The sequence below is a fragment of the Petaurus breviceps genome, unplaced genomic scaffold (genome assembly GCF_028583685.1).
Source record: "Petaurus breviceps papuanus isolate PSGF00001 unplaced genomic scaffold, PetGlider_PUasm1.0 189, whole genome shotgun sequence".
In the NCBI taxonomy this organism is placed as follows: Eukaryota; Metazoa; Chordata; class Mammalia; order Diprotodontia; family Petauridae; genus Petaurus; species Petaurus breviceps.
Window position 1 is genome coordinate 36,541,195 of NW_027185809.1, and position 107,540 is coordinate 36,648,734.

Below are 107,540 nucleotides of genomic sequence, written 5' to 3' on the forward strand. Positions count from 1 at the left end.
ATCTATCTATCTATCTATCTATCTATCTATCTATCTATCTATCTATCTATCTATCTATCTATCTATCTATCTATCTATCTATATTTCTCTACCTCACATCATCAGTTTCCTGGCGGACACCTCCACCTGGATATCTCGCCTGAAAAAAATCATTATCTTTCCATATAAAGCCGCCCCTTTCCCACATCTTCCAAGTTCTATTGAGGGCCAGTCACCTAGTTTTATAATCTTTGTATCTTTCTGGACTCTTTTCTCTCCCTTGTCCCCCAAATCATGGTAGATACTTAATAAATACTTGTTGATTGCTTACATTCAATTAGTTGCTAGATGTTGTTAATTTTACCTCCACAACATACCTTACATCCATCCCCTTCTTTTTGTTTACATAGTTGTTGCCCTGGTTCTGTCCTCACCACCTCCTTCCATCCCACCAATATATTTTTAATTAATTTCATTATTTCTCAACCACATGTGAACAATTTAACATTCTTTTTTTGAGTTCTAAATTCTCTCCCTCCTTCCCACCCCTATCCCTCCCGTTGAGAAGATGAGCAATGTGATATCAATTATATACATGATAACTCATACAAAACATATTTCCATATTAGCCATGTTGCTAAAGAAAACACAAAAGAAAAACAAGAAAAATGAAGTTAAAAAGTTTGCTTTGATGTGCATTCAGACTCCATTAGTTTTTTCTCTAGAGCATTTTTCATCATAAGTCCTTCAGAATTATCTTGGAACACTGTATTGATCAGAATAGCTAAGTTGTTCACAGCTGATTTATCAAACAATATTAGTGTTACTGAATACAATGTTCTGGTTCTGCTCACTTCACTTTGCATCAGTTTATGTAAGTCCAGGTTTCTCTTAAAGCAGCCTGCTTGTCATTTCTTATAAAAAACAGTATTACATTACAATCATATACCACTACTTGTTCAGTCAGTCCCCAGTTGATGGACATCCCTTCAATTTCCAATTGTTTGCCACCACAAAAAGGGCTGTTATAAATATTTTAGTATATATAGGTCCTTCTCCCTTTTTAAAATTTCTTTTTTTAAATCTCTTTGGGATACATACCTAGTAGTGCTATGCCTAGGTCAAACGGTATGCACAGTTTTGTAGCCTTTTGGGCACAGTTCCAAATTGTTCTCCAGAATTGTTGGCTCAGTCCACAACTCCACTAACAAAGCACATATCCTAATTTTCCCACATCTCCTCCAATATTTGTCATTTTCTTTTGCTATCATATTGACCAACTTGATAGGTGTGAAGTGGTACCTCAGAATTGTTTTAGTTTGCATTTCTCTAATGAAAGTGATTTAGAGCTTTTTTTAAAAAAAATATGAATATAGATAGCTTTGATTTCTTACTTCTGAAAATTACTTGTTCATATCCTTTGACTATTTATCAATTGAGGAATGACTTGTACTCTTATAAATTTGATTAAATTCTCTCTATATTTTAGAAATAAAGCCTTCAAATGAATTCAATGTCCATTTTACCCTCTGTATCTAAGATACTGGGGCAGTTTTCCTTGAGAATTTCTTGAAATATGATGTCTAGTCTCTTTTCTTTGATCATGGCTTTCAGGTAGTCTGGTAATTCTTAAATTATCTCTCCTTGATCTGTTTTCCAGGTCAGTTGTTTTTCTGATGAGATATTTCATATTTTCTTCTATTTTTCTTTGTCTTGACTTTGTTTTATTGTTTCTTGATGTCTCATGGAGTCATTAGCTTCTTCTTGCCCAATTCTAATTTTTCAGAAATTATTTTCTTCAGTGAGATTTTGTACCTCTTTTTCCATTTGGCCAATCCTGTTTTTTAAGGAATTCTCTTCTTCTGTGAATTTTTGTACATACTTTCCTATTCAGACTATTTTGCTTTTAAAGGAGTTTTTTTCCTTCAAGGAATTTTTGTGATTTTCTTACCATTAAGCCAATTCTGTTTTGTTTTTTAATTTTTTTTTTTTGGAGGGGGGAAGGCAGGGCCTATTGGGGTTAAGTGACTTGCCCAAGGTCACATGACTGGTAAGTGTTAAGTGCCAGAGGATTCAAATTTTGGAGTGGCAGAGTCAGCAAAGGGTCAAGGTAAGGCATTTTTTCTAGCCTAAAAAACTCAGGAAGCCAGCAGAAGTTTGTGATGCTAGGGTGGGAGCCTGTCCAGAGCCCAGACACCTGATGACAGCAACAGCTTTGAGAGCTTTCAGCCCAGAGATAGTAAGGTGGTCAGAAAACTGGTCATAAAAAGACTACAAGGGACCCTTTTGGTGGCACTGAGTACATCTGGCACTGAGTGGCAACTTCTTTGCCCATATGCAGTTCTGGATCACAGTTCCAGGGTGGAGATTTGATTTTTGGATTTGAACTCAGGCAATTCTGTTTTTTAAGGTGTTATTTTCTTCAGTATTTTTGGTGCCTTTTTTTTTTTTGCTAAGCTGTTATTTCTCTTTTTTATTATTTCCTTGCTTCACTCTCATTTCTTTTCCCAATTTTTCCTCTACCACTTTTTTTCCCCCTTTAACTCTTCTAGGAATTCTTGTTGGGCTTGAGTCCAGTTAGCATTTTTCTTTGTTTGTAGCTGTTTTCACAATGTTTTCTTCTTCTGAGTTTATGTCTTGGTCTTCCCTGCCACTGAAGTAGCTTTTTTTTTTTATGGTCAAATTCTCTTTTTGTTGTTGTTTGCTCATTTTCCTAGCCTACTTCTTGACTTTGAACTTTATGTCAAAATTGGGCTCTACTCACCTTGGGGTGAGGATACCTGTCCCAAGTTTTAAGGTTTTTCATGCTGCTTTTTCCACAGCAAGTTCTGGGTGTCTACACATTTTGATGCTTCCAAGGTGGTGTGGTCTGTTCTCTGGTCTTTACCTAGGAAAGACCCTTGAACCCATGGAGCTACAAGCACTAGGGCTCTCTTTGCCTTAGAACTTCAGTCAGAGACCTTGCTTTCTTGTGACTGACCCCCAGTATTCCTCTCCACCCTGGAACCGTGATCCAGAACTGCATATGGGCAAAAAAAAGTTGCCAGTCAGTGCCAGATGTACTCAGTGCCACCAAAAGGGTCTCTTGTAGTCTTTTTATGACCAGTTGTCTGACTACCTTACTATCTCTGGGCTGAAAGCTCTCAAAGCTGTTGCTGTCATCAGGTGTCTGGGCTCTGGACAGGCTCCCACCCTAGCACCACAAACTTCTGCTGGCTTCCTGATTTTTTTAGGTTAGAAAAATGTCTTACCTTGACCCTTTGCTGACTCTGCCACTCCAAAATTTGATTTGAGGCATTATTTTATTTTATTTTTGCTTTTTGGAGGGCAGTTGAGGTTAAGCGACTTGCCCAAGATCACACAGCTAATGTTAATGTTAAATTAAATTAAACTAAATGTTAAATGTCTGAGGCTGGATTTGAACTCAGGTCCTCCTGACTCCAGGGCCAGTGCTCTATTCACTGAGCCACCTAGTCGCCCCTGAGGCATTATTTTAAAGTTATTTGGAGGAGAATATTGAGAGTCCAGCTGGGTTGCCTCTAATCTGCCATCTTAGTTCTACCCTATCTGTCCTCATCACCTCTTACCTGGACTATTAAAAAAAAATGATTATCTTTGTTTATACCTTATAATTTCCTCCTGCCAAACTAAGCCAAACTGGCCTCCTGACTGTTTCATGAACACTTTTTCTTTCAACTTCAGGTATTTTCCAATGCTGCCCCCCATAACTAGAACACTCTCCTTCCTCCTTTCTGAGTACTGACCTCCCTTTGCTTCCTTTAAGTTCCAAGTACCTTTTACAGGAAGTGTATCCTAAGCCCTCTTAATTCTAGTGCCTTCCTTCTCTTAGTTTTTTCTATTTATACTGAATAGAACTTGCTTTGTATATATTTGTTTACATGTTGTCTCCCCCATAAGATTATAAATTTCTTCTAAGAGACTGTCTTTTGGCTCTTTTTGTCTTCCCAGTGCTTAGGATAGTTTTTGGCACATCGTAGGTACTTAATAAGTACTGATTGATTATAACAAAAAAATAAGCAAAAACATGCAATAAATGTATACAAACTTCTGTTCTAGTAATTTCCCTGCCATGAGGGAGGAGGTCTTAGCTAGAAGATACCTTTTTTTTTTTTGAGGGGGGAAGGCAGGGCAATTGGGGTTAAGTGACTTGCCCAAGGTCACACAGCTAGTAAGTGTTAAGCATCTGAGGCCAGATGTGAACTCAGGTCGACCTGACTCCAGGGCTGGTACTCTATTGTTCACTGCACCACCTAGTTGCCCCTAGATGGTAGCTTTGAAGCTGGAAGGAACCTGAGAAGTCATATAATCAAACTCCATCAATTTACAGTTGAGGACCCTGAGGCCCTGAGAGGTTAAATGAGGCCCCAAGGTCAGACAGGGAGGTTGTAAGGGATAAAGCTGGGTTTGAAACACAGGTTTTTTCTCTGCTGATATCACAACTTTCTTATTTATACCTATAAAAATAGATTAGTTATTACTCAATTATTTCTAAGAAATCAAAAGAAATATTAATCTGACATTACTATTAAGTGTAGATAAGAAATGTGAATATAGGGCATACAGGGAATGTAAACTTAAGTGAATCCTAAATGTAGATAACACATTTCAAGCATCAAGTATATGATGGATCTTTGCACAAACAGGTAGGCTGGGAGGCTGGGATATCCCCCTTGCTGAAATAGCAATAAAACCATATTGGAATGTCATGTTTCTCATAAGGAGTAGCAATAACTCTGCTATTGTAATTTCCCTTCATTTGAATAATTTCCTAATTTAAATTCTGCACATTTCTACCCCAACCATTCCACATACTTTGTCTACATACTGCTATTTTGACTTAAAGCCTTTTATGAGGGGTGACCAAAACTTAGTATATAGGCCATAAACGATGACATTTTTTTTCTTAGGTTCCATCATTTTATTTATTTTTTTCCAAATGGTTTATTAACTTGTATTTACATCATTAATTTCTGCCAGATTTTGAGTTGCAAATTTTCTCCCTGTTTTTCCCCTATCCACCACCCCAAAATAGAGGTCCCACAGGATATCCGCTCCTCCAAAGTGCTCTCTCCCATATCTTCTACCATACCCCCTGTGATTTTTCCAGTAGGGCATGGCAGATCTCCATGGCCCAGTGCCTGTATATCTTATTTCCCAATTACATGTAAAATAGTATTAATATTAGTATATATATATATATATATATATATTTTAAACATTTGATTTTAAAACTTTGAATTCCAGATTCATTCCCTTCCTCTCTTGTCACCCACCCTTACTGTGAAAATAAGCAATTCAGTATAGGTTGTACATGTGTAGCTATGCAAAACTTTTCCATAGTGTATATATTGTAAAAGATTGACAATATTTCCCTCGCTCCTATCCCACCTCCCACTTGTTCTATTCTCTACTTTGATCCTGTCCCTTTTCAAAAGTAGGTGCTTCCAACTTCCCTCCTCCCCCGCCTGCCCTCCCTTCCATCATCCCCTCTCTCATCCCCTTCCTCCCTACTCTCCTGTAGGGTAAGATACCCTATTTAGTGTGTATGTCATTCCCTCCCTAAGCCAAATTCAAAGAGAATAAGGTTGACCCATTCCCTTTTGCCTTCCTGTTCTTCCCCTCCATTGTAACCATTTTCCCTTGCCTCTTCTATATGAGATAGTTTACCCCATTCTGTCTCTCTCCATCTCCTCTCATTATATTCCTCTCTCACCTCTTAATTTCACCTTTTAAGTATCATCCCTTCCTATTAAATTGGTCCTGTGCCCTCTATCTATGAATACCTGTACATATATACACACATTCAAAAATACATTCATATGCCCATATACCCTCCTATATAGATATACATATATTTCTATTCCCTTTAACTATTTTCTTACTGAGAAAACTTTCATCAGTAACAATTATCATTTTTCCATGCAGGAATGTAAATAGCTCAACTTTGATAAGTTCCTTATGATTTCTTTGCCCTGTTTACCTTCTCAAGCTTCTCTTGCTTCTTGTATCTGAATGTCAAATTTTCTATTCAACTCTGGTTTTTTCATCAAGAATGCTTGAAAGTCCTCTATTTTACTGAATGACCATATTTTCCCCTGAAACATGATACTCAGTTTTGCTGGGTAGGTGATTCTTGGCTTTAATCCCAGCTCTTTGACCTCTGGAATATCATATTCCAAGTCCTTTGATCCCTTAGTGTAGGGAAGCTGACAGATCCTGTGTTATCCTGATTGTATTTCCACAATATTCAAATTGTTTCTTCCTGGCTGCTTGTAATATTCTCTCCTTGATCTGGGAATTCGAGAACGTGGCTATAATATTCCTAGGAGTTTTCTTTTTGGGATCTTTATCAGGAGGTGATCAGTGGATTCTTTCAACCTGTATTTTGCCCTCTGGCTCTAAAACATCAGGGCAATTTTTCTTGAGAATTTCATGGAGGATGATTTCTAGGTTCTTTCTTTGATCATGGCTTTCAGGTAGTCCAATAATTTTTAAATTCTCTCTCCTGAATCTATTTTCCAGGTCAGTGGTTTTTCCAATGAGATATTTCACATTGCCTCCTATTCTTTCATTTGTTTGGCTCTGTTTCACAGCATCTTGATTTCTCATAAAGTCACTAGCTTCCATTTGCTCCAATCTAGTTCTGAAGGAATGATTCTCCTCAGTGAGCTTTTGACATTCTTTTTCCATCTGGAAAATTCAACTTTTCAAGGCATTCTTCTTCTCATTGCCTTTTTGAGCCTCTTTTGCCATTTGAGTTAGTCTATTTTTTAAGGTGTTATTTTCCTCAGTCAGGCTGTTGACTCTCATTTCATAATTTTTTTTGGTCTTTTATTAATTTGTTTACTTTTAGTTTACAAGATGCATTACCTCAGTTCCTTGAGTTTCAAATTTTCTCTCCCTCCCCACCCTGCCTCCATGGCGGCATACAGTCAAGTATAGTATCTGCAAATACTTTCACATTAGGCATTAGTCAGGTTATAAAGAAGGATTGTATCAGATGGAATGAACAATGGGAAAGAGGAAACAAAACCAAACAAACTAAAGAAAAAGAATAAGTAGTTTGCTTCAATCTGGGTTCAAACTCAGTTCTTTCTCTGAATGTAAACATCTCTCTCCATCATGAGTCTTTTGGGGTTGACTTATGACTCTGGATTGCTGAGAAGAATCCAGTTTATCAAAGTTGGTCGTCATACATATGTTGTGTCTGTAATTGTGTACAAATTCCTCCTGGCTCTACTCTTCTCACTCAGCGTCAGTTTGTATAAGCCTCTCCAGGTAAATATGAAGTCCATCTGCTCCTCATTTCTTGTAGCACAACAGTTTTCCATAACATGCATATACCACAACTTATTCAGCCATTCCCCAAATGTGAACCCCTTTAATTTCCAATTCTTTGCTACCACAAAAAGAGCTGCTATAAACATTTTTGTATATATATGGATCTTTTCCCCACTTCTATGATCTCTTTGGGATACAACCCTAGAAGTTGTATTGCTGGGTCAAAGGGTAAGAAATTATTTCTAGCCCTTTGGGCATAATTCCAGATTGCTCTCCAGAAAGGCTGGATCAGTTCACAACTCCACCAGCAATGCATTAGTGTTCCAATTTGCCCACATCCTCTCTAGCATTTGTCATTTTCCTGTTTTGTCATCTTAGCCAATCTGACTGGTGAGATGTGGTACCTCAGAGTTGTTTTGATTTGTTTTTCTCTAATCAATAGTGATTTAGAGCATTTTTATATGCTTATAAATATCTTTAATTTCTTCCCCTGAAAACTGCCTGTTCATATCCCTTCACCATTTATCAACTGGGGAATGACTTATATTCTTATAGATTTGACTCAATTCTCTGTATATTTTAGAAATGAGTCCTTTATCAGTGACATATGTTGTAAAAATTCTTTCCCAATTTTCCACTTCCCTCTTAATCCTGGTTACATTGGCTTTGTTTGTACAGAAGCTTTTCAATTTAATATAATCAAAATTATCCATTTTGCATTTTATAATGCCCTCTAATTCTTGTTTGGTTATAAAGTCTTCCCCTCTCCACATCTGACATGTAACCTATTCCTTGTTTTCCCAGATTGCTTACAGTATCAGCCTTTATACCTAGATCATGTACCCATTTAGACTTGATTTTGGTATATGGTGTTAGATAATGGTCTATGTCCAGTTTCTGCCATGCTGTATTCCAGTTTTCCCAGCAGTTTTTGTCAAATAGTGAGTACTTATCCCCAAAAGTGGGGTTTTTGGGTTTATCAAACAGTAGATTACTATAGTCATTGATTGCTGAGTCTCATGTACCCAATCTATTCCATTGATCCACTACTCGATTCCTCAGCCAGTACCAAGTAGCTTTGAGGACTGCTGCTTTATAGTACAGACTAAAATCTGGTATAGCTAGTCCACCATCCCTAGCATTTCTTTTCATTAATTCCCTTGATATTCTGGACCTTTTGTTCTTCCAAATGAATTTTGTTACTATTTTTTTCTAGCTCTATAAGGTGGTTTTTTGGTAAACTGATTGGTATGACACTAATTATAATGTAATTTAGGTAAAATTGTCATTTTATTATATTAGCTCGACCCAGCCACGAGCAATTGATGTCTTTCCAATTAGTTAGATCTGACTTTATTTGTGTGAAAAATGTTTTGTATTGTGTTCATATAGGTCTTGGGTTAGTTTTGGCAGGTAGATGCCCAAATATTTTATGTCTACAGTAACTTTAAATGGGATTTCTCTTTCTATCTCTTGCTGTTGAATTTCATTAGAAACATACAGGAATGCTGTGGATTTATATGGGTTTATTTTATAACCTGTAACTTTGCCAAATTTATTGTCTCAAGTAGTTTTTTACTTGATTCTCTAAGGACATCATCATATCATCTGCAATGAGTGATAGCTTGGTCTCTTCTTTGCCTAATTTGATTCCTTTGGTTACTTTTTCTTCTCTAATTGCTACTGCTAACATTTCTCGTACCAGATTGAATAAGAGGGGTGATAGTGGACATTCTTTTTTCACCCCGGATCTTATTGGAAATGCTTCTAGCTTCTCCCCATTACATATAATACTTGCTGATGGCCTTAAATAGATACTACCTATTATTTTAAGGAAGGCTCCATTTATTCCTATTCTTTCTAGTGTTTTTAATAGGAATGGATGTTATTTTGCCAAAAGCCTTTTTTGCATCTATTGAGATAATCATGTGATTTTTACTAGTTTTATTGTTGATATGATCAATTATACTGATGGTTTTCCTAATATTAAACCATCTTTGCATACCTGGAATAAATCCTACCTGATCAAAGTGTATTATTCTTGTGATAATTTGCTGTAGTCTTTTGCTAATATTTTATTTAAAATTTTTGCATCTATATTCATTAGGGAGATTGGTCTATAATTTTCTTTCTCTTTTATCTCTTCCTGATTTAGGTAGCAGTACCATATTTGTGTCATAAAAAGAATTTGGTAGGACTCCTTCACTAATTTTCCCAAATAGTTTGTAGTTTTGGAATAAATTGTTCTTTAAATGTTTGATAGAATTCACTAGTAAATCCATCTGGCCCTGGAGATTTTTTCCTAAGGAGTTCACTGATGACTTGTTCGATTTCTTTTTCTGAGATGGAGTTATTTAAGTAATTTACTTCCTCTTCATTTAATCTGGGCATCTTATATTTTTGTAAATATTCATCCATTTCACTAAGATTGCTAATTTTATGTGCATACAACTGGGAAAAATAATTCCTAATTATTGTTTTAATTTCCTTTTTATTGGTGGTAGGTTCACCCTTTTCATTTTTGATACTTATAGTTTGGTTTTCTTCTTTCTTCTTTTTTTTTTTTTTACCATATTGACTAAGGGTCTATCAATTTTATTTTTTTTTTCATAAAACCAGCTCTTAGTTTTATTTATTAATTCAATAGTTTCTTAATTTCAATTTTATTATTCTCTCCTTTGGTTTTCAGTATTTCTAGTTTAGTATTTAATTGGGAATTTTCAATTTGTTCTTTTTCTAGCTTTTTCAATTGCAAGCCCAATTTATTTATCTCCCTGTTCTCTAATTTATTCATATATTCACTCAAGGATATAAAACTTCCCCTAAGAACTGCCTTTGCTGCATCCCACAAATTTTGGTATGTTGTCTTATTGTTGTCATTATCTTGAAAGAAGTTACTGATTGTTTCTATGATTTCTTGTTTGACCCACTCATTCTTTAGGATTAAATTGTTTAGTTTCCAATTAGTTTTTAGTCTGTCTTTCCATGGCCCTTTATTGCATATGATTTTTATTGCATCATGATGTGAGAATGATGCATTTATTATTTCTGCCTTTCTGCACTGAATTGTGAGGTTTTTATGTCCTAGTACATGGTCAATTTTTGTGTATGTACTGCTGAGAAGGTATATCCCTTTATATACCCATTCAGTTTTCTCCAGAGATCTATCATACCTACCCTCTCTAAAATTCTATTCACCTCCTTAACTTCTTTCTTTTTTATTTTGAGGTTGGATTTATCAAGCTCAGAGAGGAGGATATTAAGGTCCCCCACTAGTATAGTTTTGCAATCCATTTCTTCCTCTAATTCCCTTACTTTCTCCTCTAGGAATCTGGATGTGATACCACTTGGTGCATATATGTTAAGTAATGATATTGCTTCATTCTCAATGGTGCCCTTTAGCAGGATATACTTTTCTTCCTTATCTTTTTTTTTTTTTTAATGAGCAATCAGGGTTAAGTAACTTGCTCAAGGTTACACGGCCAATTATTTCTGGGTGTGGTGCTGTGTCGGAGCCCGGGTGTGATGCTGTGTCGGAGCCCGGATTCAATCCCCAGGTAATCCCAACACTGGAGCCAGTGCTCTTACTTGCTGAGCCACCTGGCGCCCCTTCTTATCTCTTTTAATTAGATCAATTTTTGCTTTTGCTTTATCTGAGATAAGGATTGCTACCCCTGCTTTTTTTTTTTACTTTAGCTGAGTCATGATATACTTTACTCCAACCTTTTACCTTTACCTATTGTGTATCCTTCTGTTTCAGATGTGTTTCTTGTAAACAACATAATGTAGGATTATTGTTTTTAATCCATTCTGCTGTCTCCATTTTATGGGAGAGCTCATTCCATTCACTTTCACAGTTATGATTATTATGTTTCTTTCCTTCCATCTTATTCCCTCCCGTTAATGCTTTAATTTTTTCTCCACTTTTCCCGTCCCCTCCTTAATAGTTTTCCTTTGGACCGCCTCCCTCAGTATTCCCTTATCAGCCCCATTCCCTTTTCCTCCCCTTCTCCCTTACTTCTTCCTTCCCTTCTAACCACTCCTCCCCTTTCATAGCCCTTTCCCCCTCCTACTGCCTGTAGGATATTTTTATACTTAATGAAGTATATCATTTCTTCTTCGCACCAAGAGTGACAGGAACAAATCTCATGTGAAACTCCTCTCCCTCCCCTCTTTCCCTGTATTATGATACATTTTGCATCTCTTCTCTATAGAGTCCTATGCTTAACTGGTTATATTATTCCCTCCTTGCACCAGTACCAATGAGTGAAAAGCTCATATAATATTCATCTCCCTCCTTTTCCTCTGCTATATTGTTTTTATGTCTCTTTGTGTGGCATAATTTACCCTTTTCCACATCATTCATTCCTCTTCTTCCATTGCAGTCCCTTTGTAGGCCTTAATATGATTTTTTTTATCGTCATTTTGTGTAATTTATACTCATACCCTCTACTTGTCTATAAACAGTTTGCTCTTATTAAATAACAGGGTGCCCCAATTGATAAATGGTCAAAGGATATGAAAAGGCAATTTTCAGAGAAAGAAATTAAAGATAGCTATAAGCACATGAAAAAATGCTCTAAATCACTATTGATTAGAGAAATGCAAATCAAAACAACTCTGAGGTACCACATCTCATCAGTCTTATTGGCTAAGATGACAAAACAGGAAAATGACAAATGCTAGAGAGGATGTGGGCAAATTGGAACACTAATGCATTGCTGGTGGAGTTGTGAACTGATCCAGCCTTTCTGGAGAGCAATCTGGAATTATGCCAAAAGGGCTAGAAATACTTTCATATTCTTTGACCCAGCAATACCACTCCTAGGGTTATATCCCAAAGAGATCATAGAAGTGGGAAGACCCATATGTACAAAAATGTTTATAGCAGCTCTTTTTGTGGTGGCAAAGAATTGGAAATTAAGGGGGTGCCCATCAATTGGGGAATGGCTGAACAAGTTGTGGTATATGCATGTTATAGAATACTATTGTGCTATAAGAAACGAGGAGCAGATGGACTTTATATTTATCTGGAGAGGCTTGTACGAACTGATGCTGAGTGAGAAGAGTACAACCAGGAGAAATCTGTACACAATTACAGACACAATGTATGTGTGATGACCAACTTTGACAGACTGAACTCTTCTCAGCAATGCAGTGATATAAGTCAATCCCAAAAGACTCATGGAGAGAAATGTGTGCATCCAGAGAAAGAACTAGAAAAACCTGAGTTTATATCTAGATGGAAGCAAAATATCTTCTTCCTTCTCTTATTTGGTTTTATGTCCTCTTTACCATTTTTCATTCCATCTGATACAATCAATCCGTCTTTATAACCTGACTAATGTATAACGTTAAAGTATTTACAGATCCTATACTTGACTATATGCCGCCATGGGGCGGAGGGTAGGGAGGGGGACAAAATGTGAAACTCAAGGAATTGTGGAATTGAATCCTGTAGACTAAAAGGAAATAAAGAAATTAATTTAAAAAATAAAATAAACATACAACCTTCCACCAGAAAAAAAAAAATAACAAGATGAGTGTGTATGTGTTTTCCTTGTTTACCTTTCTATGTCTCTCTTGTGTCTTGTAATTGGAGGTTGAATTTTCTATTGAGCTCTGACTTTTTCATCAGGAAGGTCTGGAAATCTGTTATATCATTAAATGACCATCTCTTTGCCTGGAAGAATATGCTCAGTCTCACTGGGTAGGTGATCCTTGGTTGTAACCCGAGCTCTTTTGCCTTGCAAAAATGTTGTATTCCACTGCCTCCAATCTTTCAGTGTAGAGGCTGCCAAGTCCTGCGCAATTCTCACTGTGGTTCCTTGATATTTGAATTGTTTCTTTCTGGCTGCTTGAAGTATTTTCTCTTTTACCTGGTAGTTCTTGAGTTTGGCCACAACATTTTGAGGACTTTTCAGTTTGGGATCTCTTTCAGGAGATGTCTGGTGGATTCTCTTGATTTCTATTTTACCCTCAGGTTCTAGTATCTCAGGGCAGTTTTCCTTAATGACCTCTTGGAGAATGTTGTCCAGGCTCATTTTTTCATCATGATTTTCTGGTAGGCCTATGATTCTCAGATTATCTCTCCTGGATCTATTTTCCAAGTCAGTTATTTTTCCATTGAGATATTTTATCTCTTTTTCTAATTTTTCATTCTTGTTGTTTTGACTAATTCTTGGTTCATCATAGTTATTTGCTTCAATTTGGTTGATTTTAGTTTTTAGCGAATTATTTTCCTCTTTTAGTTTTTGGAGCTCCTTTTCAATATGACACACTTTTCTTTTTAAGGAGTTGTTTTCTTCATTATAATGTTTTTCTAATTTTGCAATTCTGATTTTAAAAGAATTATTCATTTTGTCTTCTATCTCTCTCATTTGGTTTTCAAAATTCCAATTTTGAGCTCATCTAGGAGAGCTTTCTGTGCTTGGGACCCGTTCCCTGTTGATGTTTCAGCTGTGGGTATGGAGTCAACATTGTTTCCCTCTGAGTTTGGTTCCTCCCTCTGAGGATAGTAGGACACCGCTTTCTACCCATTTTGAGGCAGGGCCCTAGCCACACTCTTCCTCTAGGGTTCCCAAGCCTTTACTGTTTAGGATTTTGCCCTGGGGCAATAATTACTATGTTTTCAGGGTCAGAGGGGGGGACTGGAGAAGCTGGGGTTCACTCTGCCATCCTGGTCCTTGGAGATCCTAATAGGGGCTTTTTAAATTTCTGGGCTATGGAGTGGTAGTCCTAGGAGTATTTGCTGTCCTGGACAAGGACCCTGCATTTGATTCTTACCTTGCTCTTTCCAGTCCCAGCCCTTTGGTGATAGGCCTGGTAGTGGCCCTTGTGGTTGGTGGGACAACTTGCCCCCCTCGTTGATAAGACCTCCTCCCGGTCTTCCTCTGCATGCCATCGTTTCCTGGCGTGCCTCTGCCTCATTTCATAATTTTCTTGCATCGTTCTCATTTCTCTTCCCAATTTTTCCTCCACTTCTCTTATCTGCTTCTTAAGGTTCTCTAAGACCTGTAACCAGCTAGTATTTTTCTTGGAAGCCTTTGGTACAGGAGTTCTGACTTCACTGTTTTCTTCCTGTTCCATGCTTTGATCCTTTTTGTCGCCAAAATAGGAGTCTAATGTTGGATTACTTTGTTTGCTTTGCTTCCTTTGCCTGATCATATTGCCATTCAATTACTTGACTTTTGGGCTTTTTGCCACAGTAGGACTCTGCTACCAGACGGGAGCTTCGTTCCAAAGGCTGGGGTTTTCTCATCTGCCAAAGGTATTAGTTGGGTGCCCTGTCTGAAGCCTCCACACACTCTGGCAAGCTGGTCACACACCCCAGGATCTCCACCCTAGACCGCAATCCAGATCCAAGCAGGTTAAAGCAAGAGCGATTACCCCTCAGACTGGTCACTTGGTCCCCCTACACTCTGCAGGCCAGGAGCTAAAGCTGCCACATGGTGGCGGCCGCACTACAGCCCTCAGTGGCTTCTCCCTCCAAGGGATAAAGGCCCACACACACCCAACTACTGGGTCCCAAAGTCCACACTGCACTGATCTCTTACTTTGTCTTTAGCATCTATGTGTTGATAATTCTGAAAAGTGCCACAGCTCCTGGTTAACTGGAGTCCCTCCAGCTGGTGGTTGGTCAGGCCCACCCTGGGGCTAAAACCTCCGGCTCTTGTGGGGCTGGGCTCAGCTCCCAGAGCACTGTGCTGGCGGATTCCTGCCAGCCTGCCGGGCTGTCCTCAGTGGGAGGTTAGCTTCTCTGTGTCATTTTGTGGGTTCTGTAGCTCCAAAGTTTGTTCAGAGACTCCTTTTACATGAATTGGGGGAGGTGGAAGACAGAGCCCTGAGGAAGTCTGGTTTGTACTCTGCCATCTTGACTCCGCCCCCAGACATCATTTTAAATAACACCTGGAATGCACTAAAACACATCAACACAAAAGGAAAAAGTCAACAAAATTTTTGTAACTATATCACACCCTTACAGGGATGCCAGCAAATATTTCCTTTTTATAAATGAAAAAATGCAGGCACAAAGATGAAGTGAATTGATTGAGGTTATAGTGAGTTGCATTGGTGGGTGTAAAAAATTAAAGCCCAGTGCCTCACGTATTTCCCAAGCTATCTCCTAACAGAGAGGAATCCAGTCACTGCAGGATATCAAGTGATATTCCCGCCCATGTGAGAGTGTCACAAAGAGAACTCAATGTACTAGCAACAAGGCAGGGAGGTGTTGCAAGGAAGCAGCCAGAGGGCTATAGCAGCATGAACACAGAAAATAGCAATATAGAAAAAAAAAATTCCCAGACATACAAACTCTTCAAAACAGATAGTGATCTTTAATTTAAAACAGAGTCAGTTTATTCATGGGGAAAACAGTGACAGAAAACCCCTGGGATTTGGAATTTCACTCTAACAATTAAAACTGCATTTAAAAGGCAGATAGAAAAGAGTTTGGAGACCTAAAGAAAATGTGTTTTTAAGAAACCTGCTGTTTCCTTTACTTAGATAAATATATTTCCCTCTTGGGCAAGAAAGATAGCTACTGATTAATTTCTTTTTTTTGGAGGATAAGATTTGCAGCTTCATGTTTTGTGTGTGCACTCTTTTGCAAAAACCAGAACAGGAGTGCAGAGATAGAAGGGGAAATCAAAGAGTAATCTAAAGAGGTAAGAAAATGGGATGAAGGATGGTACAGGGTCATATTTTTCTCAGTGGTTCCTGGATAGAGTGGGTGAATCTCTCTCCAACAATTAATGTTGATCTATGCCTGCAGCATCTAGAAGTCCCACAGACATGATAATTTATCTGTGCCATCATCATCAGAAATAATGGCAGAGGAGCAGCCATGAAGGGAAGACTGTTTTTGGAATATCTTCTATGTCCATGGACAACTGCGATAAGTTAGGTTGAGTTTAAGATTATGAGCTTGTAAGAAATATGTATCATGTGTCAAGTCTTATAAGATAAGAACAAGTGAGGTCTTCATAAAAGTGTTATAAACCAGTATTTTTTTCCCAAAAGGTTTTCACAGGCCTTGTGCAATCAGTGATGCACTGGTCTCTGTTTCTTGTTTTTTCTAGTCAAAGATTCACACAGTTCTTCCAGATGAAGCTCATGGCAATACAAATTATGACTGTTGATTATAGGACCTGCCTAAGTGGGTTGCCCAAATCTCAACTATTAGGGTTCATCCTGGGCCGCTTTGTTTCATGATTTTTATCATCAAGATGGCGAGAACTTTCACTTGTGGTCTCTTTTTCTTTTTCCTCCCAGTCTCGGCCAGTGGCCAACACTTGCCGCACAGTCATGTTAACTCGAGCTGTTTGCAGATAATTGGCACACACCTGCCAGTCCTCCACAGAACAGGGTTCTGCAACTGAACCTGCAGGTAAAGAATCTGGGAGTGGTACCTCCAGGCAACGTGGCAGGCTTGTCCCATCAAAATTTGGGAGGACTCTTGGGACAGCATGGTTCAACAGACGGCTGAATCCTGACATCACCATGATGTCTCCACTATGCATAAACATGGCTGTAGGGGCTTCATCTCTTTTGAGGCCACCCAGAAGAAAGATGGCAGACTGTCCGAAACTATAAAAAAGTACAGGAAAAGCAATAATGAATTCTGGCTACTGATGGCAAAGCTATTCCCAATTAGCTCTGCTATTGCAATTTACCTTAATTTGGATCACTCCCTAATTTAAATTCTACAATTTTCTACTCCACAAATTGTGCCAACATTCTGTCCTATTGGTTCAGTCTCTTATTAGGGTTGACCAAAACTTGGTATGCAGCATAAACTGGTCTATGCCAGCATCTCTGATAACCTCTGGGATGCACCTCAATAATAATTAATACATTGATAAACAGCTCAATTTTGAATTTTAAAATGATTGGATTATTACATTATTTGCTGGTATATTTTTATTGATGTTTAAGTATTTTAATAAATATAATTCACATATTTTTAGTATTTTCATCTTTTTTGTTCATTTTAGGCATAATTAGTAAGGCTTATTATATTTTAAGTTCTGTTTCAGCACCAATACATAATGAAAAATCTGGATAAATCTCTGTTGTCTGAGGACTGGCCTATTTAAGTTCAGAAAGGCTGGCTACTGGGTGATGACCATCTTCATAGAGAGGGTACAGTCTCTACCAGTTGAAATAACAACCACACCAAAAAAATCACATATTCTTGACTTACTACAGTAAGTAAAAAATAACCACTTTACACAAATTGAAACCTAATTTGGCCTGTTACTTTTCAATCAGCTTACACTAAGAGGCTGGAAAACTCTGTTTTATGCCACGCTACTGCCATAGAGCCCTGGCACTATATGTCAGTCACAAGAGTTAGTCCTAATGCAGCTTAAAGAGAGCTTACTAACTGTACAGTGGTCACCTTTCCAACAAAGTCTCATTTCACTTATGCCTGGAACTCCAGAGGTCTTGAGAGGAAAGATCATTATGGAGCTAAACATTAAACACCATTTAATAACCTTGATGCTTAGCTTAAACAAACTTTAGCCAGAAAGGATAATCACAAACCTCGTTCTTCAAATTGATTACCTAAAGGACAGGAGAGGCTTGGTGTGATCTAATTCTGATCTGTCGACATGGATCCCCAGTGTGGAATCTAATCGATAGTAATTGAGTATTCCAGCCTCAGCCTGGAAGTCCTGAAATCCACATGCAGCAGCCACTTGTTTTGAGAGGTAAGCCAGGTCTGGGGGGAAAGGCGTGTAGTGATCAGCTGAATATGTCTTTGATAGAAATAGAAGGAAGGGGGAAAAAAAGACCAAAAAACTTAGGAAAAAAGAAAGTTGTTGCTTTTGATCAGTTACTAACTGTAAAACAATCTATACCAGTATCAATATTCTTGCATGTGATTAATGTGCTTGTACTCTGATGTGGCTGGCTCTTATGGGTATAAAGGCAGTTCAAACACCACAGTTTGTTAGTTTTTGGTTTCTCAGTCTATGAAAAAAGCTGTGTAATTGCAATAACGTTATTTGGCTGGACAGCATGATTAGAAGCAATAGCTCAAAGTCTACCTCTCAACTTGACTACTGAATTATTATTATGGGGTAGATAACTTTAAGTATTTTCTTCCCCTAAACTGGCTCTGAATTGATACCACTAGGCAAGCTACTACTTCTAGCACCAATGATCCCTCATTTCCTTTTTCCTTAAAAATTTAAATCCTGATCATGCCCTCTTTCATCATAAGATCTTTGTGACTTGACAATTTGGGAATCTGACAACATTGCAGTTTTAATGAAAACTTCATAATAGTTTACTCTGCAGAGATAAGGCTTAGCACCTCCTGAGAAATTGCTACCTTGGTTCAGGTCCTCCTTCCCTTTCATTCCTCTTTCTTATCCAACTCCAAATGATTATGAAGCCCATTTTTAGTTCAGATGTTTACTAGTCCCTAAGTGTCTGTTACCAAGCTGTTGGTAGGTTAGGCAGAGTAACAGCTTTGGCCTAAATATATTGATTTAGGCCAATAGCAAGCTGATGGCACATGGTTTTCGAAGCAGGTAAAATGACTTCAACATGCTTTTGTATCTTTTCTTTTAACCTTGCTAGTGGCTCAAGAAGATACTTTTCTAAAATGTTCTACCATTTGTCTAACTTGGTTTAATAATGACTGTCATTTACATAGCACTGTAAGGCATTCTCATTTGATCCTTACCATCATCTGAGACAGAAAATACAAGTATTATTACCCTTTTAATTATTACTTTATTATTTTTCTTTTTAACAGAAGAATAAGCTGAGGTTTGGGTAAGTGAGATGATTAGTCCAAGGTTACCTTGTAAGTAGCAGAGATATGACTTGAATCCAGCACTTGATTCCACACCTAGCATTCTTTCCATTAAACCAGACTCTGACCTTTTACCCAGCAGAGTTAATGAATGGGAGTGAAGTTCTTTTCTTAAGTCTCTGATCTGCATATGTTCCAGAACAGGGAGACATTTCAGCCATGCCTTTATCTCTTTACTCCCAATAGTAATGAAGAAAGATTCTTGCCTAAGGAAAATCAGCTTTTTCTCTTCAATCCTTTTAAAAAGTTCTTGGATTAGGTGAGGCCACAAGGGGATTTAGAAGGTATCTACCCCTCACTAAGCTCCTCAATAGCACAGATTTTGCTATTTACTCAGCTAGTGTAACTCTTATCAACTTGGTCCCTTTCCTCATGGAGCCTGAACTTCTACTTCTGTGCTGGCTTATCCTTTTCATTCCTCTCTGCCCACTCCTTTAAAGTCTCTTGGCAATTCCTCTTATTTCCTAATGAATACAAATTTCCAGAACACTGAGGAAGAGATTAGTGTGACTTTCAGCTAAAAAGAAATTACCAGATTCCTCTTGCAAACATGAAATATGTGATATCTTTTAAGTAGTTAAAATCCTTGGGAACAAGGGCTGCATGATATCTTCTAAATGGCACCTAGCAAACTACACAGCATTTGATAAATGTGGAAAAGGAATCTGGATTAACTAAAAGAATCCAAGACTAAGGAGCTTCACAGAAACGCCGGCTGGTGGAGAAAGAGGAGAGGCCACAGCTATACTCTACAACCTTCTTCCTTTGGTCTATTCTTAGAATACCTCCTATTTGGCAGCAAACACTGAGTGGTACTGTGCTAGTAGATATATAGGACATAGTTTTCTCAAACATAAGCCTACATATGGGAAGAAACCAGCGTCTGGAAAAAATTTTTGTTTGCTAATCTGGAACTTTACCAGCAGTGGTACAACTTTTCATATCACCTTGTCCATACTAAGTGAAACTGGCATAAGGGATATTTTGAATGCTACTTGTTCTGGTAATCAAATAGAAGAAAACTATAGAAAAGGAATTCCTTATGGATGGGGTAAGGGTTGATCAGTAAGTCAACAAGTATTTATTGAGCACATATCCTATATGCTAGGAATTAAAAGAAAAAGTTAAAAAAATCCCTGTTCTCAAAAAGATTACATTCTAAGGGGAACACAATATGTACACAAATAAGTACGTATAAGACAAGACAGAAGGTAACCATAGAGGGGAAGACACTAATAGTTAGGGGGACCAGAAAAGGCCTCCTACAGAAGGTGGTAGTAGAGCTTAATCTTCTTTTAAATTTTTAGTTAATTTATTTATTTTTACTTTTCAACAATTCACATCCAAAAGTTTTAAATTTTTTCTCCCCAGGATGGCTTGCAATCTGATATAGGCTCTACATACACATTTCTAATAAACATAATCACATTAGTCATGTTGCATAGAAGAATGATAACAAATGGGAGAAACTATGAGAAAGAAAAAACGAAACAAAAAAGAAAATAGTTTGCCTTGTTCTGCATTCACACTCCATAATTCTTTCTCTGGATGTGGATGGCATTTTTCATCATAAGTCCTTTGGAATTGTTTTAGGTCCTTGCATTGCTGAGAAGGGCTAAGTCTATCAAAATCAGTCATCACAGACTGTGGCTGTTACTGTGTACAATGTTCTCCTGGTTCTACTGGAGGGGATATGGAAAAATCTAGAAACTAATACATTGTTGATAAGAGTTGTGAACTAGTTCAACCTTCTGGAGAACCATTAGGAACTATGCCCAAAGGATTATAAAGCTGTGCATATCTTTTGACCTAGCAATACCACTACTAGGTCTATATTCCAAAGAGATCAAAGAAAAGGGAAAAGGACCTATACATAAAAAAATATTTATAGCAACTCTTTCTGAGATGGCAAAAAGAAAAGGAAATTGAGGGGATTCCCATTAATTGGGAAATGTATGAACAAGTTGTATATGATCATGATTGAATACTACTAGGCTAAACAGGATGACTTCAGAAAAACCTGAGAAAATTTATAGGAACTTAAGTGAAGTTTGCATAAACAGAAGACTACTATGCACCATAACAGCAATATTGCAAGGATGATCAATTATGAAAGACTTAGCTACTCCAATAAAGACAATGACCCAAGACAATTCCAAAGGACCTATAATGAAAATGTTATGTCCTGAGAGAGAACAGATATACTTTTTTTTACTTTTTGTTTTATTTTGTTTGTCTGTTCTTTTACAACATGGCTAATATGGAAATGTTTTGCATGAAAAAAAAAGGAAAAATAATTCTCTTTTGGACATGTTGAGTTTGAGCTGCCTAAAGGACATGCAGTTTGAAATGTCCAATCAGCAGATGTTGATGCAGGTCTATAGCTCAAGAGAGAGACTAGGGCTGAACATACAGATCTGGGAATGACGTGCGTAATGAGTCTAGGGGAGTTGAGAAGATCACCAAGTGAGAAAGCACAGAGAGAAAAGGGAAGAGGACAGAACCTTACCTTGGGAGATGCCCACAGTTAGTATATGTAATATGGATGAGGAGCCACTAAAAGAGGACTGAAGAGTAGACGAGCAGAAGGGGAAGCAAGAGAAAGCAGTATCACCAAAAGCAAGAAGAAAGAGTATCTAGGAGAAGAAGGTGGTCAACTATATCAAATAAGGCAATGAGGATGAGAAGGATTAAGACTGAGAATAGGCTACATTAGCTTTAGCAATTAAGATATAATTGTTAAGGGTAAAGATTACAGTTTCAGGTGAATGATGAAACTGGAATCCACAATGCAGAGGGCTGAAAAAGAGTGAGAGGAGGAGAAGCAATTGGTGTAAGGGCATTTGAGTAGTACAGTCGATAGACTAAGTCCTGAGTTCAAATCTAGCCTTATACTACTTGTATGATCCTGGGCAAGTGACTTGACCTTTGTCTGTCCAGTTTCTTCATTTGTAAAATGGGGATAATAATAGCACCTACCTCCTAGGCGCTTAATTAATGTTTATTGATTGATTGTTGAGGAAAAATTAACAGAATGTTTATAAAGCTATAAATATATATAAAGATACATAAACATATATACACAAAATAAATAAATAAAAATAAATATACTATAGAAATACCAGTTATTATTAGTGTAGATACTAAACTTTCTTATGCTTAGCTGAAAAGGGGAGAAGTATAAGATGATAGTGAGAAAAGAAGAAACTATTAATCAATATTTATTAAGCGTCTACTATGTGTCAGGAACTGCACTGAGGATATTAAAAAAAAAATCCAAAACACATTGCTTGCCTCAAGGAACTTACAATCCAATGGGGAGAAAACAAGCAAACAAATATATGCAAAACAAGTTCTATTCAGGATAAATAGGAAACAATAAAGAGAAGGCACTAGAATTAAGAGGGGTTGGGGAAGGCTTCCTGTAAAAGACAGGATTTTAGCTGGAACTTAAAGGAAGCCAGGTAGTTGGAATTGAGGAGGGAGATTATTCCAGGCATGGGGAAGCCAGAGAAAATTCCCAAAGCTTAAAGATGGAGTATCTTGTTCATGAAATTGCCAAGAGGAAAGTGTCCCTGTGTCAAAGAATAAGGTGGAGTAAAGTATAAAAAGACTGTAAAGGTAGAAGGGTGTGAAGGACTTTGAATGCCAAACAAAAGCATTTTTTACTTGCTCCTGGATGCAATAGGGAGCCAATGGAGTTTACTGAGTAGACAGGTGACATAGTTGGATTTGCACTTTAAGAAAATTATTTTGGTAGTTGAATGGAGGATGGTAGAGTGGGGAGAGACTTGAGGCAAGCAGATCCACCTGCAGGTTCTTGCAACAGTTCAAGTGTGAAGTGATGAGGGCATGTACCAGGGTGGTGGCAGTGTCAGAAGAAGAGCTTATGAATGTGTTTTGTTTTGTTTTTAAAGATGGGGAGAACTGGACAAATTTGTTGGCAATACATAGGGAGAGACTGAAAATTAGAAAGATGGAAACGATAGTGGAAGCAATCTGCTAAAGAAGATGAGAAGGGATAATAACATCTAGGCTATGTGGAGAAGCAGAAAGAGACTACTTCTTCAGAGACTAGTGTGAAGGAAACAGTAGAGGATGATGTCAAAGGAATTTGATATGAGAAGGGCAAAAGTCAAATATTCTCAGTTTTTTGGTGACAACTTAGGATGAAATACTAAATTGAGAGGTTGGGTTATAGTGGTGTGGATGGGAGGCTTGAAGAGAAAAGGAAAGATTTATAACAGCTAATATGGTCAGTAGAATAGAAAATTACTTAGGGAGAAACAGAAAAAAATGCCTTGCCCAACTGAGGTTAAATAACATGAATTTATAAGTGGTCTCAGTTATAATGGTTTTATGACTTCTTTCAGGTCTATTCAACAGCAAGAGTAGAATCAGAAGAGGAAAATGGTTGAAGTTTGGCAAGGTGTGACTGATGAAAGGAAAAGGTAATAAACAATTTGAGAGCAGACGATAGTGTTCATGGAGGAGTCAAAATTAGCCAAAGCAGAAGTAAATTTAGGCCTGGAAAAGTAATAGGGAAAGGATGAACTGAAAGTTATGGTGAGGAAGAATAGATTTAGGAGGAATAAGGCATAGGGAGAGATGGAAAGATTATGACTGGATAAAAGAATTTCAGAGTTCTTAACGTGAAGTGAAACACTTCACATCCCTCACAGATGATCTTATCTCCTATTTCACTAAGAGTAAGTCTGTCTTCAGTGACCTTTTTCTTGTTTCCTCCGCTTTTTTCCATTTCTGATCATTCCTTTTCGTGGTTTCTCTTCCTTTTCCAAACTCTTAAGTAAAGGTGTCTCCAAAGGCTCTGTCCTTATTACTCTTCTCTTTCCATATTCTTATCCCTTGCAATCTTATTTACTTGTGTGGGTCCAACTATCATTTCTATCAGGATGACCCCAAACCTACACAGACAGCTCAGATTTCTCCTTTCTGTCATATTTCCAATTACATGCTGGACCTTCTTTTTGGATATTCTACTGGTACTTCAAACTCAACATATTTAAAACTAAATTCATAATTTCCCATCTAAACCTACCCTGACTCCCAAATTTCCTACTTCTGTTGGTGATACCATCATTTCTCTGAACACTTAAGCTTGATATCTCAGTTGCCTTTGACTGTCCCCTCTCCCTTGATTTCACACATCAGTTGCCAAGTCCTATCAATTCTAAATCCATAACATCTGTTACATGTATTTTCTCCTCTTCAAACACACTGACATTATCTTCACTCAAATTCTTATCACCTCTCAATAGTACCATTGCAGTAGATTCATCATTGGTTTCTCTTTTAGTCTCTTTTTCTCCAACCCATCCTGAATTTAGTTGCCAAAAGGTCCAAAGATCTGACTATATCAGTCCCCTGCTCAACAATTTTCAGTGATTCCCCCCTACAAAATCAAGTACAAACTTCTTAGCATGGCATTTAAGGACCTCAACAATCCAATTCCAACTCAACTTTTTAGCTATATTAAATTTTAATCCTTTCCATGTACCCTACATTCTTGTTGAACTGGACTACCAGCTATTTCCCACTCTTAATCTTGTCCTCTCCTCCATGCACAAATTTATGCAGCTATCCCCCCATGCAAGAAATGCATTTTATCCAGATCTGTTTGTTGAGAGTCCTCTTCTTCCAAGACCATGCTCAAATGCCTTCATGAAGTTTTCTCTGGTCTTCACAGCTGAAAATGGTCTTTCCTACTTAAAATTTCTTACATGTCTAGGACATTTTTAATCCTTATCACATTCTACCTCATAGCATAATTATCTGTGTACATGGTTTATTTTTCCTATTAGATTATAAACTCCCTGAGGACAAGAAGTGGTTTTTAAAAACTGCATTGCATATAGTAAGCACTTAATAATTATTTGATAAAACACTGCCCTTGAAAAAGTAGAGAAGTAAAATTCATGATATAGACTTATGACAGAGAAAGCTCTGAAAACTTCTGAAAAATACAAGATATAAGCAAAGGATAACTACTTTCTCCTGATATATTATTCACTTTTCCTCAAAGAACTTTAAGAGAGATATTAAGAGAAAATAAATGAAAGATTAACCATAAAATCTGGTAATTCAGGTCTAGTAAGGAGATTCAATCACTTAAGCCTGAGAAGCATGAAACTAGAAAAGTTCAGAATTGGAAAAAAAACATTTAATACCTTATTGTCCCAGTTGTAATGGTAGCCCAGGGTCACCCAACGTAGTTTTTCTAGCAAACTTCGAGGTCTCTTTTTGCTCACATCTTTATTTCTAAAAAGATTGGTGACAAAAAAATTAATTCAACTATTAAATTCAAGTTGCAACAATAGTAATGTTGGGTAGTTCCTTTGAGCTCAGTGCCCATAGATACTGTTTAGTGGTGAGTACTGTTACCCATAGTAGCAGAGGGGGAAGCAAGCAGAGATAAAACTATATGACTAATATGACAATGACAGCCAGTGGAATAGCTGAAACTGGCTCTTGCCATTTCTGATGACGTTTTTGTTTTAAATTCCTTTGTTAAAAGATTCAACCTTAAAGAAGAAAGGGTAACTCTCTAACACACACCTCAATAAGCCTAAACCAAGACTGAGTATAGTTAATTATCCAAATGGAACTAAAAGCACTAAGGGTAAATGAAAACTTGGTTAATACTGTATTTCCATTTCAGCTTTGCTAAAAGGAAGTTATGAATTAATCATAGCTATCACAAACAAATAACTTTCTCAAACTAGAGTTAGTGATTAAAAAAAAAATGGCTCACCATGTCTTATTTTTGCCCTAATGTAGCTTGGATAATTGAGACTTAGATAATAATTAAAGCTTTACACTAATTGATTTGGTTTCTGACATCCTGTCTTTCAAACCACAGGAGGTTTCTGTAAAACAGAAAGGTACTTTTTTCTACAATTGTATCTTGTCTGGCCAAATCTAAGTATACAGCTATACCATCATTAGGGGAAGGAGGCTTGTCTGGTATGGCAAATCTCTAAATACATAAATCATTCAACACACATTTATTAAGTGCCTGCCATGTGTCGAGTATGTAAGGATCTATGAATCAAGGTAAGCTGGTTGTGCTCAAACAGGAGATAGACAGATTAAATACTGACATTTTGGGTATCAATGAACTTAAATGGATGGGAATAGGTGAATTTAATTCAGTTGATCACTGATCTGTGGGCAAGAATCCCTTAGAAGAAATGGAGTAGTTCTGATAGTCAATAAAAGGATGACAAAAGCAGTACTGTCATCTCAAAGATGACAGAATGATATCTTTTCAAATCCAAGGCAAACTATTCAATATCACAGTAATCCAAGACTATGCTCCAACCACTGATGCTAAAGAAGCCAAAGTTGATCAGTTTTACAAAGACACAACATCTTCTAGAAATGACACACATACAGATGTCACACTGATCATAGGGGATTGGAATGCTAAAGCAGGAAATCAAAAGATGATTAGAATAACAGGCAATCTTGGCCTTGGGGTACAAAATGAAGAAGGGCAGAGACTGAAAGAGTTTTGTTAAGATAATTCACTGCTCATTTTCAACAAACCAAAATTCAACTCTCCACACAGACATCACCAGATGGTTAATACTGAAATCAGGTGGAGAAGATCTATACTAACTGTTAAGAGTTGACTGTGGCTCTGATCATTAGTTTCTTATTGCAAAATTCACACTTAAATTGGAGTGGGGAAAACATCACATCATAAAGGTATAATCTAAATAACATTCCCTATGAATATGAAGTGGAAGTAATGAATAGATTTAAAAGATTAGATCTGGCAGATAGAGTGCCTGAAGAACTATGGAAAGAAGTTCACAATATCATACATAAGGGAGTGACAAAAAACATTCCCAAGAAAAAGAAGAGCAAGAAAGCAAAATGGCTATCTGATGAGGCTTTACAAATAGCTAAGGAAAGAAGTGAAAGGTAAAGAAGAAAGGGGAAAAATATACCTAACTGAATGTAGAATTCTAGAGAATAGCAAAGAAATAATACAATGATAAATGAACTATATAATATATAATGACATAATAATAAAATGAACAATGCAAAGAAAGAGAACAGAATGAGAAAGACAAAAGATCTTTTCAAAAAAATCATTATCAAGGGAACATTTCATGCAAAAATAGGCATGATAAAAGACAAAAATGGGGAGGCAGCTAGGTGGTGCAGTGAATATAGCACTGGCCCTGGAGTCAGGAGGACCTGAGTTCAAATTCCGCCTCAGATACTTAACCCTTCCTAGCTGTGTGACCTTGGGAAAGTCACTTAACCCCGACTGTCCTGACTTCCTCTCCCCACCCCCCACAAAAAAAAGACAAAAATAGTAGGAACTTAACAGAATTAGAAGAGATTAACAAGAATTATCAAGAATATATAGAAGAAATATACAAGAAAGATCTAATATCCATAACCACAATGGTGTATTAACTTATCTAGACCCAGACATCCTGAAGAACAAAGTTAAGTGGACCTTAGTAAGCATTGCTAATAATAAGGCGAGTGGAGGTGTTGGAATTCCAGCTGAGTTATTTAAAATCCTAAAAAATGATGCTGTTAGAGTGCTGTATTCAATATGCCAGCAAATTTTGGAAAACTGGACTGGAAAAAATCAGTTCATGTCCCAATGCTAAAGAAAGGCAACTTCAAAGAATGTCCAAATTACTGAACAATTATGCTCATTTCACAGACCAGCAAGTTTATGCTTAAGATTCTGCAAGCTAGGCTTCAGCTGTATGTGAACCAAGAATTATCATAAAAGCAGGCTGATTTTTTAAGAGGCAGAGGGACTAGAGACCAAATTGCCAGCATTCGCTTGAGTTCTAAAAAAAAAATCTATCTCTGCTCCACTAAATACACTAAAGGCTCTGACTGTATAGATCACAACAAAATGTGGCAAGTCTTCAAAGAGATAGGAATACCAGGTCATCTTACTGTCTTCTGAGGAGCCTGTATGCAGGTCAAGAGGCAACAGTTAGAGCTGAACATGGAATAAATGATTGGTTTTAGGTTTATTTGTTTAACTTATATTCAGAGTACGTCATGTAAAATTCCAGGCTGGATGAATCAAAAGCCAGAATTAAGGCTGCTAGAAGAAATATCAACAATCTCAGGTATACAGGTGATACCACTGGCAGAAAATGAAGAATTAAGAAGCCTCTTGATGAAGGTAAAAGAGCTGAGTGTAAAAATTGGCTTGAAGCTTAATATCAGAAAAATTAAGATCATGTCAACTGGTCACATCACTCCCTGGCAAACAAAGGGAGAAGAAATGGAAGCAGTGGATTTTATATTCTTGGGCTCGAAAATCACTGCAGATGGTAACTGCAGGCATCAAATTAAAAGATGCTTATTCCTTGGAAGGAAAGCTATGGCAAATCTGGAGAGCATACTAACAAGCAGAAACATCACCTTACCAACAAAGATCTGTATAGTCAAAGTTATGGTTTGTAGCAATTTATGGCTGTGACATCTGGACTACAAGGACAGCTGAGCATAGCAGAATTGGTGCTTTCAAATTATGGTGCTAAAGAAGACTTCTAAGAGTCCCTTGGACAGCAAGAAGATCAAATCAGTCAACGGTTAAAGAAATTAATTCAGATTATTCACTGAAGGTCAAATACTGAAACTGATGTTTAAATACTCTGGCCACAATGAGAATCCAAATCTAAGCAGTTATAGTTGACAAATATAGTATAAAGTCAAGCAGAAGAATATAAAGCTGAAAATCTAAACGGGAGACATTTACGGAAAGAACAAAAGTACAATTACACAGTACTGACTATGAGCATTACAGTTTTGAGAAAGGAAAGACCAACTCCACTTCCAGCTAAAATAGAGATGTGAAAGGTCCTGGAAGAACCTAGTTCTTCTACACTATAGTGTAAGTCCTAAAAATGCAACAGAAAGAACAATGGCAAAGAAAACCAAAGAAAAATAACAATAAGGTCCTCCATTTAGTCCAGTACTTCACAAAGAGACAGATGTCTGTAGTGAGGTCTAAGACAAGAGAAGACAAATTAGGGGAAGAAGAAGCTAGTGTTTGGAATTAGGGTCTAAAACCAGATCTGAACCCTGGGCTGTCAAAGCAGGAGGTGATAGAGTTAGCCCCCACAGGTCAGTACATAGAGAGATAGGATCTGACATTATATATACTTCTAAAACCTTCCTAGAGACCTACACTGTAGTTACACCAGGATAAAGAGCTAGTGTATGACCCAAGCAGTCTACTCTGAAATTATAGCATGAGCCAGGGACAGTGAAGCTCTTAGCAAGGCCCAGCACTAAGGGCTTGCAAGAAGCCTGAAACAGTGCAATCTATGACACTAGATGTACACCTATCAGGATCACAGCAGGGGACTGTGTAAAGAGGAGACAGAAAGGCAGAGGTAAAAAACCTGTTCTCTACCAGGAGACAGCTTGAGTAGTCTGAGAAGACTTCATGATTGAAGACCTACTCACCTTAGGACAGATGGGATTTAGATAAATGACAGGGATGAGGGGAAAGAAAAGTAGAGGCAAAGAATATAAGTACACCCTGAGTGCTTACACTCAATCAAGTAACTACAACTTAATTAAATTTAAAAATTAATCAAAGAGGGGCAGCTAGGAGGCGCAGTGAATACAGCACTAGCCCTGGAGTCAGGAGGACCTGGGTTCAGATCCGGCCTCAGATCCTTAACAAACACACACACACACACACACACACACACACACACACACAGCTGACCTTGGGCAAGTCACTTAACTCCAGCTACCCTCCAAAAAGCAGGAAAAAAAAAAGAATTAATCAAAGAGATGCCCCTTATCTCATACAATAGATATTTCAGGATAGATACTTATGTGTATGCACTCATGCACACACATGCAAAAGTTGAAAGGTGTATGGTGAATACGACACATGCTAACAAATATAATTTTTATCAATATTAAAAGTCAACATCTGACATTCAAGAAAAAGATTTTCCAGTTCTGAGATACCAACTAACTGCAGCTGGTTGACCAGTATGGTTATGATATAAACAACTATAGAATAGTCTATATACTATAGAAAACAACTATCATTTAATAACTAAACTTTTTAAAATGTGGTGCAAATTGCAGTTTATTAAACTACTGCAGTTAAGTTAAATGAGGATTACTACAGGTTAAAAATGTATGAGAAGGTAAGAAAAAGATTTATTGGTGCCCTCTTCTGGAGAGCTAAAGAACATACTGTTTTAGAATACCTCTAATTCAGACCTCAGCTAGAGTAATGCAGTTTTTCAAAGATCTTTAAAGTTTGTGTTAAGTTGCAAAATAACATCAGACTCTATAAGGCAAACTGTAGTAATGAGGGTTTCTTTTTTTTACTAATGATGATTACAAATATGGCTCCAGTCAAAAATGTCCTACAGAATAGATCTCTTCTATTTCTCTTTCAAGACTTTGATTTATATTTCTAAGATAGAAAATTAGGCTATTTATAAGAGGATGGTGATTTTTATATATAACGAGTTACAATTTTTCAAAGAAGGGAAAAAATTATGAAAATAAATTATTTTGGAATTTAAGAACAGAATATACAAACATTTATAATCTGGATGACATTGAACTGGTAAAAATGTGTGGGTGCTAAAAAGGCCCTTTATTTTTTAAAATTTATTTTTATAGATACGTTTTGTTGCTAGAAAAGTTTCCCATTTCCCCATCCACTAAGCCATCCCTTGTAACAAAAACAGGGGGGTAAAAGGCAGTTCATCAAAACCAACCTATCAAATATATCTTTGAATGTATTTAAGACTCCACACTCAGTCTCCCATCTCTTCAATGAGAGAAGGGAAGGATATTTTTTTCAACTCTTCTATAGGGCCAAATTTGGTCCACACTAAGCTTTATTTTATTGTTCTTTTCACTTACACTGCTGTAGATATAAATGTTATTTTCCTAGATATCTTTATTTCACTTTGCATCCATTCCACAAGTTTTCCCACATTTCTTTTAAGTTCTTCAGAGTCATTGTTTCTTATGGTAGAATAATATTTCATTATAGTCATTTGCCTTCATCAGTATTCCTCTGTCACTGGGCTCCTACTTTGCTTCTAATTCTTTGCTGTCACAAAAAGTGCTGCTATGAATATTTTGGTGTATATGGGACCTTCCTTTCTGTCTTTGAGATCTCTGGTCAGAGTGTGGACATTGTATCACCAATACAATATTCACAGCATCAACAGTGACTATGAATATGCTGGCACAGTTCTGAATCACAAAACATAAGACTCTCCATATAGAAGACAGAAGCAAAACATTTATTCAGACACCAGAAAACTGAATCCACAAACCAGAAAACCGAATCCATCATAAGAAGAAAGAAATTAATACATTATAATGCAGTAGGGAGCCACACCATACTTCAGCCTTCCCACAACAGACACTCACAAGTCTAGCTGTCTGCTTGTCTGCATCTTCTCTCCCACCCCACTAGCTGCTCTAACTCCCAGTTTCCTGTGGGCTCTGCTCCACTCTTCAGTAAACAAGCTCCACGTGATTACATTCATCCTATTGGGGGCAGGGAAGATCTTCAAATTCCCATTACCATTACAGACATTTAAGACACTTTTTTAAAAGCATAATTGCAGACTTTCTAGAACAGTTGGACCAACTCGTAACTCCAGCAAGTGCGTAACACTGTATCTGGCTTCCTGAAGCCCTTCCAAAATTGCTTCTTTCCATCTTTTATCTTTGAATTTTCTGAATAAGGTAAAACCTCAGCACTGTTTCAATCTGTATTTCTCTCTCTGTCTCTGTGATTTGGAACAACTGTTGAAATGTTGTTAACAGTTTCTAGTAATTAGTTTAGTGTATTTTTTTTTTGGATGAGGAAGGCAAGGCAATTGGGGTTAAGTGACTTGCCCAAGGTACAGCTAGTAAGTGTGTCAAGTGTCTGAGGCTGGATTTGAACTCAGGTCCTTCTGACTCCAGGGCCGGTACTCTATTCACTGTGCCACCTAGCTGCCCCAAAAACTTTAAATGTTTTTTTTTCTAATACTTCTTTGGAGAACTATTTATTTTTATCTTTTGTTCATTCATTCATTGTGGTGTGGTTCCTGGTATTATATATATTTTTTAGTTAATTCCCTATATATCTTAGACATCAGGCCAATATCTGGGATATATGAAGAAAAGCCCTTTGCTTTCAAAAACACTAAAGAATCAAAATTTAAAAAGTCATCACAACAAACAACATCAGGAAGAGGTTTAATAGGAAATTGCTTTTTTGGAGAAAATTTTTCCCTCTGTGTAGAGAAATGAGTAGTTCACTGTAAGTTTTTTAGACACATGTGGCACAAGAATTTGCTTTTTACTTCAGGTCATCTCCTGAACTTCATTTTAAATTTCTGTTTCCACATTCTCTGGAATTAAAAATAGCAACTGTTTGAATCATTGCTCCCTTGGTTGTGAAAGTAAAAGGGAAACATTAGTTCCTGGAAATTCCTAGGAGTTACTGCTGACTGGCTAATACTCCATAGTCTTCCAGAGAGTACAAGGAAAGTGCCAGGGTCCTAAAGGTCTCTGGGGAGCTCACATGAGCACTGAGACTCCTAGGGAACTATATTAAGTACCTTCAACTTTGAAGCTATTGTATTTTCATGTTTCAGGTTGTTTTCAATAAGAGTCAGGACATAAGCCCTGAGGGGAATGTAGGCTAGGGAAGGTAAGTAACAGAACAGTTTTTTCCAGAAACAAAAGCTTTCAACATCTGAGAGCCTCTCCAATCTTGAGAGGCTGGATGATCTGAAGAGAGGTTGGATGACTACTTTGAAGAAATACTATAGATGAGATTCATATTTTAGAGAGTAATTAGAGTAGCTGATGTCTGAGGTCCCCTTCTGAATCTAAGAATCTATCATTCTAGTCTCTAGAATCTATGAGTCTAGTATCAGAAGAAGTACTAGAAGATCTCTATCAATGGGGAGTCTTTGTATCTATAATCTTCTTCCTTTTTTTCTATCCCTTCCTTATCTCTACTCACATGGCCTTCATCACTTATGACTAGGGGTGTTGCAAAACTGAACTACCAGTTTCTAATATCATTCTCTGTAACCCACAGAGATCCCAAAATAATTTTCTGAAAAGTCTAACCATAAAACTTTGCTTTTTTAAAAAACAGAGAAGGGGCAGCTAGGTGGCACAGTGAGTAAAGCGCCGGCCCTGGAGTCAGGAGGACCCGAGTTCGGTTCTGGCCTCAGACACTTAACACACACACAAAAAAACACTAGCTGTGTAACCTTGGGCAAGTTACTTAACCCCAATTGCCCTCCAAAAAGGCCAAAAAAGGGGCGGCCAGGTGGCTCGGCGAGTAAGAGCACCGGCTCCAGTGTCAGGATGACCTGGATCAAATCTGGGCTCAGATACTCAGCACCACACCCAGAAATAACTGGTCGTGTAACCTTGGGGAAGTTACTTAACCCTGATTGCTTTCAAAAAAAAAAAGGAGAAAAAAATATTTTTTTTTTTAAGAGAAAAAAGCAAGAGTTAGAAAACCATTGCTATATATGGTGAATGAAATGTATTGTTAAAAACATCACAGGAGAGAGGAAACACAGGATCTACCACTGTTTGTTCTGCACCTATTTTAAGAGTAAAAGGCTCATTTTGTCAGTTGTGTTCACCAAAAGCTGGCAAATTTGGGAATTATTATGATATATGTAAAATGACTTAGCTTGTGCAAGTCCCTAGATCTATTTCTTTGGGGGGGTGGGGGGAAGGAAAAATTCTACTCTTTGGTGGCTCTTTCTTGCCTCCAGAATAAAATACAAATTCCTTACCTTTAGATTTAAAGCTCTTCATAATCTGGCTCCAATCTAACATATCCAGGCTTATTTCACATTAGTTCACCACCTGCTGTTGTTCAAACCTGGCATCTCAATTCTTGTGTCTGTGACTGACCAGAGGCTATGCCCAGTGTTTGCTATGGATTCCTTTTTCACCTTCACCTCTTGAATTCCCATCTTCCTCCAAGGTTCTTGGGTTCTCTCCTAGGGAAACCACTCCTGACAGTCACCACTCCTCACTCCCAGTAGTTAAGTGTTCTATCCCTCCTCAGATGATTACATATATATTTATCTGTCTCTGTTACATCCATTCAGTAGACTATAAGGTCCTACTGTTTGTTGTTTTCTCTTTGTATTGTCAATGTCTAGCAAAATGCCTTGCATATTCTTGTCGGAATGGATTAAAAATGCACTGGAAATACACTAGCATCTAAGCTTTAAATCTCTATCCAAATATCCAAAAGAAAATGGTTTCAAATCAATAAGGACCCTAAGAATGGGTACCAAGGTGATCCAGAAAAACTGTATTCTCTGTGCAACACCTGACTTCCTCCTCTAGGTACTAATCTTGAGGATGATGCATGTATGAGCCAGACAGCTTCCTCTTCCCTGGTGAATGTGCCCAGAGTCCTTTGATCACTTCCTAACATGGCTAACTGCTTCATAAAAGTGTTTGGGGGCTGTTACCCCCACCTTTGTCTAAAAGGGACACTGTGAAGTCAGATAAAAAGCAAATTACCTTACTTATTTTGGACATAGGAAAGGAAGAAAGCCATTTATTCTAGCAGTCTTTCTATCCCATTTCAGTTATCATAAAAGAACTTTGAATCTTCTCTTCTTTCTGCCTTTTTTTTTTAAAGCAACCGGGGTTAAGTAACTTGCTCAAGGTTACACGGCCAGTTATCTCTGGGTGTGGTGCTAAGTATCTGAGCCCAGATTTGATCCCCAGGTCATCCCGACACTGGAGCTGGTACTCTTACTCGCTGAGCCACCTGGCTGCCCCTGAATCTTGTCTTCTATAACTGCATTCTTTGTCATCTCTAGCCTGTCAATTTAAAGAGTATCAAAGTCAGCACCCTGCTTAACTCCCCAGAAAAAAATAAAAAAAGATCTATGGATATTCACAAGCTAAGTGATTTTATATACATTATAATAAGTTCCAAATTTGCCAGGTTTTGGTAAACACAACTGATAAAATGAGCCCTTTATTCTCAAAACAGGCGCAGAATAAAGAGTGGCAGAACGTATATTTCTGCTCTCTTGTCATGTTTCTGAAAATACATTTCCATTTACTATATACAGCAATGGTATTTTAACTCTTTTGTTTTTTTTCCATCCTTCTTAAAAATTCAATTTCATTTTATTTTTGGTTCTGAATTCTCTTTTCCTTCCTCTCCCCCACCTACTGAGAACGCAAGAACAAAACCCACCCTTATGTCTTCTGTAAGAAGCTGTCTTTCTGTCTGCCTTCTGTCAAGATGGCTCGGTGATAGGTTTCATCTAAACCTAGCTCTAGCTTCCTGCCTTGAAACAATTCATATCCTCAGTAGAGGAAATAAAACTGGTCAAAAGCTGCCTGAGCAATAGGGCAAAGAGGCATCAAAATCTGATATACTGTTCCAAACCCTAGTTAGCTTGCTGCCTCAGTATACTGAAGGGGTGAGTAGACTGCTCTAAGAGTTATACCTGGACAAAAAAGCTGCTCTTATATGATTCTTATTCTCCCCAAAATGAAATCTAAAACAAAGGCCCCTGTCCACATGCATTTTGAGGAAATAAAAAAAATACTGGAGTACTTGCTTAGAATCAGGAAGGGTCAGATGAGAAATTAAAAAGAACAATCAAGGGGTGGCTAGATGGCACAGGGAACAGAGCACTGGCCCTGGAGTCAGGAGGACCTGAGTTCAAATCCTCAGACACTTAACACTTACTAGCTGTGTGACCTTGGGCAAATCACTTAACCCCAATTGCCCTACCTTCCCCCCTTCAAAAAAAAAAAAGATCAATCCCCTTTGCTGCAGTGTTATTTGTGGCAGTCCTTCAAAAGTCTGAAACTGAGTGTATTTACCAGTTACTGTGAAATTAGCCTCACCTCAGGAGCTCCTGGCTCTGTCCCCACAGATCCTGGGTCTCTTCTGCAACCATGTGCTTGTCCAGGTTACAGACATTGGGTTTCCGGGAGTAAAGCTTAAGGCACTGTTTCACCCAGTGACGCTGATAACCTGGGAGGAAGGGGTTTGGGATAAAAATAAATCCTGTACAAACAGAAGAGAAAATAAAGAAAATCCCATTATTACCTGCTTGCTTGTCTTAACAGTTTCTTCCTTCTCTTGACAGCCTCCATTAACAACTCTGTTAACAGCTCTTTAAACCAGTTGCAGCCATCATGTCTCATATGAGTGGAAAACTAAGCTCTGATGGTAATGAATTCTTTCCATTTCACTTTTCAGGTTTTTCTCAAGGGCAGTGAGTGTTTCATGACATTAAATATCAAATCAACTAAAATATCCATTTTCATTTCAGTTTGTCCATGCATTGCCCAGAAAATTTTAAAAAAGAAACTATCAATAACCCTCTTTTAGGTTAATAAATTTTATATTTTTAGGCACATCCAACTCAAATTTCTCATATCATTTCTCTTAGGCTCAGAAAGTTGATATAGCGAAGGAATTCCTTTTTTAATTAATATTTTATTTTCCCCAATTTTATATAAAAATAAATTTCAACATTCATTTTTTAAACTGAATTTCCAAAATTTTTCCTTCCTTCCCCATCCCCCTCATTGAGAAGGCAAGCAATTTTATATGGTTATACATGTGTGATCATGCAAAACACATTTCCATATTAGTCATGATGCAAAAGAAAACAGACAAAAAACCTCCAACAAAAATAAAGAAAGTAAAAAAAAAGTATGCTTCAATATGTATTCAGATTCCAGTTCTGTCTCTGGGGATAAACATTTTTCTTGATAAGTCCTTCACAATTGGCTTGGATCATTATATTTGAGAATAGCTAAGTTATTCACAGCTGATCATCTTACAATGCTGTTACTATGTACAATGTTCTTATGTTCTACTTATTTCACTTTGCATCAGTTCATATATTTCTTTCTAGGTTTTTCTGAGAGCATCTAGCTCATCATTTCTTATACCACAATAGTATTCCATCACAATCATATACCACAAATTGTTCAGCCATTCCGTAATTGATAGGTATCCCCTCAATTTCCAATTTTTTTGCCACCAGAAAAGAGCTGCTATAAATATTTGAGCATAGTTCTAAATTGCTCTACATAATGGTTGAATCAGTTCACAACTACATCAATAGTGCATTAGTGTCTCAATTTTCCCACATCTCCTTCAACATTTATTACTCTCCTTTTCTGTCCTATTAGCCAATCTAATAGGTGTGAGGTAGTACCTCTCAGTATTGTTTTAATTTGCACTTCTCCAATCAATAGTGATTTAAAGCATTGTTTTATCTGGCTATAGATAGCTTTGATTACTTCATCCAGAAACTGACTTCATATTTTTTGATCCTCTGACAACTGGGGAATGGCTCCTATTTTTATAAATCTGACTCATTTCTCTATATATTTGAGAGATGAGGCCTTTATCAGAAAACTTAGCACAAGAATTAATAACTTTTTTTTGTGTGTTATGGACTCTTTTGGCTATGGGTGAAACCTAGGGACACCTTCTCAGAATGTTTTAAAATGCATACAATACAAAGGATTATGAAACAAACCAATTATACTGAAATATAACTATCAAAAAACTTTAAAAAAAAACCAGTTCACAGAACCCAGTTTAAAAACCCCAGATAAAGCAGAAATATGGACACGTATATCCTGGCATAGTGGAAGGAGCACTGAATCTGGGGTCAAAGACCTCCGTTCTAACACCTGCATGATGTCAGGCAAACTACTTGGCCACTCGACTCAGCTTTCTCATTCCTAAAATAAGAAATTTGGACTAAATGATTTTTGAGGTTCCTTCCAACTTTAGATCTATGAACCTATGATCCCAGGACACCATAAGAAGATAGAAACTCTCAGTTTGCCTGCCTGGATAAGTTTAGTAAGATCTTAAGCCGACCATAATGGAGCTGATTGGATTTTGTTTCATGGATCCTAGGTTGCCAATGAAATGAAGCAGGCTTCACAAATTGGTTGAATTTTAATCTACTCATTTTACACTCAAGATACAAGTATCCCGATTTTAGCATTCAACCTAAGACTTAGACCATGTTGATCTAATTAAGCTTCCCAGATTCTGCCTGGAGTTGATTCCAAGTTGATACCTTTCATGACTTTCCAAGCCTCCCACCTTTACTACATTTCCAATCTGAGCAGCATACCTCCTTAGGCCCTTGTGCTTGCCTACTCCCCTTGTTCTGACATCTGCAGCCCTACATCTCCCATCCTTCTTCTGTTGGAGTCAGTATAACTAGCTGTTTAATTCTGGCATCTGCTTCTTTTGCTTTCTACACCAGATTACAAGAATGGGGTTCACAGTGTGACAACAGAAAAATGAATATACAAATTCTAAAATAATACTGTCAGGAGAGGTAATTAGAAATATGCATAAAAAAATGACAGAGTTTCAGAACAGAATGTTAACTGAGCTTTGTAACCTAAACTAATTGCTAAGACAAGTTCTCCAAGCCTAGCTTGACTGATGACTCTAGGGCAGGTGCCTCATTCTAGAGGAGGAAGGAGTCGCCTAATTCAGGCTACCTCTCATCCCTTACTTTTTCCAGTGCTTCCTAGGGCATGATTTGGATTCCCTGGACTGTTCTATAATCAGTAAAACTTCCTAATTGCATAAAAGGCTTTTCACATTCTTGCCTAATTATTAACTTACCCTCTCCGTCATTTAGAAGGCAAAAATAAGGAAATATAAAAATCTCCTAAATACATTCTTTTCGATGTTTTAAAGGAATTTCCTTCTCCCCCTGTAGTGGCAACCACACTGGCATACCCAAGGATGGCTGATAGCACAGGTTTTTAGATCTGCTTTACTAGGAAAAATAGCTGTTTAAGGGGTCAACAATCCTTTTTAATTACATTCACTAGTTCAAGGGAAAAGTCAGCATCCTGAACTTCAGAGAAAATACAGAGAAATAATGACTGACAGGGCTCTGACTGCCTGAATCAAAGTAATATTGCTATACACTTTACATACATCCTTACATACAGCCTTTACATCTGAGCAGTTGGGGAGCTCTGAATAATACGGTCATTCAGAATCTTGACAGGGAATCACAAGATCCTTCTCATAAGTGAGCCTCCAAAGCAAAATACCAGCTCAGAGTATATATACACATCTCAGAGCCAGAAGGCATCACAACCCTCATGACTCGGTAGAAATTAACAAGAGGTATGAAAGTCTTCTACAAGCAAGTGTCCCCTAAGCAACCTTCCCTTAATGGGCTCCACCTGAGGCCTATTAATGGGTAGGAAGTTCTTAAATCCCATTAACATTACACCTCCCCCACTTAATAGTATTTTATTTTTTTCAATTACATATATAGTTTTCAACATTCACTTTCATAAGATTCTGAGTTTCAAATTTTTTCTCCCTCCTTCCCCTTTCCCCTCCTCAAGATGGCATGAAACCTGATACAGGGTATACATGTACAATCCTATTAGATATATTTCCACATCAGTCATGTTGTGAAGGAAGAATCAGAACAAAAGGGAAAACCACAAGAAAGAAAAAAAAAGAGAAAACAGTATACTGCAATCTGCATTCAAACTCTATAGCTCTTTCTCTGGATATGTATTGTATTTTTTCATCATGAGTCTTTGGTAACTGTCTTAGGTCATTGTATTGCTGAGAAGAGCTAAGTCAATCACAGTTGGTCATCGCTCAGTGTTGCTGTTACAGTTTACAATGTTCTCTTGGTTCTGCTCACTTTACTCAGCATCAGTTCATGTAAATCTTTCCAGATTTTTCTGAAATCCACCTGCTCATCATTTTTTATAGAACAATAGTATTCCATTACATTCACATACTACAACTTGTTCAGTCATTTCCCAAATGATGGGCATCTTGTCAATTTCCAATTCTTGTCCATCACAAAAGGAACTGCAATAAATATTTTTTGTACATGTGGGTTGCGTTCCCTTTTCTATGATCTCTTTAGGATACAGACCTAATAATGGTATTGCTGGATCAAAAGGGTATGCGCAGTTTTACAGCCTTTTGGGCATAGTTCCAAATTGCTCTCCAGAACAGCTGGATCAGTTCACAACTCCACCAACAATATATTAATGTTCCAATTTTACATCTTCTCCAACATTTATCATTTTCCTTTTTTGTCATATTAGCCAATCTGATAAGTGTAGGGTGGTACCTCAGAGTTGTTTTAACTTGCATTTCTCTAATTTATAGTGATTTAGAGCATTTCTTCATATGCCTAATAGATAGCTTTGATTTCTTCACCTGAAAGTTGCACCTACTAATATCCTTTGATCATTTATCAATTGGGGAATGACTTTTTTTTTTTGCTTTTTGGAGGACAACTGGGATTATGTCACATGGCTATTTTTTGTGTTAAGTGTCTGAGGCTGGATCCGAATGACTTATATTTTTATAAATTTGAGTAATTTCTCTATATATTGTAGAAATATGGCCTTTATCAGAGACACTGGATATAAAAATTGGTTCTGGGAAGCTTTCTGCTTCCCTTTTAATCTTGGTTGCATTGGTTTTGTGAATAACTTTAATTTAATGTAATCAAAACAATCCATTTTGCACTACATACTTCTCTATCTCTTGTTTGGTCATAAATTCTTCCTTTCTTCATAGATCTGACAGGTAAACGATTCCTTGCTCTCCTAATTTGCTTATGGTATCACCTTTTCTATCTAAATCATGTAACCATTTTGACCTTATCTTTGGTATATGGTGTGAGATGTTGGTCTATGTCTAATTTCTGCCATACTATTTTCAAGTTTTCGTCAAATAATAAGTTCTTATCCCAGAAGCTGGGGTCTTTGGGTTTCTCAAACAGTAGATCACTATAGTCAGATACAGTAGTCAATGACTATAGTAATCTAGTGTTTGATAAATGTATAGGAATTTCAAACTCAAGATGTTAAAAATAAACTGTATCTTTACCCCTAAATTTGAGCTCCATCAAAACACCATATTTCTATTGAGGGCACCATCCTCCCAGTTACTCCAGGTTTGCACTTTGGGGGAAATCCTTGACCCTTCCTCCTCCCTCACCTCCTACATCCAATTAGTTGTCAATTCTTGTCAATTTCAACCCTACATTTTTCACATTTATCTCCTTTTTCTTCACCCACACAAGCACCACCCAAGTTCAAGCTTTTACCTGTTCTCACATGAACTACTTTAATAGCCTTCTTAGTAGTCCATCTACTTCTAGTTTCTCTTATCTCTATTCCATTTTCCATATAGTTGCAACATAATCTTCCTAAGTCACTACCTTGCTCAAACTTCAAGAGTGATTTCCTACTTCCCTTAGGATGAAGTATAAATTCCCCAACTTTGAATTTAAGGCTCTCCACAATATGGTTCCAAATGACCTTTCCAGACTTTTTTTTCATATGTACTCCATGTTCAAATGGAGTTTTTGAGTTTTCTTGAACTTGATTTTCTATTTTCTTGCCTTTGTGCATTTACCCAGATTACTGTCCTTTCACTGACTCAGAATCCTCTGTCTTTCTTCAAGGATCAGCTCCAAGTACTCTCTTCTTGGCAAATCTTCCCTTCCGCTCGCTCTGTGCGGTGTCCCATCCCAACCACCCCCCATCGTAGTGATTTTTCCTTCTTGAAATTACTTTACATCTTTGCATACATATAACCTATTGCCTTTTCACTTCTCCAAGGAGACTCTAAATTCTTTGAAGCAATGGCTGTTTCATTTCTGCTCCTAGCACAGTGCCTTGTACACACATAGCTGACATAATAAATGTTAGCTGAATTTGTTGAAAACAGAATACAATATCCCTCCAAAAAAATACAACTACAAGTCGTTTATAGAGGACATCTAGCCCAACTTTTCATCCATTACTGGACTCCAAACTATAATATCTCTGGAAATTACTAGAAGATAGTTTAACATTATGCTTCTAAACCTCCTAAAATATCTTTTAACAGCAACAATTTTCACAACAGTCATTCACGAGTTTATTTATATTTATGACTAATCTTAGAATATCCATACAAAATGACATGTAACAGATCACAGATTACTCTGCAATCAGTACGGCACTCTGACTATATGCCAAATGTCCAACAAAATTGGGTGTCCATTAGTATCAAGGAAAAAGCACAAGCAACCAAAGATTTTCACCAGGGCTATGGAAATGAAAACTATTTCAGGATTATACTATCTAGGCAACATAGTCTTTAATGATCTACTGGTAAAAGAAATAAAGAATAAAATGAAGAAGGCTGTTTGGATGAATAAGTAAAATGCACATATGAGAGCTAATTATGTAAGCCATAAGCAACTATCTGGTGAGCATAAAAAGGTTTACTATAAGAAGGGAAACAAAATAAATTTTATAAAGATAATTTCAAATATTTATGGAATGATAAAAACACCAATAGCACAAAAAACAATCTGGTATGCAGTGAATAAAAATCTAACTATTAGTACTGAGCAAAAGGGTTATAGAATCTGCAAAGAAACACAAACAGAGCATCAAGAGTCCTAAAAAAAGAGCTAAAAAGAGTCCTAAAATAAAGAGTAAAAGCTAAAAGGCAGTTCTAAAGTGAGTGTATATGAAATGTAAAAAAGATAGCGCACAGATTTTTTTCTTCAGCTAACCTAAAACAAAGGTACTGCTAGCATCAGAAATCGAAAATAAAAATAATACATATATATGAGCTACCATTTTAGGTATTTCCTCCATATCTATACTCTACATACTTTACATTAGGTCCTTTGTAGAAAGACTAATGGATTTGTGAGCTTTTCAATGTGGGTATTTTAACTGGTACAAATCATAATCCAACCAGGCTTTTTCACTCTAATTCTCATACATATTCTGCTACAGAGCCTTCAAAGAAGATCCAGTCAAATTCTTCTAGGTCTTATCATATTTAGTGGGCAGCAATCTGTTACTTAAACTACTCATCTGTTATCCCTATTTTTTTCTATTGGGCCAGCCCATTTCTGATCGTAATATCTTCCACAACATCTCTTACTTTTTAAGCTTAGGTTATCATTGGAAATATGTTGCAGCCCACCTAAGACCATGATACAGCTCTCCATTATCCTTTGGGTATTTTGTTCTTAGATTCTAACATCCTTGGTACAATTCTTGGGTTGAAAAAAAAAAATAAGTCTTTGAGCCAGAAAGCAGGATGGGATCATTGAAAGCACTATGTAATTTGCCAAATGTAATCCAACCTATTCTTTTCCTCCTATGAAGGAATCTCCAAATGAAATAATATTTATAAAGTGCTTAGCACAGCGTCTGGCACATAGCATTTAATAAATGCTTGTTTCCTTTTCTACCACCCCCCCTTTTAAAAAATTCTAGGATCAACTAATTTCCATATGCAATATCTATTCCCAAAAGAATTAATGATCGACTAACTTAATGAACTATTCCAACCGCATAATAATATTGCATAATAGGTGCAATAGCTATTTTTCATCTATTCAGGTTTTTTGTATTGCTTTTTTGTTTTAATCATATGGTATTTTTAAAAAATATCTATTTTCTCTCCCTCCCATCTCCCTGTCTTTTTTCCCAGTTTAAAAAGGAAAACAAGAATTCCTGTAGCAAATGTGTTTGTTTAGTTAAACAAAACAAATTTCTGCATTGGTCATGTCCAAAAAATGTCTCATTTTACACTGAGTCCATCATCTATTTGGCAGAAGGTGGGTAGCATGCTTTATCACTGGTACTCTCAAATTATAATTGGTCATTTCAAAAATTAAAGTTCTTAGGTCTTTCAAAGTTGTTTACTTAAACAGTATTGTTACTGTATTGTTCTCCTGGTTCTGCTCACTTTATTCTGCTTTATATCAGTTTATATATATATCACTTTATATCAGTTCATAAAAGTGTTCCCATGTTTCACTGAAACTGTATCTTGCCTCATTTCTTACAGCATAATAGTATTCCATTACATTCATATGCTATAATTAGTTCAGCTATATCTCCGTTGATAGGTATCCCTTTAGTTTTCAGTTCTTTACCTCCATAAAAAGAAGAGCCATATGTATTTTTGTCCACATGGGATCTTTTACTTTCTTTAATCTAGACCTAGAGAGTAGCATTACTGGATCACAGAGAATGCATAGCTTAATAACTTTTGGGACAGAGTTCTAAATTGCTTTCCAGAATTGCTGTACCAATTCACAGCTCTACCAAAAAAAGAATTATTGTATTTCTCCAATGTAGTCCTTCTAATATTTGCCATTTTTCTTTTTTATCAACTTTGTCAATCTGACAGGTGTAAGGTAGAACCTCAGAATTGCTGTAATTCACATTTCTCTAATTATTAGTGATTCAGAACATTTTTTCACATGTTATTGATAGCTTGGATTTCTTCCTTAGAAAACTGCAATTTCAAATATTTTGACCATCCCCCCAACTGGGGAATGTGGTTCAATCTTTTGAGTATGCAGAATTTGTGATGGAAGAACAGAATAACATCACACCTTCCATAATGTCTCTATTGTCTGAGAGATGGAGTTGACTAAGGGAGAAGAGCCAGAAATTTGAAATGATGGCAAAGTGCCTACTGTAAATGCAATTATTATGGATATTTGCCTTTCCTTTGGCAAATACTCTTTGGCAGGGATTGTTAACTTTCTAATATATTTCGATCAATCAACAAGTACTTATTAAGTGCCTCCTACATACCAGGCACCATGTTAGGCACTGGAGATCTAGGTTAGAATGAAATAATTCCTGCTCTGTTCTAAGTCGAGAGGCAGTGTGCAGAATGGATAGAGTGGTGGCCTTAGGGTCAGAAAGGTCTGAATTGGTTTCAGACGTATAATGGCTGTTTGCTGGGTAAAACATTTAATCTCTCAGTGCTCTAGGTAAATCTCTAATACAATTAGTTTCAGAGAAGGTGCCCAACTGCATTAGTGGTAGGAGTCCCTCTGGGAGACCCCTATATCAATGAAATCATAGGTACATACCTATCAAAGAAATCAAAGACAGAATTTTAGGCTGAGTTTTAAAGGAGATTATGTGTCTGTCTCATTAACTGATTTCTCACTGACTGCACCTCATCTAGAGCAGGGTGAACTTACCTGGATAGCCTTCTAAGCCATAGGCTTTCCACTTGTTGACTGGCTGAAGTCCTGCTCTATACGTATCTTGCTCACTGACCAAGGACACACTTAGTGGAGACCTGAATACCTGGCAAGAAGGCAACAGAAATTAAATTGCCAAAAAATGCTGAAAATGACATTCTAGACAATAACTTATCCATATGACCTCAAAGAAGATGCTTCTGAGACAAATGACAATTATGAAAAGCTTACATGTAAATAGTGCTTTATGACTAAAAACCACTTTTCATATATGTTACCTCTTCTAACACAACAACCTTGGGGAGGTGAGATGGGGAAGACAGGTAGCACATTATTATCCCTATGGTGTGGAAAATAAGGCTCAGAGACAGTGACATCTATGAGGTTACACATTTAGTGCTGGGGAAAATTTAGATCATACTTTCTGACTGAAATTCCAGGCCTTTCTGTTATACCAAAATATAAGTAGCTAGGTGAAATTTTCTGTTATTCTATGGAAAAAGATAATTTGGGCTCTTGGATTGTTTTTATCTGGTGCTTTCCCCCAGTGATTCCTTCCATTTAACTGAAGTATAAAGGGTAATTAATAAGACACTGAACTAGAATACCTCAGGATACTTAGGTTAGGGACACTTATTAGATTCCCATAATGCTTTGGTGGCATTTAACATAACCATACATCCTTATTTCCTGAGCATGATAACTCACAGAATAATTTCATTATATTTCACATGCCAAATACAGTTGATCTTCAGACAACAAAATTCTCAGGAATATATGTGCTTCAAGGAAGAGAAAGAAAGATGAAGGCATAATACTCTAATTACACTAAAACAGTGATCCAACATAGATTTCTGAGATATGTGATATGCATAGAACTTGCTGTCTTTTGAATAAGTTTTAAGCAAAATAATATTTTTGTTCATTTATAATTATCTAAGCCATGTTATTACTGTACTACTTGATGAAATGATCTCGGCACAGATACTCTTTCATACATAGTTCATTAAACACATTAAATATAAGGTTTTTGAATACTATAATAGCTATACTGGATAAAACTGGATCTAACATTAAGTGAACAAGTCAAATTGTTTACAAAGAAATTAAAATCATAACAAGAACATATCACAGAGAGGCAGGGTGGTAGAAAGAACATGGGGAATTCTGATTCAAAATGCAAATATCAGCTCCTACACTTACTAGATGTATGGCCGTGGGCAAATAATTCTAAACTGACCTCTCTGAGCCTCAAAATCCTCATCAATCCTCTATTAATGTAACTTATTTAATGGCAGTGACCCAGGGTTCAGCAACCAATCAAATTTCAAGTACCTATGTGTGCAGTACTGGGGATACAAATACAAGGGGCTTATATTCCTTCACCAAAAATCACTTTTACATATAAGTATATGCATAAATAAATACAATTAAGGAGGGAGGACACTAGCATTTGGAACTTGGGGAAGCTGGATCAGGAAAGTCTTCATGTAGAAGGTAGCACTTGAGGTGTGTCTTGAAGAAAAAGAGAATAGGTCAAGGTATGAAGTTGAGATGAGGAAGAGCATCCCAGACATGGGGTACTGTCAGTATAGAGGCACAGAGATTGAAAATGGAGTGACAGGAGAACACAGGGAAAGTCAGTTCAGGAAAGGGACTGATGTGTGATAAAGCTGGAAGAAAGATGGGACTACATGACCACACTGTTCAGAACTCTGAATAGCATGAGGAATTTATATTTTATCCTAGGGGCAAAAGAAAGCCCCTACAGTTTAATGGATAAGGGAATGACATGATCAGATTTACATTTAAAGAAAATCATTCTGGCAGCTGTGTACACGAAGGAATGAAGCAGGGAAGGACTTGAGGCAGGGAGACAATTAGGCAACAACTGAAACACACTAGATGAGATATAATAAGGGCCTGAATGGTAGCTGTGTGAACAGAGAAAAGGGGTTAGTTGCAAGAAATATTCTTGAAGGTCATATCAATAGAACACCACCATGTCAGAATGGCTTAGAGCCGAAGTGTGGTGTATACCTGTTACTGGCCACAGGGAGATGAACCTTCTGGCCAACACAACCTCAGAAATTGTAAATTGGGAAAGGATTATAATCTGCATCAGTGGAGAGAGTACCCACACTGTGGATTCTTCACTTTTTAAGCATTCTTATAAAGTCATTTAGAACAGCAGTATCAAACTCAAATAGAAATAGGGGCCACCAAAATGCACATAAAGATTACTGAAGCACATAACAACTTAGAAAACCAGACATAAACACTTGTTCTTTGGTGATTCAGTCGTGTCAGACTCTTCATGACCACATGGACCATAGCATATCAGCTTCTTCTATCCTCTAATCTCTCTTGAAGTTTGTCCAAACTCATGTTCATTGTTTCTATTATACTATCTATCCATCTCATCTGCTGCTGTCTCCTTTTCCTTTTGTCTTCAATTTTTCCCAATATCAGGGTCTTTTCTAATGAGTCCTGTCTTCACCTTAAGTATTTAGCCTTCAGTATTTGACCTTCCACTGAATAGTCTGAATTAATTTCTTTAACTCTTGACTGATTTGATCTTCTTGCTGTCCAAGGCTCTCTCAAAAGTCTTCTCTAACACTACAATTTGAAAGCAACAATTCTGTAGCGCTCAATTTCCTTACAGTTCAACTCTCACAGTCATATATTGCTACTGGAAAAAACATAGTTTGACTATATGAACCTTTGTTGGTAAGGTGATATCTTCTTTTTAGTATGTTGCACAGATTTGCCATAGCTTTCCTTACAAGGAACTAGCACCTTTAAATTTCATGGCTGCCGTCACCATCTGCAGTGACCTTTGAGCCCAAGAGTATAAAATCTGATACTGCTTTCATTTCTTCTCCCTCTATTTGCCAGGAAGTGATGGGACCAGTTGCCAAGATCTTCGTTTTTTTGAAATTAAGCTTTAAGCCAACTTTTACATTTTGCTCTATCACTCTCATCAAGAAGCTTCTTAATTATTCATTTTTTGCCATCAAAGTGGTATCATCTACATATCTGATGTTACTGATATTTCTGCTAGCAATCTTAATTCTAATTGCTTGTAATATTTTCTCCTTGACCTGGAAACTCTGGAATTTGGCTATAATATTCCTAGGAGTTTCCTTTTTGGGGTTTTCCAAGAGGTGATTAGTGGATTTTTTACCTTCTGGTTCTAGAATATCACAGCAGTTTTCCTTGATAATTTCTTGAAAGATGATGCGTGGGCTCTTTTTTTATCATGGTTTACAGGTAGTCCAATAATTTTAAAATTATCTTTCCTGGATCCATTTTCTAGATCAATGGTTTTCCCAATGAGATATTTCACACTGTCTTCTATCTTTTTCATTTTGGGGGGTCTGTTTTATAATATCTTGAGTTCTCATAAAGTCATTAGCTTCCATTTGCTCGATTCTAATTTTGAAGGAATTATTTTCTTCAGTGAGCTTTTGGACTTCCTTTTCCATTTGGCCAATTTGTTTTTTAAGGCATTCTCCTCACTGGCCTTTTGGACCTCTTTTGCCATTTGAGTTAGTCTATTTTTTAAAGATTATTTTTTATTTTCTTCAGCGTTTTTTTGAGTCTCTTTTAGCAAACTGTTGACTCATTTTTCATGATCATCTTGCGTCACTCTCATTTCTCTTTCCAATTTTTCCTCTACCTCTCTTACTTGGTTTTCAAAATCCTTTTTGAGTTCCTCCATGGCCTATGACCAATTCATATTTTTTTTGGAGGCTTTTGATGTAGGAGTTTTCACTTTGTTGACTTCTTCTGGTTGTATGTTTTGTTCTTTGTCACCAAAGAAAGATTCTATAGTTTGATTTTTTCCCCTCTGTTTGCTCATTTTCCCAGCCAATTACTTGACTTTTGAGCTCTTTGCCAAGGTACAATTCTGCTTTAAGGGTAGAGAGTTCTGTCAAAAATTTCTAGGGTTTGCACAGTTGTTGTCAGAGCTACTTCTAGGCATCTGTAAATTTTCAGTTCTTCTAAGGGGATATGATCAAAGGAGAGGCATTTACTCCTCTCCTGGCCTATGGCCTGGTCTGTGACCAACCATAAACACTCTTTTCTGCCTCAGAACTCTGAAGAGGACTCCCTCCCCACAGCCACCACAAGTTCTGCCATGGTGGTACTCCTCCACATCCCAGGACTGCCAGCCAAGATCCAGATCGAAGCAGGGAATAGCAAGAGAATACTGCCTCGGCACCAGCAAAGATATCCCTACAATTGCCCTCCAATCAGTTGCTTGATCCCCCACCATCTGTGGCCCCGGAGGTCCAGAAGCAACTGTCACCACTGCCATAACTGCTGCTGCCACTCCTGCCATCTCCAATGCCCCAGGGCTGGGGCCAGACCCAGCTCTTCTCTCACCTGGGTCCAAAAGAGTTTCCCCACTGACCTTTTACTTTGTCTTTGGCATTTGTGGGTTGAGAAATCTGGAAACTACCATAGCCTCCAGTGATTCAGTTCACTGAAGCCTGCTCTGGCCTCATCTGTGCTGACATGGCCCAGCCAGGTACAATAGACCTTTCCTGTGGGCCTGCCAGCCTGTCTTCAGATGAAGATGTGTTTCATTCTGTAATTTTATGGGTTCTGTAGCTCTAAAATTTGTTTAGAATAATTTTTTACGGATATTTGTAAGTCACTGGGGGAAGAGCTCATGCAAGTTCCTGCTTTTACTCCGCCATCTTAGCTCTGTTCCCCTAGCAACCTTAATTCTGGCTTTTGATTCATCCAGTCTGGCATTTCACACGATGCATTCTGCATATAAGTTAAATAAATAAGGTGGCAATATACAGCTTTGTCATAGTCTTTCTATAACCTTAAACCAATCATTTGATTCATGTTCAGTTCTAACTGTTGCTTCTTGACCTTCATACAGGTTCCTTAAGAGACAAGTAAGATGACCTGGTATTCTCATTTCTTTGAGGACTTGACATATTGTGATCCACACAAAGGCCTTAGTGTACTCAATGAAGCAGAAGTAGATTTTTTTGTAACTCCCTTGCTTTCTCCATAATCCAGCAAACATTGGAAGTTTGGTCTTTAGTTCCTCTGCCTCTTTGAAAACCAGCCTGCTCTTATGGTAATTCTTGGTTCATATACAGCTGAAGCCTAGCTTGCAGAATCTTAAGCATAACTTTGCTAGTGTGTGAAATGAGTGCAATCATTCAGTAACTTTAACATTTCTTGGCATTGCCCTTCTTAAGCATTGCGACGTAAACTAATCTTTTCCAATCCAGAGGCCACTGTTGTGTCTTCCAAATTTGCTGGCATATTGAGTGCAGCACTTTAACATCATCTTTTAGGATTTTAAATAGCTCAGCTGGAATTTCATCACCTCCACTAGCCTTATTCCTAGGGCCCATTTGACTTTTTTTTTTGCTTTTTTTTTTAGGGCAACTGGGTGACTTGCCCAAAGTCACACGGCTATTAAGTGTGTTAAGTGTCTGAGGTTGGATTTGAACTCAGGTGCTCCTGACTTCAGGGCCAGTGCTCTATTCACTGCACCACCTAGCCACCCCACCATTTGACTTAATTCTGCAGAATGATCCAAAGATCAATAACCACATCATTGTGGTTATGTATTGTTCTTTTGTGTATTCTTAACTTTATGTTTTATTGTATTTTTGTTTTGTGAAATATTTCCAATTATATTTTAATCTGATTTGGGCCACAATTAGATGTGTTGTAGACCAAACAATGGTGGTTTGACACTTCTGATTTGGAAAATCATCATAGAGAAGGATGTGGTGGAACATTATAAGAAGTATCACCTTATAAAAGACAAAGAAATAGTGAAAAAAAAAAAACAAATTTACTGCAAGCATGGTCAGAGCTCAAGCAAGCCATATCATACTGAGAGCATTTAAGAATGTAACTGAAGGGGCAGCCAGGTAGCACAGCAAGTAAGAGCACCGGCTCCAGTGTTGAGAAGACCTGGAGATCGAATCCCGGGCTCAGACACTTAGGACCCACCCAGAAACACCTGGCCGTGTAACCTTGAGCAAGTTACTTAACCCCAATTGCTTAGGGGCGGCCAGGTGGCTCAGCGAGTAAGAGCACCGGCTCCAGTGTTGGGATGACCTGGATCAAATCCGGGCTCAGATACTCAGCACCACACCCAGAAATAACTGGCCGTGTAACCTTGAGTAAGTACTTAACCCTGATTGCTTAAAAATATTAAAAAAAAAAAAAGAATGTAACTGAAAGGAAAACAACATGAAAATTAGAAAAGACCTGTCAAGATTTCTAAAATAAATTCTTTTTGTTATCAATTACAGTGGAGCCACCACATTTTTGATACTAACATCAGTTCCCAAGATGTAGCAAGAAGTAGAAATGAAACTAAAGAAAACAAAAATGGGAACAGAAGCTGGCTTATTCCACCTATATAAAGAAAAGGTACATGCTAGAAGCAATATGAAGCCATCAAAGTTATGAAAGAGATAAAGATACTTTTTTTTTTTTTTAAACATTACAGATCTTATTACTGTGGAGAAAGGAAAGGACTCAGGTCAAATTGAAATGTGTAAGGATTGTTTGACCATGTATACCAGATGGTCCCAGCCTGCTGTGCTTATTAAATTATTCTGCTTTTTAATTTCTATTTCCTCCTCTGTTTTGTTAGTCTGCCACTTCTTGCTGCCTTCGGTATATTTCAATATAATAGTTCCTCTCCTTAATTCAGGCTTATCACTTTTAATTGTCGATAGGGTTAAAATGGAAGGGCAGTGGATAGAATGCTGGGCCTCTATCTAGGAAGATGAGTTCAAATCTGGTCTCTGGTCTTCAGTGACTGTCAAAAGGGAGGCTTGCACTGCAGCAGATACCTTTTGAGGTCCTTCCAGCTCTAAATATGACTTTTAAGATCTGTCCGCTCAACCCTAAGAGGCTCATAACCAGCAGGTTGGCCAACAGGTGGTGATAATGTTTATTTGTTTGCACCCCTGCCCCACACACTGAGATAAGAGATATGATAGAAGGTGAGTGTTGACAAAGCCGTTCATGACCAACAGGTGTGGACAGAGGCCTCTCACAGGCTCTGAAAGTAACCGAGTAATTAGCATAACCACTTTTTGAAGTCCTGGGCGCCTATGACGTCAAGTCAAGCAGCATCAGTGAAGTGCCTACTATGTGCCCAGAGCTGGGTGTCCCTGAGAGAAGACTGAACCGGGATAAGAAGCAATGAATGGGTGGCGATCAGCACCGCGGATGGACGGAAGATCCCCGCCATGGAAGGGGAGCTCACGCCGGCCCCAAGCACGTTTCTGGGCACCAGTCCCTTACAACATACAGGGCGGGTGCGACAACCTGCGGGAGACTACGGTGGCCGCCTAGGGGTGCAGGGCCAGCGGTCGCGAGAGGCGTGCCCCCGAGCGAATGTGAGGAAGAGCCGGCAAGAAGAGGCCGGAGAAAGAGCTGCATGCCCCGTCCCCCTTCTCTCCGTACCTTGTGGCCGCTGTCCCGCGCGGGGGAAGCCCGCGTGAAGTCGATCACTTCCCCCAGATCGGCGGTCCCGGGGCGGCTCTGCCGGTAGAAACGGAAGAGTTTCCGAAAAGCATCCTCACTGGGCTCGGCGACCAACGCCGCCATCTTCCCCATCGTTCCCATCATTCCCCGAAAGGGCTCCTGACCCGGAAGGACATCGCCGTCTACACTTCCGGAATACAGACCGCCTCACCTTGGAGAACTGTGGGCCAGGTGGCCGCTGGTTCCGGGCCCTAAGGTTTGCTGTCTGCCCACATGGCAGCCGAGATGCCTTTGCGTTCGCCCGCGGTGCGCTATTTGGCCACGGTTTTTGTTAACCGAATTCCCTGGACGGCAGCCGCTAGTGAGTAGCTGGAGGGGATGGGTGGCCCGGCAGGTTTGCCGGAGTTCCCCAGCATTTCAGGGAGCGGGGGAAGTGTGGGGCTCGCATCTCGCTCCTCGAGCTTTTGTCACTAATGATTGCTGGCATTTACACGGCGCTTTGGAGTTTGCTAAGCCTTGTCCCGTTTTGCCCTCACAGCTCCTTTGGGCGGTAGGTGCTATCACCTTCCCATTCTATAGATAGGGAGACTGACTTGTCCCGGGGGTCACACACTTAGTGCCTGGGGTTGGATTTGAACTCGACCCCAGGATCCGCATTTTCTATCCCCGGCGCCACCTAGCGGCCTGCGACTAGCGAGGAACCGCCAACGCCTAACAAAGCTTAGGTTCTGCTGGAAGGGCGTGGAGACGGAATCCGGCCCGGAGAAATCACAGGTTTGGGTTGGGAGACAGAAGAGGACCCTGGGCCGTCCCTCCCCGTGGAGCTGGTTGGCGGTCTTGGTGGTCTCCCCGTCGAATGGCACCCACGAGGGCCTCCCTTAAGGGGAGGGTCTTAACTTTTAGGTGTGTCATGGACTTCTTGGCAATCTGGTGAACTTTATCAAAATAATGTTTGGGGTTTGTTGTGTTTTTTTTTAATTATTATAGGAAACGCTGAATTTTATTTAGAGGTTAATGCAAATAAAGATGTAAAATTTTTTTGCCTAGTCCAAATTCAGGGACTCACAGAAATCCATACACTGGCCACTAGGTACTCATCCCTGCCCTAGATAAACAAGGATTTTTATATAAGACACTTTCCAGGACAAGAAACAAGCTGAATAATAATAATAATTATAATCATAGCAGCTAACGTTTATATAGTGCTTACTATGTGCCAGGAACTGTGCTAAGAGCTTTACAAATATTTTATTTGATCCTCAAAAGAACCCTGCCAGATAGGTGCTTATGGGTAATAATCTCCATTTTACAGATAAGAAAACTGAGGCAAATTATTTCCATGACTTGCCCAGTGTCACACAGCTAGTGATTTTATCAGGCCAGAAAACTTGGTTTTCCTGACCCCAGACCTAGTGCCATGTTACCCCACAATTTAATCTTGACATGGCCTGGCTGAGGGAGGGTAGGAGTTGGTTTTGTTGAGAAAAATGTTATAATCCAGCATCGTATAGTGAAAAGAACACAGCTGCAGTGTAGTGCTTTTTATTTTTAAATTCTGGACTTAAAACAGCCAGTAAAATGCCTTTCCCTGTATATAGCAGAATAGAAAATTTAGAAATATTATGTGTCCAGAGCTCATTTTAAAAGAGGAAAATGGCATTATGGCTTATCCAGGGTCAGATACTAAGTTGAAGAACCAACTGTTGTTACAAATACTAAACTTCTAAGTAGAATTCAAACTTAGGTCTTCTGACTCTTGACTATACCCAAACAAAATCTGATTGTTGAATGTAAATCATGTGATCTTTATCTATTAGAATAATGCCACCTACATGCATCAGAGGCATATTACTTAAAGCTGTAGTGGTCAGGGGAGGACTTTTGGAAGTGGTTGAATTGAGCAGGGCCTTTAAAGTATGCCTAAAATTTCAGCAAGTGGAATCACAGAATCTTGAGTTGGAAGGGACTTTTGTACTCAGTCTCTATTCATATAGGGTGTTGCCCCCACCCCAATGTCATTCCTAATGGTCATCCATTAGTAAAGGACAGCTACTTTACTTGTGTACACTTTTAATTATGTTAGGAGTTTTCCCCTTATGTAATAGTTAAACTCTACTTCCACAGCATAGAAACTGCTTCTGCCCAGGAACCAAGCAAAAGAGGTCCAATCTTTCTAAATGGCAGTCAACATTTATTAAGTGCCTACTATGTACTAATCTCTGGGGATATAGAGAAAGGCAAAAAGCAGTACCAGCTCTTGAGTTGCAGTCTAATAGGGAAAAACATACAAACTATGTAAAATATAGTCTTTGTACATAGTTTGTATAGTAGGGATTGAAGACAGCGGTCATGTCCCCTTCCAATCTCACCATGCCAGTGATCCTTATGTTTTGTGACATAAGGGTGGTCAAGACGCTTCACATCTTGGTTGCCATCCCCTAGACATTCTTAAGTTTTATCAGCATCCTTTAAATTAGTGCCCCTTACTACCTATCTAAATAGAGCAGGCCTGCACAACATGCGGCCTGTGAGCCACCAAAAGATCTTGGGAAGCCAGAAAAAATGTAGGGAGTGTAAAAGAAAATAAAGATGTGATGAGTGTTTTGTCTGTGTCCCGCCTGCCCCCTCCCCCCTTTCCATTAGTAACTATTATGCCCATCAATGTAACTTGGCAGGTGGGCTGCTACTGTGCACTGTCTTCTGCTTGTCATGTGACCCGTGGCAACCATCACCAGTCTGTCTCTAGTCTTGAGAGGAGTGATTTCATGATAAATACAGATCTTAAGTATATATAAGTGTTATTAATTGATATTAATGGAAATTTCCCTTTTTTAAAAATACAATTTATTTGCAAGATAGTTTAATCATTAATTATACCTTTACTTGGAAAGTGAGTTGCAAAAAACCTATCTGTGGCCCAAAGAAGTTTAGCCTATTTTAATTTTGACCCCTACAACTGTCAAGTTCTGTAGGTCTGAAATAAGAGTATTCCAGAGGTAGCCAAGAACAGAAAAGTAAAGGAAAAGGGGGTGAGGAGGAGAGGGCAGATTTTCAGATAAAGTTAGAAAGGTTAGTTGATATAAGAGGCTGCAAGGATTTTGAATGTTAGGGTTAGGTGTTTGTACTTTATTGGGAAGTTAATAGCTTTGTTGCAGATAGAGACCTTCTATGTATAATCACACCTGCAGGTGATTTGCTACGGAATGCTCCAAACCCTACTGGATTTTATTTTGTTATTCCTGCAGGGGGCTATCAAGGGCTTCAAGGAAATGAAAAGTAGCTGTCATAAGAAAATGGAACCCTGGGCTAGGTTATGGTTAGAATTCTTTCCAGTTATAAAATTCTGTGATGGAAAAATCTAAAAGCTAATAACTGGCCTATTTACTTTTTTCTTTCCACAGATGAGGTCAGAGAACACTTTAGTCAGTTTGGTACTATACGAAGATGTTTCCTGCCATTTGTGAGTATTGGCTGTTTTCTTGATTCTTTACCAAAACAGACTGGCTATCCAAGAAACAATTAGTTTGTAATGGCATAAATCTACCAAAAGGTCTATTGATAAAATCAGATAAAATCAGATTCTTTATCCAAGAAGCTTTAGCTGTAGATCACAAGCCTACAGTTGTAATAGTGCTTATTTTAGTAAAATTGTGAACCCCTTAAAAAGTTAAAGATGTGAATTGTATATTGGAATCAACTAAACAGTGATTTCCCCCAAATTGGGGTCTATGACTTCTTTTTAAAGAAGGCACAAGGAAATTTTACCTAGATTGATCATACTGCCTTTCCAAGCCTCAAATATTCTATAATTTCAGGAGACATTATTAAATTACTTTTATACTTATATGAGAGTGAGACATAAGTACCAACATAATTTGTGTGGCAGGGCTTGAAAACAGCTGTCATGTCCCTTCCAATATCCCCATCTCAAGGTGATGCTTATGTGTTGTGATTTACGTGGTCAAGAGAGCCCTTTCTTGATAGGTAAGGGTTTAAGGGTAGTGAGGCCCTTAAATGCAAAATGGCCAGCATAAACCAGGTGTGGGTAATAAACAAGGGCCAGATAAATGAGATTGTATTAATATATTTTTTACTACAGATATCTGCATAGACACAGATGTGTTGGGGGTCTATAAAGTTTTGGAAAATTTAAATTTTAAAGCTAGATTTACCTTGACTGTTAAGTGTGGTTTGAATCTAGAACTTTTCAGAAAGTTGTAGTTATCTAGAATCAAAGAAGACCTTGAGTTTAACAGACTGAAGCTTGATCAAATAGAGTATACTAGAGAATATTTAATACTGTGGACCCTTTATTTACTAGCATGGAAGGATAAAAGGGTTCTAATCAGTAGGTATTTTAGGCATAATCAAATTATATGACATTGATTCAAACTCAAAAATTAACTTTTTCCCTTATCTTGCCTTTTTAGGAAAAAGAAACAGGCTTTCATAAAGGTTGTTGTTGGATTGGATTTTCTTCAGAAGAAGAACTTCAAAGAACATTACAGCAAGAAAATCATTTTATTGATGGAGTCAAAGTAAGATCACTTCTGTATTGTCATTAATGGTAATGGTAATATGTCAGTTAGATTTCTTCTCTACAAAACAATGGTAGACTAAGCATGGAGTTTTAGTAAAGTATTGCACAGCTTGTTTCCCACTGATTAACCAAATATGGGTTGGTGTATTCAACAGTGTCACTGATATGGATGTTTTATGCTTATACAGGATAAATGTTTATGAAAATCTTTAAAGCAAGTAGTTTGCACACTGATGTCTGTGGAAAAGCTACAGATACTTTTTGGTTAGGAAACATTGAGGAAGACCTACCTAATTTTAACTGAATGAAGCACAATACAGTGCTATTATTGTTTTGCTTTTTGTATTTTATGGGGTCAGCCCCTTAACATACTTTTCCCTACAGTGCTAATCTGCATCTTTTTCAGGTCCATGTTCAGCGACAAAGATCCAGACGTCAAGATATGAAGGAGCAGCAGAAGGACCATCTTAATTAGCATAAATGTGTTGATAAATTGTGAAATAAAAATGTTACACTATGGAAAGTTTATCTAAATGTTTTATTTAAAACAGTTGCACCACACAGAAGCTGACTCTCCCATTCCAAATTAAAATATACACATACACACACAATGGGGGGTAAACATTCAACAAGCAGTGGACAGCTATATGGAAACCTCCCCCAAATACTCAGCATGGTTATGTACAAGGATAGTTCTACTATGACATATTAATCCTCCAAAACTAATGCCACTAAAGATATAATAGTCTTAATTTGGTATACTGGGGAGTATGGAGCTTCTGTCAGTGCTAATGAGGTGGGGAAGGGCTGACTGAGAGGGGTAAGCAAAAACCTTCCACTGAGAATATGGCCCACCCCTTTAAAAATAAACAGACTAGTTTAAAGTATACTTCCCTTTCCCCAGCCCCAGTAATAAAAAGTAGTGGGATCTACAATCCCAGATTTGGTTTTCATCCTGACCATTTACATAGAATTCCTCAAATGACCGCTGTCATCAGAGTTAAGGATAATAGTTCATTCTCTTGGATAGGCTACCCTACTCACTCCTTCCTCCTCTTCTTGCCTTCATGTTCATGTTCCTTAGGGCGGCTGCTATCTGAGGGTCTTTTAGACCCTCCATGCTGTTTGGCTTCTTCCAAAAATTTGTCCAGACCAAAGGGATCTTCCTCAAATTGAACTGGTCCTTCTCGGCCTCTCTGCCTACGATCTGAACCAGAGAACTCCTTATCGGGAACAAATCTAGGACAAAATCAGATGGACCATAAGTTGTCGTAATTTTTTTTTTTACTATTTTAAATAACTTAAACACTGGAATTGAATAGTGCTGGTTTTTATGTTACCTGTTGGTCTTTATTCGGGCCTCTAGGTCATCACCATACATGTCTTTGTCCAGATTTTTACTGGGTCTGTAGATATTTTGAGCCATGTCTTTGCCACTTCTCCATGGTTGATCATAAACATTATAAATTTCATCTTCTCCACCAGCAAAACCACTGTCCATACCCTATAAAAGAATGAACTCTTAAGACTAAAGAAAAATCTGTAGCATCTAGAAAAGTTTAATTCACATAGGTGCTTTAAAACTGATACTCCTGAATTCTCAGAGGTCCTTACCTAGAACTTAGGGTAGTTTGTAAAAAAAAGTTTCCAAGTGTAATGGGAATGTAAATTTTGAAGATCTTCCTTGCCCCTAGGCTAAAGTGCACCTGGAGCCTGGGGTGGGAGGCTTGTTTTTCAGTAGATACTTCTTGATTGGCCAGTGAGTCAATAAGGTTGTTACATTCTCTGAGCCAGGAGAAGGCTTATAAGCCCTGATGTGTAGCTTTGTTTTGGGGCTCACTTTGAGAAGTGTTCTGTGATTTGACATGGATTCTGGGAAGCCGTTGTCCAGAGCCCCCTGGCTTTGAAAAACCCAGATATTGAAACCCAGATGTTGATTTGTATGGATGTAATGGCTGGACAGTTTGGAAAGCCGTCTACTTGATCTGTTTGTCTTGATAATTCTGCCTGTATACTTTGAAGTTTGGGGTGCTGACCTTTTTTCCCCTGAACGAGGTAAACAATATGTTTGACTGATTAAAGTAAGCTTGTTAACCCATTTTGAGTTGCTTTCCTTTAACAAAGCAGAGCTAAGAACCTGTGTTGGCAGCGACCCTGAGGACGCTTGGGGTGCTTGCTACTACACCAAGTCAACTGTAACTAAAAGCAACAAAATCAGAAGCTGGAAAGCAGACCGTTTGATAGCAGTATGGGAAGAGCTACAAAAGGAAGAGATGAATTAAGCAGCAAAGTAACAGTGACTGGAATCCTGGGTTCAAATCCTGCCTCTAATACTAGCTGTGTTATCCTGTACAAGTCATTTAACCTCAGGCCTTAGTTTGTCTTTTGTAAAATAAGAATAGACTAGATAATGTCTGAGGTTGCTTCCTGATCTACCATGGATGAGCCTATTATGAAGTACAGTAATTCTAGACTATATAACTCAAAGTAGATGACCATTTCTCAATTGCTCCTGAAAAAATATATATATTATGACACGGTATAATAAACGTTCATATGATGAACCTTAATTTAAAACTGATATAATGTGATATAAAGGAAAGAGTACTAGATTTGGTGGCATAGATTTGGAAGGTCTGGCCCTAAACTATTACTTTACTCTAGGCCATAGTTTCTAAATTGCAAAATGAGCCAGCAGTTATACCAGGTGATTTCTAAAGTCCCTTTAGCTCTAAATCCTTTGACCTAAAAATGATTGGTGTAATAAGGCAAGGAAGAATGGAATACATTTGAAACAAGAGCTATCATTTAAAGAGTTATGTTTTTAACTTTTAGTGCTTATTTAATTAACTTAAAACAGTTATCCATGCCAAGTAAATTAGATGTAGAAGGGATCTTTGATTACCTAGTTCCAACTCTTCATTTCCAAAAGCAAGGAAAACAAAGCTTAGAAAAAGTGTGTTAAGTTCATGATCACACAAATAAGTGCTAGAGACAATAGCCGAACACAGCTCTCCCCTGATTCCGGGTGTCCATATCCTCTCCATTGCACAAGGTTGCCTCTCAATCCTATGCTTGCTTAGTCCTAATTCTTACGTTGCATGTTAAAATATGCTAACAAGCCAATGTAGCATTTTGGAGAAAATACTCCAGATACACCTCTAGACATGCCTTCATTTTAGAAACAAAAAAATCTGGTGATGGGTCTTCAAAATTAACTAGTGAACTTCATATTGTGCTCTCTTGTTCTAATCTCTTAGAATCCTACCCAATCACTTTTTTTTTTTTAAAGCAATTGGGGTTAAGTAACTTGCCCAAGGTTACATGGCCAGTTTTTTGTGTGTGGGTGTTAAGTATCTGAGGCCGGAAGGCCCAATCATGTATTAAGAGAAGTTAGCCATGATTCCCCCACCCACTGCATGACATAATCTAATTTGTGATGTCAACAGAATCCCTAGGCTAATCTTGTAGGCATGCTATTACATATATATGGGGGAAGCACATGATGCTCTGCTAGAGGTACTAAACCTTTTCTCCCCATTCCCTCCCCTCCCCTGCAAATTTAAGTACCTTAGTCTGGTTGAATAGTCTCTGGTCATATTGGACTTCATTGGAAGTCCGAGGATTGGGCACACCAAGAGCAATGACTTCACTGATATCTCGATTCTCGTTTCTCTGTAGTTTTGACCTGCATTAAAATGTCATCAATTATACGCTCAACTTCATAAACATTTATTACATCAACAAATTGAATATTTCAGCTTAAGAACAACCAGTTAATGAATGTTCATGCCTTGTGAACACATTCTCCAATACTAATCAGTTTGGTAACCCTTTATAGCATTTCAGATAACATAATCATTAGAGAAAGTAAGGTTTTATAGTTTGGCCTTCTTGATAACTCAAATGCCAAGGGAGCAGGAGTCTGAAATGTAATTCTTTAATGCAAATAATCTATAGTACATGCTGGGACACAACTGCTATGGAATGCATTCTATATTCTTATACTAGAGAGCTAAGGTTGCTGTAGGAACAGTATAGTGCAAATTTGGTTCACTACTTGAATCTCTTAAAAGAAGTCCAAATTAGTTCTTTAATGTTGCCAAAACTATTAATTCTGCTCTTAGCAGAATGTTAAGAGAAAAAAAAAACATGCCAATGATTGGGTTATTTAGCATTGTTTGGGGTTTTGAGCTTAATGAAAACTGGAGTAACTCACTATTTCATTAAAAGTTCAAATCTCAAAATGATTTCTATGATAGTAATTTTCACAATTTCAGAATTAACTACAGATTTTTGAAAAATAAGTATAGTGACTTTATGAGTGGTTAGAACTTACATTTAATCCACAATACCATTTTCAGTTTATAAAACTGAAAACTGTAAGAGTACTAAGATGTAAAACATTCCTTTATCTATGTAATATTTTTTCCCAAATACATGCAAAAACAATTTCTAACATTCTTTTTTTTTCTTTTTGCTTTTTGGAGGGCAACTGGGGTTAAGGGACTTGCCCAAGGCCACACGGCGGCTAGTTTTTGTGTTAAGTGTCTGAGGCCGGATTTGAACTTGGGTCCTCTTGACTCCAGGGCCAGTGCTCTATTCACTGCGCCACCTAGCCGCCCGTAACATTCATTTTTTAACATTCTGAGTTCCAAATTCTCTCCTCCCTTCTCCCTTGAGAAGGCAAGCCATTTGGTATAGTTTATATACATGTGCAGTCATACAAAACATTTCCATATTGGTCATGCTGTAAAAGAAAACAGACCAAACAACCTTTTCAAGAAAAAGTTTTAAAAAGTATACTTTGATCTGTATTCATACTTCATCAGTTCTTTCTTTAGAGGTGGATGACATTTTTCATCATAAGTCACTTATAGTTTATCATTGTACAATATTGCTTTTACTGTGTACAATGTTCTGGTTCTACTCATTTCACTTAGCATCAGTTCATTTAAGTCCAGGTTTTTCTGAGAGCATTCTTTCTGCTCATCATTTCTCATAGCACAATAGTATTCTATGACAATCATACCACAGCTTGTTTAGCCATTTCCCCAATCGATGGGCATCCCCCTCAATTTCCAATTCTTTGCCACCACAAAAAGAACTGCTATAAATATTTCTGTACGTTTAGGTCCTTTTCCTTTTTATTTTTAATCTTTTTGTGATACAGATCTAGTAATGGTATTGCTGAGTCAAATTGTAGTTCCATATTGTTCTCCAGAATGCCTGAATCACTTCACAACTCCACCAATAATGCATTAGTGTCTCAATCTTCCCACATCCCCTCTAACATGTTTTTTTCTGTCCTATTTAATTCATCTAAAAATGTGAGGTAGTTACCTCAGAATTGTTTTAATTTGCTTTTCTCAAATCAACAATGATTTAGAGCATTGTTTCCTAGGACTGTAGATAACTGATTAGTCAGCTGAAAACTGCCTTTTCATATTCTTTGACCATTTATCAATTAGAGAATGACTTGCATTTTTATAAATTTGATTCAGTTCTCTATAATTCTGAGAAATGAGGCCTTTATTAAGAGAAATTTGCTGTAAATTTCTTTTTTGGTTATTATTACAGCATATGTTCCTCCATCTTAGTTCATCCATTTATCTTACTCTTTACTCTCTCTTCTCATCCCGTCCATCTTCAAGTGTTTTGTCTCTGACTACCACCTTCCCCAATCCACCCTCCCTTCTATCAGCACTCCCCAACCATCCCTTTTATCCTTTTCCATTCTTCCTTTCCTATAGGATAATGTAGATTTCTATACCAAACTGAGTGCCTGTTATTTTCTCTTTAAGCCAATTCCAAGGAGTAAAATTTCAAGCATTGCCCCCACTTCTATCTCTCCTTTACTATAAAAGCTCTTCTTCATCTCTTTTATGGGAGAGAATTTACCCCATTCTGCCTCTCCCTCCCCCCTTCTCTCAGTGCATTCCACTTTCTCATCTCTTAATTTTATTTTTAGATATCATTTCATCTTATTCAACTCATAATGAAAAAAGTTCTAAGGAGTTACAAGTATCATCTTCCCATGTAGGAATGTAAACAGTTTAACCTTATGATTTCTATTTCCAGTTTACCTTTCTATGCTTCTCTTAAGTCTTGTATTTGAAAGTCAAATTTTTAATATTTTGTATCTCAGTTTTGTTGGGTAGGTGATTCTTGGTTGTTGCCCTCTGGAATAGCATATTTCAAGCCCTCTAATCCTTTAAAGTAGAAACTGCTAAATTTTGTGTTATCCTGACTGGTCTCATGATATTTTTGCTATCTGTCCCTTCCTCCCTCATTCCTTCTCCTTTCTCAATTCAGTACCTGGATCACTGGCTCTGTCCTGCACCTATACTAGGAGAATGCAACATCCATGATGATTTTCCTTTAAGCTCTCTAACCTTTCAATTCTTCAATCACAAACCCCACGACCTGTTTCGTCACTCCACTTCAGCCACATAAAGGGAAATCTAGCCTTGGATTACTCCCAACCAACTTTAACTGAGTGTTCACCATAGCAAGGAAACCTATTCTGATCCCCCAAATGCCCTCTTTTCCCCAAGCAACTTTTAGTGAACTATCGTATATATACACCTCTAAATCTATGTGGTGTCTCCTTCATTAGAATGTAAGCTCCCTGAAAGTAAGGATTATATATCCTTATATAGAGATCAAACGAGATTATGTGAAAATGCAATGGAAACCTAACACATTACTGAAACAAAGTGGTGCCATTATTTATGCAGTTCAAACCTCTATCATGGGAAATGTTTTAAAATGCTTAATTACATGAAATCAAAGAGTGGTTTTAACGTCCTAGCAAATTTACCAATGTTGCAAGGAAAAATTTGTCTGCATGCACTGTATGAAAAAAGAATTTTAATTTTTGGTTTTTGTTTTTCCAGACTTACCTCTTATCAGGAGCTGCTCTCGAAAGATTCCTATCATGTTGTCTCTCTTTACGTCTATCATGTCTTATTTCATCTCGTTCTCGAGCCTCCCCATCCTCTGTAGAGAAAAGTTGCTTCCTTATTGTACTATACCCAGTAACATTAAAAAAATATGGAAAATTTACCTAATTAAGCAAGAATTCTATTATCCCCTGAATTAATCCTCTATCAGTCTGTTAGTCATACTTGCTCACCCAGATAAAAATTAAACTAGCTGAATAGAACTAACGTCTACAAAGAGAATAAACATAATTCATGAATGAATTAGATTACACTAAACAATTTGTGTTTAAAAAATGGTGCTATTAAAAAAAATTTGCCTTCATAACTGCCTTTAAGTAATTGATTGCTAACAGATTTATCTCTATATTGGAATATTGTTGTGGAAATAGAAAATATAACATATTTTAATAATTTATCCGTACATTATTTAATTTTCATTTAATTAATTTAAAATTTAAATTAATTTAATTAATTCAATATATTATAAAGTATAATATAAAATTATTTTTAAATATAAAATAAGAACCAAAGGACAATGCTGGAAACAAGAAGCCTCCAGCAAATGATAACTGATGCTCAAGAAATAGCATAAGGGATATCAAGAACATTTTAAATGATAAAAGGGGGGCTGGCCATATGGTAAAGGAGCAACAGATGGAGAGCCCTAGTGTTCTAATGCAGCACTTCTTAAACTGTGGGTTGCAAGTGGAAAAAGTTTAAGAAGCTCTGTTCAAATGGTACCCACACAATTAAAAAAAAATCCTACAACTTTTCTATAGTTATTATTTCAAGTAGTTTTTTAGTTGATTCTCTAGGATTCTCTAAGTATACCATCCTATCATCTGCAAAAAGTGATAGTCTCGTTTCCTCATTGCCTATTCTAATTCCTTCCATTTCTGTTTATTCTCTTATTGCTATAACTAACATTTCTAGTACCATATTGAATAACAGTGGTGATAACAGGCATCCTTGCTTCACCCCTGATCCACTTACGGGGAAGGCTTAATTACAGCTTATCCCCATTACAAATAATGCTTGCTGATAGTTTTAGATACTACTTATCATTTTAAGGAAAGCTCCATTTATTCCTATGGTCTCTAGTGTTTTTGATAGGAACGGGGGCTTTATTTTGTCAAAAGCTTTTTTCAGCATCTACTGAGATAATCATATGATTTCGGTTGGTTTTGTTATTGATATGGGTACCACACAATTAAAAAAAAAACCTAGGAGAAGGAATGTTGGATGTTTTGTCTAAGGAAGGACACTGTCAGGAAATGCACATGATGAGAAGATATGAATTGGCTGTCATCTGCACTGATGGAAGAAAGAGCTACATTCCATGTGATCACAAATTCTTAAAGATACTCAATAAGTATAATAAAAAGTTTCTTAAATGATGATTTTTAGGAACAGATGTGAAAACATAATCACAATTTGGGAATTTGTAAACTATTCTTACTGCTGTACTGTTAAGCATAGCCCAGGAAGTAATTCTGAGAACAAGGCTCAACGTGTCTCCTTTTATCAATGTTTAATTACTGCTACCTTCACCTTAATTCTGCCATGCATCCTTTCCTTACTCCTGAGGCTGACAAACCTTTTTCTACATGAGTCTTGATTCCAGCTCTTCTTTCCCGAGCTTTCTGGGCCATTTCTCGAAGCTTCTCTTCGTGTTTTTCCTTTTCCTTTTGAGCCATCTTTCTCTCCACTTGAGCCCGCATCTCCACAGCCTCACGAGCCTATACCACAAGTCAAATCATATATTAAGCAGTGCAAATGATTATGGTTTACTGTTAATGAGAATAATACACATACAATCCATCTAGTCCAACCTCATTCTAAGCATGAAGACACTAAAGCATTTAGCAATTATGTGACTTGCCCAACATCAGCTTCAGTGGTGCAGTAGAAAAATTGGCCTTGTAAAGACACCCAAGTTCAAATTTTAGATGCTTACTGGGTGACACTGAGCTAGTGACTCAATTTCTCTCACCCTCAAGTTTCCACATTCCCAACTTCAAGCTCTACATCTATGATCCCAAAATTCTTGATCATTTGGTTCCAATCTCAGCATGCTATTCATTGCATCATACTATACCGACTCAGGAAGACATCCTAACACCAAAAGAGTTAGAAACCTTAGGTCTCTACTTCATTCTCTCAACCATAAAACCCAGGAACACGACTCAACTTAACAAATCAATATTACCTTTGCATTTTTACAAGAACCCCAAATCAAAATTCCGTGAGTCTAATATACAGTATACTTATGTGTTCAGGTACAATGTGACCACAGTAATGGAAACTAGGGACTATATAACATCTGCTATGAAAATCTGTATATGGGCACAACCTTCATCTTGTTTACTCAATATTCTTACAGGGATGTCCTTTTCTAAATACAGTAGATATGATACACTATCTTCAATGCTTGAAGCTAATAGCTGATGCTACTTAATTTCATTTTCTGTGGAAATCAATTTTTCTATTCACTTAACTTTTTTAGTACCTGATGTAAGTACTACTGCCATGATTTGATGAATTGTAAGGCTATATAAAGTCAGGAAGGCCTAAATTAGTAGAAAGAGCATAGGATGGAGTCAGAAGGACCTTGTTTTGAGACTTAGCTTTGTTATTTACTAGCTGTATGACCTTAGACAAGTCACTTCACCTCTAATCCTCTTTTCTCATTTATAAAAAAAGGGGACAATAAATGGCAGTTATTTCTTTCTAGATATTTTTCCTTAATTAATTTTCATGGCACAGAAACTGAAACTCCCAAGTAGTCAATTACATTGTAAAAAAAAAAAAAATACACACATACACACACACCCACCCACTATGTGGTATGAAAATTACCTTGCTTTCTTAAAATTTTCATCAAGAAATATAGGAGAGGGGTGGCTAGGTGGCGCAGTGAATAAAGTACTGGCCCTGGAGTCAGGAGGACCTATGTTCAAATCCGGCCTCACACTTAACACTTACTAGCCATGTGACCTTGGGCAAGTCACCTAACCCCAATTGCCCTGCCTTCCCCCCTCCAAAAGAAATATAAGAGACCAAAGATAAAGACAAAAACAACAATAATAAGTAAAAAGATAACATTATTTCTAATTCACAACAAAGCTAAGGCTTTAAACAAATTTTAAAAAACCAACCAAACTTAGAAGCTTCTGCTTTTTAAGTTTAGTAAAACAGGTGAAAAGTAGAATAGGGAGAGGTTAGCAATCTCTTCAAAGTAGGGTGTGAAATTGGTATCTCAATTTCTTCTGCTATGCTGAAACAGAACGACTAAGCACTAACTCTGGAAAGTAGTATGGAGAGAAGCATGATGGCAATAGGCAACAAGGACACAGGATATTTTGCAGTGTACCATTGATTCCTTGACTGTCTCACTAAGTATTCAATGGTACAGGTGAATTTAGCTATTGGAGAATGTGAAGCTGCAAAATAAGAAATACCAGAGCCTCAGAAAAAAAAAAATGAAGCTAAGAGACTAACCTTTCTGTCAGCAATGTAGAGAGCTTCAGCAAGTTTGGCGAAGTTTTCATTTATGTGGACTGTCTGCAGTCCTCTCCCATCAGCAGCCAGACGTTTGTCTAATGGAATAGTATAGCCCTGGTATGAAAGACAAGCATTTCTCATAAGAGACATTTTTGTGCTCTTTTAAAATAAAACATAAATTTCTTACCATTCTGTGGGTGCAGTCCATTTTTCTGCATGTCTTATAATTGTCTCATAGGTTTCTCTTAAATACACCTCTTTTCCCCAGAGAGGGCCTGTTTTAAGCTGATTTGGGGCATGACTCTTGGTAAACACTATGTACCTTAGCCTAATCTCACTAGTTCTAGAAAGTAATTCCAATTCTGGTAACAATATTTAAAATCAAGGGGCCAAAGGCTGCCCCTTAATAATCATACCACTCATCCAAAGATGGAACAAACAACCATTATCAAGCAGTATTTACCATTAAGTTGCTCTGAGTCCTGCTTTGGGTTTGCTGGGACCCACTCTGCCAGTTCTAGACTGTGCTCCTCTCTCACCCTGGTGCAGTAGACCTTTCCTGCAGATCTTCCAACTTGTCTTAGGCTGGAATTTTATATTTTACTCTTTTTGTGGGCCCTGCTCTCTAAAATTTCTTTAGAGTCATTTCTAAAAGGCATTTGGAAGGGTTTGGGGGAGATCTCAGGGGAGTACCTGCCTTTACTCTGCCACCTTAGCTTCACTCAACAAACATTTATCCATTAAAAAAAAATTAAAATTAAACATCTGTTTTTTCTCCCTTTCATCTCCAATCCCCCACAGAAAAAAAAAAAAAGGCAAAATTCTTGTAACAAGTATAGATAGCTAAGAAAATGTATCTTCTCCAACATGACGTCATTAGGGATCCATTACAACTCATACAGCTTAATAAAATCATGAAATCTGATTTTAGGAAAATAATGATGACACAAAATAATATGGGACAAATTTCTTAGTCTTTCTTATGACGCTTGGGAACTCTGTCAATTAGTAAAATATATACAGGGCATAAATTGTTTAGTAAAGTCTAAGATACATTACCATGAACAAATAATGAAGCTCATGAAAAAAATAAAGACACTTAATATACCCAGAGAAACATGCCATCGTGTCCCATGCAAGTACCTTTATCCTGATTTCTTTTGTAGAAAAAAACAAAACCCAAAACTGTTATCTGAGTCTGATCCCCATGACACAAGCCATTTAGGGATATAACAGTTAATTCTCGATAACCCTTTTCTGTGTGCTTCTACTCTCAGAAATTGACTAATATATTCTATATGGTATTTTCATAGCCTGATACCTTGACATTTCCATTACAATGTTTAAAGAAATCAAACTGTATAAATTATGTGTTCCATTCTGAAAACAGACAGTTAAGTGAGTTTTTGAGATTTAAACTAATGCTATTCAGGCTGAAACTCCTTCATGAAATTCCCCAGTAGGATATAATATTAAGAGACTGATTTTATGACAGCTTAATTACCTTTGCATTTTTCCAGTTTGAAATACAAGGAGGAATTTTCCACTCTTGCTGCTCTTTCACGGTCATCTAAGATGGGGAAGAAGTAAAAAAGGAAAGACATTTTTAGATTTAAAGTCTAGCTAAAAATCTGCATATGATTTTCTCTTCTCAAAGACAGCTTCACTGATGAACAGTATGGGTATATTTGATTTTTGTAAAAAGCAATTCTATTGTACAATGACCTAGGTTGCCTCTAGAAAAGAGTTGGGAAAATGAACATCCTTTTCTTCATTTTAGAGGTGAGGGACCATAGGTATGGAATACGGTATATACTGTCAGACAGTTGATATATACCTATATATGTTGGTTTGTCTCCTTTTCTTTTAAAATATTTATTACATGAGAAGACTTAAAAGTAGAAGAGAAACCTATTTGTAATTCAACGTGATACAAAAAGGCATCAATACTTTACAAAAAGTATTCCCAGAAAAATTTTAAGCAAATGCAAAACCCCCAAAACACAGAAAAGAAATTTTTCAGCGATTTTTTCTGCATTTATAATTCTAGTGCTAACAAAAAAAGGTTTGAATACCAAGCATTAAGGCATGATATTTTCTGGATACAAACTCATTCTTTCAGGAGACTTAGAATACCATGAAACCTCAGTTATCAGGATTTAATCCTTGACAGATGAATTTTCAAGATAGCTGAGAATTATCCCTCTTTTAAGCAACAATTTAAAAAAAACCTCGCTGGAAATCTTTTTTATTTTTTTTGGCTTTTTGGAAGGGGGAAGGCAGGGCAATTGGGGTTAAATGACTTGCCCAAGGTCACAAGGCTACTAAGTGTTAAGTGTCTGAGGCCAAATTTGAACTCAGGTCCTCCTGACTCCGGGGGTGGTGCTCTATTCACTGAGCCACCTAGCCATCCCACTGGAAATCTTTCTAAAACCTATCACACATTTCTCTAATTTCTTAAAAAGAGAACAATAAACATAATGTTTTCTTGATGACTCAGGGTCACTGTTATAATGATATAATTTATGGTCTGTGTACTGTGATACAATAAGAGTGATGTCCTCAGGCCCTTCTGAGGCATCATTATTGAAGCAGGTAATGCAAGTATTCTCTCCATGTTACAGATGAAGAAATAGACTCTGGGATGTTACTTCTTATCTTGAGTTTCACAGCCACAGATCAAGAGTAAAGGACCTGAGAATGTAATGACTAGTACCTTTCGACTAGGAGAATGCATGACTGGTGCAGGAGGAGAAGGAGGCCCACGAGGAATTTTCTTGTTAATTCTAAGAGATGAAACAAAGTACAATCAGTGAATGCTATAAAGTCTCTTTCAGAATGGACAAAACATGGGTCTAATAGTTCATCTCCTCAAATTAAACACTTACTTGAATCTTGGAGGCTCCATGGGATCTTTCTGCATCTCCACCATCCGAATAACTCTTTGTTTAGCTCCAGAATTGAAAGCTACTCCTTGCTGAGATGGTGTATACCTAAAGAATGCCATTGAAATTAAACTTGTAACTTGTTCAGTTTTCAATAGTGAGATAGTCTTTACTACAGTTATTTTTCACTTCCCATGCCAATATTAGAATACAAATTACACTAACAGTCAATATAATTAATCAACAAACTTATTGTGTTCCAAGCACTATGCTAGGAGACGGAGTATACAAAGAAAGGGAAAATGAGTCCCTTTCCCCAAGAAGCTTACATTCTAACAAGGAGAGAAAATATATAGAGATAAATACAAAGGAGATGAAGGTAACTAGCTAAGAAAAAGACAAGAAAGACTTCCTGCAGAAGCTGAGTCTTGAAGGAAGTCTGGAATTCTAAGAGGTCAAAAGAAGGAAGGAGACCATTCCAGCCATGAAGGACAGTCAGTACAAATGCATGAAGACAGAAGATGAAGTGTGAGAGGAATAGTAAGCAGGGTAACATGTCTGGATCAGAGCACACAAAGAAGTGAATATAAGAAGACTAAAGATAGGGGTGGCCAGGTAGCACAGCGAGTAAGAGCACCGGCTCCAGTGTTGAGAAGACCTGGAGATCAAGTCCCGGGCTCAGACACTTAGCACCCACCTAGAAACACCTGGCCGTGTAACCTTGAGCAAGTTACTTAACCCCAATTGCTTAGGGGCAGCCAGGTGGCTCAGCGAGTAAGAGCACCAGCTCCAGTATTGGGATGACCTGGATCAAATCCGGGCTCAGATACTCAGCACCACACCCAGAAATAACTGGCTGTGTAACCTTGAGCAAGTTACTTAACCCCGATTGCTTTAAAAAAAAAAAAAGAAGACTAAAGATGTAGAAAGAAACCAAGTTATATAAAAATTTAAGGGTCAAAAAAAGAGTCTTCTATCTAATCCTGGAGGCAACCTCTGGGGTTTACTGAGGAGACCTCTTTTAAGACCTTTTTTTTGATGAGGCAGGGACACCAAGTACAAGGATATTGCAATAGTGTAGGCAAAAAGTGATTATTGGCCATCCTGGGGAGAGGAAATGGGAGGAGGAAAAACTTGGAACTGAAAATCTTACCCAAAAAAATGTTGAAAACTATTTTTACATATAATTAAAAAAAAAAAATTAATTTTTAAAAAAAAAAAAAAAGGAAAAGAAAAAGAAGCGATAAGGACCTGAACTAGAGTGATAGTTGTGAGTGGAGATACAAGGGCACGTGAAGGGAAAAATGACAATATGTGGCAACTAACTGGCTATAGGGGGTGAGTGAGGATGAGAAGTCTAGGATGACATTGTGATTCCTAACTCAGGTTTAGACAATGGCAGCAATGGTAAAAGGACTAAACAGAAACCCAAAGGGAGAAACAACTATATATCCATTTGTTTTTCTATCATACCTTTGATCATACAATTTCTTGTCATAGGGCAAGGAGGCACAGTTCTTAATTTCATAGATAACAAGTTAAGAAAAGATACCTACAACCAATCTACATTTTAGGGGGGAAAACCCTACAAGATTCCCAGTAAAAGACTCAGTTATTAGTCTTCAACTTTTGGTTACAGCATAGAAACTAAATAACAATGTACTTGCTAATGCTAAATTTTCTTTCAAGAGCTCTCTCTACATTTCTTGTCCTGCCAAGGAAATCTTGGTTAAGCACAACTCTAAACCTGTAATTTAGAAACACTTAAAATATGCATTTTTTAAATGAAAGTTTCTAGACAAAAAAATCTGGGTTGACTTACATAATGCTGAATAAAATTCTTAGACAAAAATAGTCTGAAAAACATCCTAAATGCTATTGGTTAAATAGCAACTACTATCACTTTAAAATGGCATTCAAAAAGAGTCAATGCACTTTAAGTCATTTATTTATGAATAATTTTTCTACTTTCACTAAGTAGGATAGACTAGTTCCTTGAGAGAAGAAATCCTAAATAAGATCACCCATATCACTGAGGCTGATATTAAAACTTCACGACAAAAACGATTAATTTAATTCATACCGAATATATTGAGCTGGAGCTAGTTTATCTGCAGCTCGAACTGGCATAGCAGCAGCAACCTTCTGAGATACAGATTTCTCTAGGGCTACCCGTGTCTTTTCTGTAATCTGAAATCAAAAAGATGGCTTTAAGTGGCTTGATAATCAACAAGGTCTAAAAAAATTTTTTTTTATGATAATTGTGTACATAAATTTGTACCTCTTTAATCGCTTCCTCGTCAGGTCTTTGCAGGTCTGGGTCATCTGCATTCATAACTTCTTTGGGAATCATATCGGTGTACTTGCTATAAATGACCTAAAATGGGTTAAACACAACTAGAATGAGAAAGAGTAAAGAACAAAGGCAGCAACCTCATTAAATTATTTTAGAAGAGAATGTCCTCTTGAATAAACGCAAATTTAGGACATTCATTCTGGGTTTTTTTAGATTAAAAAAAAAAAACAGGAAAATTTTGAAATATTTACATAACTACTTTTTAATAAGTTAGTTGCTTTCTCTTGACTCCATGCATTAAAGTTATTCAAGATGGGGCGGCCAGGCGGCACAGCGAGTAAGAGCACCAGCTCCAGTGTCAAGATGACCTGGAGATCAAATCTGGGCTCAGATACTCAGCACCACACCCAGAAATAACTGGCCGTGTAACCTTGAGCAAGTTACTTAACCCTGATTGCTTTAAAAAAAAAAATTAAGTTATTCAAGATCACTTAATCAAGTTGGTTTAAAAATAAATAGTACCAAAGAAAACCCCTTACACTTCACACTTGTTAATGATAACTAACATGTCTTCAAAGACTTATAAGGTCTTAAAATTAATTATACAAATTATATCTAGCAATAATTACTGATTATAAGCTCAGCTTATAAATGACTAGGTCGTGACCTTTTGATTTCTGAATGGCTTTAAGACACACAAGTCCATGCCACAAGTGTGCAGTCACCCAAGTCTGGTTTGTCAATTGACCAGGTCCCAGTCTAGCCTAGATTAACCCTATGCAAGGCACAGACAAATAAGGGATCAACTATCCATCAACCATGCTCATTTAAAAGTAAATATAGTAGGTCAAATGGTTTTATAGAAACTGCTTTAAATTTGAGCTCACTCTCCCCAAGCATGAATGAGGTAAAGTTATTTGTACTGAAGTTCTATTATCAGTAATTGCACTTTTTTTTTTGGAATTCCTTAAGAATGTTAAATGGATCTCTCCTCTCATCAGGTACTCCTTCCAAAGATGGGAACTATAATCCATTAATGTTTGACCATCTCATCTTGCCCACACCTTTCTAAATTTAAAAAAAACTTCTACCCAATAAGTTCAGAGTACAAACAGGATTTTCAGAACACGGGCAACCCATTAGTTATTCCCACTCTCTATCTGTAAACAACCAACATCATCCCACCCACTCATGAATCTCTTATGTTGCTTCTTTGCAAATCTTTACTAGTTGTAATCTATTCACACCCTCTATGTATCTATCTTGTTCTCTTTTGCTGATCTTCAACATTAACTCTTTAGAACAATATTCCATAACTCATAGCCCTTCACTGCAACACCTGCTATAAAGATGAGACTTGGAGTGATTAAACAAACTGCATTATGTTACTAAAGTTATCTAGTTCCCTTTTCTTCTTCCTGTTCTACTCTTGGCCCAGTTCACTGTCCAATCTATACACATACACAGACACCCACACATTCTACAACAGAATTAGCTCTGTGTACTGTTTACCTAATATATACCATAGCCTCAATAATAGGCATTCTTTACCTACTCTATTTTTTCTGTATGCAAAATAAGACCCAAATACTTTTGAGTAATTAAGGATCTTATTCAGAAGGCTGCAACTCTGAGACTTAATGCTATCAGTACAATGTAATCTCCAACAGGAACATCTGGAAGACTACATCATCTATAAAGAATCCTTTCATTTGGCCTTTGTACTCAATATTCTCCATGACAATGGTGACCACTATTGGTGAGAATGTCTGTTTTATGCTTTCTTTCTTTTTTGGAGGGCAGTTGGGGTTAAGTGACTTGCCCAAGGTCACACGGCTAGGTTTTGTGTTAAATGAGGCCAGATTTGAACTCAGGTCCTCCTGACGCCAGGGCCAGTGCTTTATTCACTGTGCCACCTAGCCGCCCCTATGTCTTTCTTTCTTGATATTAAGAAGCAGAAATTTGGATAAAGTTACTTCAATTGTTACATCATTCCTAAAGACTCTTGAAAGATGGTCAAATACATGGCAAACATCTTGTTTGAGGAGAGCCTTTAATATGGCCAAATCCAATGCTTAAAAAATTTTTTTTTGCCCAGACTATTTCAGGTGGCACCCCAAGGAATACTCTACACTTCACTCCAAACTCCATCTGGACTTTTTCTTCTTCCTCCTTGAAAGCTGCTTTGACTTTATTGTCTTCCTCTATTAGAATGTAAGCATCTTGAGGGTAGGTATTGTCTTGCTTTCTTGTATTTATATACCCTGTCCTTGAACAATAACTGACACATGTTGTTAAGTCATTTTTCAGTCATATCTTCTTCAGTTACTCTTCATGACCCATATTTGGGGTTTACTGGCAAAGATGCCGGGAGTGGTTTGCCATTTCCTCCTGCAGCTCATTTGACAGATGAGAGAACTGAGGCAAACAGGATTAAGTGATTTGCCCAAGGTCACACAGCTAGTAAGTTTCTGAGGTCAGATTTGAACTCCAGTGTTCCATCCAATGCACCATCTAGCTGCCTTCACTGTCATACTGCATCAGCTTAATAAAATCTTTATCTTTCTAGTTTCACAATAAGAATAATGTTCTAGGGGCAGCCAGGCAGCACAGCGAGTAAGAGCACCGGCTCCAGTATCAGTACAACCTGGAGATCGAATCCGGGCTCAGACACTTATTACCCACCCAGAAACACCTGGCTGTGTAACCTTGAGCAATTTACTTAACCCCAATTGCTTAGGGGCGGCCAGGTGGCTCAGCGAGTAAGAGCAGAGGGCTCCAGTGTCGGGATGACCTAGATCAAATCCCAGGCTCAGATACTCAGCACCACAACCAGAAATAACTGGCCGTGTAACCTTGAGGAAGTTACTTAACCCCGATTGCTTTAAAAAAAAAAAAGAATAATGTTCTATATTCAATGATCTGTATTCAAGAGATCATAGTTTTAGAGCTAGAAGGGACCTTAAAGAGACCACGGAGTCCAAATTTATCATTTCAAAGATGGGAAAGCTGAAGCCCTGAGAAATGAAGTAAACTGCCCAAGGTGACAGGTGGCAGAGTTGGTACGTGAATCTAAGTTCTTTGACTTCAAATCCTGGATTCTTTCCACTACTATACTGCCTATACTTCTTAGTCAATTGTAAGAATTAAAGATGTGGTCTCCCACCAAGATAAGATCAAAATGATTTAGACATAAAGGGAGATACTATAAGTAAATCAGACGAGTGTGGAATAGTCTACCTGTCAGATCTATGGATAAGAGAAAAATTTATTACCAAACAAGAGATAGAGAGGATTATGGGATATAAAATGGATAATTTTGATTACATTAAATTAAAAAGGTTTTTTACAAATAAGACCAAATAAAAGGAAAGCAGAAAACTGGGAGAAAATTTTTACAGCAAGAATCTCTGATAAAGCCACATCTCTCATGTATGTAGAGAACTGAGTCAAATTTATAATAATACAAGTCATTACTCAACTGATAAATGGTCAAAGGATATGAACAAGCAATTTTCATATGAAGAAATCAAAGCTATCTATGGTTATAGGAAAAAATGCTCTAAAACTACTGATTAGAAAAATACAAATTAAAACAATTCTGGGAGACCACCCCTCACCTATCAGGTTGGCTATTATGATAGAAAAGGAAGATGATAAATGTTGGAAAACTAGGACATTAAGCACTATTGGTGGAGTAGTGAACAGATCTAAACCATGAGAGAAATTATGGAACTATACCCAAAGACTATAAAACTCTGCATAGGGGTGGCACAGTGAGTAAAGCGCTGATCCTGGAGTCAGGAGGACCAGAGTTCAGTTCCGGCCTCGGACACTTAACACCCATGCAAAAAAACTAGCTGTGTAACCTTGGGCAAGTTACTTAACCCCAATTGCCCTCCAAAAGCCAAAAAAACAAAACAAAAACAAAACTCTGCATAAAGAAAAAGACCAATACATACAAAAATATTTATAGCAGCTCTTTTTGTGGTGACAAAGAAATGGAGATTGAGAGGGATGCCCATCGACAGGAGAATGGCTGAACAAGCTGTGGTATGTGATGGTGATGAAATACTACTGTGTTATATGAAATGATGAATGAGCAGGATGCTTTCAGAAAAACCTGGGATTTGTTCATCCATCCATTTTCTGGTGTCAATAAACAGTTTAACTAAATCAGGTTGAAGTGGCTTTAATTGCATACCATAGCTTCAGAGCTTTATTCTTCCTTCTAATTTAGTGTTGCTTTTAAGACACTACTTTTTAATTTCCTATGCTTACTCATATGCCATAGCAAATTCCAGACCTAGATGAATTTGCTCTTCTATATTTAGTTGATCCATGCTAAGGGAAAACATGAAGGAATGAAAAAGCATTTATTAAACTCTTACTATGTGCAAAGCACTGTTAAACATCATGGATATAAATAGAAAATCAAAAAAGTTACTGCTCTTAAGGGACTCATATTTTAAAAGGGGAAGAGAAAATAACTATATGAGATTATACAAAATTATGTAAATACACACTATATATATAACTGAAATAATTTTATATCTAGACTGGTTAACTCAGTTGGATTATATGAGACCAATAGTCCCTAAAGAGATCAGTTAGTTTCCTATTGCTTCATGGTCACAAACCATAGTTCTAGTCATTCATTTCCTCAATGACAAGAGGCCCAGTTGGGGCAGTAAGGATGACATAACCCAAACCAATATTGTAAAAACTCAGAATCCATGTCTTCCTCATGTGGGCAATAATCTTCCTTTTGTATAAAAGGCTGTAATACAACAACTAGCTGTTTGACTATCCTATTAGGCAAAAAAATGCTTCATCACCAAATAGTAAGCATATGACATCTACCTAGAAAACATTAAAGACCACGAAGAGTTAGGCAAAAATTCTAAGTGCTCCTAGTAGAGGTGTCTAACCACAAACTTAACCTGAAACCCCAATACTAATTTAGCATACAAAAGTCATATACTGCCTCTCATTCTAGGTATTCTAAAATCAATAATCCCTTAAGCAACCATCAATAAGATTCCTGCAACTCACAAAGCTAAATGAAGGACATTGTGGAAGAATAAATTCCTCTATGGTAGTAATTAACTATAAAACTCAAAATTTTTTCTGTTAAAAGTACCAAATGTGCTGGAGAAGCTCAGAATCTCCCAGAAGGCAGACAACTTGGGGGTTATCTGAAAAATACAATATACCCTTCTAAGGTGCCAGGGGCACAAATAAGCTCTGTGAAGAAGATAAATCTATAACTCATTATCGCTAAACAGATATTTTGCTTATTATGTGAAACTGGCAAAAGACCAGATTGTCAACAGTGATAAAGTCTAGCATTTCACACAAATAGGATAAAGCTACATCTTCAAGCTTAACTGGACACCAAGTTTGTTGGATTAAACAACAAAAAAGTAATGACGTAAGAATTTACTCAGGGTTACTTCAGATAAAGAAAGCATTTTCTCTGGAAATATACTTCAGTGTTTTCTGGGATACTAAATTATCATCAATTACTAAAGGATATCATATTTCTCAGGTCCTGATAATTTCAAAATTAAATTTTCATTTCATATTTTACAAAAATTGATCTTTAAAGTGATGGCCCCAAGGCATCAAAAGATCCAGAATAAAATATCAGGTTTTGTATATTTTTATGTATTTTACTATAGTCTGATTCTTTCATATCTGATAATATATTTATGGTACATAAGAGTAGCTCTGAGTACTATAATACTCCAAGGCTTACTAATCATTATGAATAAATAATAACTTTCAAAGGATTTCATTGGGTTTCTTAGATTTTTCTTGGGTTATATATTAAATCCAGCAACAAGGAGATAATATCATGTTTTGTTAAAGCTTCAAACCATCACTGGATTTAAGGGGAAAAAAACCCTTAAGTGACATATTTATGCACATAAAATGATAATGGTCTGCACTGTGGGACTTTTGATTAAGCTTTATCACCTTTTACATTCTTGGTAGTCTAATTGCTATTTCTTCCAAAATTAAGTAAATTTAAGAAATAAAGCAGTATATTTGACTCCAGCATCTTTAATGTTACTCCACTTACTCTGAGCTATATGAGTTGCAATAAATTTTGTGACACTTCTTTAAATTAGTGGTAGTATGATCAAAATTAAAACCTGAATTAAAGGCTAACCATGTGAATCTTTTAGTGTATGTAGTAATCATAATTCAATTATAGTTCATGATTTAGCCTATGTTATTATATAAAAATCTAAGAAATAATGATCTGTTGCCCAACAGTTCTACTTCAAACACAAAAAGGACCAATAATAAAAGAATTAATTAGAAGATAAAATTTTGAAATAGTCTCTAGAAATTCAAGTACTTTATTTTTTAACCTTGAAGTAGAATAAAAAAACCTATTAACATTTCAACCAAAATTACTGGAACATTCCTTTGTCATTTTATTGCCCTAATTTGCTGCTCCTCTTCGATAGAAAAGGGCAGCAGCACAATCACCATCTCGAGGGTGGGAGTGACACTTGGAGCTGGAGCTACCTATCCCCTACTCAAGGTAGCAATAGCAACATTAAACCTTGAGATCCACTACCACATAGTTGGAGCAAAGAGATACCAGTGCCAAGTGTGCCAGAAGAGAAGAGGCCTGTTCTGTTATTTTGAAAGACAGGTTAAGTTTTCTGGCACAGAATTACTTCTCTAATTGATAGTCCTATGTTCAACAACAAAGAAGTTTCTAAGTCATTCTGCCAAGAATTAAAGCTTTTAAATGATCATTTCTCATCTGGAGTAAGTATTTTATCTACACAGAAAAGCTAGATTAGGCTTAAAATTGAGTTCATCAGTTAAACTGGGAGTGACTGATTTTTGTGATAGGTCTATCCTAATTCTACATGGTAAATGCCTAGAAGTTTGCATAATTCACTCTACCCAAATGAACTGTCAAGGACAACTTGTTATGTCTGCTTTGGAAATTCTGAAAGACTCATTTAATATAACAAAGTTAACCCAAAACATTCTGTTTTTTATCATGAACTTAAATACATAAGAGATGGTAATACATCGATTTTCTCCATTTGTCTCCAAACTGTAAAAATGGGATGAATGTTAACATTATACATTTGTGTTGTAATCAACCTTACAGATAGCAGAGGCATGCCTGGATAGTATTTTCTCATTTTCCATACCCCTCCTTCCCCTCCTGGCTCGAGGTTATTTATAAGATTGCACGACCACTTGTTAGATTCTTGTTCAAACATGAACTGAACTAGATAGCATTTATGGTCATGTCTTAAATATGAGATTTTGTAAAATTATTTATGAAAAATAATAGATTACCTTGTCCTTTGATTGTCCCTGTCGAGCAATTGCATCATATTTAATTTTTCCCTCTGCATCCACCTGAATGGCCAATGCATTGGACATTTTCTTTTTTCTTCCCATATCCAATGGGTATTGGGCCACATGTATTTCTGGAAAAGCACCTCCATCTCCAAAATCCTGCACAGCAAAAAAAAAAAAGGGGGGGGGGCAATACAGTACTCAATATGATTCTCAAATTTAGGACAAATGCAGCAGGCTAAGAAACTTAGCAGGTTTTCAGAATAATGTTATGAAACCAATGTATACAGTACTTTCCATAATAATGCCACAAATCAGCTTCCATGTGAAAATAGCATTACTTGCTAAACTATAATTTTCCAGAAAAGTTAATTTTAAAAACCAAGATAAATAGGATTTTCTAAAGAAGACTTTTAAGGATCTTTTTGTAGATTAAAATAAAACAGTATATCATTAATTAAATGATCTTATACACAATAAGCACTTTAATTTTAAAGGATAGTCAGCATTTTTAGTCTAAGAAATTAAAATGATAGGAAAAAAAAACCAATGAGCAATTGCTCATTGAATATGAATCATTCCTAGGCCACAACAAAGGCAAAAATTTCTTACTATCTTTCCAATTTTATACTACTCCCCCTTCCACATTTTATATTCCATCCAGAATACCTACTATTCCCTGATCTTGTCCTGTCCTGACCCAATTCTAAGAATTTGTACCTGGACGGAGGCAACTCCCTTCCCCTAAACATTTTGTTTAAAACATTCCCCCTTCCTTCAAGACCCAAATTTGGTGTCATATTCTCCATGAAAATTTCCCTGATTTATTCAGTTAGCAGAGATCCTTCCCTTCTTAAAATCTCTCTTGCTACTCTGACCTCTTCTATACATTTACTATATTATTCTTCTTCCAATACTTAAAGAGTCTGTAATTTAACCAGTCTGCATACTGTTTTCACTGATGCAGATTATAATTTCACTATACCTTAGTGCAGGGTCTTTGAGATTTGCTATGGCCAAAAAGTATATCACCCTGTAGCCAACCCAGTGATAAATCTCTCTAAATCTGGTATGATTGGCTCTCATGTTTCTAGTTGGTTACTGGGATCATTCTTTTTTTTTTTTAAGCAATCATGGTTAAGTAACTTGCTCAAGGTTACACGGCCAGTTATTTCTGGGTGTGGTGCTAAGTATCTGAGCCCAGATTTGATCCCCAGGTCATCCTGACTCTGGAGCGGGTGCTCTTACTCGTTGTGCTACCTGGCCGCCCCAGGGCTCATTCTTAAATATTTTCCTACTGAGCATTACTTCCCACGGTCTTTAAGAACCCAGGATCACTACAATAATACTGACTACCACTCTGGTTGAAGTACCATGCTCTAATCGGTATACATTTTATCTCCCCCTATTAAATCTAAATTGTGAGCTCCTCGAGGAACTAGTTTTTCTATTTATCACAATGTTAAATATGATATGTACTTAATAAAAATCTGTTGAAATTTAATATAATTAATTCCTAGAGTAGTGGATAATGTAAATAGAGTGCTAGTCCTAGAGTTGGGAAGAACCGAGTTCAAATCTGGCATCCACACACTAGCTGTGTGACCCTGGGCAAGCCACTTAACCTTTGCCTGCCTCCATTTCAAAAGCATCTACACCCCAGGGTTGTACTGAGGATTAAATGAGATAATATTTGTAAAGGTCTTAACATAGGGCGGGCATATCAGGTGCTTAATAAATTCATGTATGTTTCATTCCTTCCCTCCTAATTACTTTTGGGGGAATGATTAAAAAAGTTGTTAAATGCAAAGTACTAGGATGTAAAGAAATATTACTGTACCACAAGAAACAGTGAATATGATGAATATAGAAAAGCATATCTTTTATGAATTAGTGCAGAGTGAAGCAGAACCAAGAAAATAATCTACAAAATGACTTCAGCAAAGTATATTAAAAGAACACTTACAAAAACAATAAAGCAAATGCTGCAAAAGTGTCATGACCAAGGTTGGTCCCAAAGAAGGAATAAAATAATGTATTTCCCTTCTTTGTAGAGGTCAGACTACCTATACAACAAACAAATGTCTAGTTTAGCTGATGTGTTATAGTCAACTTTGCTAAAATTTTCCTTGTATTTTTGTATTAGTTATTATAATGGATGACTCGTCTCAGGAGGTAGAGGGAAGGATGATTGGGAAATGTAAAAACAAAAGATACCAATAAAAAAATTAAAAAAAAAAAAAGACTTTTGTACTATCTAGTTCTTGAAAACAATTGTGTTAAAATCCATGCTAATTGGCTTCCCTGAATTGTATGCTAATACTGCTACAGATAATTTAACATTTTGAAAACAAACTGAAGAATGCTAAAAGACATACATTTCATTCTGAATTAGGCAAAAATAGTTAAAAGTATGCCCAAGAAAGCTGCTGCTTGTACTCTTGCTGACAATATGACACACTCAGAATCATGTTTTTTCACTATAATCAACATTCAGAATTGTGACTGTGGAATTATGTGGTCATTAAACCTGCCAGAAAATCACAGCTTTTATTTTGAAAACTAGAACCTCATGCTTTTTCTCCAAACATTCACTCTTCTGGAAAAGTGCCCATGGCATTTTCAGATCAACAGGCCAATTTAGTTTGACTTTTCAAAACCTATTCTGTTCTACCCAGCTTTGTGAAATCTTAGCTATTAAAATAAGATTTCTAAAAATTCACCTATGCCATGAAGTTAACTGGAGATTCCTTTTCAACTACATGAAATCTGAAATACAAGAATGCTGCACTCTTTGATTTTATATAAAATAGTGCTTGTTTTAGATAAACCCAAAGGTCAGGCTATTAAGGTAAAAATTCACTATGTTTCAACAAAAACTTTTGGGCAAACTAGAAAAGTGATCTGGCAGACACTATACACAGACCACAATCTCACAACAAAACCAAGGTAAGTCCAAATGGGTTCATGACTTATAAATAAATTATGACAACATAAACAAATTAAGAGGAGCAAAGATTACCATTTACATTTATGGATAGGGGAAGAACTCATGACAAAACAAGGGACCAAACATGGAAAATCCTCATTACATAAAATTTAAAAAGTTTCTGTACAAACCAAACCAATGTGGCTAAAATGAGAGAAGAAGGTAACTGGGAGCTGGGGTGGGGGGTGAATCTTTGCAGCTTTTTTTTTTGGTAAAGGTTTCATTTCTAAGCTATATAAGGAACTAATTAAAATTTATAAGAATAAGGGTTCCAACTGATCAATGGTCAAATGATATGAATAGGCAGTTTTCAGAGGAAGAAATCAATGCTATTAAAGCCATATGAAAAAAAGGCTCCAGATAATTTAAAATTACAGAATACAAATTAAAGCAATTCTGACGTTCTACACCCATTGCATCCACCAGACTAGCTAAAGTGATAAAAAATGTAAAATGACAAATACTAAAGGAACTGGGGAAAAACAGATTAATGTACTGTTGGTGGAGCTGTGAACTGGTCCACTCATTGTAACAAAGGCAATCTGGAACTATGTCTCAAAATTTATTATGCAACATATACCCTTTGACTCAGATATACCACTACTGGAGGCTGATACTCCTAAGATCAAAGAAAAAGTAAAACAATACATATATAAAAAAATATTTGCAACAGCTCTTTTTTAGTGGCAAAGAACTCAAAACTCCAAGCATTGGTAAAGTTAATTTCAAATTTGTGTATTGCCTGTCAATCAGTCAAGCTAAGTCTAAAGAGTTTCACCAGCAGAGTGGTCACAAGGTATTCTAAATAAATAAAAATTAATCAGCTTTCAAAGACTGAATACTGAGTCAGAGAGGGAGGAAATCCGCACAATAAGGGGAGTATTCACACCAACAATTCAGCAATCATTTATTTCCTACTATGTTGAAGAAATTAAGCCAAGTACTAGTGATACAAAGACAAAATAAAAAACAATGTTGCCCTCAAGGGGCTTATTCCACTAGAAAGACACAACTTTTTTAGAATGACTTATCAAAGATTCCTGAATAATAATTAATGTTTATATAACACTATTAAGATTTACATGGTGTTCTCCACACAATCTAATAATGAAAACTGTAAACATTACCACCCACATTTTACAGATGAGAAAACTGAAGCTTAGACTTGCTTTCCACTGACAGACAATAATGTCCTCTGTACCTCAATTTCCTTATTTTTCCAATGAGGGGATTGGCCTAGATTAGTTCTAATGTCCCTGTCTCTCTCAAATATCTTACACTCTAACTCCAGTTTTTCCCTAATACTTGCAGTGTCTTCCAGGGCTATTTCTCTACCCTACCAAAATTAAAAAAATTAAAAAGATTTTTTCCATGTACAAAGATTTTTGAAACTGTGATGGAATTGATTCCTACCATTACTCAAATGCATATCTTTCGTGAGGAGTGTTAGGCACTCTTATTTCCCTAGGAACTGGTTATTTGTTTTCTCTCTTTTAAGCATTTTACTTCTTGGCAAGTTCCTGATTCATCTGCACTTTCCAAAGGGTAAAACACAATTACTTTACTAATAGTGACTTTAGACAATTATATTTAGATTACTAAAGTAGATGTTGGAGAACTCCATGGTTTAGACTTACTAATTCTATAGAAACCCTGATCAATTTAATCAATTTAATCAATCCAAAATGAAGGCTAATGTTTACCTCTAACAAACGTGGTATCCAACCTTTCCGATACCCATAAGGCGGAGGCTCTCTTCTTGATGAGACCAGTGCAGTCTGCCTTGATCTCTGTGATCTTGCCCTTTCCTCAGCCTCAAGCTGGTCCTGAGAAAGCTGAGTTGGAGCAGGTAAAAAACTACAAAATCAAGGATAAAGAGAAAAGTTAGAATACAAATAAAAATACTGTATGTCATTCAAATCAACAATGAGAATAAAATTTTTCTGGTTAATTTCATGAAAAGGGAAAATTTCTACTGATATGGAGAAATGCCAATACCAGTCATTTTGCACTCTAGGTAATAATGAAGTGGTCATTCATGGGATACAGGCAAATGAGATAAGTTCTATAACCAGGACATGTCACAATATAGCCCACAACAGCTATCATACTATGTTTTTGAATCTCTCATAATCTGACAGTAAACCCTCAATCATCTAGAGGATGACTGCCCAGACTACTGATTTTCCTTTTGTTCCCTTTCTTTTTAATCATTATAGTACCAATATTAAAGGATAAGTAGAAACAGGAAGAGAAGTTGAAACCTAAAGGAATGAAAGGGATAGGGAATGAGCATACAGCAGCTTGAGGAAAAAAAAAAAGTACCTTTAAGAATCCTTTTCTTATCCCAATCAATTCAAGAATTAATGTATATAATCTTAAGTAACAACAAAAAGGCTGACTTTTTGAAAAAAGTTATTAACCTTTAAGAAATAAAAGTAGTGCCAACTTGAATTTTCTTTTGACTAGTTATACTCCAGTGTATCGATCTAATAAATGTTAAGTAATTTAGCAAAAAGGTCCAGTGCATTTATACTGAAAATGAATTAAAGCTCATGAACAAAACCTTTTGACGTTCACTGTTCAAAAGGCTTAATAAGTCCCCCAAATAGACTAGTGAACCAAGAATAAAAAGAAAAATCAATCACTGCATGAAACGTACTGTTACCATCAGAAAAGCAATTCTATCTTTGACAAAAAGAGCCCAACTTTTGTTTCTGCATGTTAATACAGTATAGATCAAAAGTACTTATATGTCAGTTTTCCCCAAAAAAATTTCTATTGGAGCTATCAGCAAAAAGTCTTATGAGTGTGGTGAGTGCTTTACCCTTTGGAAAGTGCAAATAAAAAGGGAAATGGTCAAGAAGCAAAATGCTTAAAAGATAGAGAAAACAAACTAATTCCTAGGGAAAAAGTTTCGATTTTAGTTTGATATTTAATCTTTTCAAAATTAGCAAATTTAAATTTTATCTTTTTAAAATGAGCAAAAACTAATTCAATAAAAACATAAGAAACACTATTCTACCTTAAAATTGAGCTAGCGTTGTTGAAATTGTTACAACAATCAGCATTTCCCTTGTATGTATACGTGTGTATATACACACACACACATATACAACCGTGTATATTTTTATACGGGTGTGTATGTGTATATGTATGTTTATATACATACCACCCTTCCCACAAGATCCAGCTCAAGTCCTACTTCCTCAGTGAAGCCTTTCCTTACCTATCTTTCCATTTTCCTACTCTTTGATACTTCTCACTCCCTGTCCACAAAAGTCAGCATCACATTACGGTTTAATTGCTTTGTATATCTACATTTTGTCAATAGAATGAAAGAACCAGGATTCACCTCTTAATCTTCCTTCTAACACATGGTGCTAGGCATGTAATGTAATAATACTTGCTCAATACTTCTTTTTTCCAAGATTCACTGTTGTGGTCTGTTCAGAATGATGACATTCTAAATGAACTAAGTAGGAAAAGCAGGGAAGGGGGAGGAGCTAAATATAACAATGACATTAGATTGTAAGCTTCTTGAGAGCAGCAACTGTCCTTTATTTCTTTTTGTATTCTCAGCCTTTAGCAGTGTGCCTGGAACACAGAGCTTAATAAATGTTTTATTGTTTTAACCTTCCACAGTCTCTCTTCGGGTCTCCACTCTTCTTGCGTGCGTGTGTGTGTGCGTGCGTGTGCGTGTGTGTGTTTTAAATCAAAATCTTTTCTACTTACTAAGCACCTGTTTTTGGAATTAGTCTTAAGTTATGTAATTTTTTTTTTGCTCAACATGCACTAGCTTCCACGACAACGTAAAGCGAGAATTAAGATTTTCCTGGAGGGGGAGGAGGGTTCTCTTCCACCAGAGAAAAGGACTGACCTTCGTCTATGAGACCCCTCACCCCCAATTCAGAGCTCCCTAGGTGGAGGAGTTTATCTCTGTTTTCTGAGGAAGTACAGAAGATAAGGGAGCAGGCACTACCTGAAAGCCTTCCTCAGTTTCCACCTTCCTCCTCCAACACAAATAACCACTGTCCCCTTTTCGGTCCCCACCTTTTCAACCCGGACCCCCCTTTCCCCCCCCCCCCCCCCCCCCCCCCCCCCCCAACTCCCTCCACATCTGTGAAGACCTCTTCACTACCTCGCCACTAGAAACCAGAAAAATTCAAGTGATCAATTAAGGCAATTCCTGAACGCGTCGGGGAAGGGAAAGGTTAAGCCCCGACCAGGGGCGGCTCGAGGTCGGGAGAGGTGTTCAGGAAAGGCCGCGGCTTCGGGGAGGCCTGGTCGACTCCGCCGCTAACGGGAAGTCCCGGCCCACAGCTTTACCCCAAAGCGTCTCTACTCCCCCGACCGACACCCTCCCAGAGTGTGGAAGCAAAAAAGAAAGGAGTCTCTTCCGCAACGAAGACCCCCCCCCCCTCCTTCGCCAATCTCCCCCACAACCCACCTGGTCAGCGCCATCTTCTTCCGCCGCTTCCAGCGCTCGCGGCTGCTGAGCTGGGAGGGGTTTACTAAGCAACTGAAAGAGGTGGGGCGGGGGAGGGGGGGACAGGGTGGTGAAGAAAAGCCGAGCGTAATGCGCGCGCACCCGTAACGAAAGGCCTCTTGGGATTTATAGTACTCGGACCGAAGGGCGGGAAGGGGGCGGGGCGAAACCGCGGGCAAATAGAGCAAGGGTAGATTCTGTTCTCTTTAAAGCTTCAATTGAACTTACGCCATGGTGTCACTTACACTGTGTGACTTCCAAGGCCGGCCCTAAGCAAAATTATGAAGTCTGAGTATTTGGTGTTGGATACTTCTTCAGAACTGTTTAACAAAAACTTTGGTCTGGGCAACCTGTAAGCTAATGGAATTTATGTTTTTAGAGGAGCCTAGGTGACTCATTGGGTAAATCAGGAGAGATCTGAGTTCAAATTCGTTTTCTGACTCTTACTAGCTATGTGACCTTGGACAAGTCATTTAATTTCTTTCCACCTCAATTCCTCATCTGTAAAACGGGTCTAATAATAAATACGGTAGCACCTACATTTCAGGGTTATTGTGAGGATGAGATAATATTTATGAAGTGCTTTACAAACCATTAAAGGGCTATAAAAATACTAGCTGCTATCATACTTTTTGGAACCAAAGGAGCGTTTATCTCTTAATAATACAATCAAAGGCTCTGCTACAGGACTTGGGGGAGATTTTGACGCTGGAGGATGCTCTCCAAAAAAAATAACAAATACTTCAGCACCCAGGACAGTACCATATGCTAGTAAGTAGGTCAGCAGGCATTTTAATCAGCACCTACTGCTCAGCTAGGGGTATGACAAAACAGAAAAGGAACAATTCCCTGCTCTCAAGAAACTGGCAGTCTAATGTGGACCCTAATGAACTTTTGTCCTTAATGACAACTGATGATAAGGACATGAAACAAATAGTAGTAACAATGAAGAGTTAAGTTCTGTTTTTCCTACTGTAATAGTAATAACAACAATAAACTAATATTGTAAATGAGAGCTCACAACAGCATGGAATCAACCTGGGCTAGAGTTTTCAGGAAAAGTCTATTAATATCAATAGACTCTAAACACAAAAATCAATCAATCAACCAGTGAATATTTATTAAGTGCTTACTAGGTGCTAAGCATTGTACTAAGTGCTAAGCTAAATTGAATAGGAGTACACATTATGGTAGAGGGAAACAGTATGTGCACATATTGGTCAGAATAAAGTTATTTATTCTATGGGCTAGGGACATAAGGAAGGACCTTGTGTAGGACAGGGCTTCTTAAATTTTTTCCACTGATGACCCCTTTACACCTGAGAAATATTTACATGTCCCTGGGTATATAGATATATAAAACAAGTATATAAATCAAACACTGACTGACAATAAATCATAAAGAAATTTATTTTAAAACAATATAAAAATATTATAATAGTAATGAAATTTAAAGATCCCCCTGTATTGGCTTGGTTTTTGGTTTGATTGTGTTAAAACCCAGAGCTTGTTAATCCCACTCGTGGGATGGACTTGGTGACATGAAAAGAGAGGGCTGAACTTGGGAGTAGCTGGTGACTTAAATTTAGAGAGACACAAGAAAAGAGAGAGGCAGAAGAACTTTTTGGAAGCAGCATCTTGGAGGCAGAGAGAGACTGAGAGGATTGCTGAGGGCCAGTTTGCATTGCCCAAGACTTTTGAGAGCTGCCACCCAGAGCTGCCAAGGACTGAGGAGACATGGCTGTTATGCTGGCACTTTGTCTGTTTTGATGTTTTGCCAGATTTGTCCACTGGTGAAATACAGTGCTGTTGTTGCAGAACTGGAACCTTGCTGTTGGTTCAGAAGCCCTGAAGAAGGATTTTCTTGTTGTATGTTTACAGAAATCCTGGAAGAGGGTTTTGCTAATGTTTTCAGGGGTCCGAGGACTGTTCTGCAGACAGAGAATGAATTAATGAAGAGACTGGCAATGTATCTTGTGTCCTTGCTAAGCTTTTGCCTCCCCAGGAACAAAGATTGCTGAGAACTTGCCTCTGGTCAAGATGAAGAAAAGACCTCCATTTGGGTATTAAATGCTGTGCTTAAGCTTGTTGTAACTCTGGGGTAGATTCAACCGTGATCCAAGGGTGGGGAACTTTTGACTTTTTTGTGCTCTGTGATTAAACAAATGAATGTACTTTACTTGTGATTGGAAACTAATCTCCACTTGAGAAGAGGGGCTTTGTGATGGACTAAATGAATGTACAGCCTAGGGGTAGAATAGTATTTAGAAGAGGGACTTTGTGACTGATTAAATGAATGTAATGTCCTGGGGTGGGGTAGTACTTGATTAAATCACACTTGGTAAATGCAGTATTTTGAATTATGCTGTCTGTTGATTCTCTCTGTTCTTAATTGGTCACTGAATAAAATGGAGAGCACCTATGCTGGTATTTTGAACCTTGGGAAGTTGCCTTTGCTTGGTATTACAAATATAGAGGTTCGAGCCAGACTGTGAAGGACTTTAAATGCCAAATAGAAGAATTTGCCTCTGATTCTAGAGACAATAGGGAGCCCCTGGCATTTTTTAAGCAGGAGTGTTACATGGTCAGGCTCTACATTAGCAATATTGATTTGACACCTATGTAAAGTTTGTATTGGTAAGGGGAAAGATGAGAGGCTGTAGCAGCAAGCACCCCAGCATCCCCAGGGTGCCTGCCAACACAGGTTCTTAGATCTGCTTTGATAAAGGAAAGCAACTCAAAATGGGTTAACAAGCTTACTTTAATCAGTCAAATATGTATCATTTACCTAGTTCAGGGGGAAAAGGTCAGCACCCTGAACTTCAGAATATACAGACAGAATTATCAAGACAGAGAAACAGATCAAGTAGACAGTTTTCAAATTGTCCAACCATTACATCCATACCCAATCAACATCCAAACCCAAAAACTTCTGGGTTGTTCAAAGCCGAGGGGGGTTCTCAACAACGGCTTCCCAGAATCCAGATCAAATTGATGGGGGAAGGGATCCCAATAGGTTCAGCAGGAATTATGATCTTATTTAAGACCAGAAAACCTGCAATATCATCTGGAAAGAATTCAAGGTCTCAGGCTTAATTGGAGTGAGAGTTGTAGAAGTTTATTGTTACCCTTCCATGAGAAGCGGGCAAGAGTCCTTTAGGGGACCTGCAAGTGAGAGGGGTACATGCTTTTACCTTTAAAGGGTAGGGCTGCCATTGTCAGGGCTGACCAGACGGGAGGGGCTTCAGTTCATAGACAAAGGTCAGAGCTGACCAAGAGGAGCTTGTGAATAGATAGTTTAGATAAGATTTGGGCCAGGTCGAAGGAGACAAAAGGCAAGGACAAAGGAGGGTGTGGGCCAGGCCTGAGAAGAAATGAAGAAATTAAGTAAGAACAAAGGGGTCACAGGGTGTTGCCCAGGTGGAGTGTGGGATAGGGAGAAGGGGCAGATCTCAAGGGTGGGAAAGGAGAAATTGCAGTTACAATTGAACAGACTGGTTTTACAAGTTGGTTTCACAAATTGATCTAGACCCCAGGTACCCCATCAAAATCACAGAACACTTCTCAAAGTGAGCCCCAAAACAAAGCTACACATCAGGGCTTATATAGCCTTCTCCTGGCTCAGAGAATATAACAACCTTATTGACTCACTGGCCAATCAAGAAGAATCTACTGAAAAACAGGCCTCCTGCCCCAGGCTCCAGGTGCACTTTAGCCTAGGGGCAGGGAAGATCTTAAAAATTTACATTCCCATTACAGAGGCAGAGAGACCAATTGGGAGGATGTTATTGAGTCCAGACAAGAGATGATAAGGAACTTAACTGTGGTGATGAGGAACTTAACTGTGGCGGTGACTAAATACAGAGAATGTATATGGAGGCAGAATGAGCCAGACTTGAAAATTTATTTATTGGCTATGGGTAGTGGGATGATAGGGAATGAAGAGTCAACAATGGGTCCAAGGTTTAAGGTAAGTCACAAGCCTGAATGACTAAAAGAGGGCAGTGAACCCTCAACAGAAACTATGACATTAGGAAGAAATCTGATGTTGGGACAAAAGAAAATGAGTTCTTTTTTGGATTGTATAGTGTATTAGAGGAACATGCCCTTTCTGGTTCTATTGAACCATATGGAAGCTTTGGGACCTGCTTCCATCCATGTAGTAACCCATTTCTGGGAGGATGTGGTGTTTTGGAGAATATAACAAGCCCTGAGTGACTCCATGCTCCTCCCCCATGACAGTGGCATGGAAGGTGGAACACTATATTAATTAAAAGAAAAGAGTTTCTAGCTCAGTGGGTTTTTTTTACTTTACACATGTTATCATGTAGTTTCAAAATTTCCAGAGAAGACTGGGAATAGGCTGCTCTTTCTTAGGCCAACATCATGACAACTATGCCCAAAGGGCAGCTAGTGTAGAAAGATAAGTAAGTGAACTGGTTCCTGGGTTCCTGGCTGCCTTTTCCCCTTGTGTGTTTCCTTGCCTGAGTAGGTATAACAATAATGCAATATTCACAACACCCAGGGTGGTTATGAATATGCTGGTATAGTTGTGAATCACAAAATATAGCAATCTCTCCACATGGAAGATAGAACCAAAGCCTTTATTCAAATACCAGAAAATGAGTCCCAGAACCAGAAAGCCAAAGTCATTACAGTAACCACAAAGTTGGTACACATGGTTAATGCAGTGAACACCCACATTCCCAAGCCTTCACAAGAGAACAGGCTCCCTCAAGCAGGGATTCTCCTCTCTCACTCATAGTAGCTCCTCAGCCTGGTTCTTGGAAGCTCTCAGAAGTTCCCAGAAGAAAAGTCTCAGCAGAAGCTCCAGCTTCCAGATGCTCCCTGAGAGAAATTCTGTCTGTGCAGCTTGTGCTCTTCCTTATATATGTATTAGCTCCTCCCTGTTCTGCCCCTTTCTGTTACATCAGCAACTTCCTCCCAAGGTGTTAATTACTTCTGTAATTAATTTAAATAGCTTAAACAAGGTGTTAACTTAAAGCAAGGTGCTAAGTACCTGCTTACTTGACAACACAAAGGAGCATGGAAGATCTTCAGATTCCATTAATGTTACATTAGGTGATTCCTCAGCAACCTCAAGATGGACTCCAGGCTTGGAGGTGACCTTGGGAGCTTTGAGGGGTCTGGAGATCTCTGACAGAGCTGGCAGGAATACCTACTAAGAGTGGTGGCTGATGGCACAGAAAGTTTTTGCATCAGAGAGGACAAATCTTTTAGAGGAATGACCCATCCTGCATAGATGCCACAACCGGCTGTGAAGGGCATGATAACATGTATGAGATCTGAGGGAGAGGAAGGAATTCCAGACCCTGAAATATGAGGAGTTGTGAGTCACCTTTTGCCAATCATGTATCAAATAAATGTGCATTACCTTAGTGCTCTGAGTTTAAGAACATTTTTCCCATGGAAGCTCTGTGTACTTGTGGAAGAGTGAGCTCTGGGTTATTGGGGTATGTTTTTATAACTACTCTTCTTGCTATTTGAGTAAATGCCTTCGCTAAATGGTAAATAAGCCTATTGACTATTTACTCTTTCTTTAAAAAAGAAATCTTTTTTTAATTAGCAAGTATTTAATTTTTATTCTTCCCAGTCCATCTCCATAAAAAATAGATAAAATGCAAACCCTCATAACAAATATACATAGTCAAGTAAAACAAATTCTTGAATTGTCTGTGTCCAAAAATGTTATGTCATTTTCTATGTCTTAAGTCACCTCTTAAGTTTTAAGAACCTCGCTATCAGGGAGTATCAGCATGCATCATAGGTCCTCTGGAATCATGGTTGATTGTTGCAATGATAAAATGTCCTTAATTTTTCAAAGTTGCTTGTCTTATTTTTTTGTAGGTGCTCATTTAGGTTTCTTCTCCTCCTCCACCTTCTTCTTTGGTTACATTTTGAATTCCAAGCTGTCTCCCTCCACCTCCTCCCACCCTGCACCAGAGGCCAATATTTGACACCGATATACAGATATACAATATATACAAAACCATACAAACCATACGAAGCTATTCTGTGCAGGTGGATAGCATATTCCTTCATAGGTCTTATGTAGTTGATTTAAATGTTCATATTACTCAGAATAGTCGTTGATAGTTATCCTTAGAACAATATTGCTATTATTGTATACCATGTTCTCCTGGTTCTTTTCATTTCACTTTTCATTATTTCATGCAAGTCTTTCCATATTTTTCTGAAATCAACCAGTTCATAATGTTTTATAGCACAGTAGTATTCCATCACAATTATATGCCACAACTTATTCAGCCCTTCCCCAACTGATGAGCATCCCCTCAATCTCCAGTTTTTTGACACCACAAAGAGAGATGCTATAAATATTTTCCTTTTTCTCTGATCACTTTGGGAAACAGAACTACTAGTGGTATTGAGGGGTCAAAGGGTATGCACCATTTAAAAGTCTTTAGCCATAATTCCAGATTGCTCTTCAAAATGATTGTATACTGATACAATCACAGTTTCACCAACAACTTATTAGTGGTTCAGTTTTTCCACATGCTTGCCAACATTTGTCATTTTTCCTTTCTATCATTTTAGTTAATCTGATAGGTATGATATTGTAGCTCAAAGTTATTTTAATTTACTTTTCTCTAATCAATAACTCTTTAGAGCATTTTTATATGACTATGTTTAACTTTGATTTCTTCTTTCCAAAACTGCTTTTTTATATCCTTTGTTCAGTCATTTTTGGTCATGTCTGACTCTCCATGACTCCATTTTGGGGTTATCTTGGCAAAGATACCAGAGTAGTTTGCCATTTACTTCTTTAGCTCATTTTACAGATGAGGAAGCTGAGAAAAATAAGGTTAAGTGACTTGCCCAGGGTCATACAGTTAGTAAATGTCTAAGGCCAGATTTGAAAACATGAAGATGTGTCTTCCTGATTCCAAACCCAAGTGCTTCTTCCACTACATCACCTAACTGCCCTTCATATCCTTTGACCATTTATCAATTGGGGAATGACTCATACTCTTATAAAATTGATTATTATAATAATAATATATTTATAATAACATTATAAACAACAAAGTTCTCTATATGTTTGAGCTATAGGGCTTTTATCCAAGAATCTGTCTATGAAATGTATTCTCCAGTTTTCTGCTTTTCTTCTAATCTGGGCTACATGGGTTTTTTTTTTTTTTTTGTATAAACCCTTTTCAATTTAATGTAATCAACATTATCCATTTTACATCTCACACTGTTATCTATCTCAATTTTTACCAAATAGTGAATTCTTATACCAAAAGCTTAAATATTTCTATTTTTCAGACACAAAGTTACAATAATCATTTAATACTGTATATTGTATGTCTACTCTATTTCATTGATCTATCAATCTATTTCTTAGCCAGTATCAGATAGTTTTGATAATTACTGCCTTTCATTACAGTTGAAGATCTGGTACTGACAGACCTCCTTCCTTTATATTTGTTTTCATTAGTTCCTTTGATATTCTTGAGCTTTTGTACCTCTAAATAAATTTTATTGTTATTTTTTTATAGCTCACTAAAATCATTTTTCTTCATTTAATTGGGATGGTACTGAATAAGTAGATTAGTTAAAGTAGAATTATAATTTTTATTATTCTGGCTCAACCCACCTATGAATAATTAATGCTTCTTTAATTATTTAAATCTGACTTTATTTGTATAAAAAGTGTTTTACAGTTATGTTCATATATAGTTCCTAGGTTTGTCTTGGTAGGTATACTACCAGGTATTAGTCTATGGTTATTTTAAATTAAATATCTTGAATCATCTCTTTTTGCAGGGTTTTGTTGGTGACATATAGAAATGTTGATGATTTATGTGTGTTTATTTTACATCCTGTTACTTTATGAAAAATTGTTAATTGTTTCAATTAACTTTTCCATTAAATCTCTAGGATTTTCCAAATATATCAATGCATTGTCTGCAAAAGAGATAATTTTATTACCTCATTGCCCATTCTAATGCCTTCAATTTCTTTTTCTTCTTTTACTGCTATTGATAGTCTTTCTAGTACATATTAAATAATATTGGTGAAGATGGGTATCCTTGTTTCACTCCTGATCTTACTGCAAAGGCTTCTAAGCTTATTCCTGTTACAGATAGTACTTGCTGATGGTTTTAGGTAGATACTAATTATCTTTTTAAGGAAAAATTCATTTATTCCTATGGTTTCAAGTGTATTTAATAGGAATGAGTGTTGTATTTTGTCAAAAACTTTTTCTGCATCTATTGATAAAATCATACGATTTTTGTTACATTTGTTATTGAAATAATCAATTATATTAGTAGTTTTCCTTATGTTGAACCAGCCTTGCATTCTTGGTATAAATCCTACTTGGTTACAATGTATAATCTTTATGATATATTGTCATAGTCTGTGAGCTAGTTTTTTGTTTAAGACATTTGCACCAATATTAATTAGTGAAATTAGTCTATAATTTTCTTTCTCTGTTCTCTTCCTGGGTTAGGTATTAGCATTATATTCGTTTCATAAAAGGAGCTTGGCAAGACTCCTTCTTTGCCTATTATTCCAAATAATTTATTTAATATTGGAATTAGTTGATCTTTAATGATTGGTAGAATTTATTTAATATACCTGGTCCTGATGTTAGTGTTTAATTGGAGATTTTTAGTTCATTCTTTTTCTAGTTTTTAAATTGCATACCCAATTCATTGTTCTGCTCTTTCTCTATTCTTGATGTAAGCATTTATATTTTGATGTTTAGTTGAGGTTTTGAAGTTTTAAAATTTTTTTTCTCGGTTGCATGCCTCAAAATTGATCTCTTCTTTCTCTCTTTTGTTGATGAAAGTTTCTAGAGAGATAAAATTTTCCCTATGCACTACTCTGACTATATCCAAAAAATTTTGTTATGTTGGCTCATTGTTATAACTATCTTTGGTAAAATTCTCTGTTGCTTTTATGATTTGTTCTTTCATTCACCAGTTCCTTAGGATTAATTTATGTAGTGTCCAATTACTTTTTAATCCTTCCCTCAATGGGAAGGATTTTTTTTAAATATAATTTGATTTCATTGTGATCCACAAAAGATGATTTAACATTTTTGATTTTCTGGTTTTTTGGTGAGATTTTTGTGTCCTCACATGTAATGGCAAGAAAGGAAGTAGTTAACACCTTGTTTCACCTATTTAATTATTTAGCACCTTGTTTCAGTTCAAGATTCTTTTAAGCCTTGCCCATGATTATATCAAGTCTTGTGTTAAGAAATAGAACTTGTGAACCCCTGTTGCTGATGCAACAGGAAGAGGGAGAAAAGGGAGGAGCTTAATGAACATATATAAAGAGAAACCCAGTCTGGGAGAGAGCAGAACTGAGAAAGCATTTGTGGTGGCAGATTTTGAGAAGGGAACATTTGTGGCGGTGTAGCAGCAAGCACCCCAGCGACCCAGGGTGGCTGCCCATACAGGTTCTTGGATCTGCTTTCATAAAGGAAAGCAACTCAAAATGGGTTAACAAGTTTACTTTAATCAGTCAAATATGTATCATTTACCTAGTTCAGGGAAAAAAAGTCAGCACCCCGAACTTCAGAGTATACAGACAGAATTATCAAGACAGAAAAACAGATCAAGTAGACAGATTTCCAAACTGTCCAGCCATTACATCCATACCAAATCGACATCTGGGTTTCAACATCTGGGTTTTTCAAAGCTGAGGGGGAGCTCTCAACAACAGCTTCCTAGAATCCATATCAAATCACAGAACACTTCTCAAAGTGAGCCCCAAAACAAAGCTACACACCAGGGCTTATATAGTCTTCTCCTGGCTCAGAGAATGTAACAACCTTATTGACTAACTGGCCAATCAAGAAGTATCTACTGAAAAACAAGCCTCCCACCCCAGGCTCCAGGTGCACTTTAGCCTAGGGGCAGGGAAGATCTTACAAATTTACATTCCCATTACAGGTGGCAGCACACTCCTTGTCTCTTCTGTCTGTGTTGGTTTTTGTTTGTGATGTGTGTTGAGTTCTCAGACCTTGTTGGTGGATCTATGTTGATTTCACAGGCAGATAGTGAATTGATGATGGTGCTGGCAATGTGAATGAATGTTATTGTGTGTCTTTCAAGCTTTGTCTTCTCAGAAACAGAAAATATGAAGGACTTGAGGTGGACTGGACACCATGAGCTTCAAAATGGAATGGGAATTGGTCAAGGACCTGGACAAAGAAACGGACAAGAAGCTGGACAAGGAACTGAGAGCTGCCTGCCCTTGAATCCATGTGACAGTTGGGTAGATTCAGGCAAGAGCTGGGACCATGGAAGAAGAACCATGGAATCTGAGAGCCAGCATGAAGTCAAGATGAAAAGACCTCTCCTTGGGTATTTAATACAAACTGAGAAGATCATGATTTACTGTGGCCTAGGGGTGAGAGGACTTTGTACTCTGTATCCCATACCCCTTTAGGATGATTGAATTAAGGATGATTGGAAACTAATCTCCAATTAAGAAAAGAGAAGACTTTTTGACTGAGAGATTAAGACAATGTGACCTAGGGGTGGAGAAGTTTGACCTTTGCATTTGTGTCCCTTAAAGAGGCTTGCTTCTTAAGGATGATTGAGTTAAGGATTTACTGAAGGATTGTACTTTGTGTCAAACTATGTGGCCACTTTAATGATAACTTGTTATGTCATAATATTGTAAATGCTGTATTTTGGTTTCTGTAAATGTTTCGTCTTAGTTTATTACTGAACAAATAGAGAGTTTGCTATACTATGTAATTAGAATCTTGAAGCTGTTCACAGAAGCAGTTCTCTGGAAAGCTGGTTGTGCTTGGCTTTACACCTAACACAAGGTCAGTTTTTGTAAAGATTACATGCACAGTAGTATATGTGGATCCCAAAAGTTTTAGTGCAGTTTTAAGCAATAAAACTGATTATAGTATATATATATATATATATATATATATATATATATATATATATTCTCTACAAATATAACATTTCAATATGTATATGTCTCTTTATAGGTGTATATATCTATCTATACTTTTAGATAGATAACTTCTATCTATGCTTAACTTTTCCTCTTATTTCTATACATAGATAAATAAATTTAGATATTTCTTTCTTTCCTACTAGCTGATTTTTTCATGGGAAGCACACCAATGGGGGCTCTGAAGCTACAGTAGTAAAAAAATAAGGCACCTACAGGGACATTCCAAGAACTTGTTGTAATAGTAATATTAATAGAATGTAATAGAATATAAAGATCCCCCTGTATTGGCTTGGTTTTTGGTTTGATTGTGTTAAAACCCAGAGCTTGTTAATCCCACTCTTGGGATGGACTTGTTGACATGAAAAGATTGGGCTGAACTTGGGAGGAGCTGGTGACTTAAATTTAGAGAGACACAAGAAAAGAAAAAGGCAGAAGACCTTTTTGGAAGCAGCATCTTGGAGGCAGAGAGAGACTGAGAGGGTTGCTGAGGGCCAGTTTGAATTGCCCAGGACTTTTGAGAGCTGCCATCCAGAGCTGCCAAGGACTGAGGAGACATGGCTGTTATGCTGGTACTTTGTCTGTTTTGATGTTGTTTTGCCAGATTTGTCCACTGGTGAAAGACAGTTCTGTTGTTGCAGAAGAGTGGGAGCCTTGCTGTTGGTTCAGAGCTACTGAGACTGTTCTGCAGACAAAGAGTGAATTCTGTCCACTGGTGAAGGACAGTCCTGCTGTTGCAGAACTGGAACCTTGCTGTTGGTTCAGAAGCCCTGAAGAAGGATTTTCTTGTTGTATGTTTACAGAAATCCTGGAAGAGGGTTTTGCTAATGTTTTCAGGGGTCCTAGGACTGTTCTGCAGACAGAGAATGAATTAATGAAGAGACTGGCAATGTATCTTGTGTCCTTGCTAAGCTTTATCTCCCCAGGAAAAAAGATTACTGAGAACTTGCCTCAGGTCAAGATGGAGAAAAGACCTCCATTTGGGTATTAAGTGCTGTGCTTAAGCTTGTTGTAACTCTGGGGTAGATTCAACTGTGATCGAAGGGTGGGGAACTTTTGACCTTTTTGTGTTCTGTGATTGAATAAATGAATGTACTTTACTTATGATTGGAAACTAATCTCCATTTGAGAGCAGGGGCTTTGTGATGGACTAAATGAATGTACAGCCTAGGGGTGGAGTAGTATTTAGAAGAGGGACTTTGTAATTGATTAAATGAATGTAATGTCCTGGGGTGGGGTAGTACTTGATTAAATCAGGTAGTACTTGGAGATTATTGAATCACACTTAGTAAATGCTTTATTTTGAATGATGTCATATTTTGATTCCCTCTGTTCTTAATTGGTCACTGAATAAAATGGAGAGCACCTATGCTGGTATTTTGAACCTTGGGAAGTTGCCTTTGCTTGGCATTACATTACACTTGTAACTGAGAGTATAAGTCAGGGGCAGGGAGGAACTGAGTTACAGTAAAATAAGATAATAGATTTAGATATGAAAGAGATCTTAGTTGCTATTTAGTCCAATGACCTCATATTTCAACTGAGAAAATACTGAGGTTTGCAGAGGTGAAGTACTTGCCCAAAGTCACACAAATAATAAGTTCTAGAGTAGAGATTTGAAGTCCCTTACTTAGAGTCCCTCACTCCAAATCTATTACTCTTTCTACTATGTCATGCTCTCTTTCAACATGTAGGATTACTTGTAGGACTTTAAAAGCTTCTTCTAGGACCTGCACTCTGTCCACTAGACAATATTGTTCCTACAAAGTAGATGGGAATATGAATGGAATAAACAAAATTATTAGAGGAGTTCTACAGTCCTGGTCAAAGAAAAAGGATAGTAAATACCAGGGTAATATCTATGGAAGTTGAAGATGATATGGGATTATTAAGGAAATGAGACATCTACTCCTGACCACTCTCCTCTGTTGTACCTGTATCACATTGGGATCATTAGAAGAATGAAGGCCCAGTGATAAGAAGAGATATAGCCTAGATTTTATAACAGTTTCATAGTATAAGAAATAAGACAGAAATTTTGCCTCCCTATAAATTCTTTAAGTTCTTTTCTTTTTTTTTCATGCACATTTGTTTTTAAAACTTTGAGTTCCAGATTTTTTCCCCTTCTTCCCTCCTCACCCACCCTCACTGAGAAGATAAGCAATTCAATATAGGTTTTACATGTGTAGTTACACAAGAAACTACATTTCCATAGTAGTATATTTTGAAAGACTAACTATATTTCCCTGCATCCTATCCTACCCCTCACTTACTCTATTTTCTCCTTTAACCCTGTCCCTTTTCAAAAGTATTTGCTTCTAAGTACCCTCTCCCCCAATCTGCCCTCCCTTCTACCATCCCCCCTCTTATCCACTTCCCCCCAGTTTTCCTGTAGGGAAAGATACATAATTGAGTGTGTATGTTATTCCCTGCTTAAGCCAAATTCAGTGAGGGTAAGGTTGTCCCATTCCCTTTTACCTTCCTTCTCTTCCTGTCCATTTTAACAGTTTTCTCTTGCCTCTTTTATATGAGATAATTTACCCTAATCTATCTCTACCTTTCTCCTTCCAATATATTCTTATCTCACCTCTTAATTTTATTTTTTAGATATCATCCCTTCATATTCAACTTGTCCTGTGCCCTCTGTCTATGTATACATGTACATGCATTGCACACCCTCACATATATATTTATACACACCTACACCCTCCTATACACACATATATATGTACATATATATACATGTATGCATACATATATATGTATGTAGGCATATATATACATATATGTTCCCTTCAACTGTCCTCATACTGAGAAAAGTCTTATGAGTTACAATTATCATTTTTCCATGTAGGGATGTAAATAGTTCAACTTGAATAAGTTCCTTATGATTTCTTTTTCCTTTTTACCTTCTCATGCTTCTCTTGCTTCTTGTATTTGAAAGTCAAATTTTCTGTTCAGCTCTGGTTTTTTTCATCAAGAATGCTTGAAAATGGGGCAGCCAGGTAGCACAGCAAGTAAGAGCACCGGCTCCAGTGTTGAGAAGACCTGGAGATCGAATCCCTGGCTCAGACACTTAGAACCCACCCAGAAACACCTGGCCATGTAACCTTGAGCAAGTTACTTAACCCCAATTGCTTAGGGGTGGCCAGGTGGCTCAGCGAGTAAGAGCACCGGCTCCAGTGTTGGGACAACCTGGAGATCGAATCCTGGGCTTGGACACTCAGCACCACACCCAGAAATAACTGGCCTTGTAACCTTGAGCAAGTTACTTAACCCTGATTGCTTAAAAAAAATGCTTGAAAATCCTCTATTTCATTGAATGACCATATTTTCCCCTGAAGCATTATACTGAGTTTTGCTGGGTAGGTGATTGTTGGTTTTAATTCTAGCTCCTTTGACCTCTAGAATATCATATTCCAAGACCTTTGATACCTTAAGGTAGAAGCTTCTAGGTCTTGTGTTATCCTGATTGTGCTTCCACAATACTCAAATTGTTTCTTCCTGACTGCTTGCAGTATTTTCTCTTTGACCTGGGAACTCTGAAATTTGGCCATGATATTCTTAGGAGTTTTCTTTTTGGGATCTTTTTGAAGAGGTTATAGGTGAATTCTTTCCATTTCTATTTTGCTCTCTGGTTCTAGAATATCAGGGCAATTTTGCTTGATAATTTCTTGAAAGATGGTGTCTAGGCTCTTTTTTTGATCATCGCTTTCAGGTAGTCCAATAATTTTAAAATTATCTCTCCTGGATCTATTTTCCAGCTCAGTGGTTTTTTCAATGAGATATTTCACATTGCCTACTATTCATTTGTTTGTTTGGATCTGTTTTATAGTATTATATCAGCAATGCAACATTCACAATGCCTACGGCAATTAAAAATCTGCTGATGTGGTTATTAATCACAAAATATATCAGGCTTGCTACATGGGAGATAGAGCTAGAACCTTTATTAAAACACCAAATGACTGAGTCCTAAAACTAGAAAATCAAAGCCATCAGAGTAGTTATGAAATTGGCACAGGTAGATAAAGTAGAAAGCACCCACATTCTCCAGCCTTTAAAACAGAACAGACTACCTCAGGCAAAGGTCTTCCTCTCCTCACTCACAGCAACTACTCAGCATCCAGGAAGCATGCTCCTAGCAGCTCCGGCCCTTGGCAGTCCTCAGCAGGAGTTCTTAGCAGAAATTCTGGCTGACTCAAAAAGGGGTTCGCGCCTCCACCTCCACTTTGGCCACTACTGCTACCACTGCCCGCTGCCTCTGCTGCTGCTGCCACCACTGTCACCACCACTGCTAGTCACTGCAGGAACTCTAGCTTGGCTTCAGCTTCCTCTTGCTCCACCCCTTCCTGCTACGTCAGCAAGTCCAATGGGACATGGAAGATCTTTAAATCCCAAAACCCTTACAAGTATCTTGATTTCTCATACAGTCATTAGCTTCCATTTGTTCCAATCTAATTTTGAAGGAATTATTCTCTTCAGTGAGTTTTTGAAATTCCTTTTCCATCTGGCAAATTTGGCTTTTTAAAGCATTCTTTTCCTCATTGGCTTTTGGGGCCTCTTTTGCCATTTGAGTTAGTCTGTTTATTTTTCTTTTTTTGGAGGGCAGTTGGGGTTAAGTGACTTGCCCAAGGTCACAGGCTAGTTTTTGTGTTGAGTGTCTGAAGCCAGATTTGAACTCAGGTCCTCCTAACTCCAGGGCCGGTGCTCTATTCACTGCGCCACCTAGCCGCCCCTAGTTAGTCTGTTTTTTAAGTGTTATTTTCTTTAGTCAGTCTATTGACTCTCTTTTCTTGATTTTCTTGCATTTTTCTCATTTCTCTTCTCAATTTTTCCTCCACTTCTTTTACTTGGTTTTCAAAGTCCTTCTTGAGCTCCTCTGTGGCCTGTAACCAATTCGTATTTTTCTTAGGAGCTTTAGATTCAGAAGTTCTGACTTTGTTGTCTTCTTCTGGTTCCATGCTTTGATCCTTTTTGTCCCTGAGAAAGGAATCTATGGTAGGATTGCATTTCCTCTGCTTGCTCATGTCGCCAGTCAATTACTTGACTTTGGAACTCTTTGCTATGGTAGAACTCTGCTTCCAGAGTGGAGAGAGCTGTGTCCCAAATTGCTGGGGTTTTCACAGCTTCCAGAGCAATTAGAAGAGTGCCTTCTCTGCAACCCCCATAGGCTCTGGCCCCTGACCACAAACTCTAGGACCTCCACCCAAGACTGAGATCCAGACCCAAGCAGGTCAAAGCAAGAGTGATTACTCTCTGAATGATTGCTTGGTTCCCCTACAATCTGCAGGCCAGGAGCTCCTGAGGCAGCCCCTTGGTGCAGCTGCCATTACGCCTCGGCTGCTCTTGCCCCAGGGGCAGGGGCTGGACCATGCTCTTCTGTCCACCCCTGTTCCAACAGAGTTCCACACTGACCTTTTACTTTGTCTTTGGTGTTCATGGGTTGAGAAGTCTGGATACCGCCACAGCTGCTGGTGCTTCACTCTCCTGAAGTCTGCTCTGCCCGCTGCTGGTTGGGGCTGTCCTGGGGCCAAAACCCCATGGCTCACGTGGACTTGACTCCCAGCCCGTTATGATAGCCCCTTCCTGCTGGTCTGCTGGGTTGCCTTCAGGGGGAGATTTGTTTCTCTCTGTCACTTTGTGGGTTCTGTAGCTCTAAAATTTGTTTAGAATCATTTTTTACATGTATTGGAGGAGGTGAAAACCAGAGCCGTGGGGAAGTCCTGTTTCCACTCTACCATTTTGGTTCCACCCCCTTAAGTTCTTTTCTATCAATAATAAATTTGGCTTACTAAATTGAATGACATTTTCTTTAAAAGAATGATAAAACATTAATAGTAATAATTCATCATTAGCGAGTTATCCTTGTTATCAACTCTAAAGGTTAATGTAGCCATTAGTGGTGCTAACTCACATTTATTTATATAAATAAATAAACTTGAGGTTTATAAAACCTTTTCCTCCTAACCTATTTTATAGCTGAGGAAAATTAGTCTCTGAGAGAACTGGTAGTTTTCAAATGGCTATACAATTCAGTTGGAAGTGGGTTCAAACTTAGGCTTCCTGACTTCAGAGACAGTGGTCTTATTATACTATACTCTCATTCTTCAAATCCAGACTTTATTCATGCCTAGATTATGTATCCCTTTGTATTTTTACAGGTTCTGCAATGTATGTATCCTGTTGTGAAGCAAAATTCTCATTACTCAAATCTAAATAGGTCTGTAATCCAAGATGGCAAAGTGCTAAATTCATAATCCAATTGATGTAGAAAATAACAATACTGGAAGCAAACATGAAGGTCTTAATTTAAAATGCCACTAAATGTGTTTCCTGCTTTGTAGTTTCTTTTTGATTTGGAAATATGGAAGAATGAAATATGCTTTCTAGTTCACTTCTGCCCATTGACATTATTAGGAAAATGCAATTACTTTTTCTCATTGCATTTATAATTTCCACTTTACATCACTGTTTGATGGTGATTCCTTAGCATGGCTTTCACCCTCCTAATGGAAATATGAACTTCACTTCTTATCTAAAAACCATGGAATAAGCACAAATATTGCCCCTTAAAAAATCTTGTGTTTTAAGGGGACTTTATCTCTCCTGAAGGAATGTGACCTAGAACAAGTGACTTGTGCCAGGTTGTATTGTCTTGACCTCAGTTTCTGCTCCAGGTCTTGTCTGGTTCTTAGTTTCATCATTTGTAAAATAAGTAAGTTGTACTGGATGATATTTAAAGTTCCTTTCAGTTCTAAATGGCTTTTAAAGGCAGGTAGATGAAGCAATTGATGAAGTACTGGGCATAGATTTGACTTTATATTCGCCCTCATCTACTTACTAATTGTGTGGTCTTGGTCCAGTCATATAACCTCTGACTGCCTCAGTTTCCTATCTGTAAAATGGGAATAATAATAGCACCTACTTCCAAGAGTTGCTGTAAGGATAAAATAAGATAATATTTATAAGGTGCTTTCTTGACTTTAAAGTGCTATATAGATGCTAGTTGTTGTTATGATTGTTGTTATTATTTTTATTATCATTAATATTAATGTTGTAAGCAATGAAGTATTAAGAAACACCTTTCTGAATGTTTTCATAGTGTTATATTTTAAAATGTACAGCACCAAATTGTAGACCAATAGGTAATTTTCTAAATAATATTTTCCCTAATTACATATAAAAACAATTTCTAACATCTTTATTTTTAAGTTTTGAATTCCACATTCTATCTTTCCCTCTTCCCCTCCCTGAGAAGGTAAGCAATCCTATGGAGGTTTTAGGGGTAGCTAGGTGGCACAGTGAATAGAGCACTGGCCCTGGAGGACCTAAATTCAAATCCAGCTTCATACATTTAACACATACTGTGTGACCTTGGGCAAGTCATTTAACCCCAGTTGCCTTGCCCTCCCCACTCCAAAAAGAAAAAAAAATTAACAAAAAATCTTATATAGGTTATACATGTGCAATCATGTAAAGCACACTTCCATAACCAATAGGTAATTATGTTCTTCTTAAAGATTTTCAAGAAAAGAGAATCCATAATTTCTTATTCCCATAAACCTGCCTACTCTTAGAAAGTCCTCTATCATCCAAAACAATTATTTATTGAATACCCAGTGTCTTCATGGCTCTGTTTTGGATTATAGAGTCATTTATAGAATATGGAAAAGAATAGACCTAGCCTTGTAGAAAGCTAATGTATCTGCAACATAGCTGGGATAGATTACTGTCTCCTTTATATGACCTCCACAATGTTACTTATAGTGTTCTCCACATCTTTCTCTACCTGTTGATATTAACTTACTCTTACTTTAAGGCCCTGGTCAACTGTCACCTGCACCACAAATCTTTCCCTGATACTCCCCGCTAGAAGTTATTTCTCTCTTATATTTTTTATATAAATATAAAAATAATTTTATATAAATATAAATTAAAAATAAAAATATTTATTTTTTTCTTATGTGTACATATAGGTGCAACATGGCATAAAGTATTAGGATACTGGGTTTGGAGTAAGGAAAACCTGGGTTCAAATCCCATTGCCAACCTTGATAGCTATAGACTAGGGCAAGTCCCTTAACTGATCTAGGTTGCAGGTAATTATTTAGCACTTGCAGAGTATGACTTAGAATGGCTGAAATCTGTAGTGGTGGAAGAAATTCCTTACCTATAGATCCTTCATGCATAAGTACTTATAATACTATAATCTGTAATGTATTGTATTTATCTCTCTACTTTTCTTATCTTAGCTTATGTCAATGAAGGCTGAAGGGTCTGGGCAAAAGGGTCCTTTCTGCTTCTAGCTAATCATGAGTCTATTTCAGCTCTTGGACTCTTTGCAGATGACAAAACCCCTGGTTGCTTCTGGTCATGTGTGACTCAGCACTGAAGCACACTGATAAAAGCAATCTCCTCACTGGCCTTAGAGCAAGAAGAGTCAATGACTCAGTGGATTTTTAAAGGGGAATGAGCTATCTTCAGTTAGTCTTCCCTTCCTTTCATATCAACTGGGGCAAGGTTGGTGTCCTTCTCCCACTTAGGCATTATGGGAACTGCTGCCCCATAGTAACTAGAGAGGAGGGAATCAACCAGAGACCCCTGGCTGCTTTTCCTATCTGATGTATCCTTTCCTGGATAGGTAATCAAAATCAGTTGATCTTGAGATGGTATCTACCAATAATAACTACTATGGGACCCAAGGAGTTAGGGCACTGTGGTCATACATTTTCAACTAAGGGACACATTTACTCCCCTTCCAAGAGAAAAAAAAAAGAGAGAAAGTGGGAGAGAGAGGGAGAGAGAGGAAGACAGAGAGAGAGAGAGAGAGAGAGAGAGAGAGAGAGAGAGAGAGAGAGA

At 37.4% G+C, this 107,540-nt stretch overlaps 3 protein-coding genes across 4 annotated transcripts; 1 reads left to right on the top strand and 2 right to left on the bottom strand.

Moving 5' to 3' along the window:
- Window positions 1-15,592: 15,592 nt before the first annotated feature.
- On the bottom strand, window positions 15,593-52,851 carry ALKBH1 (alkB homolog 1, histone H2A dioxygenase). Of its 2 annotated transcripts, none has more exons than XM_069092328.1 (6): window positions 52,687-52,851; window positions 45,211-45,319; window positions 36,041-36,170; window positions 25,300-25,390; window positions 17,851-18,044; window positions 15,593-16,869 (listed from the first exon to the last, which is right to left on the bottom strand). In XM_069092328.1, the coding sequence occupies exons 1-6, from the start codon at window positions 52,849-52,851 to the stop codon at window positions 16,455-16,457; spliced, it is 1,104 nt and encodes a 367-aa protein (XP_068948429.1). In that variant the 3' UTR covers window positions 15,593-16,454. The 2 variants fall into 2 exon arrangements, with proteins under 2 accessions (XP_068948429.1, XP_068948428.1); XM_069092327.1 differs by having other exon boundaries at window positions 36,041-36,203.
- Window positions 52,852-52,927: 76 nt separating this feature from the next.
- On the top strand, window positions 52,928-57,770 carry SLIRP (SRA stem-loop interacting RNA binding protein). The gene is made up of 4 exons (XM_069092329.1): window positions 52,928-53,068; window positions 56,109-56,167; window positions 57,138-57,245; window positions 57,654-57,770. Exons 1-4 carry the CDS (start codon window positions 52,981-52,983, stop codon window positions 57,720-57,722), a joined length of 324 nt encoding a protein of 107 aa, XP_068948430.1. The 5' UTR covers window positions 52,928-52,980; the 3' UTR covers window positions 57,723-57,770.
- On the bottom strand, window positions 57,767-87,736 carry SNW1 (SNW domain containing 1). Its single transcript, XM_069092326.1, has 14 exons — window positions 87,663-87,736; window positions 84,916-85,069; window positions 80,221-80,382; window positions 72,865-72,960; window positions 72,667-72,773; window positions 70,587-70,691; window positions 70,415-70,484; window positions 69,203-69,268; window positions 67,696-67,812; window positions 65,792-65,933; window positions 64,153-64,249; window positions 60,818-60,935; window positions 58,588-58,751; window positions 57,767-58,486 (listed from the first exon to the last, which is right to left on the bottom strand). The coding sequence occupies exons 1-14, from the start codon at window positions 87,674-87,676 to the stop codon at window positions 58,288-58,290; spliced, it is 1,611 nt and encodes a 536-aa protein (XP_068948427.1). The 5' UTR covers window positions 87,677-87,736; the 3' UTR covers window positions 57,767-58,287.
- Between the last annotated feature and the right edge of the window lie 19,804 nt (window positions 87,737-107,540).

What these genes read in the sequence shown, in the direction of transcription:
- ALKBH1 (XM_069092327.1), bottom strand. Translation starts at nt 52,851, where the DNA reads ATGATGGGAACGATGGGGAAGATGGCGGCGTTGGTCGCCGAGCCCAGT. An exon ending in CAGAGCCAGGAGCTCCTGAG is followed by an intron (nt 25,391 to 36,040) that starts GTGAGGCTAATT and finishes CAATCTTTTTAG; the next exon opens with AAATAAAGATGTGAGCAAAA. An exon ending in AAGCCTCTCCTGTCCTTTAG is followed by an intron (nt 16,870 to 17,850) that starts GTAATCAATTTG and finishes ACTTTTTTATAG; the next exon opens with TTTCGGACAGTCTGCCATCT.
- SLIRP (XM_069092329.1), top strand. Translation starts at nt 52,981, where the DNA reads ATGGCAGCCGAGATGCCTTTGCGTTCGCCCGCGGTGCGCTATTTGGCC. An exon ending in TCCCTGGACGGCAGCCGCTA is followed by an intron (nt 53,069 to 56,108) that starts GTGAGTAGCTGG and finishes TTCTTTCCACAG; the next exon opens with ATGAGGTCAGAGAACACTTT. An exon ending in ATTTTATTGATGGAGTCAAA is followed by an intron (nt 57,246 to 57,653) that starts GTAAGATCACTT and finishes CATCTTTTTCAG; the next exon opens with GTCCATGTTCAGCGACAAAG.
- SNW1 (XM_069092326.1), bottom strand. An exon ending in ACGAGGAAGCGATTAAAGAG is followed by an intron (nt 72,774 to 72,864) that starts GTACAAATTTAT and finishes TTTTGATTTCAG; the next exon opens with ATTACAGAAAAGACACGGGT. An exon ending in GACTATTCAACCAGACTAAG is followed by an intron (nt 58,752 to 60,817) that starts GTACTTAAATTT and finishes ATTCTTTTATAG; the next exon opens with GGTATGGACAGTGGTTTTGC.